This window comes from Lycium ferocissimum, chromosome 8, assembly GCF_029784015.1.
Source record: "Lycium ferocissimum isolate CSIRO_LF1 chromosome 8, AGI_CSIRO_Lferr_CH_V1, whole genome shotgun sequence".
NCBI classification, from domain to species: domain Eukaryota; kingdom Viridiplantae; phylum Streptophyta; class Magnoliopsida; order Solanales; family Solanaceae; genus Lycium; species Lycium ferocissimum.
Window position 1 is genome coordinate 12,751,838 of NC_081349.1, and position 138,833 is coordinate 12,890,670.

At 37.4% G+C, this 138,833-nt stretch overlaps 6 protein-coding genes and 2 pseudogenes across 10 annotated transcripts; 4 read left to right on the forward strand and 4 right to left on the reverse strand.

Moving 5' to 3' along the window:
* The first annotated feature begins 12,967 nt into the window (after positions 1 to 12,967).
* On the forward strand, positions 12,968 to 16,536 carry LOC132067269 (F-box/FBD/LRR-repeat protein At1g13570-like). 2 transcript variants are annotated; one of them, XM_059460458.1, is made up of 4 exons: positions 12,968 to 13,218; positions 13,512 to 14,348; positions 14,449 to 14,613; positions 14,734 to 16,535. In XM_059460458.1, the coding sequence occupies exons 2-4, from the start codon at positions 13,539 to 13,541 to the stop codon at positions 15,049 to 15,051; spliced, it is 1,293 nt and encodes a 430-aa protein (XP_059316441.1). In that variant the 5' UTR covers positions 12,968 to 13,218; positions 13,512 to 13,538; the 3' UTR covers positions 15,052 to 16,535. The 2 variants fall into 2 exon arrangements, with proteins under 2 accessions (XP_059316441.1, XP_059316442.1); XM_059460459.1 differs by having other exon boundaries at positions 12,992 to 13,218; positions 14,197 to 14,348; positions 14,734 to 16,536.
* An 8,811-nt stretch (positions 16,537 to 25,347) lies between these two features.
* On the forward strand, positions 25,348 to 29,738 carry LOC132066041 (protein SUPPRESSOR OF GENE SILENCING 3-like; annotated as a pseudogene).
* Positions 29,739 to 31,950: 2,212 nt separating this feature from the next.
* On the reverse strand, positions 31,951 to 42,445 carry LOC132067271 (probable pre-mRNA-splicing factor ATP-dependent RNA helicase DEAH4). Of its 3 annotated transcripts, XM_059460461.1 has the most exons (16): positions 42,246 to 42,445; positions 40,026 to 40,118; positions 39,805 to 39,909; positions 39,428 to 39,645; positions 39,205 to 39,257; positions 38,951 to 39,067; positions 38,108 to 38,199; positions 36,450 to 36,536; positions 35,791 to 36,005; positions 35,586 to 35,678; positions 35,102 to 35,225; positions 34,143 to 34,290; positions 33,919 to 33,988; positions 33,486 to 33,646; positions 33,068 to 33,243; positions 31,951 to 32,985 (listed from the first exon to the last, which is right to left on the reverse strand). In XM_059460461.1, exons 1-16 carry the CDS (start codon positions 42,443 to 42,445, stop codon positions 32,835 to 32,837), a joined length of 2,103 nt encoding a protein of 700 aa, XP_059316444.1. In that variant the 3' UTR covers positions 31,951 to 32,834. The 3 variants fall into 3 exon arrangements, with proteins under 3 accessions (XP_059316444.1, XP_059316445.1, XP_059316446.1); XM_059460462.1 differs by lacking the exon at positions 40,026 to 40,118; XM_059460463.1 differs by lacking the exon at positions 42,246 to 42,445 and having other exon boundaries at positions 39,805 to 39,940.
* On the reverse strand, positions 32,492 to 32,623 carry LOC132069018 (U2 spliceosomal RNA; annotated as a pseudogene).
* A 10,782-nt stretch (positions 42,446 to 53,227) lies between the features above and the next one.
* Positions 53,228 to 61,857, forward strand: LOC132067272 (uncharacterized). Of its 2 annotated transcripts, XM_059460465.1 has the most exons (10): positions 53,228 to 53,456; positions 53,549 to 53,651; positions 54,324 to 54,957; positions 55,573 to 56,675; positions 57,422 to 57,704; positions 58,141 to 58,365; positions 58,980 to 59,153; positions 60,242 to 60,430; positions 60,508 to 60,621; positions 61,350 to 61,857. In XM_059460465.1, the coding sequence occupies exons 3-10, from the start codon at positions 54,346 to 54,348 to the stop codon at positions 61,683 to 61,685; spliced, it is 3,036 nt and encodes a 1,011-aa protein (XP_059316448.1). In that variant the 5' UTR covers positions 53,228 to 53,456; positions 53,549 to 53,651; positions 54,324 to 54,345; the 3' UTR covers positions 61,686 to 61,857. The 2 variants fall into 2 exon arrangements, with proteins under 2 accessions (XP_059316448.1, XP_059316447.1); XM_059460464.1 differs by lacking the exon at positions 53,549 to 53,651 and having other exon boundaries at positions 53,229 to 53,456.
* A 996-nt stretch (positions 61,858 to 62,853) lies between these two features.
* LOC132066623 (protein BOBBER 2-like) lies at positions 62,854 to 67,239 on the reverse strand. The gene is made up of 2 exons (XM_059459891.1): positions 66,718 to 67,239; positions 62,854 to 63,375 (listed from the first exon to the last, which is right to left on the reverse strand). The coding sequence occupies exons 1-2, from the start codon at positions 67,121 to 67,123 to the stop codon at positions 63,095 to 63,097; spliced, it is 687 nt and encodes a 228-aa protein (XP_059315874.1). The 5' UTR covers positions 67,124 to 67,239; the 3' UTR covers positions 62,854 to 63,094.
* Positions 67,240 to 105,748: 38,509 nt separating this feature from the next.
* Positions 105,749 to 108,045, forward strand: LOC132067273 (AAA-ATPase At3g50940-like). Its single transcript, XM_059460466.1, has 2 exons — positions 105,749 to 107,102; positions 107,423 to 108,045. The coding sequence occupies exons 1-2, from the start codon at positions 106,113 to 106,115 to the stop codon at positions 107,912 to 107,914; spliced, it is 1,482 nt and encodes a 493-aa protein (XP_059316449.1). The 5' UTR covers positions 105,749 to 106,112; the 3' UTR covers positions 107,915 to 108,045.
* A 740-nt stretch (positions 108,046 to 108,785) lies between these two features.
* LOC132067274 (U-box domain-containing protein 45-like) lies at positions 108,786 to 114,409 on the reverse strand. The gene is made up of 6 exons (XM_059460467.1): positions 114,120 to 114,409; positions 113,407 to 113,495; positions 113,004 to 113,189; positions 112,345 to 112,452; positions 110,968 to 112,145; positions 108,786 to 109,850 (listed from the first exon to the last, which is right to left on the reverse strand). The coding sequence occupies exons 2-6, from the start codon at positions 113,458 to 113,460 to the stop codon at positions 109,064 to 109,066; spliced, it is 2,313 nt and encodes a 770-aa protein (XP_059316450.1). The 5' UTR covers positions 113,461 to 113,495; positions 114,120 to 114,409; the 3' UTR covers positions 108,786 to 109,063.
* Between the last annotated feature and the right edge of the window lie 24,424 nt (positions 114,410 to 138,833).

Here is a 138,833-nt window from a genome sequence, read left to right on the forward strand (position 1 = left end):
TAGTTTGGCAATAGGGCCAAAGTGTAGTTTATTAATAAATTTAGGGGTTCAAATAAAATTGACAACGAGTAGTTTTTAAAATTTACAACAGCTAGCTTCTTTAATTGGACGACTAATTTTTTTTTTTTTTTAATTTGGCAAATTTATCATTAGATGTAAATGTTAATTTTATATTATTAGTAAATGTAAATATCTATTTTAGTATTAGAATTTAAAAAAAAAAAAAAAAAACTAAAACCCGACCCGGCCGGCTTGCCACCGTGTGCCCCTATTCGGGTAGGGGCCGGGCCGGACACCTCTTCCCCCCCCCCAAGCTCGGCCCCCGGCCCGGCCTCCATTAAACTACGGTCACACTCGGCACACAACCCGCCCACCGGGTTTACTCTCTCCTATGTATAATAGAAAGAAAAACCTACAAGAAATCAAATACATTTTTAAACGATAAGATAGCAGGATGTGGTAGTATAATAAGAAAGAAGGGGCATTTAATTATAGCTGATAGTTTTAGTTTTAAAATCGAAGGGAAGCGGTTCAAGTTTTAATTATTGAGCAGAGCTGACTAAATTTGATTAGTGATTAAGGGACTTTGAGCTTGCTCAATAGTTTTATTTTTGATATTTTGGCCCTCTGTTTTATTTTTAATACTTTGCTCTCAAGTTTTATTTTTAACATTTTGATCTTAAATTTTACTTTTAACACTTTGCCCCAAAGTTTTATTTTTAACACTTTGATCCAACCACTATAAACCCTAAAATACAAAAAATCGGAAGAAAAAAATCTCTTCAAGACCGTTTCTCCATTTTTGTTCTTCCCATCTGTTCTTCGTATTTCTTCTTCTTCTTCTTCTTCTTCTTCTTCTTCTTCTTCTTCTTCTTCTTCTTCTTCATCCGCCATTGCTCAAGAAAAAAATCATCCGATTTTACAATTTTTTGATTGAATGTCATTGGTGTACCGGCATTACTTCATAAGTGTTTTCGGGTCCATTGGTAAGTTAAACAATATCGTTTCTTTCAATTGTTCATCCGGGTATAGTTGCCTTATTTGGTCGATTTTCCCGTATTCGTAGTTACAATGAAGATAGTTGTTGGCAGCTAAGTTCTAAAGTTGTTGGCAAGAGCTCCGAACTTTTGCATCAGCTTGTTGTAGTCCTAGTGTTTGCAGTTGTTGATAAATTATGAAGTTGTTAACAGATTTACTAATCGTTGCAACAATTACAAAAAACGTGAATAAATAATTTACAAGGCACCGTTGTACTTTATGCAATAATCTTGAAATCTATTGGAGAGCTTCATTTTTCAACAATCGAGTTATTTGTTGCAACAAGTATGATACTTCGCTTCATCAATTACAAACAGCTTGTTGGACATATTTTACGATACTGTTGGATGGAACAGACCTCGAGTCTGTCTCCAAATAAGTGAGTCGTACTGACTAGTAACCTACTTGTTGCAGTGTATGTTATTTGTTTCAATAAGTCACTTAGTTGTTGTTGCATTTTGTTATGAAAAGACAAAATCGAAGTCGTCTCCAACAAGTAATCAGAAGTAGTTGGAATTGTTACATACTTGTTGCAACAAGTACGTTGTTGTTCTAACAATTCATATAATTGTTTCATTATGTTATGAAACGAGAGACAAAGACGGAAATTATATCAACAAATAAGTGAGTTGTTGCAACTAGTAACCTACTTGTTGCAACAAGTGGGTTATTTGTTCCAACAAGTCACTTAGTCGTTGCATTTTGTTATCAAACAAAGATAAACCTAAGTCTGTTCCAACAAGTTACCAAGTAGTGGAACAAGTTATACTTGTTGCAACAAGTACGTTAGTTGTTCCAACAAGTCATATAGTTGTTCCATTTTGATATGAGACAGCAGACAAAACGAAGTCAGTTCCAACAATAAGTCGAGTCACAGTAACTAGTAACCTACTTGTTGCAACAAGTCACTTATTTCTTCCAAGAAGTCATTTATAGTTGTGATTAAGTTAACTAATTTGGGTCCAAAATTATAGGAAAAAACCACTCAATTATGAACTTAATCATAAATTTAAGTGGCCTTTGGGCTTGGGGTGGACAAAGGTTACACCAGAGTAATTTCAACACTTGACATTCAAGCATCGTAATTACTAGTTGTGACGATTTTTTGAACATCCAAGCTCAAAGGTCGCTCAAAATTGTGATTAAGTTAACTACTTTGGTCCAAAATTTGAAAAACCACTCAATAATTAACTTAATCATAAATTTAAGTGGCCTTCGTTCCACTGTCTTGGTCATACCGATTTTCTTAAACCAAAATATCTTCAGCACCATTAATGGGGGACTCAATAATAATAGGTGTTGATTGCCATGGTGAATGGATCGCAGGTGAACAATCGATATATTTAGCGATGGGCGGGTAGTCATCCATTGTTAGAGACGATAGCGATGACCGTCCCAAGAGATGTCGAGTTTGATGATTTTGGTGAACTTAATCATTAACTATTGTGAATTAACTTGTGAACCGAAAGACCTTGTCATCACTTACATGCATAGCTCTTTTGAAAACCGTAGGGTCTTGCCTTTTAAGATAACCGATCACGGTCGTTTGCGTACTTATTTGAAAGATGTAGCTAGGCCCATTTAAGGGTATACGGTTGGAAGTCTTGCGAGAATCATAATTTTTCAGAAGACCAATAAGATGTATTAAATGATAAATTGGAAGGTGGATATGGATATTTCGTATAATAGAAATGCGAAGCCCCATGGAAGGAAGTAGCCGATCCCTATACCCGAACTTGCGAGTAATACACCGTGTCCGCACAATCGTCCATGCCACTCCACCCATGTTCAAGATGATGAAACAAAGTTTTTATAAAGGAATGTCATTCAATTCGCAAAGTGTGTATTGCTTTAGATGTGAACATCCGAAGTGCAAGTGGTGGCCAAGGGATGTGAAGCTTTTTAAGTTCTAGCAAACACGGAAGAAGGTACACAAAGAGGGTACGCGGAAAACAAATGCTCCTTATGCAAAGCAGTTGGCCACAAAAAAATAACATGTCCAAGCCGAAACGCCCATAATTTGAGATTGCATTGTGTTGTAATAATAATTATCTATTGGATCTTTATGACATTTTAATATTATTCTTTCTTAACATGGTAATTTATATTCTTGGTGATTATGAACTTGGTTTATATGATATGTTGTTCGTGTTCAAATCACTAATGTGTATATTCTTGTTAATAAATTGTTGTACGACTTTTCAACAAGTAATGAATTATTCTGCAATGTACTCTATAACTTGTTGGGTTTTATCGAACAAGTAACAGGACTTGTTGCGCAAAGAATTAGTAAGTCGGTTGAACATATTAAAAAATCGAGTTTTTAAGGTGTGCAACTAAGTTATATGTTGGGTTTTTTCTAACAAGTGGAGTGACTCAAGTTTTAATTATCGAGTAGAGGGAATCACTCGCATTTAGTGATAAACAATTGGAATCAACCATATTTAGGGACAAATAATGGAAATCAAACAAGTGAATGACTTGTTAGTAAAATGGGTAACTTGTCGGGTTTTATTGAACAAGTAACAGGACTTGTTGCGACAACTAGTAAGTCGTTGAACATATTACAAAAAATCGGAGTTTTTAAGCAGATGCAACTAAGTTATATGTTGGGTTTTTTCTAACAAGTGGAGTGACTCAAGTTTTAATTATTGAGTAGAGGGAATCAGCCATATTAAGTGATAAACAATGGATATCGGCCACATTTAGTGATAAACAATGGAAATCAAACAAGTGAGGACTTGTTACGTTAAAATGGGTAACTTGTCGTGTTTATCCAACAAGAGTAAGGACTTGTTCAACAACTTACTCTTGTCAGCATACGATATACTAAAACTTGTCGCAACAGATACTACAAATGTAACAAATATACTTGGTTCACCCATATTTAGTGATCGATAAAGGGAATCAGCCATATTAAGTGATAAACAATGGATATCGGTCACATTTAGTGATAAACAATGGAAATCAAACATGTTGGGAGTGACTTGTTACGTAAAATGGGTAACTTGTTGTGTTTTATCCAACAAGAGTAAGGACTTGTTCAACAACTTACTCAGCTTTTCGCGAATAAATTCTAAACTTGCTCAACAGATACTCGCTACAGAATAGACATTACCGTTCACCCATATTTAGTGATCAATAAAGGGAATCGGCCATATTAAGTGATAAACAATGGATATCGGCCACATTTAGTGATAAACAATGGAAATCAAAATGTGGAGTGACACATTACGCAAAAATGGTAACTTGTTGTGTTTTATCCAACAAGAGTAAGGACTTGTTCAACAACTTACTCGATTTGCTATATAACAGATATTAAACTTGTCGCAACTTCGAATACTACGTTCGTTGCAACAGATACTACTTGGTTCACCCATATTTAGTGATCAATAAAGGAAATCAGCCATATTAAGTGATAAACAATGGATATCAGCCACATTTAGTGATAAATAATTAAAATCAAACAAGTGGAGTGACTTGTTACAGAAAATAGGTAACTTGTTGTGTTTTATCCAACAAGAGTAAGGACTTGTTCCAACTTCACTATCGCACAGATATCATACTTGTCGCAAATGACGATACTAAACTTGCTCAACCGATACTATATCACGTTGCAACATATACTACTTGGTTCACCCATATTTAGTGATCAATAAAGGGAATCCCATATTTAGTGATAAACAATGGATATCACCACATTTAGTGATAAACAACGGAAATCAAAGTGGAGTGACTTGTTACGTAAAATGGGTAACTTGTTGTGTTTTATCCAACAAGAGTAAGGACTTGTTCAACAACTTCGGTTTGTCGCAACATACTACACTTCTGTTGCAATGTATACTAAACTTGCTCAACAGATACTACATCTGCAGCCGTATACTACTTGATTCACCCATATTTAGTGATCAATAAAGGGAATCGGCCATAGTTAGTGATAAACAATGGATATCGGCCACATTTAGTGATAAATATTGGAAATCAATCATATTTATTAATCATTATATATACTTAAGCAATTTCATGGTGTTTTGGGTGATAGATGATCAACTAAGTCCAATACGCACTAAACGGAGTGATCACTGGAGTGAATTGATGTGAACTCTCTTGATTCACCCACATTTAGTGATAAACAATGGAAATCAATCATATTTATTGATCAATATATATATACTTAAGCAATTTCATGGTGTTTTGGGTCAGGATAGATGATCAACTAAGTCCAATACGCACTAATGGAGTGATCATTGGAGTGAATTGATGTGAACTTTCTGATTCACCCACATTTAGTGATAAACAATGGCAATCAATCTTATTTATTGATCAATATATATACTTAAGCAATTTCATGGTGTTTTGGGTCAGGATAGATGATCAACTAAGTCCAATACGCACTAAACGGAGTGATCACTGGAGTGAATTGATGTGAACTTTCCGATTCACCCACATTTAGTGATAAACAATGGAAATCAATCTTATTTATTGATCAATATATACATCTACTACAATCATTAGTAATTTGTTGCAACTTCTTTCCACAACTATATGATCTGTTGCAACAGATTAGTAACTTGCTTCAGCAGATTATTTACTTGTTGGAACGATTCGTAACTTGTGGAATCGCATTAGTAATTTGTTGCAACTTCTTTCCACAACTGTCTGAGCTGTTGCAACAGATTAGTAACTTGTTTCAATGATTATTTACTTGTTGAACGGATTGGTAACTTGTTGAGCATTAGTAATTTGTTGCAACTTCTTTTCCACGATCGTATGGTGTTGCAACATATTAGTAACTTGTTTTAGCAGATTAATTACTTGTTGGAACTTGATTAGTAACTTGTTGAAATGCATTAGTTATTTGTTGCAACTTCTTTCACAAATGTATTATCTAATGCAACAAACATTAGTAACTTGTTTAAACTTGCATTAGTTACTTGTTTGGAGCAACATTAGTAACTTCTTTGGAACGGATTAGTAACTTCAACAATCGTATGACCGTTACAATCATTTAGGCAACTTTTCTAAACGATTAGTAGATTAGTAATTTTTTGCAACTTTTTTAACACCGTACTATCTCGTTGCATTTGTTGCAACAAGATTCATAAATAATAATAAGGACAAAAAAAAATGTTCAAGTAGTAATTTGTTAAAAGCCACCAGTGGCTCCAAAACTTTATCTATCACACCCATCGCCCACCACCACCGCATCTCCCACCGAGTTGTCGCACAACAAAGTCTCGGCTTCATCATGTTAGTGCCCGTAAGCAAATGCTCAATAAAAGCAAGTGAATACGATCCGCATGCCATTGCGTTTCATTGCGGGGAGATTCTCCTTCAAAGATAAATTTCCAAGCTTCGTTGAGCATGCCTTTTTCGAGCAAGCATTCAAACATGTCACTCACCGCAGTTTCGTCCATAATTCAACGATCGGTCGGACGGGACGAAGAACTCATCCTCTTGGATTTTTGGGACGTTGTAGTCATAAACATTTATCACCCCCGTCTCAATTATGAATTCGAGGGTGACAAACCGTCCGACATTTATGTTCATGATAGTAAGCACCCTTTTGGCACCAACCCACTCGCGACCACCTTTGGGGCAATAAGACCACAAAAGAAGCGATAACATCATCATCCCATATAAAATCATCAAGCATTTGATTGAATGGAATAGCTTCGGTACTGTGGTGCTTTCATCCGACAACTCTGTGTATCGCTTGAGCATGATATTGTAGAAGTTGAGATCCAAGATTATATCTGTGGAAGCATAGTGCTCAGTGAAAGTGCTTTGCCTCACACGCATTAAGAGCATAATTTCATCAACATACTGCATTAAAAGTATAAGGAATGTCGGTCCTACCCGAACAACTAAGTGAGTTGTTGCAACAAGTGTACACTTGTTGCAACAAGTATTGGTCTTGTTGCAACAACTCTCTAGTTGTTGGAGATTGCTTGACGGTTGAGTCTATTTCACCCAATCGTACAGCAATCTCCAACAACTAAGTGAGTTGTCGGTAACAAGACCAATACTTGTTGCAACAAGGGTTCAATTTCGTTGCAACAAATATATAACTTGTTGCAGCTAATACAATCAAAATAAGACTTGTTTCAACAAAAATAATTGTTGTTTTCAAACTTACACTAGCCAGCCACCAATCTTCCATGCTTGTCATTATCCTGAAATCATCGGCCTTAAATTCATGCAATGAATACATCGTACCCTTGCTCTTCTTGGCATTCAGGAATTTTTTAAGCTTTTTCTGTTTTTGAGCATCTGCATGCTTATACACGTTTACCTTTTTAAGATCAACAACGGTACCTGTGGGGTGTAAAGATTTCCTTGACCAACATCGGCAACTACCTTGGAAATTGCTTTTCCGTTCTTGCGAATGCGAATAGGAGTATAGAGGTGAGGTCGGCTTCTTGGATGGATTGACACCCCTCTTGGATAACAAACTCGTAGCGTAATTTGTGTCTTTTTGTGCCTTCACCAACTCCTCAACATTTTTTATCAAATCATCCATTCGCCGCTTGCAATAGGTGCATTCACAAGCACATTTCGCCGTGTCGGCACCAACAAAGGAAAATCTACCACCAAATCCGCCTACAACTAACATCTCCATCAATTGAGTTTGTCCATCGACATCACCACCAATTGAGTTTGTCCACCAACAACAACACCAATTGGAGTTTGTCTACCAAAATTAACATCATCATCTATTATTTTTTCACCGGCAATTTTCGCCGCAACGTCATCAACAACAAAGTTGACCACCACCAACAACACCACCACCACCAACATCTACCACAATCGATTCCCTTTTGATGGGCCGTCACTCCAGCCTAATTCTAATTTCATCCCCTCAATCATTTTATCGTGAACAAAGTTGTGTGGGCTCAAAGAAGCAAGTGATGGCATCTCCAACTCCCGTACTGTCGGGACAAGCCACGGGTGCACAACCTACAATAATAAAGTAGATATATTAAAATGGTCCTAAATCATAAAATGCAACAGGTGACTAGGTTGTTGCAACATGTGTCATACTTGTTGGACATTGTCTAACAGATTAGTAACTTGTTGCAACAGGTGTCATACTTGTTGGACAATCTTGTTAGACATTGTCCAACATATTAGTAAGTTGTTGCAACAGGTGTCATACTTTTTGGACATTGTCCAACAGATTAGTAACTTGTTGCAACAGGTGTCATACTTGTTGGACATTATCCAACAGATGACCAAGTTTATTCTATATACATGTCTTAAGGCTTACCTCTTCCAAAGGAGGGTTAAAAAGATCAACACTCAATCTTGTGTTGCTCTTTGCGATCGGCCATCTAGCATTCTTGGAAAAGACACACGAAGGGTAGTCCTTCACTTGTTGTCAGAGGTGAGGAATGGCTTCAAATGCCCAAGCCTAGAAAACAAGATACCAACAAAACCATAATAATGATAGAAATACAAAAAGTACAAGAAATTGACATTGCAAATGCTTTACCTTACGAAAGCCCAAGGGAAGCCATATAGATTGATCGTCTTCACCGTTGGCTTAAGCTCTTTCGATAAATAGTCAACGAAATAACTTGAAGCTTTCCCGCCCCATCCATGGTTGTTGAATGCCTCATAGTCCTCCGCAAGTTTAAGCAAACCAAGTGGTATGTTCGGACTTGTATCTTTTGCCATAAGAACACAAAGTGCACAAACCAAACTAAACACAAGGATCGCTTATGCTTTTTTGACATGGTTTTGGACTCGCAAATCTACAAGCCTTATCTCCTTTGTAGCTTTTTCCAACTAACTCCACCAAACCAGCTTTCACTCTTATCTTTTCCACCCTTTCCTACTTTCTTGGCTTCTTTGGTCGTCTTACTAGTCCGGGACGGCTTATTCAATACAACGTAGGAAGCTCACAAGTGATGACATCTAAGGCCGGTAACTATGGCAAACTCTTTCAAGCCAAAGCACACCAAGCATGCCACAAGAATTAATCCAAAGCTCATCCTTTGCATCCGAAAGAATTCTACGCTTCATAAGCCCATATACCATTTTCATTTGAAACCGTGCACCTTCTCTCTTCGAAGCATCCAAATACACCCCAAAACAAATTTTTTCCTAAAGAAATCCTCCAACCTCTCGCTTTTTAAGAATTAGCCTAAACATATCAAAGTTCTTACCCATGCCTCGATTTGACCGTAAGATCAACGGTCAAATCATTATTTTCATTCAACCCGCATCCTCACAAAAGATACTTGTCAATACCGAAAACCTTGACAACCTCAAGAATGGAAGGTCTATTATGATCTATGTCCAATCTACTAAGATTCCGCAATTAAATTGCATTCACACTATTTCTCTTCTTTGTTCTTAATTCGGCTATGAACGTCGACAAGTGAATGTATTTTCGGAAGACCGTCCTTTTCATCATCTTCATCCAATCCATCTACTCCATCGCAGTTTTATTTCTTCTAATTCTTCTTCACTTTGTTCATTTGTATCTACCGCTTCTTGGCTCGTACTTCCTCTCTTTCCGAGGATTGATTGTCATTTGGTTGTCTCTTTCCTCTATATTCTTTGATTCAACAATAGATTTTGCTAAATCAGCAAGATTCTCATCCGGTGATTACTCTAGCTTTTTTATTATCTCTATGACCCTCAGTAGATTTCTCAACTTTTCTTTTGGCTGGAGACATTTATCTACACACAAGAGAAGAAAAAAAAAAAAAAAAAGCTTCAACTGATTAGTACATTGTTCAAAGTAAACAGACAATAAGAAGTGCAACATTTGATCAAACAAAATACAACAAGTAACAGAATTCCCCAACAACTGAAGAATTTGTTGCAACAAATGATGTAAGAATCGTTGCAACAAGTGAATAGGTTGTTGCAACATGATTCTTCGATTGTTGAATAAGTGATTAAGATCTCAGATATATCTTCTACAAACACAACTAAATAATCAAGCAATGTCCAATGATTTATAGTTATTGCAACATATTGTATACTTGTTGCGACAAGTGTATAACTTGTTGCAACAACTATAAATCGTTGGACATCTTCTACACACAAACGTAACCAAAAAGCTCAAGCTAAGTCCAACAGATTTGTAGTTGTTGCAACATATTGTATACTTGTTGCAACAAAGTGTATAACTTGTTGCAACAACTAAAAATACGCTGGATATCTTCTACAAAGAACTAAAAATCAAGCTATGTCAATGATTTGTAGTTGTTGCAACATATTGTATACTTGTTGCAATGTGTGTATAACTTGTTGCAACAACTAAAAATTTATTGGATATATTCTACAAATGGAACCAAAAAACTAAAGTTATGTCCAACAGTTGTAGTTGTTGCCACATATTGTATACTTGTTGCAACAAGTGTATTAAAAATGCATTGGATATCTTCTACAAAGAGAACCAAAAAGCTAAAGCTATGTCAATAGATTTGTAGTTGTTGCAACATATTATCTACTTGTTGGCACAAGTGTAGAAATTGTTGCAATAACTAAAAATCATTGGACATAGCTTCTATAAACTGAGAAAGATAAATACTAGGACAAGAACAAAAAAATCATCTATGGATATCTACTCCTAAACCTTTGAACCATACCAGGACAACAACGAAAAAAATCATTTATTTCACTACAAACACACAACAACAACAACAACAACAGCAATAACAACAATAATAACAACAAGATGGATTTTATCCAAGCTTTTCCTAAATACTTAACCAAACCAAAACAACAAGCATCTACTTCCAAGACAACAGCCAAATCGTCTACTACAGATACACAATCATACAAGTTAAACAAAATACACCAAATGTATGTGCAATAATTGTTTATCCTTTCTTTCCTAAACCATACCATAACAGGACAACACCAACATCAACATCAACACCAACACCAATACCAACATGAACACCAACACCAACACCAACACTAACACCAACACCAACAACAGTATTTCACTACAAAATACACTAAATAGAGGTTTTTAAAGCAAGCAACCTCAAAGAAATGTCTACTTGTAACCCATCAAACAAGTGTTGAAGTTGCTGCAGCAACTTACTCATCTATTCGAAAAGTCAACAAGATTGCAAGCCATTTTTTTGAAATCTTAAGGAGAACAAGAACAAAAACATCACAAAAAACCATAATTTGAGAACAATGTACGCTATTTACAAACGCAAAAAAACCACAACAAGTCAAACAAATACCCCAATAAGGGTTTCTCGAACAAGGAACAACAAAATAAACAACATTGAAGACAAACCCGTGTTCTTCTTCTTCTTTTTCTACAACTAAAATCATCAATTTCTACCAAATAACTTTTGGAACAAGTGAAACAAAAACTTTACCTTGATATTAAAGAAAGCAACGAAGCGCTTGCACCTATGACGAGGGTGAAGAAGAAGATGACAAGAAAAGAGGAGAGATGAGAGACGTCCAAGTGAAGGAGATTAACTATTTGCTTGGGAGTTTTGATTTTGAAATATGGAAGAAGTGCGAGGGAGTTGTGGGGAGGGAACGGTTTGGGATGTTTTGAATAATGGGTGGGTGTTTTAGTATAATGGGTGGGTGTTTTGGGTTTTTTTGTAGTTTGTAAAAGATTAAGAAGTTTTAAAAATTATATTTTAAACCTCAATCTTCTTAATCCCAAATTTAATTAGGTTTTGATATGGGGTGGACCCACACATCACCTTTAGTAATTTGAAGACTTTTTAGTCACCTTCAGTTAATTCTTCGAAGAAAGAATATCTTTAGTCAAAACCTCTCAAATTTCTAGCTCTACAAATAGAGCCTTTGCCCTTTTTCACATCGAAATCTAGTCAGCGAGCTTCACATACCAGATGCTTAAAAAAATGTTTAAAACTTTTTTAAAACAAACTAGTGTATATGTTTATATTTTAGGAACGAAAAAGGGCTAAAACTATCATTGTCCATTGGCTTGGGGCTAAAAATGTCGTTCGTTTACCCCTCTTTGGACCATAAGTATCCTCACCGTTATTTTCTGGTTTGAACATAAAAAGGTCCAAAACTACCTGCGAAAGCTACGTGGGAATATATTTGGAGCATTTCAATTGCTCAAGTGTATGCTTGAAACTCGCAAAATTATGATAGTTTAAAACCTCTTCACTCTTTTTCATATGAGGTGTGTAATCGATTTATTTAAATTAAAATATATACTCCTGAAAAAAAATGGTTTCTTCAATTACATTCCGTAATAAAATTTTCTACAAAATTTTAATTAATTTCAAATTCCTAAATATTAGCTAAGTAATTTATATAAATAGCATCTTATTTCAAAGGCCAAAACTGCTCTGCGGCTCCCCTGCCTCTTATTCTCTGAAAGAATTTAATTGTAAGTTTTTTTTTAGTCTACTATTAGTATATATTGTTTATTTTACTTAGAGTTAGATTTTTCTACCATAAAGCATATAAATTTCTTGACCTTTTTTTGTTTTTCGCTATGGTAACTTTTAAGTTTTGACTTTGATGAGAAATCTGACAGTAAAATTTAGTATAACGTTTCTTTTGAATTTCTTGACGTTAACACGGGTGTCATAAGTATTTACTGCTTGGGGTGTGTTTGGCGCGAACGAAAATGTTTTCTTGAAAAATAAGTGATTTTACACTAACGCGGGAATATTAGAAAATATTTTACTCCACCAAACACACCCTTGGTGTCATGATTAGAATCTAAGAAGTTAGCACCCTCTTTTTTCCCCTTACTAATGTTGCTTTAGTTTTCCGATTTGAGACATGAAAGTGTCTTTATGTCCTAGAGAATGCATTTATGTTTGGTTTTTGTGGGAAGATTTTTTTGCTTATTTTTTAGTATTTGGTAAGTAAGCAAAATATAATTTGTTCCAAGAACATTTATATGAAATCTAGAAAAATACTATAGGGTGGGAGTGGTGGGGGTTCGGTCAAGGATAGGGATTGCGAGTGGGGAGTAATGCCACTTATAGTACTTGTTTTTCCTACTTCGACTAGGGAAGTAATTATCATGATTTTAAAGGAGCTTGTTTTCCAAAACATTTTACCAACCAAACGTAGGAAAATTAGAAAACATTTTTCTCCATACCAAACACATCCATCTTGAGGTTTCTATGTGAATAAAAGTTCTATCCCCATAGTTTGCATATCCGTTTTAAATGTTGGTTTCTCTCTCAGGTATGTGCATATGTCTTTCCATATTAACTGATTTTATATAGGAGTGTTCTTTTTGCTTCTAATCTTGTTGTAGCAGATGTCAGCAGTGTATAAGGATTATCATCTGCGAATGAAAATGTGTTTCTTGTTTTTCTTGAAATACAGTTTCCTTTTTAAATAATAAATGTTACTAAAAATGTGATCGTGTTAAGAGGAGAAACTTGAGTGGTTTCTGTAAGAACCTTTCTTCTCTTCTTTCAGTTATAGCGTAGCTTGGAAATACCTTACCTTGGATTATTGTTTATTGTTTACAGGATCTTATTGACGAATACTGTTATAAAATGTGTCCTAAGGGTAAAAAAAAGTGTTGTCGATCTTTACCTCTTGATGTATTTAGCGACCTTCCAGAGAATTTAATTGATGCCATTTTGATGTGCTTGCCCTTTAAAGATACTGTGAGGACAAGCGTCTTGTCAAAGAAATGGAGGTATAACTGGTGCAGACTTCCAGAGTTGACACTTGATGAAACTGGTTGGACAACTAACAAGGATATAATATTTTGTACAAGTAAAATTACCAAGATTATCTCCCACATTGTGAGACTTCATGCTGGACCAATTACAAAGTTTATCCTCTGTGTTCCCAGAAGCTGGCCTAAGATTCATGACTTGATAAATTTCCTCTCTCAAAATGGCATTCAACATCTCGTTCTTAGACGTCTATCCAGTGTTCACCAATACAAATTGCCTTCTTCAGTTTTCACATGTTTGCAGTTGAGGCATTTGGCTCTCGAAAGCTGTTTCATACACCCTCCAACTGTCTTTAAGGGATTTGATTGTTTAACTGTGCTAGAATTAAATCATGTCGAAAGTTCTGATGAGTTTTTTCGAAATCTGATCTCCAATTGCCTGTTGCTTGAGCCTTTGGTGTTAGATCAACCATATTGTTTAAATCTCGTTGAAATTGAATCTCCCACGCTGAGGTCATTTGTTTACGCAGGACTTGTACATGAAGTTCATCTAAAAAAAGTCCCTCTTCTTGCAAAAGTTTCGGTTACGTTTTCATGTTCACCCACAGGAGTACATGCTCTTGCCAAGTTTTTTGAATGTATTCCTGCTCTCGAGCATTTCCGCTGGTGCAGTATGTTCCGGGTAAATGTTGCCTCATGATTTCATTGTGATGCGTTTTCATCGGTGTATGTACCGTCTTTTGGGCTTTGAGTCATCCTGATGTTTGACATTTTCTTCCTAGTTTTTCAATAACAAAGCAGTTGAAGTACCAAGAAGGCTTTCCTTTGCTCTGAGCTGTCTTAAACATCTTCACATTAATTTGGTGTACCTAGATGAATTGCCTGAGCTTCAAGGTGCTCTTTGCTTGATAAGAAGCTCCCCTTATTCACAAGATATTGAAATTCAGGTTCTTAATGCTGTTTTTCTCATCCTTTTTTCTCCGTGTTATTTGTACGTAATGATTATACATTTTCATACTCTGTAGATTCTCAATTTAACTTCAGATTTTTTTCTTTATCTTTCTTAGGTGTATCAACGTTTTCAGCCCGATGAATATCCGAAATTGCTTGATCCAGTGACCAGGGATTATGTTGATGAAATTCCTGCAAGCTTCTCAGATGTGACACTGAATCACCTCAAGGCAGTTAAGCTTGAAGGTATTGCTGGAACAAGGCCTGAAATGCAGCTTATCCAGCTTCTATTAGCCAAGTCTCCAGCTCTGGTGAGAATGAAAATCGACCCCTACTATGGATTGGAAGATAAAAAATCTCTCAAAGTAGTTGCAGAGATAACAAATTTTCAGCGGGCGTCATCTAAAGCAGAAGTTGTAGATAATGTAGATTAGTGTCCCCAGTTACAATCCTGCTTGACTTCATTAGTCTTTAGGCAGGCTTGGTCTTTGGTTAAAATGTTTTGAAGTTAACGGGCTAAAAATTGAAACGAATGTTGATGCAGTACTAAAAATCTGTGTTTTATTTCGCTATAAGATAATTAGTAGACTTTATCAGTTTTGGAACACAAGTGAATCTGGATGGATGTTCTGTCTAGTCTGTTTTGTGATGCTAAGGGTTTTTTACATTTCAATGTTTGATCTATGAAATGAGACTTAGTTGTTAGTTTCAATGTTTAGTTGTGGTTTAGCTGATGGTATAGCTGTGGAGATTTGTTACTAGCATGAACTTATTACTTGTCCAATAGTTGTCACTGCTATGTAACTTTCTTCACTAATTAGTATGCTATAAAATTATTACTCATACAATCTCATATTTACTGATATTGGAGTTTATTCTTTATTTCATGCCAAAATGTATTGTTCCAGTTGATTGATTTCAAAATTGTTCCATCTGTCTATATGTACCAGGAAGAACATTGTTCCATGCTTATGTGCGTTTCTAATACATATCCGAAACTGTTAGACCATAGTGTATTTGAGTCCATGGAAGTCAGAGAAGTAATACTTAAACCAGAATTCTCGATGTATGCTACAGTCAAAACATAGATTTCTTTTTCTTATGATTGCCAGAGGAGGAGTATTAAATTTGAAATGGCTAGTACAGAGTGAAGTTAGTTAAATAGTTGTTACTTTAATGTTATTTCCCAGTCAAAGTTGGTCAGTTCTCAATATGTTGATGCTTGAGAAAGCAAAAAAGAATACAGAGTTTGGGTAGGATATTCAACGCCTATTAAGAAGAAACATGAAGACTCCTAAAGTTGAAACTTGATCAAACACTTTATGATACAACAAAGGACTTGAGATCACCTGCGATTAAATTTGCCTACATTTTGAATCACCTTATGACTCATCTTGCAGGACCAATGACGAAGTTTACCCTTGATATTCCTGGTCTTGAAAGTTGGCCTGGCATTCACAACATCATATATTTCCTCTCTAGGAATGGCATTCAACATCTTGTTCTCAGACTTCCTGTAAGAGTTTCCTTTATCAGTTTTCAGTTGTTTGGAGTTGAGGTATTTGACTGTCGAAATTTGTCCTATACTTCCTTCACCAGTCTTTAAAGGGTTTTATAGGTTGATTAGCTTGAATTATGTGGCATTGCAACTCCCTCCTATTTTCTTAAAAGTTTGATCTCTCATTGCCCTTTGCTCGAGCAGTTGTTGCTGCATAATATTTTAAGGGATGCATGTGTCATTGAAATTAATGCTCCCATGTTGAGATCCTTTGACTTCACAAGAAGCATGAGATTTATCTGTTTGAAAAACATCCCTCTTCTGGCAAAACTCTCACCTATGAATACAAATTAATTTGTGGGGGTAAAAAGGTGTGACATTGTCAACTTTTTTGCGTCTTATTCTTCTCTTCAGCATCTCCACTTGATCAACAATGCTCTCAAAGTTAATGTCCTTTATCACTTCAATGTAACACATTTCGTAGATGGAACATCTTCTGGGGCTTTGACTCATCCTATTTTTGACTTTTTCTTCCGAGTTCTTGGCTGCAAGAGCATATGTAGTTCCGGCAAGATTTCCTTGAGCTTAACTTGTCAAGCGTTTTTACCTATCAGATGTGGTCTCATGTGCTCTTTGCTTAATAAGAAGCTTCCCGTACTTGCAATTTATGGAAATTGAGGTTCTTAATCATTTTACTTTCGGAAAAGGGTCAAAATTACCCTTGAACTTTGAAAAATAGTTCATTCATACCCTTCGTTATACTTTAGGGCCAATTATACCCTTCTGATTATATATATGGGGTCAATTATATCGTTAGCATTTGCCACGTGGCATCATCTAATACTTCAAAATTATTTTACCCTCAAATAATTTTTCTCACTAAAATAACTCAATCCACCAATTTTTTTTTTCCGGCAAAAATAATACGGATAATTTTTCCAAAAAAAATATAAAAATAATTTCCGTATTATTTTCCGAAAAAAAAATTCGGGTCGGATTGAGTTATTTTAGTGAGTAAAAAATTATTTGAGGGTAAAATGTGTGTGTGTGCTAGGATGATGTACGTGGCAAATAGGAAGGTATAATTGACCCCATAGTATAATCGTAAGTATAATTGGCCCTAAAGTATAACGAAGGGTATGGATGAACTATTTTTCAAAGTTCAGGGGTAATTTTGGCCCTTTTCCGTTTTACTTTTCTCTTTCTCCGTCATTATTACTTGGCTTCTTATTTTCATACTTTATAGGAGATAATAGTCAAAATACCCCCCAATGTTTGACCAAAATGCCAACTACACACCTAACCTTTGCGTTGGACCTATTACCCCCCTGAAATTTTTTTTCAGTATTAAAATGCCCCTTTTTTGCTGATGTGGACAAGAGCGTGAATACACCGCTCGGTGGCGCGTTATAGCCTTTAAAAAAGAGCATCTGACGTGTTTTGGAAATGCCAACCGGACCGCCACGTAGATGCCATGTAGATTAATTTGAACTCCTCCATTTTTACACCCAACGGCTACTTCATCTTCTTCTTCACCCATTTAATACCCATCTCCATTTTTTTGTCAAAAAGCAAAACTCCATAACTTCAACCACTCCAATCGTTATACCTCTAAAAATCAACACCTTAATCGCTCCAATCGTTGGAAAGAGGTTCGTTAGCTAGGGTTTATTTCTCATTTATTTCTCTTTAAATTTTTCGTTCATGTGAAATTTATTGTTTTAAATTTCTTGAGTGATTCTTGCTCATATTTAGTCATTTTTCATTTCTTAGGGTTTGTTATGGAAAAAATTGACCTTGGTCGATTGTGTATGGATGAGAGTGATCCTATGCTTAGAACCGTGGTCCAATGTCAACACGGGAATTTGTTGCAAATGCAAACTTCTTGGTCTAAAAACAACCCTGGAAGAAGATCGGTCTTGTCCCTATTATGGTGTATGGTCTTGCTCCCATTTTTTGATTTATTGAAAAATTAAATTTGTAAAATTATGCTCGTTTTGCTATTTTTCGGGCTAAAAAATGCAAGTTTTTTTCGTTGGAGGGACGAGAGATGAAGTTGATCCAAGATCAAAATTTATCCTCCCAAAATTGGTTAACAAAATTAGAGATTTAGAGAAGGAATTGGTGCAATATCGGAGTTTGAAGATGGAATTGGATGAGATCACTACTAACGATAATAATTCGGTTAGTGTTGACATGGGTTTGGTCGAGGTTGATGGACCAAAAAAAAGAAGACACAAGGAAGACTAAAGGGGGTAGGTTCCATAGGAATTTCATTTTTTGTTTTGTTGTTTGTGTTGTTGTTGTGTTCATAAGTTTTGTATTCCGTAGTGGCAATTCAAACAATGGAAAAATCAAATTGCCATAGATAGTGGTAGTGGTGGTAGTGTCTCGGCTATGTTATGTTTTGTTTGCCTTTTGTTATGGCAAATTTTCTAACATATACATCTATTTTATCATGTATGAATGAAGAAGTTTGATGTTAAGGTGTTTTGAAGTATTTATCCGAAATTAAAATTAAAATCAAAATCACATCCACATAACATTAATCATTGTCTTAATCAAAATAGTAGCATACATGGAGATGTTAAACATAGACAATTGAATAATAGAGATCTACTAATCAATATTTATGATCTCTATCTCTTTTTTAAATACATGAAATCCTATGCCATCTCCACACTCACACTTACACACCCAAATCTCTAGTGTGTCTCCCTCTTTCAAACCTTTTGAATCTATAAATGCCTTCCACCCTTGGCATAAACGAGCTTTTTTCCCAATTCTGAACGTCATCTTGTGAACGGTGTCATCTTGATACTTTAACACGGCATGCGTTGTTGTCGTTGGAAAAATGTCATGATGTTCATGTGGAAGTATCTTCAATAAACAAAAAAGAAAGTTTACATCATCGGTTTTCACGTAAATCAAATAATAATAACAAATATAAAAAAACTTACAAAATCATCGGTTTGCACGTAAGAACGGGTTAACTTTTTCACAAAGAAAGCTAGCATCTTCTTTTGGTATGATGTAGATGTTATATGTTGTTGTGTTTGTTGTGCTCTCTTCTTTGGTGCACTAGTTCTTGTGTTTGTTGTGCTTGCTACCGGTTGCACGTTGATGTTGTTGTTGTAGTTTAGTGTGGTGAATGTGTGATATGGTGTGTGTGTGTGTATGTTGTGTTATATAGATGGTTTCAACCGAATTATTAGGCCATTTAACGGTCCTTGACCATGTTGGATTTAGTGCCATTTAACGGAATACCATGTCGTATTTAGTGCCTTTAATCGTCTTTGTTGACCATATTAAATTCATGCCCTTTGCTGAATTTGTACACGTTTAACAGCTATGTCAAGCTGAAATGGAATTGGAACACGTTAAACAGCTATGCTCTGTTTTGCTATTTTGATTAAACGAACAAGACAAAATACTAAAATGTTGTTTTGATTAAACGAACAAGACAAAATACTAATATGTTGTTTTGATTAAACGAACAAGACAAAATACTAAAATGTCAATCCATAAATGTGTACATTTAAGAACTGCAGTGGGACATTTTCATCATAATTATATTTTCCATGGTCGTTGGTGTGAACATGTGCTTTCTTGGCTTGGATTTGCTGATTTACCTCTACCTTTTGTCATTTTCTGCTGTATCTCTTGTAGTTTCCTGGTTGTGATTGCTTCATTGCCTCTCCATTTGAGCTTACTATTTGCGCTTAGCTTGTAGCCAATGTCACCAGTTACCTCTGTTGATCTGGTCACCTTTGCTTTACTAGTTGAGACAATCCGCTCGCTCGACATGCCAGCCGTTCACGCAAATAATATCAAGGAGTTAGTAATGGAAACAACACATAAAATAACACTTAGTAATGGAAACAACACATAAAAGAACACTTGTGCGTATTAAGGCACTCACATTAACCGTTTTGAACCCATTTTACTGAAAACACCCATTCCCATTACTCTAGGCCTTTTATATGGCGCACTAGTGCCACTTCCTCTTCCTCTTTTAGCATGTGCGTGCACTAGTTCTTTGCGGGGAAGGTAACATGAAACATGAACCACCGCGCAGATTATTTCCCCGCGGGCGCTTTTCCTAGGTCTTCCTCTTGGCCTCTTTTCAACAGGTACTAGTTTTGTTGGTGGTTTCTTTGGTCTCCCCATGACCTTGCTTGAAGATGGTGGTTGTGATGTGTTGGCCCTTCCCCTGCTAGAGCTTGCTGGTTCTGTCCATGCTGCTGAGTCTTTTTTTGGACACCCTCTCTTGTTGTGGCCTCTATTATGGCAGTTGCTACAAGTCATGGCCATTCCAGTTCTTGGCATCTTCCCAGACTTTGAATTTCACTTGCTCCTTCCTTCCGGTCTTTTCGAGGCTTACCGAGGCATGCTTTTTATGTCCGGTGGAGCCACACTAGCGGGTAGAGACAGCCACATTTCCATGTTTGTGACCGGTTGAAGAACATGCTCATATGTTCTTATGTAAGTCTCTTTGCTATAGCAATGGTCAATGTAGCCAAGTGGATCATACCTTTTGAACCGAATGCATAGCTAAAGCATGTGCACATGGGATGCCTTTACCGCCACACCCTAGGTACCGCACCGCCTTTTAGAAATATCCACGTGTGTTGACATAGTCCTTCCCTAATTTCAAAACCAGCAACTCCATTAAACTCAATGTTACATTGCATTGAAAGTGTAGCATTTTCCTCTAACACCTTCGTATACATTGGAGAGTAGTTACATTTCCAAGTGTTTACAAACTCCTTAATGTTCCAATCCTTGCCATCATTTTCACCCTAATCTCCTCAAGCATTGTTATTATAGTTTTGTGCCTGGGCTTAGCCAATAAACAAACAAATATATTGTTATCTACAAACAAGCTTTGTCAAAACAGAGCAACAAGAAGGTAAATATGCATTACTCATACCCGCGACCATGATCCAAGCATTAAAACACTTAGCCATATTGTTATCTACGAATCTACTTTTACATTAGTGTTGAAGTAGACCTTACACCAATAATTTATGTTGTAATACATCGGTTTGTCCATCATTTTCGTTGGACCAAGCAACTTCAAATACCTCAATATTTCTCCTTAGTGAGACTCAAAGGTGCTTTTGGCAATCCTCCAAAGCTGCCGTCGTCTTCTTTGTAGCCTCTCTCCGATCTTTTGCTAAAGTTAGCTAAGATGTGCCTAGCACACTTTCCGTGTTCAACAAAGGTAAAAGATCTTGAATAGCAACAAATAGTCCCTCCGATGGTGTTAGTATAGATGAAAACACATGACTTTTCATGAAAAAAAATTGCAACAAATCAGTGTACATACCTAGGCAACATTATCAATGTTAAATGTGTCCCATCTCCAAGTGCCAAATCTTCCTTCAAAATTTCGATAAACCAAGTCCAAGTGCTCTTGTTTTCATACTCCACCACAGCCCATGCCTAGAGGAAACATTTGGTTATTGCCATCTTTGCTACCAACAACCGTCCTTTACAAACCCCTTCTTAAAACAACCATCTAAACCAATACATTTTCTGTCTTTGAAATGCTTTCTTCAAAGCATCAAAATAGATATAAAAGCTCGAAAAAGGCCTACTATCGCATTTGGTTCAGCAAGTTTAACTACACAAGTGGAACCAGGATTAGTCCTTAACAATTCATCCCGTAGTCAATGATTTTTCCAAACTCCCCGAATGTGATCTCCCATGATTTCTTCAAGATTTTTTGCTCTTTGCTCTTCTTCGTGGTCTTACCAACATGAAGATTAAACTTTGTCCTAATTAGCTCTTGCAACCGAACAACTTTAATGTTTGGTCGTCTTTCGATTATTCTCTTTCTATAAGTCTCGACAATAAACTTGGCATTACACAAGTAGTTTCGCTAGTTTGGAGGCAAGTATGCTTTGGAATGTAAGTTTTAATTTGGAAATCATCTCGTGGTTTTATCAAGCCTAGCATACAATAACCATGGACAACCATCCTTGCACCTCACCCTAACCCTCGAGGCTCATTCACCCACTTTTCTACTTTAACCCTTTTCCTAATGTAAAAGATATTTTGTTACCGCTCTCCTAAACTCATCAACATCTTTAAAGACTCATACCCTCTCATACAACTTTCTTGGCAAAGGGGGGTCATGAATGATTTTGTTCTTATCATTCTTCCTTCTTGTAAACCTTTGTCTTCTTGGCGTATTTACCCTGCATTCAATGTCCTCTTCATCATCCCAACCCTCATCCTCATCTATTTCAAAGCTATCATCACCGTAACTATCAATGTAAGGTTCATCACCTCCTAACCTACCCTCAAGACTAACCTTACCTATTCTAGTTTCATCAAATCCTAGATCCACACCAGCTTGACCTGCTGGAACCTCTTCACTGTCAGGTTTTGCCCTCTCACTTCTTTTTCTCCTCTGAAATTCAATCCTCCTTTCTGCCCCTCAACTCTCTTACCTCAGGACCTCATCACTTGCATATTCATCCTCACCTTCCCCTTCTATGTCATCTACAAACATTGTTCACTATCATCGGTTGAGAAATCGAACCCTCATCTAAGGAATCGCATCCAACCGGACCTACATCTTTAAGATCTTCATGAATGTGTGTAGAAGAGGATAAGGTCCGTTGTATTTTCGAGCGTAGTATCAAGCACAAGGAAAAGAGGAATGGGGTGTTGTTTCTTCGGGAGCAAAGCAGTGTAGGATAGGTAGGAGGTGTTTTTTCCGGGAATGTTAAAATTTAAAGTAAAAGAGAATGGGGCGGTGTGTTTTCGCAGATAAAGCAGTGTGTATAGGGAGGTAGGAGGAGGTGTTTTTTCTCAAGTTTGAGTAGAAAAGGACAAAGGTGCATTAGGACAATTTAAGGGCTCCTCAACAACCCTTTCATTACTACATCTTTCATCACCCCCTATGTCATCCTTTATTAAAAGGGGAACAAGATTCCTCCCTATCCTTACGACTAACATATTCTAATAAAGGTGGGTCAACAATCGCTTCATCAACCATGTGCTTGACAAAAACCTCCACAAAGTTGTCACCATCATTCAAACCCATTACCATATTTAAAATAACCTCATCACTATCAACATCTACCAAAATGCCACAACGAGGTGGCTTAATACCGAATGTGCAAGTAGTTATGTATCCTAATTCTTTAATAAAGTCTCTCAACTCAAAAAAAGACAACATATCAACATCGACATTGAATATATCAATAACTTCCCCACCTTCATATGGCTCCCCATTATTTAAGTGTAACACACCTCCATGGTACCATCTTAAGGTTACATACACAAAATCAGCCATGTACTACCTAAATACAAAATAAAAAAACAAAGAATACCAAGTAATTCAACTTAATGTCAAACGGAATCAAAAAAATGATAATAATATGCACAGTAACTGAAAACCCTAGACTACATCGTTTTTTGAAAAAAAAATCAAACAATATGCACAATATGATAATAAATGTTGATTACGCTTAGGGAACTATGAAAATTTGTTTTTTATAGTCCAGATTTCAAACAATATGCACAAAATCCTAGTATCATTTTTTGAAAGAAAAAAAAATGTAAGGAAACTAACCTTTCCTAGATGAACAACAATGAACAGCAACGAAAATATGTACGTGATAAAATGAAAACAAAGATTGGGGTTGAAAATGGTGTTTATCGTGAAATTTGGGATGGCTGCTAGGTTTTTGTGAATAAGAGAATTGGGGCTGATTTAATTTAGGGTTACGGGTCGGGTTCCGGGTCAAAAAAATGGGCTGAAATTAAATATGTGACACGTGGGCAATAAAGGTGCGTGTGGACAAGCGCCATTTAATAATTGGGGGTTGGCATATTGGACTGCCACATCAGCAAAAAAGGGGCATTTTAATACTGAAAAAAAAATTCAGGGGGGTAATAGGTCCAACGCAAAGGTTAGGTGTGTAGTTGGCATTTTGGTCAAACGTTGGGGGGTATTTTGACTATTATCTCTACTTTATAGCCTTGGTAAGTTTAGGGATTGGTTTTGGTAATCTTTCAAGATGAACGATAATGATGAAATTTCAGCTCTAGAATCTCTTGGGCTAGAATGTTTCTCAAATGTGACATTTAATCACCTTAGGAAAGTTAAACTAAAAGGCAGTCTATGCACGAAGCCTCAGATGCAGCTTATCAATAGGGGTGTCAAATGGGCGGGTTGTACCGAATTTGGGTTGGTCAAAATGGGCTGAGCTAATAAATAGGCGGGTTGTTGACCCACCCAAAAGCTACTTGGGTTGAAATGGGTTGGGGAAAAAGCAAGTCATAACCCAATCCGCCCAATTGTTATTAAGTTTTAACTTTTGGTTTGTTCTTTTATATAATTTTTTAGACCTAATAAAACTATCTTTTATTTATTATGGCCATATATAACATATCAAATAAAAAAATATCTTTTTGAAAATATTTTGACAAGATCTCTCATGAATCAATTTGATTTACATATTAGCCCAATTTTTGATGGGTTGAGCTAATGAATGGGCAGGTCAATGACCAGCCCAAACTTAGGTGGGTTGGGCAGGTCATGTTTTCTTGAGCTAATTTTACTACTCCTACTTATCAAGCTTTTATTGCTTAAGTCTCCCCTACTGGTAAGAATACTAATTATGCCTGTGCTAAGAAGGTGAATCTCTTGGGAGAGTAGCCAAAGTACCTGTAGAGCTAACAAAATTTCGGCGGGCATCATCTAAAGCTAAAGTTGTCTGTAACTTGAAGTTATATCATATTACCGTATTGTTTTATCAAACCATGATCTCTGGGCAAAATGTTTAAGACGATAAAGTGAATAGGTAGAAAGGGAAGTTTACGCACTGGCTCATGATACCTAATGCTTTGCAGGGTATGTTTTTACTAGTCAGTTTTGTAAAGGCTTTTTTCACTCAATTTTTCACGTGTTCTTGAATGATCTGCGAAATGAGACTTTGGTTTGTTAATTCACCACTTGTCATGTCGTTAGGATTTAGGAATCTTATATTTCCTGTGGCAAGGTTGAAGCAGTTCATCTCGACTATAGATATATTTAGAGAACAATATGTCCAAAGAATAATGTGATATTGCTTAGTCTTTTTGAGCCTTTTTTGCTCTTGAGCATCTCCACTTGAATGCACGTAGTCTAAAGGTAAATGTTTCATGACCACTTTACTGTAATGCATTTTTCCCGGCTTTGAGTCATCCTGAATTTTGGCATTCAGTTCCTCGTTCTTGGCTGCAGGAACAGGTGAAGTACAAGGCTTTCCTTTGAGCTTAGTTGTGTCAAATATCTTTGCCTATCTAGTATTCATCCTGATGAATTGATTGCAGTCTCTCGTGTTTTCTTTGCTTGATAAGATGCTTTCCCTTTTTACAATATATCGAAATTGAGGTTCTTAATCATTTGGCTGTTTCCTTTTTCTTTCTTATTTCCATATGTTTTATCCTCAATAAGTTAAGAGAGACGGGTTTTTGGTTATCTTTCTTAGATGGTTTTTGGTTATCTTTCTTAGATGGCTGGCTTTGATGATGAAGAGAATTTTCCTGCTCTAGAATCTCTAGAAGTAGAACGTTTCACTAATGTGATATTTAATCACCTCAGGGAACAAGGGCGTAGAGCTCTTCACGTACGGGTTTGGCCGAACCAAGCAGCTTTGGTCCAAACCTTATATCTGTATTTGAAAATCCACTGAATATGTACAAATTTTTAATTTAGAACCAGGAACTTTGAAGCACTAGAATCCCAAACCCATAAATTTTAAAAGTCTGGCTCCGCCTCTTTCGGGGAAGTTAAGTTAGAAGGCATTATAGGTGCAACACCTGAGACGCAACTTATCAAAACTTCTGTTAGCCAAGTCTCCCTCTCCCATGCTCGTGAGAATGCTAATCGAGTTGATCGTGAACTTCTGATAAAAAAATTCAAACTGTTAGTGATTACATTTTTATTTAACTTAACAACATGGAGTGACCTTGTTTGGGCCAAATGGTGTACGGCGGAAAAGTGTCAAGCAAACTTATATTGAAAGTTGATAAGGTTGAACAAAAATATAAATTTTGATTAGGTGAAAATAGGAGTCCAAGAAGTGAGAAAATTAAGAGGAAATCTTAAAATTTACATAATTTGTGCGTCATGAAAAGGAAAAATCAATTAAAAGACCAATGTTTTAAGGGAATCCTCTCTGATCTGTTATACATATTGTTTCCTTTTTTGCTTTTGGTCTGTATATTATAAGATTTCCGTTATGAAAATGTGGCGTAGACTGAATGCTAGCTTTAGTTACAAATCTTATAACTTTCGCGTCTTCAGTCTACATAATTAATCCATTACTATTTGTGGTCTTGTGAACTAACGTTCTGAATTGGTTGATGCACCCAAAGACTTATAAAAGCCAAAGTAGTGAGACCAATAAGTCACATTCTCCGGCGGATTAATTTGTCCCATTATTTTAATTTCTCCGGCCAGCCCAGTTCTTGTTGTTTCATCCAAATATGAGTTCCAGCAATAAAGGGGTTGGGAAGTCTTCTAATTCATCAGCAAAGCAGAAGAAAGCTATCTCTGAAACATTTGGGATTGATGAGATAAATGTAGGTGTTGGAGATTTGGGCTTCAACTCTAATCAAAATGATGGATGGGTTGTGTGTGCTAGAAAGTCCAAGAATAAGGGTGGAAGCAGCAGTTCTGGGAAGAAGCCATGGATTGTCAGAATCCCATTTCAGAATCTTGGGGAAACAATAATAGTACTTGGGGTCATCCAGATATTATTCAGAAATTGGGATTCCGTAACGATGTTGGATCATCTAGTTCCCCTGTCACTGATGATGATGTTAAGGCCTGTGAGTCCATGAATTGGATTTGCCTGATGACGACAGTGACGAAGACGAATTTCAGAGTGATGACGACTTTGATGATCACTCAGATGTGAAAGAAATAAGTTATGAGGCACGCAAGAAAAGTCTTTGGTTCAAAAAACTATTTGAATGTCTCGACAGTTTGACTGTTACTGAAATTAATGATTCTGAACGACAGTGGCACTGCCCTGCCTGCAAAGGTGATCCAGGTGCAATTGTGTGGTTTACAGGGTTGCACTCATTGGTGTCCCACGCGAAAACAAAAGGTGGAGAAAGGGTTAAATTACACAGAGAGCTTGCTCAACTTTTGGAGGAGGGGCTGCGTCAGAGGGGAACTTCTATTGTACCTCCAGGTGAGGTGTTTGGAAGATGGGATGGCCCCAAATCCAAAGATAAGGAAATAATGTGGCCACCAATGAACACGGCGCTTGAGAAAGATGATAATGACAAGTGGATTGGAATGGGAAATCAGGAGCTGCGCGACTATTTCAGCTCTTATGCTGCTGTCAAGGCTGTTCGACATTCATATGGTCCACGAGGCCATCGTGGCATCAGTGTATTTGTTTTTGAGTCCACTGCCGTGGGTTACATAGAGACTCTGCTTCTCAGTGAGCATTTTTCTGAAAAAGGAAGAGAGACGCGTGGGAACGCAATCCAGTTCACTTTTATCCTGGGGGGATACGTAAGCTTTATGGTTACATGGCAGAGAAAAGAGACATGGACAACTTCAACCAGCATTCACATGGGAGATCAAGGTTGAAGTTCGAGATGAAGTCGTATAGTGAAATAGTTGGGTATCCGACGATGCAGATGTCGGAGGATAATCAGCAGCTCGTATGGTTCAAGAACCAAGCCAGTAAGTTCCAAAAGAAAGCTAAAGCTCTTGAAGAGATTCTTACACTGGTGAGTGAAAAGCACCGTCAGACAGTGGAAGAGAACAAGATCGTCAGGCTGAAAATGAAGAAACACTATGAACAGAACAAGGAAGAGATGGAGTATCAAGAGCAATTTTTCAAGGATCAGTTAAAAATGATTTATGATGCCAGGATTGCTGAGGAGGAAAAATTTCAGAAGATACAGTAGGAACAGCGTAAGATGTTCAAACAATCTTTTGCAAATGCTTCCTCAACTGTTGAGGATCATCGAGTCAGGGCAGAGAACGTTTCAAATTATATCAAACTTCAGGATAAAGACAGGGAAAAGTTTGTGCAAGAACGGGATAATCTGATAAGAGCCCATGAAGAGAGAAAACGCAAACTCTGGGAAGAGAGGATTGCACTTGAGCAGAAATTCGATCTCGAACTGGCTAAGCTGATGGAGAAGTACTCCCCAAAAAAATCTGAGCAGGTATAGAGTACTATTTCAGCACCATCACAGCTCTAAATTTCTGCTGAAGTTAGGATGCTCCACAAACTTTTATATTATGGTCTGATGAAGTGTTTTGCTGATGCAAAAGAAACGATTTCCAGTAGTTATATCCAAAGGAAAATATGCCTTGAACTGATTGGTCTATAACTAATGATGCACCCCAGCTACTATTTTAGACATATTTTCAGGGTTTTTATTCGTTTGTGGGTTGTGAAACCTATCTGTTACCTTATCCTCCAAATTTGATTTATTTGGGGTTATGGGATCACTTGTTACATTTTGTTTGGTCAGGCTCTGATCATTTCTGATTAAGGTCGGTTGCTCTTTACTTTTAGTTTTGTTTTTAGAACTTACAGTCATTTCTCTACTTGGCTTTAGCTTTTGGGTGACTATATAATTAGTCTTTAGATTCTCAGAGTTGGTTTAAATTTTCCCTGTGATTCCATATTTGCTGAAATACTAATCCAGGCAATGCTTAAACGTTATGGACATGTTTTTATATGTTTGGCTTTCAATAGTCGAGTAAAAGATCAAGCAAATGGTTCGGCATGTTTCCGTACTCAACTGTTCTTTAACGTCTGATTATCCATCTTGTAATGTTAAGAATGAGAGGTTTTTTTTTGGAGGTGTTAGAATTCATTTGAATCTAACCAGAAGGAGTTCATGTCAATTCCTTTTGTTTATAAGGTTCTTCTTCCTTCTACTTCATGTGCTGCAAATATTGCAAGTGTTATACCTCCTAAGAAATGCAAGAATTGCAACTGCAATACTTCATGTGGTGTAAGGATTGACTGTGCTACTTTTTGTTCTACCCACATCTTGATTGTCAATTCACAACAAAGTTGTGTTTATTAGGACTAACCTTTTTGGTTAATCATGATGGATTTTAGTCCAATGAAGTATTCAGAAGATGGTTGTAGGAAAGCTGAGGCTGTACCTTACTGGATTGATAAAAAGTGGAGTGTAGGAAAAATCACCCCTTAGAGTTGCTAGAGGTCAAACAAACAGCAAATTTTCTTGGGAAGCTAAATTCAGCTGAGAATTGAGAAGGAAGAGATACTCTTTGTTCTTCCAAGACTTGCCATACCCTTAACACCACTAGCAAGACCTTGCGAAAGAAATGTAGAGCCACAAACAAAAAGAAAATCTTTATCACTTAAATTCCTGTCAGGATTTTTACCATTAGAAGATTGTACTAATACAATATCAGAAGCTAACTCCCCACTGGTGGCGGTTCGAGCAATTGTGTTATCAGAAAGCAGGCCGCATGTGTTAGTATTGCAACCTGGTCTAGGTGGAGAAAGCACTGTCCACAACGATGGGACAAGAGGTGGTGTTCTTTGGTGGATTTTTGTAAGGTATTGGAGGAGTCGAAGCATCTTTCGTGACAGGGAGAATTAGGCCAATCAATTTCACATTTTATAGCAAATAAGCTCTTATACCTGTTGTTTCATTCTCTCATCTCTAGATCTAAATATGGACACAATCACAAAGTAATGAAAGCTCTTATACCTGTTGTTTCATTCTCCTCAGTTTATAGATCTAACTATAGGACACAATCAACTTCAGTAAGCCAAGAAAACCCCATCCTTTCGGATCTCGGTAAGCTTTTTTTTTGGGTAACCAAGTTGGTGAGCGTTTTATTAATCACCAAATGAATCAGCTATACAAAACCATAGCTTACTCTCATAGTATCTATTTGCACTATACCTTGAGTATTTTAGGATTTCTTGATTCCAATTTTCTTCAACAAGAAAATGATTTTCTAAGACAATAACTGTTAGTTGAGCGACCATCTAAGAATATCAACTCTCTGTTGTTGTTTCCCAGTTAGCTGCTACATAGATGTTTCCCTCCATCCATCTCATTATCTTTGTCTTCCACATGAATCTTGGTAAGCTCTATATGTGCTACTGATCCTTTTCATCTGTTGCAAGATGTTATATACTGTGTTGTTTTATTCTCTTTTAATGATGTACTTTGATGCCCCACTTTGATCAAAGCACTACTGAAGACAGAGTTAAGTTGTAGTTTGATTCTCCTCTTTGATCAATTCACTATGGCAGGCATGAATCTTTATCTTAAGAATCTTATGCCAGTAAGGTAGAGCCATGAGCTCCATCATTGAAAGAGTTAGACGTTGGAGATTTGATATATATTAGTGTAAAATTATTTATCTTCCATTAGCTAGCATTGCTTATGCAACTTCATTTTTAGTTATTAATACTAAGTAATGAGAGAGCCATAGTTATATTATTTAGATGGTCAGCACACAATTTAGTTACCCAATTTTGGAGAGATTAAACTTTATGTATAAAGAAAACATCTTGAGTAGTAAGTGCATCCATATCACAATTAGAATCGAGAGGCCCTATTCGATTGCTTAATCCAAATGATCCGCTGGATATCCTATATAGAGCTCTTCCTGAATATGTTATGTAATGAAGTAGCATTTCACCATCTGAAAACCTATGTATCGGTATAAAGTATAAACGATCGCCATTATGTGATATAGTGAACGATTTCGTCCACAATTCTTTGACACCATAGTCTTTCATTACCCAAAAATTAAAAGTTATCACATTGCTAAGATAAACACCAAAGCATGCCGCCCAACAGCTATACGCCCAGCTCAGCCTTTCTAGGCAAAGGGCTCACTATATCTCCCCGTACATCTCATCCGAAATATTCAATGAAACCAGAGTCCTTGGGAATATACCCCGACCAATGAAATGTTCCCTGTAGAAATGCCAAACATCCCCTATCAGATAACCGAGGCAAAGGAGTACAATTGAACCCCCTTTGTCAGAAAGTTGTACTATGTAAATAGGACAACAATGAAATTGTATGCTTCTATATAAGTTATTGAATCCCCTTGGTACAAGTTCTACTTTGACTTTCTATATTCCTGGCTCCGCCACGACTCTACCTGAGGTATCATCAATTTTTCTCCAGGAACTACTTTTCAATGCAAGAATTTCATGGACGTCATCCTAAATGTAAATCCGTATTATAATTACTCACATCCAAATAAAGAACAAGCCATCGCAACAACAATAGACTGTACCATGCGATGGTTTAGAGTTTAAGAGGCCAATCAAGTCTTTGTATATCCGTATCAATTTGAACTGAGGATAAAGAAGAAAAAATGTTAATACCATAATTGATCGATTGCAATGGAACTCTTTTGTAAATATTATATGTGTCTACTTTGTAAACTGCACATAATTTTAGCACACTAAAAAGAAAAGTTACAATAGTGAAATATTAAGTTTTCCTTTTCTTCTCTCTTGCGGTAGAACTAGAGCACAATATTCCAATGTTCTATGGTAAGATGGGCAAGTCTTCTATCCTAATCTTTTTCCATTTCAGTTTATGTGTCTTACTCTTTTATATTTTATCCATTTACCCAGTCATCCTTTTTCTTTTTATACTTTTTTCTGTGCTTCTCTTTTTATGCTCTACTTCCATCAACATCCCAGAACTAATGTATTAACAAATTTTATGGACCACATATAAATCTCTCCCTTTCAATTAAATGGACATGTGCATGTTTGTTGATTACGAGTGGGTATTCAGATTCAACGGCTCAACAAAGTAAACAGACGAGATATAATTATGTCATCCAAAAGAAAAGAAACCTTTGAGACAAATAGTAACAGCTTCTGGCTCTTACAGATTTAGTTTAGTAGTAAAAACGCAGCACACGATGTAAGGGTTAAACACGTGTTAGGAGATCAAACAGAACTGCAAATCAAAACCTAGTAGTAGTATTTAAATGGAGAAGAGTAAAAGGCAAACTCATTATACACCATCTCAAACCATACGCCAGCTGACCCTTGAAAATTCCTCGGTCGCAAAAAAAGGCACTAGTTTCAAAATTTATGAATCAATTGAGAATTTTGAAAACGTCCAACTGTAACATACCTCTGACGTTATATATTGGGTGTTAGTTGCACAAATACAGTCATGGGCATAGTGAACTTTGCCATTCTTGATGGTTGAGGAGGAGTCTTTCATCATATAAGTGTTCATCAATTACTCACTCAACCACAACACAGGTTATAACTTGTTTGTTTCCTCACCAATTTTATTATTTCTTAGTAGAGGGCTCTGCCACTTTGAAAACATCAACTGCTGCTCCCTCTTCTTGTAGAAGTTGAGATCAAGAATCCAACTCACCGTTCTTCTTCATATCACGTGGACCGATAGCCCACATATCAGATATTAAACTGATCAGGAACAGACACTAAACTTGATCTTACTCAAAAGGCCGAGAAAGGTATATAATCCATCTGAGCACTCTTAATACATGTTTGGTGCCACTCATGAATCAGATGGGCTAGATTTCTGCATCAAATGGGAGAATTGCACCCTCTCATCATAAAGCTTAAGAAAGGGTTACACTAGTACCATTCCAGCGTAGCAGCAAGCAATTTTGAGGCAAAGACAGTCCCTGCAGATAACCGATCAATCTGTCGAACAACCACTGTAATGCTACTTCTGACCTTTCCGAGCTAGAAATCTTTCCCGAGCAGCTTGTATCTTGCTGTCACGGTCTTCAGGTGACTGAACTGCAGCAATTTCTTTCTTTTCCACAGTTGAAGTTGCTTCTTGAATTTCCTTATCAGGCTGGTTAGATCCCCCACTGTTCCATGCACAGGAATGTTCAAGCAATGGAGAGGATAATATAAGTAAATAACCTCAAATGTCAAGCATATGTTACTTACCTCAGTTTAAAGACATTTAGTTTCTCAAGCTTCGCTAAGATTGGCGCAACCCATCGCATCTCAACTGCACATACATTACGCATAAATGGGCGTGAAGTAACTATCAATTCATGATAGACGACGTAGTTTGGAAGCATCCCATCCTCATCTGATTTTAGCACAGAAGATGGATGGACCTGCACAAATCAAAAGGGTACTCAAGATTTGAAAGTTGAAATATACCAGTTCAAGTATAAAACCGTACTATTGGAACATCTATAATGCCAGCAGATATAGATTTAGTCCCAAATATAAAACTAACTAAGGAGCACCTATATCATATTTAGAGTTCATTTTCAAACTAAAGATGAAACTTTAGACCATGGCCTCGAAAAAAGAGGACTAACATAACGAAGTAGCACTGTGAAACACTAATTACCTGTACGAGTTCAGACTTGAAACCAAGAGGCCGATACCCATTATGTCGAATCATCCGTTCAGCAAGCTGATTTGCGTAGCCAATGCACAGTGCTTTCCTCAAATTTCTGTACTCCTGTTGGCCGTCTCTCCGTTTTTTGCTTGTTTGGACATCTAATGAGCCTAATTTTAAGAAGACAACATAAAGTAACATTTAGAAGCTTGATCTTTTCAGAAATATTATGGGGGCACCATGCAGTACCACAACCAGAAACTAAACCCTAACTCAAGGGAGGCCCAAAGTTAATTGCATAGTAGACTACAGATGCAAGATTATGATGTTTAAAATGAAAGGGACGAGTTAAAATTCTAGAACTCCCAAACAGGACAATCCGGAAGGCCTTAATTTATCATTGTCTTGTATTTTGAAAACTCTAGCAACAGGAGTCCATTACCTTTAGAAAATTTTTGCATTATTTGAGATAACTGTTTCCTGACAGATCTCACAAACACCATCCCGCGGACCTACAATTGACAAGATCTAGAATGAATAGGATCTTATGCCATTCCATTATGTCAAAATGGCATAAAAAGTAAAAAAGAATCATCATAATCAATAACAAAACCAGCAGTACTGTAAAAATGTGTAACGGTGCTTCATGGAAGTACAGTAAAATACCTGTAAGTTGTTCTCTTTACACCAGTCTATGTTGTAGTCAGTCTGGTACCATTGCTCATAAATTTGGAGTAGCTGGATGTGATCACCCAAGCCAAAACCATCAGGAAGGTTCGAAGGAATGTGCTTCCTCTTCTTATCAGAGCTCTTACTGCAAGTTTAACAAATTAGTTAGTCAACTTTGAGGTATTGCCCGCTTAAGTACCAAGGTACAAAAGAATGCAAAAGAAGAACATAAGATTGCAATGCTTTAAGATGGAAAAACAACAGGAATTAGACCATAACATCTTGCCTTCTTTATCAAGTGAATGTAAGGCTTTGACTTGTGGAACGTTTTTATCTGTATGGAAAATTGATAACGCACCACTTTGGTTACCTTATGATGAAAAACAGAATAGTCCTAATTAAGAGTCACATATTTCTTATATTATGACTTTGTCATTCTTTTGATACATGGATACCGTAGCAATATAATCTTTCCGACAGTGTCTTAGCAGTAGAAGATGTTGATTTTAATTGACACTTTCTTATTCTATGGAGAATCAAGCATCAGTTCTTACCGTCACCTTATCCTTCCCTTCATATTTTCAGTTCACAAGTTTCATGTTCAAAAATCGCCGAGATTTTTCCATAAAAATACTAAATCTGGAATAAAGCAACCATTCTAGATCTCAGGTTCCTATTCGCAGCTCTAGATCATCGCACTTCTTTATCAGGAAACTTCACGTGTGATATTCTATTTGACACAAATATAGTAGGCAATAATTTTGCATTAAAACCACCACCAGATGTTCAGATGCTTTAATGATGTGGAAGAACTCAATTTCTTTGCTACTGAAGAATATATCAGATTTGTTTTTTAGTATGACTATCAAGCTCACTTGCACAGAAAACGATGGGACTTTACGGACATTAATGCTAGCACGAATCAATACATGCATGAATTCTGGACAATTCTATACCTTGGGGCAGGAAGCAATGTGGTCTCAGCAGACAACATGGAAACAACAGTCAATGCTTGGGACAAGCAATCCAACTCATTTGCCTCTAATAAGGTCCTCGAAAGAGAAGGTTCCAACGGAAGCTCTGCAAAAAATTGAAAAGTTAGATCACCTTTATTTTTGTTTCTGAATGAATCACTTTATGATCCCAAAAATTATGGATTGCAGGACAACTGTTGTGTACTTTATGAACTCCCTCCATAGTTCTCAAGGGGCAGAAGACACATTTACAGGAAAATTCATGTTTCATCCTTTCCAAGCAAGCTTTGGCTCTTTTTTTATTCTGAGGTGGAACTTGGGAGGGGCTGGATTAAAGGCGGCCTCTAGTCTAAAGCTATGTTACTCGGACTCTCCTAAAATGTCGTACGGGTGCGGCAACACTTTTGAAGAGTCCGAGTAACTTAGGTCTAAAGTATAATATAAATCAACAGAGATGAACTATTACCAGCCATCTTTCGTCCAAGACTTGTGATTGAACCATTTTCATCAATTGCATCGACTAAATATAATTGCTTCAAGGCATCCTCAAGAGACTCGACTGAAACGAAAGCAACAAAACAAGGACCACTTACACAGGTAGACATTTACAATGGTGGAGGATATTTGGAGCATAAGACCATTTAGAATAAGGTAAGCGAAATGATGCTTACCGGAAGGAGAGTCGAGAAAATCAAATTTGAGAATATCCATATCGGCAAGATCTAAGGACTTCAAATAAAGTACAGTTCCAGCCAGTGAAGACCTTTGTATTTCAGGAACCGTCGCATCCAAAAAGTCATCATGGTAAACCATAGAGGGATATAAACGATAACACTTTCCAGGACGTGTTCTTCCAGCACGTCCTGCCCGCTGCTTTGCCTGCACCCTGCAGTAATTCATAGGTCTCCGCTCAAAAATATACTTTACTGAAGTAGAAATAACCCTGTACTTTATATCAACAAATGTTAAACGGAATAAAGGATCATATACTTCACTGAAGTAGAAGTAATCCTATATTTATATCAACAAATATTAGACAGAATAAACAATGGGACACTAAGTAAAGATCACAGACTAAGTTTTTGTCCATATACTTTTCACCTGCCGACAGAACAGCAGTCAATAAGGTATCCAAAAACTGTGTGGTGACTAAACCCATACAGGGTAAAGATGATAATAACTGCAAAATCATCCAAGCAACCTTTGAACTACTGAACCAACATACTAAGGAGAATGATCTTTTTCCACCAAAGAGTCCTTTCTTAAGCACCCAAAACCAGGTCAATTGAAATAAACAATAAAGAGAAAAAAGTTACACATGTTAACTTACTTGCTAATCTGAACAACCTCTAAAGAGTACATGCCAGTCGATGGGTTATATTGCCGTTGCTTCACATACCCCGAGTCAATAACATACCTGTCATCAGGTTTTTGCATGAAAAAGCAGTATAATGATGTCCAAAAGCAGAAAACATGAATTTAACATCCATTACATAGAAAGCATAAATGGAAAAGCAATAAAATTCCCACACCTTAGTTCGCAGTTAGTAGCCTACACTGTGGGGAAGATGAGTGGAATCTTCGACCAGAGGAAGGATATATTCTCCTTTATTATAATTGCATAGAAGTAGGAAGAAGCGAAGTTCCTCTTCCATTGATTTTTAAAAGTGGAAAAAGAGAATGATACTAATTACTCGGTTCATGACAGTCAAATATTGCAAAAGACACTTCAGAGGATCTTTTGAATTCAATTATTCCACCATCCCTATTAAAAAGAAAGGGCAAATTTAAACAAGCATAAGCAAGGTTTTTCGATATTGCTCATTTCCTAGTCCCCTCCCCTCTCCCAAATAAAAAAGGGACTTTTCTATCCTGAAAACTTCCACGACTCTTAAATAGTAAATACAACACTTTCTTATCCTAAAACTAAGTTGATTACATGTATAAATTACGCATTTTGATAAAAGTAATCTTCAAGAATAATAGAAAGAAGAAATCAAACTACTGGCTGAGGCCTTCCTCAGAGGGGATGACATTCTTGCAAGAGCAGGAAAAGACTTCAGACATCCACTCAAGAACACTCCCAAGTTGCATCCAGGGGTGTACCATAGAGGTCGATAAAGTTTGAATGAAAATCATAGGAGACGGGTTCAAATCCCAATAGAGGCCAAGAAAAGTTGAATAATTTCTTCCCTCCTGCTTAAGCCTTGTTGAGCAGAGTTATCGAGTAACTCCTTTGGTGGGAGGATGCAAGTATGTGGTGGAATAGTCAAGGTCCGTGCAAGCTTGCCTGAACACCGCTATTTATAACCCCAAAAAAACACATGCCCAAGTATGCATGAAGACAAATGCTAGTAAAGTACATGATGATTTCTTTATGAGTACTCTTTCTGCAAGAACCAATCCTGCAATTTTTTGCAGGGGTCTTTGTTTGAAAGATGTTTCGCTCTAATTATATTCACTATTATTATTATTATTATTTCCTCGAGAAGATACTTAAACCAATATTATTCAAACAAAAAATATAATAGCACTCCTGGGGAAGTAAACTAAAATTTTGAAGCGTTTATACTTTAAAGTAAATGCTATTAGCTGGATATACCCGTTCTACAAGGTCTAGCACTACAAGTGCAAATATTACTCGCCTCCCCAAACTTTTGACAGGAAAACATATACTACATATTCATGCTCACGACAGCAAGTTAAACACCCTTTGGGGGGGGGGGGGGTGTGTGGATTAAAACCCCATTGATTTCACCCATTAATCTTTATTGGTTCTCTAGATAACCATTTGTTTAGCAATTAACTGAGTTTTCTTCTTTTTGACGACCAAACTATTGCATGATCAATCACTGCAAATCCTTTCTGGAAGTGAGAAACAGAAAATCGAGCATTCTAAGCATCAGAAAGATAAGAAACAATCAGTCAGCAATATGTTAACACTAAATAACCTCCAACGATCGTGATAGTGGTGTCAAGTCTACTTACACGACACCGTCAACAGTCAAGGAAGTTTCAGCAATATTTGTAGAAACAATAAACCGCCTACAATTTGGAGGTGGAGGACTGAAAACACGCACCTGCCCATCAACAGAAAATAGCAAAAGAAGAAAAGCTCAATACATAATTCTGATGATAGAACAAAAGGAAAATACTGACAAATGAATATAGAATTTACAAGATCAATAACCAAGCAGCTACAAGTGTTCAGCTTGGCTGAAGAAAAAGAAGGAGAAGAACACTCATCTGAAGTTTTATAAAGAAGATGATCAATCAAATAAAAAATTTCCCTCCAAGCAAGTTCAACTCAACCACAGATTCCAGTTATGTTGTGTAGGCACTATATAAACTATGCCGCAACAGCTATGAAAACCAAATTATTTCTCACATATTTCAACAGCAAAATACTTTTTGCAGTCAATTGCATTTATCCTTTTTCCTACCAAAAAACTTATTGCTGTTAACTGATGATGAAATGGAGTGACTCAACCAAGATGCTGTTGTTCACAGCTAAAAATGAAACAAACATGAAATCATTGCAGCACAGACAACTGCCACCATCCGTTCTGGAAAGCCAGCTAGGACTATGATACTTCTTTTTTTAACTTAACTAGAGGAATATGACACGCTAGTTCACCTTCAGTAAAACATTCAGTTTAAATATGAAATGATTAGCCACTCAGAAGGGTCATTTCAGACACAACAGTAAATCAGATAATATCTTTCTTTCTTTTTTTTTAATGACAAGTAGATTTAGCTAATATCTGAACCAACTAGATCAAGAATATTCAGGATTTCAGCGCAAGGAGTTTGAGAAGAAAAATAACTTGCCTGCATCTCAGGTGGCAAGGATCCATGAAGAGGAAGGATTAGGGCATCCATACAAGAACCTTCTTCTAAGCTTTGAACTCTTTCCTCCAACTTCAGTACCAACTTCTCTATGTCATCCTATATAAGATTCTAAATTTCACTTTCCAGGAAATAGTGATTTACATCTTGAACAATTTACTTTTTAGTGGGAGACAGAGGAGGACTGCAATATACAGAAAAAGTATCAGACAGGAAATTAATCTACAAAAACTCACCTGCCCAGTCATAAAAATTAAAATGTCCCCTTCTGGCTCCCGTACATGAATATCTATGCACCAAAATGAATTGTCAGAACAATTTCAGAAAAGCAAGAAAAATTTATGCAGAAATGGAAAGGTAAACATTTCAGATTTAAATTTTAAAAAAAAGCAAGAAATGAAAGAATAAAACCAAGATTCAAACTTATAAAACAAATCGGAGATGTCATAGTTGTCATACCAATAGCCTTTTTTAAAGAAGCCTCGACATAGTTTTTAGGACGCTCTGAGATGTGTACTATTTCCACAGGAAACAACTCTCCTGGTACAGTAAGGACGGGGCAATCAGAGAAGAACCTAGATACCTTTCCACCGTCAAGAGTTGCTGATGTGATCAAAACTTTCAAGTTTGAGTGACGCAATTTGATTAATCTTTTCATTAGACCTAGCAATATATCCCTGTGATTGAGAATGAAAAAAGTCATCTACAGAGATAATGAACACCATCTAAGCAACAAAAAAAATGAAAGAAAGACTACAACAATGTAACATTTGGATATATCTCTAAAATGTCAAATTGAGATGAAAGCATTGAAGGGCATTGTAAGTTGATCTAACGTGTTCAAACTCCTCTCATGTGCTTCATCCAATATGATGACGGAATACTGATTCAGCTCCGGATTGAAAAGACTCTCGCGGAGGAGCACTCCATCCGTAAGATATCTGCAATTTGAATAACCTTCCAGTTATATGTCTGAAAAGCAATCAAGGAACAAAATCAATAGAAAGCGTCAATGGTAGTAATTGGTATTAATGATAATTCAGAACCAAAAAAATACTTGATACGTGTTTTCTCCGAAGTTCTATCTTCAAATCTTATGGCATAACCAACTTCCTCTCCAATTTGAACATTTTGCTCCTGTGCAACTCGTCTGTCCATGAAAAGTTGAGGAATTTACCAAAGAACGAACCAAAAAAAATTATAAAGCCGAAGTATGAAGGAAAATAGGAGAACACCAACTGTTGGTTAACTACTTCACAAAGCAAATATATAAAACAGATGTTGAGTAGCACTTTTTCAAGCTTCTGTTACCTACAAGAGAGGATTCAGGTGAAGGCTAATGTGGCAATCTCGTCGATTGGTTTTCCAACGGTAAGAAAAATTGTACTTATACTACCTAGTCTTTTTCCTCATTTACCCTTGCCCCAACTAAACATCTCAAACAACAAGTCTTCCGAAGTCTTGTAACGAATCTCGAACTTTCCCAATCTAGCATAAAGGAAGTCTCTATCAATACATATTAAACACTTGCTATCATAATCCTCAATAACTCTCTTGTTCCGAGATTCATAAGCCAATTCATCTTATCCTCCCGCAAAAGGACAAGCCAAACAAAGTCACATTCCATTCCATACTAGAAAAGTAAATTAATGAAATTCTTGATCAATAACTTGGAAATCAAACTTCGAACCAAGCATGGGCGAAACTAGGTCATGATACAATCTCATTTCCACGAAATTATGAAGCACGATGAGTTCGAAAAAGCTCAGCCAAGTTCAGGGAGCTCACTTTTGAGAGGTCTAAGTTGATGACAATAATTATAAAGAGAAGTTCGGGAACAACAATGTGATATTTATAATTTATGTATTCAAATGATATGAAATTATATTACAGGCATAGAAATATACAGATTGTAGCTCATTTCCCGACTAACTAACAGGTGCTTGTAACTAACTCTTGTTTATTTTTATGAAGGTAACTAACTACTTAACTCTAACTCTAATTAACTCCAAGAGATTGGTATAGCTGCCACAACTTGCCTAACTGTACAAACTGCTTCTGCAACTTTTAACTGAGTTTGCATAGAGCAGCATAAGTGATTTGTCTGCCCAAGTCTTGGTGCAGAGTATCGGAGCTAGCTTGAAGGAAGGGCGTTGAATCATGAATGCACTGTGCAAATAGGGCTAAAACTAACTTTTTGGTTATAGAGGAGAACGAAACTGCGGTTCATTCACGACTCAAGTTTCAATGTCCCGACTGGAGCATCCAACCATCATTTTTACTTTTTTGGTTATACATAAGGCGTAGAATGGCAAAGGGTTTCAGAATTTGCTATGGGTCATAGGTTCATATCTCAAATGTGACATTTTTGAATCCGCTTGTATAAATTCCGGGCTCCGCCGCGGTTGGTGGCCAGAATTTTACTCATACCTGCGGGTAGGATGTAGCAAGTACCCCGACAAAAAAGACAATGAAAATTTTAATTTAACGTAAGTGGATAAATAAACGCCAATTTCTGTTGTTGAGATATAAACGAACTATTTTTACTCTACAAGACGATCTTGGCACCCTTTTCTTACATGTTCAATTGGATTATGTACTGCTTGCTCAATAAATTTCTATGTGTTTTATGAACCAAAAAAATTCAGTTAACTCTGTAACTATTCCTTCTAAGATCTTTACCCTTTTATTCTCTATATTTTCCCCTATTTGGCAGACTCTTTGAATTAATAGGGCATAATGGTGAACGTCTTGGAACGGTAGGCTCATCTATTTAGAAATAACATTTTGATTGTCTGGAAATGTGACCAAAATTGGGGCTGTACTTTTCTTCTCTTTATTATCTTCATTTGAATTATATTCTTCTTCTTTTTTGATGACATGGGAACCCGCAGCCGCTACCCTTCAGGTGCGCACAGGGTAAACCCAGCTCCTGTGCAATAGCTCGCAAACCACACAGGAGAGATAACCCGCACTAGGCAAGCCCCGTGCGACGAGCTGGACCCAGAAGGCAAATCCCTTGCTGTCATAGGCAGGTTGTTTCGAACCTGAGACCTCCATTATGAAAGCCCCATGCTCAACCAACTGAGCCACCCTTGCGGGTAAAATTATATTCTTCTTTATTATAAGTTTCTTACATACTCTGTTTTAACTTTGGTAAACAAAGGGGTTCAAAAATTGGTTTAGGTCATAGGTTGATTTAAACAAATAAATGCCAATTGTGAAATACAAAAGAAAAAGAAAAGAGAATAAATGAAAAGGTGCGTATAAAGATTACCTGGAAACAGAAACAGCAGCAACACGGCGAGGCTGAGTAACAGCAATGATTCCAGATTGAGCATAACCTCTTCTATAAAGTATTTGAGGAAGTTGTGTACTTTTACCAGAACCAGTCTCACCAATAACTACTACTACTGGGTTTTCTTCAACTGTTTCTATGATTTTCTCCTCAAATCGTACTATTGGTAAATCCCCCATTCCTTTACACTCCAATTCCGGACCTCTTTATTTGTTTGGACTTTGGCTTTGTTACTCTACTCTAAAAAATTTCCAGCTCTATAATTGCTACTTGGGAAATTAATCTTTTAAGCGTAAACCAAAATTTGAACTTTTGTTTTGGCTTAATATACATATCGCCCTTCACAGTTCATTTAGACACGGCTGGTTTCAGTTAAACACCTAAATACATGATAAAGTTGATATAATAATCATATTAGATAGTTTCAAACTTTTACTTTGGAATAAAAAAATTGTGTGTTCTAAAATTTTTATTACGTAGATAAGTACTACTTAAAATATATCATTTTCTTTAACTGTATGCCTTAACTTCAATAAGTTTTATACCCTCAAGCATGTTCCAATGTGCATAATTAAAGTAGATTGACATGTTTCCTGTGGTATTGAGAATACAGACAAAAGAATTTAAAATTTAGACAAAAAGTGTCTAATAAAAATGTATTATCATGTGATATATAGTGCACTCAATTATTATTATTTGAGTGTTTAAATGAAATTTATGATGAGCGTTATCGATGTAGTAAGCCTTTTATTTTTCTTTGTAATATTTAATTAGTTTGCAGGAAGAATTATAAAAAAGTAAACATATTTTTATTCTCTTTGAAATATAGCTTTGCATATATTTCTTTCCTGGTTTCCCCTCCCCATTTTAAACTAATTACTATATAATTGTAAACTTCCTAAACATTGTTGTAACCATGTTCGATAAATACAATAATTCCATAGAAGAATGAGGATGCTTCGGAAAAGTATTTAAGAGGTGTACTTCTCAAACACATACATTTACTCAGATAAAAGGGTTTTAAAATCTATGTTCGAACTATTTCTAAGATACAATTGTTGATCCCATAGATGAAAACGAACCAATGTTCATCACAAAATAGTTGCCAAACAGTTTAATACCAAATAAAATTAAGATTATATCATCATGGTGTAATTATTTAAAATAAGAAATATATGAGTGCCTGCTTATATAGTTAAACGTATTGTTCGGGATGTGCAGAGAATTCTGGAGGACACAGTGGTATCGAAGTCATTTTTCTGATTTTTAGATAATTGTAAAGTATCGAATTTGCCAAAAATCTTGAAGTTGAAGCCAAACTACAAAAAAGCGTAGTTGTATAAGTAGACTTTAATAAAAATGCCAACATGTGTTAGCTAACTTTCTATATTTCACTATTTTAGGTGACGCTGGTAGAGATGTACATAATGAACAGGCATATAATACTTTGTGCATGCATGTGAATTTATTTGTGAGCGCGAGAGTTGATCTTTAATGCTAAGTCATTAATTTACATTCAATTTTTTGATTTGAGTGTGTGGACTATATCTTCTTGTGAGAACACTTGTTTCATGATGGATAGTTGATATGACTGGCTTTCTAAACTTGACGAGTTAAACTTTGTCCTTTGGGATTAGGAGGTTAGAAATTTGTTGTTTGCTTGAATTGAATTGTATATCTTGCATGATAATCAGAAAGTGTATGTTTGAAGGTTTGATGTGATCGTAAAGGCTAATTGTTGGTCTTAACTAATGTCATGGTGTTGGGATGATTGGAGTCTTAGCTTGTGATTGTGAGTTTAGAGTGTAAGAAATTGCTTGAGGACAAGCAAAGGTTCAAGTCTGAGGTTGTGATCGGCGGCTAGAAATACATGCTTTTAGATACAATTTGTCTCATATTTTGTACTCATTCCTTGTGTTAAAGTTCATTTCATACTATTTGTGTTTTGTGTGTAGGAGGTTATTTGTTGAAAATATGATGATTTGATGCAAAAAGAGATGAAAAATGGCTTCGAGTTCCACGTAGAAGCCAATACAAGTATTTGGATTAGTTGGGGACCTGAAGTCCAAGCACACATGAAAAGAAGTTGAAAAAAAATGAAGTATCGCACGAAATGGTTTGGAGCGACGAACAACCTGTCGTCTGATGTACACCGCGCATGTTTATTTTTTAGAAAAACCTACAGATTATGACTCTCTAAAGTTTTGACTTGGTGCGACACATGGTCCAATACCCTTTATTGAGTACGAATGCATTTTCGAGCAATTCGAGTCAACTTTGGACTAGACCAAGTATTTCGACCCAAGATCAATTATAAACATTATAAATAAATCTTAGATGTTACACCTTGTATCTTAGAACTAAGGTTAGACTAATACCGTTAGAGTTTTAGTGGAAAAACTGAAGGTTTGAACGTTTTGCAAAAAATGGTTGATAGGCTTACTTCGAGTAGCCGTAAACCCTTGATTAGTTTAGAGTTTGGGAAAGTACCCTTAATAAAAGTTGTAATACGTAGAAATACCTTTCCAACCATATAAAGATCAGGCCAATCAGAGATCAGAGTAGGGAGATATGATTGTCGTAAGATGGCTAATAGTAAGGCGCTTAAGATTCGATAGAATTGGCTAAGTTTTCGATACGTCTGCCTTCCAGCCCAATTTCTTGAAAATCCATTTAGAATTTGAGGAAACATAAAAATGAAAGTTGTAGATCTTTGAAATACCTCTCCAACGATATGTTGTGGAGGCTGAACGGAGTTCTGTACAAGAAGTTATGTCTATTTTACCGAACACTACACTGAACCGACACAGGCCGTGCGTGAGGGCCCCTGCGATGGCCCCGCATCGCTGGCCAAAAGCATAAAAACACCCTCTCTGACCTGGGACCTGTAGAGGGTCCCGTGTTGGAAGTGCGACGCGGGCCCAATGAGGATGGGTCTGGTTTTCGGGTCAAAACCTCATATTTTTGTGTTTTTCTTATATTTAAGCTTGGGGTTTATTTCCCTAACACTCCTAATCACGAAAAATCATCCTAAGGCAAGATAGAACAAGTTCCAAGCCTCAAGAACCCTTCAAGGTAAGTTCTATGATAATTCTAGCATGAATTCAACTTCTAAATACCATTCTAACATGATTAAACCCTTCTAATCCATAGAACCTTGATTAAGACGTTATTGTTGGACGAGAAGCCCTAGCTTTTGAATTCAATTCTCGTGAACATAAAAAAGGTATGGTCTTTATCCCTAAATCGATTATAGCGTTAGAGTTATGATTATAAACCATGGATTCTTGGAATAAGCTAATGGGTATGATGAAGAAAACCTTATGAATTATTGTATGGGCTGGATTGTTGACTTAGGGCTGTTGAAATCATTTGGGCAATGAAGAATAATGTTAACCATACCTAATTGAGATTGAAGAATCACCTAGAAATAATAGAATGGGAATTGGGTGAAAGAAATACCATTAAAGAAGGTTGTGAAGCTTTATGCCCACCAAGCATGGATATTATTGCTAATATGGAATCCCTTTGACTTGTGTTGCTATAGATTAAAGTTGAAAGGGTTGACGAACATTGTATTACGCTCAAAGGCCGGAATTAAGGTATGTGAGGCTAACTCTCTACGTTTAGGAATGTTAATGATTCTCCCTACGTCATGTTCTTTTACAACGTTACTAATTGCCTCAGAAATATAGTTAAGCTTAGTTCCTTGAATAATTGCAGAATTTCTATTCTCTAGTTTCTTAATTCGTTCAGACTTTCATTTTGAACGTTGTGAGCTTAGTATGTAATCAATATAGACTTGTGTTCGATACCCATGAATCTCAGTCTAGAATATACTCAACATGTTTATAAATAGTAAAGCTTCAGGTCTCATTTGTGCCTCATAAATACATGTCTCCGGATAGTAATGTTCATTATTCTAGAGTTATGCATTACAACATGATTTTCAGTTCCTTAATACAAATTGTTGAATGTTGAATACCTGTAAATGGGCACAAGGCCACAGATTTTGCATGCTCATACTTAGGCACAAGGCCACAGATTTTGCATGCTTATACTTGGGCACAAGGCCATAGATTATGTATGCACATATATATTGGGCCTAAGGCCACAGACTATAATTTTAGTTAACCAGGTGATTCTCCATTCCGAACAGGGAGTATTCATATCTTTACTTCTTTTGTTCATTTCAATTATTAGCTTTCAGATATCAATTTCAGTTTCAGTTTCAACACTCATTACATGTTTATTGATTTGGGCTGCCCTTTCCCCGAGCACCCCACTTATAGTTCTTTCTTTCGCATTACTTTACATACCAGTACAATTCAAATATACTAACGTCCCCTTTTATTGCCCACTTAAAATATATCATTTTCTTTAACTGTATATCTTAGCGTCAATAAGTTGTAAACCCTCAAGCATGTTCCAATGTGCATAATTAAAGTAGATTGACATATTTCCTGTGGTATTGAGAATACAGACAAAAGAATTTAAAATTTAGACTAAAAGTGTCTAATAAAAATACATTATCATGTGTTCAGGTACTCAATTGTTATTGTTTGAGTGTTTAAATGAAATTTAATGAGGGGCTATCAGATGTATTAAGCCTTTTATTTTTTCTTTGTAATATTTAATTAGTTTGCAGGAAGAATTATAAAAAAGTAAACATATTTTTATTCTCTTTGAAATATAGTTTTGCATATATTTCTTTCCCGGTTTCCCCTCCCCATTTTAACTAATGTTATTTTTTAAAAACTAATTTTATAATTGTAAACTTCCTAAACATTGTTGTAACTATGTTCGATAAATACAATAATTCCATAGAAGAATGAGGATGCTTCGGAAAAGTATTTAAGAGGTGTACTTCTCAAACACATACATTTACTCAGATAAAGGGGTATTAAAATCTATGTTCGAACTATTCTAAGATACAATTGTTGATCGCCATAGATGAAAACGAATGTGCATTTTATGAAAAAAGTACGTTCATCACAAAATATTTCTAGATCCCAATACAACCAATGTCAGATAGTTGCCAAACAGTTTAATACCAAATAAAATTAAGATTATATCATCATGGTGTAATTATTTAAAATAAGAAATATGACTTTTTATATAGTTAAACGTGTTGTTCGGGATAAAGGTGAGAATTACTGGAGGATGATGGTATCGAAGTCATTTTTTTTTATTTTTAGATAATTGTAAAGTACCGAATTTGCCAAAAATCTTGAAGTTGAAGCCAAACTACAAAAAAGCGTAGATGTATAAGTAGACTTTAATAAAAATGTCAACATGTGTTAGCTAACTTTCTATATTTCACTATTTTAGGTGACACTGATAGAGATGTACCTAATGAACAGGCATATAATACTTTGTGCATGCATGTGAATTTATTTGTGAGCGCGAGAGTTGATCTTTAATGTAAGTCATTAATTTCCATTCAATTTTTTGATTTGAGTGTGTGGACTATTTCTTCTTGTGAGAACACTTGTTTCATGATGGAAAGTTGATATGACTGGTTTTTTATGACAAAGTGGGTGAGTGAACTTAAACTTGACGAGTTAAACTTTGTCCGTTGTGATTAGGAGGTAAGAAATTTGTTATTTTCTTGAATTGAATTGTATATCTTGCATGATAATCAGAAAGTGTATATTTGAAGGTTTGATTTACTGTAGAGGCTAATTGTTGGTCTTAACTAATGTCATGGGTGTTGGGATGATTGGAGTCTTAGCCTGTGATTGTGAGTTTAGGGTGTAAGAAATTGCTTGAGGACAAGCAAAGGTTCAAGTATGAGGTTGTGATCGGCGGCTAAAAATACATGCTTTTAGATACAATCTGGCTCATATTTTGTACTCATTCCTTGTGTTAAAGTTCATTTCATACATTTTATTCATACTATTTGTGTTTTGTGTGTAGGAGGTTATTTGTTGAAAATATGATGATTTGATGCAAAAAGAGATGAAAATGGCTTCGAGTTCCAAGTAGAAGCCAATACCTAAGGTTTGGAATTAATCCAAACCTTAGGTAAGTGTAAGGGGATGAAATTCCTTAAGGAGACACGATCTTCTATTGGGCTCAAAACTTATTTTTCCAACGTTTTTCTGTTTCCAGTTGCTATTTTTTGAACATAGGGATAACAATTTTATGCTTCTATAAAAGAGTATAAGTGTATGATCATCTCATCAAATATGCATTAATACTATCTTATCGGTAAGATCCATTATATTTGTCATGTGAATTGAATTTAAAAATATATTTAAGAAGATTTTCATACTTTTAATTCTTTGTAATAGTTATTCTTTTTTTCATCATTCAAATATAGCTACCCGAATAAATTAAATCCATAATATTTCATATGAAATAATCGAATAATTAAACCTAAAAAAGCCTAATCGAAAAGAAGAAAATCGAACCAAATCAAATTTATTTTAGTTCAAATTAAAAGATATTTCTCCAACAACCAAAAAAAAAAAAAAAATGAAACGGAAAAATACAAAATTACACCGAGAAATGGAATGGATCCTTACATTACATGTGAGATAAGGATTCAAACTTATGAAAGACAAAAGGTATACGTGTAACCTATTTCTCATTTTTGTTTAGAGTTAGTAGACAGATTTTGAATAAATCTGACGATGAAGACAACGATATCTGGCGAGTTAAATGAGTCATAACCTTGCAGAGTTGTTGTAAAAAATACTCCATCCGTTCATTTTTACTTGTCATGTATATTAAAAATATATATCCACTTTTACTTGTTCAGTTTGTAAAACCAAGAGATAATTTATTATTTCATATCTATTTTACCATTATTATTAATTATTGGGTTGAAAACTTTAAAATTATTAGTGGCTGCACAACTTTTAAATTATACTATTTGATTGATTTCAATTACTCGATGATATAGTAATAATTAGGGGTGATATAATAAAATTATCATTCTAATTATGATTTCTTAAGAAGTGTGCCAAGTCAATACATGATAAATAAAAATGGATGGAGGGAGTAATACACCTTTTCCAGTTTTCCTTCATAGGAATATTCAATGTGTCAGTTGAAAAACAACTTTGCACCCACTTAGAACTTCAGTTTTCTCAATGACGCCCCTAATTAAATTTTATTTTTCCCAAAAATGTCTTTGTTCTTTAAATTGCCACTAACATGGTTTGGTCTGCCTCTGTTTCATCAATGTCGTTGCTCCTTTTTTTTTTTTTTTTTTTTTTTTTTTGTGCATTTAAAAGAGGATTACAAGTCAAACTTTATAATAATAATAATAATTGCTTTTAAAAGCTGTACTATCAAGTATCAAATAATTTAAATATATAACCGTATTGATAGATAGTAGTCTTTGTCCCAATTGCTTTTTTCTTCTTAAAATTCAACTAATGAATTTTGACCAATATGTTAATTGTATTATTTTTCCATTTGGTATGAAAAAGAATTATATTCTATAGTGCTTTTAGTTTAATTATTGAATATTAAAGACTCAATTATTGGAGCTTCTAAAAGCTTGGAAACTCATAAATAGGTTTGGCGCTTATTTTCTGACAAAATTGATTATTGAGATGTGTCATTTGAAGTTGTGGTCAAATTTTGAAGCTATTTAATGATATTTTTGATCTATTTCGGATTCAGGAATGTACCTTTTTCCTTCTGCATTCAGGAATTTTCTTGGCCTAACAATTAATGAATTCGAAAATATCTTTTGTTATTTTTAATTATTAAATTTTAAGTTTAATCACACTTTATATAACGAAGTGAAATCTTTTAATGATGAATATATATTTCAATAATATTCTTTATCATATGTATCAAAATATTTGGTCAAAGTCTCTAGATCTATTATTGGCAATCTTAGAAATTCTATTTTTATAAAGATGATTAATTGTTATATTACTAAAAAAAGAACATAGTTGTATAGAGGGGTAATTTACAAAGACTGTACTGTTATAAAGATGATTGCTGCTGTAATAGGTAAAAAGTTGTTATACAGAGGTAAAATATAATGTAAAATTGATTTCAAGAAAAACTTAATTGTTGTAGAGAGGTGCTATCATACGAGGATGCCACTATAAAGAGGTATGACCATATCTGCTGCGGCCACCACCACTATCACCGCCATCGCCACTTCCGCCACCACTATACCACCTCCACCATCACAACTAACACCGCCGCCAACATTCACTAACACCATAGTCAACCATCGCACATTCTTCAGCCATCACCACTAACATCAACCAATTCCATCATCACAACCACCACTATCAACTGCCGCCCTTGCGCCAGTCACTCAACATCAATGCACCTCCACCATCACAACTATCATTACTAGCCACTAACACCAACCATCACCACCAAATCGGTAAATTACTTGGAAAATAGCTTGGAGGACACTCTAAGAAACTCTGGGTTAGGATTTTTCGCAACCTATATAAATGACTTTTCAGCTGTATTCGATATCCTGTAACAATCTTTCATTGAGAATAATAAGAGTTGGTGACTAGCTGTGAGTTTTCTTCCGCTTGAGGGTTTCTCACGTAAAATTATGTGGTGTTTCTTTTTGTTTTTTATTGCTTTCATATATTTTTGTCTCATAACAGAATACCACCACCGCAAACCATCTCCATCATCACTAGCGAACATAAATGTTTCATTTTTAAATCAAATAATGATTTTCTAATATTTAATTAAATTTTTATTTAAAGTCTATGTTTATTATGTTTGAAAATAAATAAATTATGCACATCAAGTTGTTGAAAAACAAATAATCTTAATCATTCAATGTACAGATCTGGAGACAATATGTTAATCATTCAGATGTGCATTCAAATTCAGATATCTTAATCTTAATGTAAACAAATGGGCTTAAAAGAGTTTGGTTATCTCATCATATATTATGATACTATCTTGTTAGTATGATCCATTATTTCAGTCATATAAATTGAATTTAGAAATATATTTGAAAAGTTTGCTATTACTCCTTTTAATTCTTTATAATAGTTTCTTTTTTCATCACTCAAATATAACTATTCGAATATACTAGATCCATAATATTATATGAAATAATTGAAGAATTAAGCCTAATCGAAAAGAGAAAATCGAATCAAAACAATTTTATTTTAGTTCAAATTGGAAAATATTTTTCCAAACTCGAAAATAAAAAGATGAAACAGAAAAATACAAAATCTAACCGAGAAACCGAAATGCATCCTTACATGTGAATTATGAGATAAGGATTCAAACTCATTACCAGACAAAAAATGTTAGATACGTGTAACTTCTTCTCATTTTTGTTTAGTATTAGTAGACATTTTTTGAATAAATGTGGCGGTGAAGATAATAGATATGAGTCATAAATTGTTTCAGGAAAAAATATTGTACATTTTCCTTCATTTGAATATTCAATGTGTTTAGTTGAAACTTGACAACCAATTTTGAACCTGATTATAACCTCAATTTTCTCAACTGACGCCCCTAATATAATTTTATGTTGTTAAGGTTTCTTATTTTCTTCTTTTACTCAAAAACAATTTCTCTTTAAATTACCACCAACACGTTTAGATCTGCTTCTATTTCATCAATGACACAGTTCCATTTTCATTGGTGCATTTATAAGAGGATTAAAAGTCAAACTTTATAATAATAGCTTTTAAAACTGGTACTATTAAAAATTTAACCATGCCATAACCTTATCAATAGATTTGTCTTACTTGCTTTTTGGCTTCTTAAAAATTCAACTAAATGAGTTTGACCAATATTTTAAATGTATTAATTTTTCATTGATATGAAAGAGAATTTTATTCTTTAGTACTTTTGGTTTAATTTTTGAATATCCAATATTTCATTAAAAAAGTAACTTAGTATAATTTAATTTCAAAAGCTGATCACCATACGAGCAATGGCATAAATTGATACCGAGGAGTTTATAATTTTCCTTGTGCGAACACATTTATAAGATGTATACATTTTTCCATTTGTGTAAATTTATTTGGGAATAGTTTAATTAACTAAGGTTAAATTGTATAAAGGTCAACTGTGTTAGAGCACTAAATTTTAAAACCTTAAATTCAGAACCAAAAAGGAAAAAAACAGAATTTACTTAAGTAGTTTGTCTGATTGTCTGTATTCATTTCACGGACCAACGTTAGATACTCCCTGTCCGTTTAAGTTAATTTATGTGATATTTTTCGATTCAAATTATATAAGTTTTGATCAATATTTTAAAATATATTTATCATATTAATATGAGAAGACATGTAGTTTTGAATATCTAAATTCTAATTTTTAAAACATTAAATTAATTTAATTTAACTTAAATTTTATGAATCCAAACATGTCATATAAATTGGGACACAGGTAGCACAAAATAAGTACTCTCTGTTCAATTTAAGTGTCTTGCTTTTTTTTTTTTGGTCTGTCCCAAAAAAAGATGTTTTTTTTTTTATATATATATTTAGGACCCGTTTGTCATGAGAATTATTCACTTTTTTCCGAATTTTTTTTTCACTTTTTTTCGGAATCAACGTTTGGCCATGAAAATTCCAAATATAACTTGAGATTGTTTTTGGAATTTAAAAAACTTATTTTCACTTTTAATACATTCAAACAACCGAATATTTTTTGTAAAAACTATAACTAAATACAACTCCATCTTCAACTCTAACTCCAAAATACCAAATAAAGTGAAAAATATTTGGTTTTCGTGGCCAAACGCCTATTTAGTAAGTTAATAATTCAAACATCAGCAAGTTTAAAACTACAAGATTAAAAAAAAAAAAATTAGTTTAGAAGTCAGGCTCACAAGATTCAAAAATCTCTTTTTATTTACGTCGTACCAACTCAAATTAAGATATTTAAATTGAGACGGATGGACTTAAAACAAAATTAAAAAAAATAAGGGCAGATGAGTCTGTAGCCTGTACTATAATTCAGGGAATCTATCTAAATTCAAAAGATAAAAAAACAGTAAAAAAGTGCATGTGAGGAGAATATAGAAAACTTTATTGTGGCTTGATTGAATGTGAGTGAAGTAGACTTTTAAGCTTTCATACACACCTAGCATCATCTTTCTTCATCTTCTTCTTCTTCAATATTTTACAGATCTTTACTTTTCCCATTAAAGTTTTCACCTTTACTTTACTTACAAACATTCCCACAAAGCATAAAGCAATCAAGAAGATCTAAACAGTAAGAAAGATTAAGCCTTTTTTTGGTACATTTGAGTTGTACACTTGCTGTTTTTTTGTTTTCTTGATTACCCTTTATTTCTACTTATACAGTTGGAAAAATATTGCCTTTTTGCTGTTCAACTTGATTCATTATTGGATCATGCAATTGTGGTTCTTTTGATTGTATTAGATGTTACTATCCAATTGAATTGTGGTAAGTTTGTGTTTTTTTATCTTAAGATTTCAAATATGGTCTCTTTCTTTTTTTTTTTTTTTTTGTTGATTGTAAGATTAGCTGAATGAGTAAATAGGAAGTATTCAAAGTGCATTTTAATTTGTTGTGTGAGCTTTCCTTCTCTTTTTAATCTTTTAGGGGGGAATTGTATAGATTTTTGCTGCCAATTTTCTTCACATTCGAAGTAGGCATTGGGCCATAGATTCCAAATGTTTTTCACTTTATTTGGAATTTATGGAGTTGGACTTGTGTTTGGTTATATTTTTTGCAAAGAATATTTGGAATAATGCTCATATTTGAATGTACTTAAATACAACTTCAAAAGTGAAATGTGAGTTGGAAAACAGGTTATAAACTGTTTTCCGAATTTGAAATAGAATTTCATGGCCGAATACTGATTTTTAAATAAAGTGAAATGCTTTCCGGAAAAAAGTGAATAGTTTTTATTGATTTTAGGGAAGCTGGTGATTTGAGAGTATGTGTCTTAATCTAGATTTTCTTCCATACTTATAGTACCTTTAGTCCATTTACACTATACAAGGATGTTATTTTCTGAAATAGATTGTGTTATATTTCTTGACTTTAAAGTAAGTTTTTGGTGTTACTTCACTTTTAATTAATTCTATCTATTCAACATTGTTCACCAAACAGCCTTTGCATTTAAGTTGAAGCAATGGTTCTTGGTCTGAGGTCAAAGCACAAAAAGGGTGCTTCTGTTCAAGTGGAGTACGTCGTTCAGGTAGACGAGATTAAACCATGGCCTCCATCACAGTCCCTAAAGTCTGTTCAGTCTGTGTTGCTTCAATGGGAAAATAATGGTCAGAGCTCTGGTTCTATCGTGTCTAGTGTCGGGGATGGTAGCATTGAATTCAGGGAACCTTTCACCCTTCCATTAACGTTGTGTCGAGAGAAGAAGGCCCATGACAAATTCCAGAAGAATTTCTTGGACTTCTATTTGTATGAGCTTCGTAAGGATAAGACAACTAAAGGCCAACTTCTGGGGACATTAGTGATAAATCTTGCAGATTTTGGACTGATTGAGGAGGTTGTATCAATTTACACTCCACTTAACTGCAAAAAGAGTTCTAAGAAGTCCGAGCAACCAGCTTTGTTTGTTAACATACATCCTACTGAGAGGGGTAGCTCAAGTTCATCCCAAGTTAGTGCCATAGAAAAGGATGGACAAGAATCTGTTGCAGATTCAGTGAATGGGAAAAATGAGGATGATGATGAGATTGCGTCTTTCACTGATGATGAATCGCCACATTCATCTCGACAAGGAAAGGTATTTGTAACGTTTATATTCTGTTTGTTATTCCGAATCAGAGAGCTTTCTTAATTAGTTCATTTTCAAGAAATGCTTCTTCTAATTTAATCGTTTTCTTTTATTTTATCAGTTTCAATAATAACTATTCATGCTCAGTCATCGAAAATGAGAATCAAATCTTAGGCTATTATGTCAAACTGTTTTCGTAGTCCCGTATACTCATCCATTTTGCCTACTGCTTCTAGGGACAACAATGTAAATTGTCAGTTATGGAATTTTGGCTGGATTCTTGTAGTTGAAAATATTCCATGCAATTCGAGTGCGAAGCAGGTCTCTAATTCATGTAACGGTGGCGGTTAGTAGATAATAGTCCATTCTTTTTCCTTGACTGTCCCATGACTGATTTAGTAGGGTCGTAAATGTCACCTTTCATAATGACATAGAAATGTTTTGCTATATGCATAAGTCTGTAGGGTATTTGCTTTTCTCCTAGTCTGCTCCCCTTTGATGGAAAACGTATGCAGGCGTTCTATGTTACATAAAATGTTTCGTAGGCTGTATGATGTGTTTCCCTACACATGCCTGTCTGTCATGGCAGGTTATTTACTAATGTTATACGATGACTATATGTAGATTGCACATGAATCCATAACTGAGAACGTGCTGAGAGACGAGCCAGAATCTGATCTACTTTTTGGACTGGACTCTGCAGCAGTGCTCATGGATTCTACCAGTAGAAGTTCTAGAAATCCAGCTAGAAATGTAGCTCCGGGGTTGTCAGGCAGCTTATCTTTAAACGGAGAAAATTCTGGAAGCAACACCACTTCTCTATCTAAATTTTCTGTTAGAAGTATGACGTCAATACAGAAGAAGTCTGCTTCCCAAGTGACAGGATCCTCTTCCTCCTTACAAATTTTTGGAAATAAAAACGGGAAGGCAACAGACCTCGAGCAGCAAAGTCTGATGTATGATGTTCAGGAAGATATTGCTGACAGGAAAGGTCTCCCCAAAGACGGTATCAAACTATCTGCAGAAAATGGTCGTGGTCATAGATTTACATCCAACACAAGCTATCTCGATTCATCGTTTGAGGATAACTCTGATCCCGCCCTTTCATATAGCGATCACCGTCAAGATTCCAGAGAGAGCCCCGCTGAAAGTTCGATACTCAAAGATTTACATGTTGGTGTAGTGAATGCAAAAGGAATGGAGCTTCTAGAGATTGACCAGGATGAAGATTACTTGAAGAAGATTCCTCATTTTTCAGAAATCAAATTAGGCAGGAAACAAAAGGTTGATACTCTTAATTTGAATAAGGTGCAGGGATCTAGCATTACCAATGGTAAATCAAAGCATGTGAAGTCTCACGACTTAGCTAACAGAAGCGGACTTCCGGACAAGGCTGCAAAACTGCATGTTTCGGAAGATGCTCGTTCTAATGGTAAAGGTAATAAACCAATGAATGGATCTCCTGACAGAAAAAATGAATGGAAGTCTAGAATCGAGATACTTGAGGAAGAACTAAGGGAAGCGGCAGCTGTCGAGGTTAGCCTTTATTCTGTAGTGGCTGAGCATGGCGGTTCTGCACACAAGGTCCATGCTCCAGCTCGACGCCTTTCTCGATTTTATGCTCATGCTTGCACAGCAAAATCCCGAGCTAAACAGGCAGGTGCTGCAAGAGCTGCTGTCTCAGGTTTAGTTTTGGTTTCAAAAGCTTGCGGAAATGATGTTCCAAGGTATGCCATCTTCAAATACGCTAAGCCTACATTTTGGCTTTGTGAAGTGTATTCTTAATCGTTTTGTATTGGCCTGAACACTACTTTTATCATCAATGGTAGTTTTGCATCAATAGCATAGAGGGGCAGGCCCATTATCTACCGAGTTCTGAACCGTGCACCAATAGCCCTCGGGATAAAAATTGTAGTTTTGCATCAAAGTAAAGCCTTAGAAGAAGTTGTCAGTAATGTAAGTCAATGAAATGGAGAAAGGTTTTGATTTCTCAACAAAAAGTCTTGTGTATGGGTGCTCAGATGTTTTTCTTTCTCGAAAGAGAAGCTTCTGATGAGGCTAAGTACGGTATTTGGCTCATAGGACCTGACCACTGTCTGATTTCTTTTGGAATTTGCAAGAAGAATAATCCTGGAAGCACTGATAGTTGAAATTCACGCGCCTCATCATCCACAAATACAATTTATCTATTAGATATCATTTTCCTGCATCTCGGAAATTAAGATAGAAACATTAGTGATGGGTTGATCTTTCTCGGCAATCATGAGGGTCGAAACACAGGTGTCTTATCATCCTATTACACTGTTTATAAATTAAAGAGATTAGTTACTTCTGTCATCGAAACAAAAATAGTATCATTAATGAGTTGCAATGGACATAGAGGAATTAAATTGATTACCCTTTCTGAGGAATTAAATTGATTACCCTTTCTGTACCACAGAAGATGTTCAGCTGTCTGTTTCTTGATTTACAGGTTGACTTTTTGGTTGTCAAATTCAGTCATGTTGAGAGCAATTGTCAGCCAGGCAGCTGGAGGAAGAAGAGAATATGATAGACCATATGCGGAGAGCAGTACAGGCAAAACTAGTTTAAATGGAAGATCCTTGAAAAAAAGGAACGAGGTTTCTTTCAATAAAGACCACAATAGTCTAACAGAAGGACTTGGTGAATGGGAGGATATTGAGACATTTATGCTTGCACTGGAACAAGTTGAAGCTTGGATTTTCTCCCGCATTGTTGAGTCTGTGTGGTGGCAGGTTGATCCTAAAAATCTGTTTCTGCGTCTTTCTCTTGTTTCTTGATTCAATGAATGATATTTCATTTTTACATGGCAAAATGGTTAAAAAAACAAATAACCATCCAATCCGACCCATTAAATATGGGTTGGATAGCTGACCATTTAAAAATGGATCAAATATGGATATTATCCATATTATCCACTAAAAAGTGGATGCATCTGGATATCCATATTATCAATACCCATCCACTTGTCTGCTTGTTATATTTTTATGAATTCGTGCTTTTTGGGAGTGTAAGCTTATTTTGGCTTTTAGCTTGTGTTCTCACATGACTATTCTGAAACCATGGATGGACGGGTTAGATATTTTAACCCGCTTTTGGCCCGTCCACATCCTATGTGACCCGCCTGTTTGCCACTCCTAGGTGTGACTTATTTTGTTCTATGGGATGCAGACTTTGACTCCACACATGCAAAATACAGCTGCAAACTCTGGTGGCAGATCAATGAGCTCAAGTATTAAGAAAACGTATGGACGTAGGTCTAGTTTGGGGGATCAAGAGCAAGGTAATTTCTCCATTGAGCTCTGGAAGAAGGCTTTCAAGGATGCTTGTGAAAGGCTTTGCCCAGTTAGGGCAGGAGGACATGAGTGTGGCTGCTTGCCGTTGCTGGCTAGATTGGTAAGTTAATTACACATTCATAGCTGCTTGCCGTTGCTGGCTAGATTGGTAAGTTAATTACACATTCATATCCCCTGTTCCACAGAATCAATTGTGTACTTCCTGGAAGGGCTTATCTGAACATATACTAGAAAGGGATTTTTTTCATTTGTGGCCCTTCGGCTGAAATTATTACGGTTGCTAGCCAAAATATACAAAACCTATACACTGATTATATACATATATATTATATGTATCTTTTGTGTATACAATATGTGTATTATAGTTAATATACAAGACCTATACTTTTGCTGGCTATTATTCTTTTGAGCGGTCCAAAAATGTAATTATCCCTACTAGAAGCTGGTATGAGTTAGCATTCCGCTGCTTTGTTCCTTGTAGAAATAGCATTTTTCCTGCGTATGAAGTACATGTATGCTGGTGCTATTAATGTTAACACAGAATTTCCATTTTTGCCGCTAAATGAGAAGTTATACTTTCTGTTACCAGGACTACTTAGTCTCGACTTGTGAATCATGACACCTGAAGAAAGACTACATAACTGCTTTTCTCAATTTTACTGATTGAATTAATGGATTTATGTGTCAAGTTCTTTGTTTATTGGGTTGTAACAGGTAATGGAACAGTTGGTGAGTAGATTGGATGTGGCCATGTTCAATGCAATCCTTCGTGAATCAGCTGAAGAAATGCCAACGGATCCAGTATCAGATCCCATTTGTGATTCTAAGGTCCTCCCAATCCCTGCAGGGAAATCAAGCTTTGGCGCCGGGGCACAACTAAAAAATGCTGTGAGTAGTCAAGCTCCAGTCATTTTTAGCTTAGTCGGTGTTGCATTACTGATATAATCGTCAATGTCATTCTTCTTACACAATATGGAAGTCCTTTAGAGTTGGAAAAAGAAAATGCTTAGATTGATACTCCTTCAAGATGCTTCAAACAAAATGCTCATTGAAAGATCTTATTAATCTTGCAAATAGCTTCTCCCCAAAGATGTTAAGAGATTTGCTTGTTTCTCTGAGAATGCAAGCCTCAGTAAGACAACATAAATAGGCCTCTATTTCATATGTAAGATGGGGTAACATTAGAATGTCAATGAATTAATTACCATCTTCCAAGCAGATATAATTCCTGATGTCATTATTCTTACCCAATCTAGGAGTTCCTCAGAGTTGGAAAAATCTGCCTGTACATAAAAATTACACCCTCCATCTGAATTTAAGTGACATTCTTTCCTTTTTAGTCAGTCCCATAAAGAATGACATATTTCTATAATTAGTAACAATTTAACTTTTAAACTTCCCATTTCAACCTTAAGGAGATGATTTCTAGCCACAAAAATTTCTATGGCTTGTGTTAACTTTTAAACCACAAGTTTCAAAAAGTCTTCCTTTTTCTCTTAGACTTCATGCCAGTCAAACACCTTCACATAAATTGGGACAGAGGGAGTAACAATTTTTATAAAATTATGTTAAGACTCCTTTTCCAGCTAAATGTTTTAAACAAAATTCTTAGAGATACTTGATCAAAAGAAAAAATTCTTAGAGATTTTAGTGACCGGGAAAGAAGGTTCTCCAAAGAAGTTAACACATTTTCTTGGGAATTCTCAGAAGGCGAAGTAAATCAGTTGAGCATCGCAAATATGCACCAATTTCAGATGAAAGATGGGTTAAAATAAGGATGTGTTTCCATTCTTAAATTAGATGTTGTGGAGTTACAAAAAATAAATTAATTAAATAGCGGTGGAAGCTTGTATTAGACACCTTCTCTTATATATTGCCAGAATTCTTAATAAAATCTGGGAGGTATTAATTGTCAGCCCTAATGTACTAATGATTTCGGATAGTTTACTAAAATTTAATTTACTTCTTGTTGGCAGATTGGGGACTGGTCTAGATGGCTATCTACTCTCTTTGGAATTGAGGAAAATGATTCCTCAGGTGATAATGAAGATCTTCTTCATGACAAGGCACCAGGTCCTGCAAAGCCTTTCCATCTACTCAATGCTCTAAGCAGCCTAATGATGCTTCCCTTTGAAATGCTCGCCGATCCTCAAACTAGAAAAGAGGTGGGTCCGTCGGTATTTCATTGGTTTGATGCATTTCATGCTGTATGCTAAATTTGTTCTTACTATTCTGTTTGAAGGTTTGTCCTATACTTGGTCCAACTTTGATCAGGAGGGTGCTCAATGGTTTTGTTCCAGATGAGTTCTGTCCAATCCCAGTTCCCCCAGAGGTCCTCACGGCCCTCGATTCTGAGGTTGGTAGTCTGTTCTAATGTGTTAGTTGGCGTTTATTTGAATTTTAGAGTTTGCAAACTTAGTTTTTGAGTTTTGCTAGTAGTGTTTGTTTGAGCTTAATCTTGAGAAACATTTGATTTCCATAATTAGTAGGCGTTTGGCCATAGATTCCAAATTTTTTTTTCACTTTATTTGGAATTTATGGAGTTGAAGTTAAAGATAGACTTGTGTTTGGTTTCACTTTTTGTAAATAATATTTGAAATAAAGTTCATACTTGAATGTACTTAACTATAACTTCAAAAGTGAAAAGTGAGCTGGAAAACAAGTTATAAGCTGTTTTCCATATTTGAAATACAACTTCAAGTTGAATTTGGAATTTTCATGGGCAGACACTGATTTTCAAATAAAGTGAAAAGTTATTCCGGAGAAAAGTCAATAATTTTTATGGCCAACGGGTCCTTAGTTTTTCAAATCTTCAAAAAACTCAAAACCTAGTTTTGTGAGAGTTTTTACAGTTCTTGAAACATTTGAAAACTGAGCTGGAAATTTTCAAAAAATAACTTTTTCTTTCAAATTTAGCTGAAACAAACACTTCAAACTTGATTTTGCAAACTCAGATGCTTCAAGCAAACGCCACGTAAACTGCATGCTCAATGCAATTTCACTGGTGCTTGTGATTGAAACTTTTCAAACTTCCTGTTTATTAAAAGATCAGTTTTGTCTTGAACGCGTCATTTCTCAATCTAGGATGATGTGGATACTCCTGAAGAATCTGTCTCGACTGTTCCATACACTGCTTCGCCTACATTATATTTACCTCCTTCGGTAAGGTCCATTAAAACCTTTCTGGGAGAGAATGGAAAGGGATCTTTACAAAGAAGCGGTTCATCAGTACTCAAGAAATCATACACCAGCGATGATGAGCTTGATGAATTGGACTCTCCCTTGACTTCAATAGTAGCTGATAGATTCCGGGGTTCTCCTAATCTAGCAACGATCAACTTGATCGCCAAGGGAAAGGGTGACCGGAAAGTTGCTAGATATCAGCTACTCCGGCAAGTTTGGAGAGCGGAAGAACACTAAAGAACGAGCCCACAGTGGTGTAAATATGTAAAGCCAGGGTAAATTTTTTGTTTATTTGCTTTTCTTTCGGCTGCTATCTCCCATGTATAGATGAATTTCAGACAGTGTTTCGACATGAAATTCAATGGTTCAGGTCTGCCATATTTTCTAATAAAATATACTTGTTGAAGCTCTTCGAGTCTAGTAAAAACCTTGCTGAGTTGCTGTTGGTTTCACAAAGCAAGTATTTTAAGAGATTGTTACCATTTATCAGGCCAAGCAGACGAACCTAGCTTATAGTCTGTTTGGCCAAACTTCCAAAATCGACATATTTCGAAAAGTGCTTTATTCAGAATTTTTTTTTTTAAAAGTACTTTTGGTGAGAAACAGTTTGTGTTTGACTAATCAATTTGAAAAACAAAATTTGAGCAGCAATAAGTGTTTGACCCAGCTTTTAGAAAGTGCTTCTCAGTGTGTTTACTCAAAAGCGTTTTTCAAAAAGGTATTGAGAAACTACCTTTTCAGCTTCTCAAAAATAGTTATGCTTCTAATCAAAAATATTTTTTCTCCTTCTAAAAGGTTGGTCAAATACCTCAACTTTGAAAACAAACACTTTTGACCTTGGAGAAGTTCGGCCAAACAGGCTATTGATCGATAACTACTTTAATTTGCTCTAGTGTCACCTCAATACTATAATCCAAGAAGAAGGATAAGAAAGCTTGTATCTTGGCTTAAATATTCATGCTATTTGCTCCGTTTTTCCAAGTCATCGACAACTATGCCTTAACGGCAAACTTAGTTGACTATATGATTCTTCTACATTCAACGTCCTCGTTTCCAACTCATGTTGCTGGAAATATGCTCTCTTCGAATTCCTCTGTGTATTTGTAATGGTATTATTTGGAGGTAAGTTGGGGTTTAAAGCTTTTCTTTGAAACAAGAGCTCTCCAAAGATTTCCAGTTTTGCTTGGAGATGACTTAACAGTGCATTGCTTGTGATATTTAAGCCAAGTGGTGGATGTTTTTTATGCAATGTTTGCTTTGAAGTGGGAATAAATTACTATACACATTCAAATGCTGTAAAACAAGTTGTCTAATGATTTGGCGTAACAATAATATCAGATGTGCATTTAGATTATATCTTGTTTTTAATAGAAGCAAACAGGCGTAATACCCAGATTTCAAACAGAACTGGAATTCAGTATTCCTCGTAAGAACAAAACCAATTAACAGACAATAATAAACCCTACATCCAAAATATAAATGAAGCAGCAAACATAGCAAAACAAATTAACTTCAAGATTATCTAAAACTAGTCACTCGAATTAATTAAAGAAATTAGTAATTGTTCATGCACTAAAACCTAACAAAATTTAGAAAATCTAAATCTACTAAAGATTAAAAAAGCAAAAATAAGACTTCCATCAAAATTATCCCATCATCGTCTTAGAGTTTGGCATCATCTTAGCATTAGCAAAATTCTTAGCCATGTCAGGATTTTGTTCCATAAACTTTTTAAGCATATCTTGATTTGTAATCTCCTGACTTGTTGGAAGTCCCATTTGTTTTTGTCTTTGATCAAACATCATTTTTTCAACTGCTGCCCTTGTCTCTGTGTCCAAATCAGACAAGTTACTAGGTTCTGGCTCGACTTTTTGCGTGTCAATTTCTGGACCACCTTTTAACAAACTCTTCCACCAATCAGATTTGAGTCCGGAGCCAAAATGGCTTCTTTTTGGTACCATTACACCAAAATTAAAGACGCTTTTTTTTTTTTTTAAACCTAAATTGCAAGATATTCGCGAAAAATCTAAATGCAACAAATTTTGTTTTTTTTTTTGGGAAGGAAAATATTAAAGGAAAATGGTTATTTTAAGTTTTTAACCGTTAAAAACTTAAAATAACCATTTTCCTTTAATATTTTCCTTAAAAACTTAAAATAACCATTTTCCTTTAATATTTTCCTTCCCCAACGTCTCTCTCTCTATTCTCTTCCTATTTATACACCACAACCCCTTCTCCTCCACCATATATTAGAAATTTCAAGAATTCCTCCATTAAACTTCTCTTTGCCATCAATTTTCTTCCTTTCCATTAATCTTTGAACCAATGATTTATAATACTAGACTTGTTTGAAATCTTTAAATTTTGCCCTTCGGCTAACACCCATAGGTTCCAGGTTCGAACCCACGTGCAAATAAATTTTTAAAAAAAATTCGCAAGCGAGTTTAAATTTCGCTATCTTAAGATACTTTTTTGTTAAGGAATTACCAAAGTTATACGGACCAGCATACTTATGCCTGTCATGAGCGAGACTTGCATAAGTATGCGGTCCGCATGATAACTTTGATAATTCCTTCACAAGCTTATACGGGTCCCAAGATACAAGTTTGCCCATTAAAAGTATGCCCCCATCTAAGCATAAATTTGTTAACGAATTATCAAACTTATGCCGATGGGGCATACTTATGCTTATGGCGGATTTTGCCTTGAAGATATATATGTATTTGTCATTCCAAACTAATTATGGGTTGCATTGTATAGCAAAGATGTTAATTGTTAAACACCACGGAGGCACGATTAATCGCTTCACCAATCGCTCCACTAACTGCTCCACTAATCGCTAATAGGAAATACACAAAGCCACCGGTCCTCCAAGGCCTAAAAGCAACTACAAAGGTAATCGTAATATGCATTACTTTGGTTACCATTAATTAGTCAAATATTAACTTATTATACGTTAGGTTAATGCTTCCCAATAGTCATCAATCGGAAGTACAAGAAAAAGTAGTGTTCATGACACTCAAGATGCATCTACAAGTACGTGGGAGGGCGAGGACTAAGTACAAGAGAGGGTTGTTGGACGGTGTGTATTTGTGTCGAGTCCGGATACAAATGTGTTAATGTAAGTGTTTCTCAATCATCTAAGTCATTGTTATTATTTTTAGCCACTTTATGACACTAACCAATTTAAATTGCAAAGAAGGAATGCTAGCAAGAAAGTTGGTGTCCACATCTAAGGCAATGAATTCCACCTTTCGTCACGGGTGATATTGGATACAAACCAAAGAAAGGATTGAAGTGGAAAGGAACAAAAGCGCTTACACAAAGACAACTCCAAGTGCAAAGTGCTAATCATAGAATCCAAACAAGATCAAAGGTTCTTGGAGTTCAAACAAGATCAAGAAAAGGAAAAGGAAAATCTCCAATGAAGTAGTCTCGTTATTTCTATGTTTAAGCTAGCTATTTTGGTGAAACTTGGATATGTAAGCAAACAATGTAGCTTGGTAGTTTTTGTTGACAATTAGTACTCTTTGTCATTCGGCTTATTTTGCATATGGTAATTAAGCACGGTTTATTGTCATATTTTGCATTGAAGTTGGTGTTTTGTTCAGTTTGCATTGAATGTTAGTTGGTGTTTTGTTCAAAGTTTGCATTGAATAGTTGGTTTTGTTTTGTTCAATAGTTGGTGCTTTGTCAAAGTTCAGATTCAAATGGTCAATGCTTCTTGTCTAGATTTGCATTGAAATGGTAGTTGCTATTTTCTCGTCAGATGCATTTTCCATTGAATGTTTGTTAGTGTTAACATGTTGAATAGGCTAACCATTACTAACTGGGATGGTATAACGATTGCCTTCACAAAGTCATCATAATCATATTCAATATGCTAACCAAAATTAGATTACATTGTGAATCATCTAAATAGAACTTCACTTCAACCTAATTAGTACTACAACCATTGTTAATCATCTAAGTACAACTTCACTTCAACCTAATTAGTACTACTACCGTAACCAAGAAAAACATAAAATTACATAGGACACTAATACATAGACAAATCTTCAATGTTTTTGACCACTCCAACTCTTTGGGATATAACTTAATTACCACAAACTCACCGTCATGGACGCGAAGTTTTTATGGATCCGTACTTTTTAGTTGTGTTTAACTAAAAGTCTGTCGGAGGGGCACTTTTAGTTATGTTTAGTTATCTTAGGGTCCGGCATAACTTTGATAATTCCTTCACAAAGTTATGCCGGGTCAAAGATACAAGTTTGCCCATTAAAAGTATGCCCCCATCGCATAAATTTGTTAACGAATTATCAAACTTATCTGATGTGGCATACTTATGCCTTACGGGCGTACTTTGCCTTGAAGCATATATATGTATTTGTCATTCCAAACTAATTATGGGTTGCATTGTATAGCAAAGATGTTAATTGTTAAACACCACAGAGGCACGAACCCATTGTCATTAACGTGAGATACTAACTACTATTCGCGTAATTTGAACAATTTATTGTTAGGTTTTGAAGTATATATACGAGGATCCACACGAATCGTTGAATATTGATTTGTTAATTTCTTTGGGATATAACTTAATTACCACAAACTATTTTAATACGTCGGACGCAAAGTTTTATGGTTACTTTAAATTTAATAGCGCATTCGAAAAAAATCTAACAATGTTATATTCCGTTAAGTTGGACATATCGCTCGTGGGTTTTGTCTCAAGTCGAATTCATACTTATGTTAATTGTTGTTAATTTGTAAACCGAGATTAAGCATGTGAGTTGGAACAATATCTCGCATAAGAAGATTAAATGCAAGCTCGATCCGAGGCATACTTTCTTAGAAATGCAAGCCGAATATCCGAGGGGGACTTTTAGTATATATTTAGTTATGCCGGATCCGGCGGACTTTTAGTTAGTTTAACTAAAAGTCACGGAGGGGGCAAACTTTTAGTTATGTTTAGTTATGCCGGTCCGCATAACTTTGAAATGAAACGTGCTTTCACCACAAGGATAGTTGTATTTCGTTCTTTCAAATTCGTTTATGGCATTGCTAAAGAAGTTAATGTTACAAAATGCAACAAATTTTGTTTTTTTTTTTTAATTTCGTTTTTAATATAAAAAACGAAATTAAAAAAAAAAAAACAAAATTTGTTGCGCAACATTCAATTTAAATAAATTTGGGTTTAAAAAAGGCATGCCATTTTGGTGTAATGGCTGCAAAAAGAAGCCATTTTGGCTCCGGACTCAATCAGATTTATTTTGCTTAGTTAAAAGAATAGAAATTTCTTTCTGATCTTCTAAACTCCAATAACATTCATCACCTTTCACTGCCTTGAAAAATTCACCATCTATAATGAGTGGTTGACCTTTGAGTCCAACTTTAAGGGAATTATTCTTGATGTCAACAACCAAGAATCTTGATTTTGTACCATGAGGAACTGGAACATTGATGTTGACTTCTTGAAGAGATTGTCCCCATGCATAATTCTCCATGTCAAGTCCATTGGACTTGTTTGGATTTAATTTTTCTTCTTTTGGGGCTGAAGAAGATTTTTCATCTTCTTTTGGGGCTGAAAAAGATGAAGAATTTTCTTCTTGTTTCTCTATAGGCTTAATAATGGGTTGTTCTTGATTTTCTTCTGTATAGTCTGAGAGAATTGCCATTGTTGAAATATAATATTAAGCGATTTTTTAGAAGTAGAAAAAGTGAAGAACAACAAAAGGGGAGCCAAGAGGAAATTATGTGAATTGATGTGAGAATTTGGGAGAATAATTAGGTATATATAGAGATAAAAGCCTTTTTTTTAGGAATTAGAATCCTTAGTGGCTTGGGAAACACCCTAAAATCATAAACCGACTCAAGATTTCATCCTAATTTTGCTTGTTATTGTTGCTTTTAACTTTGAATAAGGAAAGAAAAAAGAAAGATTCAGTCGAATGTTATTGGAATGCCTGCGCTAGTTGGTAAAATTTTACACTCCCCGTCCCAAAATAAGTGTCATCTTAGTAAAATTCACGCTCATTAAGAAATTAATAAATGTTATATCGAATTTACTAAACTACACCTATTTATTACTAGATGTTTTTGAGAATTGAACAATATTAAAGAGGACTCCTTTAATGCTAAAACATAATTGAAAACACTTTTCAATCTTTACGAGTTAATTATTGCTTTTATTACACAAAGTTGTTGTTTAGTAGGTTAGTTCTGTTACTACAAAGTTGTTACCTAATTAGTGTTTTTACTGAGTATTGTTTGTTAGTTAGTATTCGTAGTATTTGGCGAGGAAGTGAATCATTTTTTAATGCCAATTACCAGCTAAAGTCGGGGGGATTTAACTTAGGCTGAGGGGTGTCACGTGACACTGCTTCGTCTGAATTTTTTACTAAAGATGTATGAATAGTTGGAAGCCAGAAAGAAAACCGAAGATAAATAGAAGAAAATTGTTTACCCCGAATTTCGGTAACAATTGAATTTGTAAGTGAGGTATAGGATATGTGGATGAATTTTAATCTATTATTTGGTTGACACGAAATTGATATGAACTTATTCGTAACAATATATATATATGTGAGCTATCGCCTTGAATAAGTATCTATTATTTGTGGTTAAGCTAAATATATATATATATATATAGTATTGAACCGATGAATAAAGCCAAAGAGCACTGTAGATCCGGGCCAAAATCAGAGAAAGAGAGAGTGATTCGATATATTTTTCTGTTACAATGTTCTAGATCTGAAAAAGTCAACCCCTAAAAGTAGGAAAATGTCCTCCATTTATAGGTTTGCCTCATGGGCCTTGAATACAATACAAAACTTTTTAGAATAAAGAAACCCTAAAAGGATAAGGCGGGACACGTCATTGTTCGACACTCGTACGATCGTCGGTACGTAATGACGGAAACCGGTCTTGATGCGTGGTAGCACCGCAACTGGTTAACCGGACCAACGGCCACGTTCAGCCCGGACATGAGTATCCGGACTAACAGCCATGTGAGTTTGACTTGGCGAAACCGGACTAACGGCCACGTTGAGTGTGGTTCCGAGATACCGGATCAACGGATACACTTTTCTTTATCTCAGTCGCCTCATTCGCCAACTTCCTTGCCCGGAAGAAAACACCGAATATACTTGCTTCTTTGACCTACCTCGGCCCCTGGCCTCACCGGTCTTTACATTTTCACCGCATATGGCCGCATACCCCCACACTTTCTGGACCGTAGTTTTACCGGAGTAACGAGAAGTGGATAAGTCGCAAAATCGGTGGTTCCATAAGCTCGTTCTTATTTTTTAATTTTGGCGGGAACAATTATGTCACGTCCTTCTGACATCGGCCACGTGTCTTGTCCCGAAAGGACGACCTTGGGAACCGCCGTAACGCATGTCGCTTCATATCACGTCTCACTAATTGTGGGACACGTGTCGCCGCCCGATTGGTTGCTCTCTGTAACCACTATAGTTCCACGCCTATATAAGGCTCTTAGCCATTTCATTTTTTCATTTTCACTTCTTCGCTTCATTTCTTGCTCATCAGATCGTTTCAATTGTTTCATTTTTTGCTCATTTGATCATAAGAAACCAACTTGCCATCTTCTCCATTTGCTATATTTTGATCGAAAGTGCACCTTTGCTACCTCTTTCATTTGTCATTTTGCATCCAACTGCTTCTTCCATCCTTCTTACATTTCCTCAATTGTCTCCTTTTCTGAATTTTACCTTTCCCACTTCACATTCTCAAATCTTCTCTTTCACATCTTCCAAATGTCTGCCAACACCGAAACTACTTCCCAGGACGTTCCCTCGGTTTCTTCTCAAGGAGCCGAGCCAGCCTCAAAACCCAAGGGAAAAACTTTCGTTGAACCGACTGCTTTGGACATAGTGCCGATCAGACCCAACTACAACAAAAAATTTAACATCGAGAAGCCATCCCCGATCGCGGATAGGGGTTTCGACGTAAGGCGATACCCTTCGTCTATCACAGAGATCTCCCTCCGGGGTTCGGACGATCGCGCCGGGATAACCGTCCGGCGGTGTTGTTCGCCTGGGCCCGACGAGTCTATTACCGATCATAGAGAAGGTTTTTGTATGTTTACACCTATCCATTTACGCTCAAACTCGACCCTCCAACCGACCCAAAGCCATTTTGGAGACGTGCTCTGACGCATAGCAGGACTCTGGCCCAAATCGTCGATTATCCGGAGGACCGTGGCTCGCCCGGTTACTAGCTAATAACGCCGGGGGGAATTCACAATGGCGCACTTCATCCGGTTATATTCCCTGAGACTCTTCCGAGGGGGCGTGATAAAGCTCGCCAAGCGAGGTCGGAACCCAATCTTTTCCAAACTCGACGAGTACAGAGATCGAGGGAGGTTGGAACGTTATGTCCGAGTAAGGACCACGGACATTATTCCGGTCGAGTACATGCCCTTTCCGGAGAGGTGGAACGATAGGTGTAAGTTTCTCAGTTTTCCCTTCTATAATTGCTCTTCCTCCATGCTTTATCAACACTTGCTCCCTTGCATATATGTGATTTCTCCCCTTTTTTCCTTTTATCAGCCGTGGCATGGATACCTTCGGCCGTCCAGAACCTTACCGAATGGGTTGGAGCAATCATTAGTCAACACACTTATGACCAATGGACATGGAGGGACCTGTCGCGTGGCCGATGGGTTGCCCAAAATCACGGTAATCTTCTCCTTGATTTGATATATATGGCATCCTCCCCTCTTTCCTTTTCTTTCTTATAACCCCTCAGGTTTACCCAAGGGCTCGGTGGAGCCAAGACCGGAACCAAGAGCCGATCCTGCTGTACCGGTTCCTGAATTTAATACTGCAGGGGCATCTCGGCTAATTGCTGCTGCAGGTAAGAAGCGGAGAAAGCCCTCGGACAAAGGGCAGAAACCAAAAAAAAGGGCGAGGAGTATTGTTCGGACTCTGAGGGATGAATCAGAGTCCGACTTTCTCATTCGAAGGGTTGGTGAGGGCCCCTCCATCGCCTCTGTTCTGGAGGAGGAAGCCACCATTCCGCCCTTTCCTACGGGCTCTGAAGGACCTTCCGTCCTCCCCGTAAAAGTAGTGGGATGAAGTTCTTTTTCCAACTCCTCTAAGGTCAATTGAATTCGTTGACATTTCAGGTGATGCTTCACCTGAAGAGATTCCCCTGCAAAGGCCTAGAAGATCCAGGCCATCTTCTAATATTGAGGCCGAACAAAGGGCAGAGTCAGCACCCTATACCGAGGCTCCAACGGATACCAGCCCACTGCCCAGTGATGACCAAGCTGCAACATCTGAGGCACCTGCTTCTACCGAGGCTGCTGGGGCTGTCCCGGCTTCTCCTACTCCTGCGCCAAAACCCGATAACCCGGACGACATGTTCTCGGGTATCCCACCTGCAACTGGGGAAGCAGTCGGGTTCGGGCATCTCCCTATTCCTAGAGCCACCCCGGCCACCGAAATGGGTGCAAGAGATAGTCTTGTAAGTGTCTTTCCGGCCCCTAGCATGGAACCGAGGAGGACAAGGTCAGCCGTGGTCACCGTCCCCGAGGATTGTAGCTTTTTGTCCCGCCCTGTGGGGGTAGCAAGTTATCTGAGGCCTCTTATTTCGGACTCCGATAAAAGAAAGATGGCCGGAGTCCCTTGGTAATGCCTTATTAATGAGGGCATGCACGCAGGCAACCGGGTAAGCTTAACATCCGATCCTCCCTTAATTCACCGTGATTTTTAACTCTAGTTTGCCTGAATTAACTTGATTTGGTCTTTTCTGCAGAGTGTTGTGCTCGTCAATGAGGGCTTTATACGAGCCCAACACGAGGTTGACGACTTAAAGGGACAGCTGGATGCCCAGGGTCGTGAAACGAAGAAGTTTCGGCACCTTCTGCGAGAAAAAGAAGATCAATTGAGCAGGGCCGCTGCCCTTTCCAACCTTGAACCCGAGCTTCGAAGAAAGGCCGAAACCTTCTTCAAGGTCGAGTCGGGTCGGAATGGTTGAAAACAACCGGCTTCTGAAGTGGACGAGGCCGCCCTTAGCTAGGACAATGCCCATTTTACTTCGAGGCCTCTGTGGAACTCGAGGCCACTATCTCCAACTTCGAAAGGAACTCGATTCGGTCAAGGCCGATGCCGTGAAGACGGCAGAGAGGCATCGGCTACTTGAATCCGAAAATGCTAAAGACAAGGAGGTTTGAAGGTGGTCGAGTAGAAGGCCGAGGCTCAAGCCCGGATTAGTGATGAGCTTAAGAGCAAGTTAGAGGAGGTGTACTCGAGGCCACCACGTGCTTCGGTGCCGAGCTTGAGTCGGCTCACCAAATTCAAAGAACTCTTCTCGAAGAGAGATCCGAACTAGCGGCTAAATTGGCAAAAGCCAAGGCCAATTTAGAAGAGTCTCTTAAGGATGTGGAGGCTACCGAGGCTCGTACTACGATTGTGGTCGAGTATAAGCGGTGGAAATCCCGGAGGGTTACCCTCCAACAGGCTCAACAAGGATTTGAGGACCTCCAGGCTCAGATACTCAAAGCCAAAGCAATAGAGGAGGAGGCTAAGAAAGCCCTTGATGCTGAGTCTGAAGATTCCGAGGAACAATTCGAGGGACCTTGCCCGCCGCAACGGCAGATCAGGCTCGCACTAGCCTTTTATTTTGTTTTTGCCTTTTGACTCGTGAAAAGTTCAAATGTAAAATCCCTTCGTATATGAAATGAGCATTTCCCTTTTGATTGTCTCTTCAGTATTTTATCCGAATACTTGTTATGATATTTGCCTTAATCACTTATCCCTTTAGGAATAGTCGTTGTTAGAAATTCTCTCTTCGTTCGGTACATTTTTGTTCGAGGATTTGATCGAGTGATTTGCCCACGGGACTTATTTATGCTTTGTGAATTCAGACATCTCCGAATCACGTTAGGCATTTTAGGGTCGAGGTTTTCCGACCGCTTAGTTCGGACACCTGAATCCCTTATCATAGATTAGGTTCGAACACCTGAATCCCTGCCTTGTCAAATTTTGATACGGCAGTCCCCATTCGAGGGTGTTAAAAGATTTTGGCTTGGTTCAACGCAACCTTGTTGCCCTTGTCGAATTTCGCCGGTAATCCCCGGTATAGGGTATTTAGTGAGAGGACATATCCGAGAAGGATTTTTTATAATTTTCTTTATATTGCAAGTGTTTACACATACATAATATGAAGACTTCATCCGTTTCTCTTCAAAGAGGAAATACTAATGGACATCGATTCATTTTTGATCGTTTGGTCTCAGCATCGAAACCTAACACATAAGGTCCGTGAGATTAGACAAGGATAAGAAATATAGAAATTCGACGACTTTTCCGGGGTGGCACTTAATAGTGTTCCTTCGTCTGTCTTATTGGGTCGAACTTACTTTAACTTTCCGGGGTAGACCCTGATGTGGGTATGATAGTCCCCTAGTGTTTATCTGAGCTGCATGATCGGGTAAGCACTATAGAGTCCCCACTCGAGGGGTGGATCCCGAGTTCCCGGATACTTTGACTCGTTTTCATAGAGTAACACGTTGTACTTGTTGCCTCATTAAAAACCTTATCGGAAAACCCACTTCGGGACAAAACCGTACTAAGAAAAAGAGTGCAACATGTGTTTTCAGACCTAACTTCGTCCGATACTCGACTTTCTGCAAAAAAGAAGACAAGTTAACAATAAAAATGATCACAAGGATTAGCATCCATACCCAGCAAGAGATTCTTCAAACGAGCCACATTCCAGCGCTATCGCGCAACCGTTGTCCGTCCATGGATTCCACCGGTATGACCTTGCTTCCGTTATTCCGTTATCTTGTACGACCCTTCCCGCCGCCCAACTTCCCGTCAGACTTGTTGTTCAAAGTAACTTTTCAAGACCAAGTCCCCAACTCGGGAAATGCCGAAATCGTCCTCCGGTCATAGTACCTTTCCATTCTTTGCTTCGAGGGCCGCTATACCGACCAACGCATTTTCGCATACCCGTCCGCGAGGTCGAAGTTTATGGCCATGGCCTCCTCGTTTGATCCACCGATGGCGTATTTGAATCGAGGCTCGCCCACTAACTTCTACCTGATCGCAGCTTCGCCCGTAAACCAACAAGAAAGGTGTTTTTCCAGTGCTTGATTTTGATGTAGTTCGGTAAGCCCATAATACCTCCGGTAGCACCTCCCTCCATTGATGCTTTGATGTTTTGAGTCTTTTCCTTAGACTTTGAATTATTGTTTTGTTCGTGGATTTCGCCTGTCCATTTGCACTCGGGTGATACGGAGTAGATACAATCTTCTTGATCTTTAACCCTTCGAGGAAATTATTGACCTTGCTGCCAACGAACTGAGGGCCGTTATCACAGGTTATTTCGGCCGGGATGCCGAAACGATAGATAATATGGTCCCATATGAAGTCAATAACCTCCTTTTCTCTAATCTTTTCGAAGGCTTGCGCTTCAACCCATTTTGAAAAATAGTCATTTATAAATAAAATAAAACGGGCCTTACCTGGTGCCCACGGCAAAGGACCAACAATGTCCATTCCCCACTTCATGAAAGGCCAAGGTGATATCACTGGGTGTAACAACTCCCCGGGCTGATGGATCATCGGGGCATGCCTTTGACACCCGTCGCATTTCCGGACAAAATTCTTCGAATCATCCTCCATCCAATTCCAGTAATAACCGGCTTTGATAATTTTTCGAACCAAGGCTTTTGCCTCGGATTAATTACCGCAGGTACCCTCATGGACTTTTTTATCACATAATCGGTTTGTCCGGGACCCAAACACTTGGCCAGGGGCCGAAGAAGGACCGTCGATACAATTGACCATCTATTAAGCAGAACCGTGCTGCTTTGGTCCTTAGTGACCATGATTCTTTTGGGTCACTCGGGAGCCTTCCATCTTGCAAGTAGTCGATGTATTTGTTGCGCCAATCCCAAGTTAGACCCATCGTGTTTATCTCGGTATGCCCATTTTCTACCGCCGAATTCATCAACTGCACTATGGTATTGGGGTTGATTTCCTCCCCTTCGACTGAAAAGCCCAAATTGGCCAATGCGTTGGCTTCGTTATTCTGCTCCCTGGATACATGCTGCATGATCCACTCTTTAAACCTATGCGTACTCACCTCGCGTTTTTCTCTTAAATATCGCATACGTTTATCTTTAACCTCGAAGACCCCATTCACTTGGTTAACGACCAAGAGGGAGTCACATTTTGCTTCAATTACTTCGGCTCCCAGACTCCGAGCCAATTCCAAACCTGCAATCATAGCCTCATGCTCGGCTTCGTTATTAGTCAATTTAACAGTTTTAATCGATTGCCTAATGACATCACCGGCTGGGGTTTTAAGGATGATGCCCAACTCGGAACCTTTTAGGTTCGAGGCCCCATCCGTGTGTAGAGACCAGATACCCGAAGCCTTTCCCGAGGTTAATAATAATTCTTTTTTGACCTCGGGAATTATGACCGAGGTAAAATCTGCCGCAAAATCGGCCAAGATTTGAGACTTAATGGTTGTTCGAGGCTTATATTCGATATCATACCCGCTAATCTCTACGACCCATTTGGTCAGTCTACCTGATAATTCCGGTTTATGCATGGCATTCTTTAGCGGGTAAGTAGTTACTACGCATATCGGATGGCATTAAAAGTAAGGTTTCAGCTTTCTTGAAGCACTTATCAATGCCGAGGCCAACTTTTTGAGGTGGGGATAACGAGTCTCCGCATCCCCTAGAGTCCTACTCACATAATATATTGGAAATTGCGTACCTGCTTCTTCTCGGACCAAAACTTTGCTTATCGCTACCCTCGATAATTTACGTAAGGTAAGGTAGGAACAACCGCTCATCCGCTTTGATGCGCGTAAATAGAGGCGGACTCGATAAGTATCTTTTTAACTCCTGCAAAGCTTTTTGGCATTCCTAAGATCCAGCGAAGTCATTCTTCTTCCTCAATAATGAGAAGAATCTATGACTTTATTCGAAGACCTAAATGAAACGGCCGCGTCGCTTTTATCCTTCCGGTGAGCCTCTGCACTCCTTTGACGTTATTCACCACCTCAATATCCTCGATGGCTTTGATCTTGTCCGGGTTAATTTCAATCGCTCGGTTCGAAGGCACATTTCTCTGGGTTAAGCTTCATGTTGTATTTTCGGAGTACATCAAAGGTTTCCTGCAAATGTTTTAAATGGTCCTTTATTTCCAGGGACTTGACTACTATGTCATCAATATAAAATTCCATTGTTTTCCCTATTTGTTCTTCGAACATTCCATTAACTAGGCGTTGGTAAGTCGCTTTGGCATTTTTTAACCCGAAAGGCATGATATTGTAACAGTAAGTCCCGTATCGGGTAATAAAGGATGTTTTCTCTTGATCCTCCTGGTGCATCCAGATTTGGTTGTACCCGGAGTAAGCATCGAGAAAACTTAACATCTCATGCCCGGCTGTTGCATCGATCATTCGATCGATGTGAGGCATCGAAATGAATCCTTTCCGGCATGCTTTGTTCAAATCCTTATAGTCAACACACATTCTAAATTTGTTACCTTTCTTTGGCACCACCACTACGTTAGCTAACCACTCCGGCATTTACCTTGATAGAAAGCCTATTTTTAAAAGCTTTGTTACCTCATCTTTACGGGCGTGTTTTGCTCGCTACGGGCCTCCTTTTTCTCGTTTCCCCACGGGGAAATCTCCTAACCGAGGGCCGAGCTTTTGCGAGTCGCCTCTTCCGTTGGCACACCATGTCTATGGCTGACCATGCAAAATAATCAAGATTAGCTTGAAGAAATTTAATTAACTTGTTCTTGAGCTCCGAGGTTAACCCCGTGCCCGTTGTATACCTTTCTATCCGATAGATATTCAAATAAGATGACTTGTTCCAGCTCCTCCACGGTAGATTTGGTTGCATCCGAGTCATCCGGTAATATGAACGATCTAGGTACGCCTAAAATCTTCTTCACCAACGGTCCGACCCCCCTCGCTCCGTTTTTAGAACCCCGTATCCTTTAGTTGCTATTTGGCCTTGCCTCTGATTGATTCATCACCTCTTGGATATGGCTTTTTTGGAAAAAGTGGCGCTTCCTCGACGGCGAACATCTCCCTTGTGCAAGTTATTACCTCGGATGGTTTTTACCCTCCCAAGGTTGAAATTTCAAGAATCGACGTAGCATCACGGCACCGCTTCTCATGTTAATCCAATGCCTACCGAGCAAAGCATTATACTTCATATCCCCTCGATGACATAGAATACCGTTCGTCAGGCAGGCCGTCAATGTTGACCGGAAGAAATCTCTCCCTTTGTGTTTTCACTTGCCATATCGAACCCACCGAGTACTCCGGCTACCCAGACAGTCCGGTCGAAAGAGGCCTCACCGTTCAACCACTTCTCCAACGGGATGATGTTGGGTCGAGCTACCCATTAATCAAAATACGTTTAACTAGTGATTTGAAAAATGAGAATAGAAATTATCAACCCATCATCGTGCGGTCAGACGATGCCTTCTCGCATCCTCATTGGTCAAGGAGAGGAACCGTACGTAATCTCGCCGTGCTTTCACGCACAACGAAAACCTTCATTCGTTTCATCAACGGGACCGAGAAGCATCTCGTTCCCCTAGTTATCATATCGATTACATGCCGAGGTTCCACCCTGGGTTTCGCCTGCTTTGTGAGATTTTCTTCTTATAAAGGGTTTTTAGCTCGTTCACTCAGAATTCTCGTCGGTGGCCATTCTTCAATGCTAGCTACCTCTTCCCTTAGTCACGAAATTCTCAGCTTCGTGCCCATGGGTTTCTATGATATTCACACACCACGCTCGGTCCCATTGACCCCGTTCGATCTCAATGATCTCGCCATCTCGTCTTGGTGGCGCCCGCCAATGGGCTCGAGACGAGATCCGAGGCATTGATGTTAAAGTTGTACTCCGATATCCCTGCAAGTCTTTGTTGCTAGCCGAACTCCCGACATCACTTCTAAATGATAGACCTCGACTGCTCGATGGGCGCTCGGCCCGTTTATCAGCCCGACGCAGAAGTGACTGAGGCCAACCCTTGACTTTTTCGATCTGAAGCTTGGTTTTTCCGAATGAGAGTATGGCCGGTATCTTTCCCTGGACGATCGCACCTCCGGCTCGTAAAATTTTCTCGACCTTTCAAAGCTTTTGCTCATAGTTACGGGTCTTGGAGGAAGCTCGAGTTGGTCATCCTCTACCCGAATCTTTGATTCATACCTGTTATGAACATCGCCAAGTTTACATGTCTTCTTTATATTCCAACAAATTTTCTTTCGCTTAAATGGGTTGTCACTAGGCCCGAGGATTAAGCCCTTTGATTAAAGCTTATGTTTCATTCCTCGGAACCGGAGGGAGCTCCATCCGTTCCCTTTGAAACGGTTCACAAACTCTCGTAATAATTCATCGTCCCTTTCGGGCTATGCTGAAGATGTCCGCCTTCCGGCTCGCACCTTTAGCTTCGGGCGTGGGCCTTATGAACGCATCCGCAGTGCTTCGAAAGAAGTGATTCAATGCTCCTGCGCATGGTCATACCTGTGCCGCCCCGTTCGATAGTGTTTCCCTAATTTTTTTAACAAAACAGACTCAATTTCATCCTTTTCGGCATCGTTGCCTTAATGGCACATGTGTACGAAGTCACGTGCTCCTGTGGGTCCGTTGTACCATCGTATTTCTGGATATTTGGCATCCTGAACCTTTTCGGGATCAACTTCGGAGCCGCACTTGGAGGGAAAGGCCTTTGGATGTACCTCTTCGAACCGCCTTAGAATCGCAGAGTCCCCCGCATCCGATCCACCCGAGAGTTATACGGTTCCACCCTCTTCTCCATTGAATCTACCCGTTTTGCCAAGGTCTCGAGCATCTTCAAAACTTCGGTGGATGAACCGGCTCCTGATCCATTACTCTCGACTATCCGTGTTTCATCCCTTCTTGGTTTGATGACGCCTTTTGACCTTTCTGGGGCTGCTTTATCATTTTTGCTTTGCAACTGAGCTATCGCGTAATCGTTCGGGCCATGGCGGTTCCCACCGCAACATTTAAAAAATTAAACGTAAGTTAATTTCATCCCAGAGTATCCGTGCTTTCCTACTGGGGCTCCCGGATGCAGTAGCACCGAGCATGGAAAGTATTCGGCGGACCGTTGGCCGGTAAGGTGACATTCTCCCCGTTCATGCGTAAGCCCCCGCCGTGCCGAGGCCTTCCTCGAATCAACCGAGTTTCGGGCCGATTGGATCCGGGTTTCGTAACCCACTATTCTAGTTTTCGCCACAATCTCAATACATGACCGACACGATCGATCGTCCGTCGCTTGCCATTTGGTCCGTTTTTTGTAGAACTTAACAGAAGATTCCTTTATCAAACGGGTAAAAAGAGGTAGAAGCAAGGACAAAAAAACCACTATTATCCTAACCCCACTATGGGCGCTAAACCCGTTTAGCCTCGAATTTCTAGCAGAATTGAATTTGTAAGTGAGGTATAGGATATGTGGATGAATTTTAATATATTATTTGGTTGATACGAAATTGATATAGACTTATATGTAACAATATATATAGATATGTGAGCTATCGCCTTGAATAAGTATATGATATTGGTGGTTAAGCTAAATATGAATATATATATATATATATATATATATATATATTTAGTATTGTATTGAACGGATGAGTAAAGCCAAAGAGCACTGTAGATTCGGGCCAAAATCAGAGAAAGAGAGAGAGATTCGATATATTTTTCTATTACACTGTTCTAGATCTAAAAAAGCCAACCCCTAAAAGTAGAAAAATGTCCTTCATTTATAGGTTTGCCTCATGGGCCTTGAATACAATACAAAGCCTTTTAGAATAAAGAAACCCTAAAAGATAAGGTAGGGGACCGTACGTGTCCGACACTCGCACGGCCGCGTTATTGCACCTACGTAACGGTCTTGACGCGTGGCAAAGACCGCCATCGGTTATCTCCACTAACGGCCACGTTCTCACCGTGACACGGGAGTGAATCCTGACCAATCCCGCCACGTGAGTTTGACTTGGAGAAACCGGACTAACAACCACGTTGAGTGTGGTTTGGAGATACCGGATCAACGGATACACTTTTCTTATCTCGAGTCAGCCTCATTCAGTGCAATCCGCCCGGTCTGAAGAAAACACCGAACATACTTGAGCTCTTTTGGACCTACTCCGGCGTCTCGCATCAATTTGCCTTACATTGACCCGGTTTTCACCGTATACAAAAATGACATTGCTTGACATGAAAAATAGTGCAGGTCACTTGGGGACCTCTTAGAAGTTAACAAAACCTTGAACCAGTTGGATTACACTGTCTTTCTTAAAGACATTCGACAAGGAAATATTTGATAGGAAGGGTTCAGCTAATACATTTCAAAAACTGAATATTCATCGAGAAGAGTTCTTCAAGTAATATACGGGAGTTTTGTTTTACTTATATTGTTTTCTTTTATTAATATGACGTTATAGTGTTTTATTTATTTGCTCTCAATTTAAAATGTGATATCGCTTATGAAAAATCCTTCTTACGCCATGAAATAAGATATAAAAATAGATACGTATTATAAAAATCATAAAAGACTGTAAAAGTTAAAGAACTAGAAGAAGATCTATGTGAATATTCCTTGTATAATTACTGTGTATTCAATATGTTGTCCAATGACGTATTTATAGCTAGTTAGGAGATCTTAAGAATCTATATATAATATAAAGCTATGATATAAGCGCGATACGCGCTTATGGGCTCCAATAAGATTTATTTATCTTTTTTTCTCAATTTTTTGACATTTTTCTCTTCATTCTCTATTTTACTAAATAAATAAAATATTAAAGGTTTAACCCCCACATATAATAAAGACTCACTCACCATTTAATAACATTATTTGTCATTACTTCCCTTATAATTGTTGTAATTACATTGTATTAAATTTAGAGAAAGGTCTTTTTGCCACACTCTTTTTGCCACAATGACCCAACAGAGGTAAATTCATATGACTATTTAGGTCAAATTTAATAATTTATGCTTACTTAATGTCATTTCTATCTTTTCTTCTCAAAGTTTATAATAATTTAAAATTGTACAATAGAGGTTATGATGGTTTTTACATAAATGTGACTAAATTTGGGTCAAATTGATATGGCAATTTAGCAACTCTCTTAAATTTATTAGTAAAAAAGCAATGAACCTTCCTCATTCTATTCAATCAATTCAATCTTAATTCTAATAATTATACCTCTTAATTCTCATAATTACACCTTTTGCAAAAACCAATTAAAGATGCAGACCTTTAATATTGACGTTGGTTGAACAAGAATTCATTCACTGCTGAGTTTTTTCTTTCCTTTTTGGTCAGAGGTAAGGATCCCTCCCTTTCTTCTTTCTCAATTTTTGGTCTTGTAAGATTTTTTTCATTTATTATGTATTATGTTAAAAATCCCAACAGCCACTTCATTAATCCTCTGAATCACACCCTTATCCGTTCCTCTTCTTAATAATTCTCTTAATGCTTTATTATCTATTACACATTGGGTACATTTATCTATTTCTTATTCATTAGTTGACAGTTACGACTAGGAAAATAAAAGATGAAAGACGTGACTTTTTAATACAATTTTTTCATCTTCTCCTATTTTTAGATGAACCCATAAATGTTGTTAAAATTTACGTTTCATCCTTTGCAAATATAATGAACTAATCACTTCTTCTCTCCCTGAAATGAAAGAACCTATTCTTAACCAAGATGATGTATTCGTTGGCACAAAATTGTTAAAAAAAATTCACAAATTGAGTAAGACCTCCACTGTCTGGTATTCTCCTCCAAATCTCCACTGTCTGGTAAAATTTATTCCTTCACATATCTGTTTTTTTTACGTATTTGTAATATTCATCAAGAAATTAAATTTCCACTATACCAGAGATTGTTGTAGATTTTTCTCAGCTTTAATTTTCTGCCCATTTGGTTGACCCGATTTAATCTATATCTGACATGTTGTCTGTTCTATAAAGTTAGTATTATATTATGAGAAAAGGTCATAAATAGTCCCTTATCTATGGGAGTAGGTCTAAAATGGTCCCTTAACTATACACTTACCGGTTTTAGTCCTTTAACTATCAAAAAACTTATCAAATTTGGTCTCCGTTTATTTTTTTATATAAACAGCAGACAAACTCATAAACCTTCGTGAGATTAATCATTAAACCATTCCTCAGATACCTATATTTCTCTCTCCCTGCTTCTTTTTCCTCAAGTTCCTCTTTTTTTTTTTTTTTTTTTTTTTTTTTTTTTAAAAGAGCATTCGCACTCGGTGTCGCTCTCGAAAGTCCCTAAAATTCGAAAAGACAAACTCGGTGCACAAAATTTCTGTAACCATTCTTCTCAAACACTACTAAAAAATTGGTAAAACTCGATGGAAAAAATTGATGGAAAAAACCGACGGAAAGACCGACAGATTCTGTCGGTTTTTTCAATAATTTTTTTAAATCTTTTTTTTTTGTTAAGAAAACCGACGGACTGCGTCGATTATTTTTTGCACAAAAATGCGTGAAAAAATATAATTATTTGTTATATTATTTTCTAAAATATACCGATGGAGTCCGTCCATTTTTTATTTTTATTTTTTATTTTTTTATAAAAAAAACCGACCGAGACGGAGTCCGTCAGTTTTTAGAGCAAAAAAATAATATAAATTAAATCAATGTAAGTATATGAACAAGAAATATCAGTGATCTAGTGGTAAAGCCCTTTAATGCCAAGGAACATACCCGGGTTCGACTCCAAGTTCTTACATTTCATTCTTTAATTTTCAAAACAAAAAAAAAACCAACGTGAGACCATCAATTTTTTTTTTTTTTTTTTTAACAAAACCGACAGACTGGGTCGGTTTTAACCGACGCAGTCTGTTGGTTACGAAACGCGAGAGAGAACTTGAGGAAAAAGTTGAGATTAAAGAATGAACTTGAGGAAAAAGAAGCAAGTAGAGAGAAATATAGGTCTGAGGAATGGTTTAACGATTAATCTCACGAAGGTTTATGAGTTTGTACGCTATTTGTATAAAAAAATAGATGGAGACCAAATTTGATAAGTTTTTAGATAGTTAAAGGACTAAACCTAAAGTATATAGTTAAGGGACCATTTTAGACCTACTCCCATAGATAAGGGACTATTTATGGCCTTTTCTCCTTATATTATAATGAGTTTAAGTATTATGCACTGTCAGTGTATAATTTTTTTTACACCGTCAGGTAATTTCAAAGGTAATCTTACCTTTTTAACATAATGATGATTTACAGAAAATTAAATAACATTAAAGGCAAACAGAATCCCACTTATACTCTAACCAAAATTTTCTCCTAATTTTACTTGTACTAAAGTATTTCCTTTCCAACGCATTTACAGTTTCGACATTTTAATGGATTCTTCTGAAGACCATGGTTCAAGGAATTGTTCCTCAGCATATTAAAAATATAATAAGAACTTGTTCTTCAACGCCTCAAACAATTTGAACAGTGGGAGCTTTTTTGATGGAAGAAAAAGTACACAGAAGGGGAATTAAATCTTAACCACCAAAAATAATAAAAATAACAACGGGAGGAGTCCATTTATTCAATTGTTTGTTCTTTATTGCTATGAAGGATTTACTGCTTAAACTTTATTTGATTACTATGATTTTCTTAACAATTGAAAGCATGGAACAATACTTTTGAATAAATATTTGTAAAGTTCGTCAGTTTAGCTTTGAATCAACAAGACGCTTTCGAAGTTGTTGTTCGGTATCGTCTTTGTCGCTACAACTGTCACGGCAGATAATGAAATCAGTCAAAAGAAATACTCTGGTGAAACCCCTCGCAAATACGGAGGGGTTGAGAAGAGAGAGAGACGAGGACAATGGAGAATTTGACGAGAGAGAAAGAGGATAAATTAAAAATTAGTGTTAATAGTTTTAAAGAAATTAAAAAAATAATAAAAAATATTGGTAACCTACTATAGCAGGTCAATGTTACCTGATGGTGTAAAATAATTGTAGACTGACAGTGCACCAAATTTAAACTCTATTATAATTTGTAGCTGCAGCATTTTGGTTCCACTTTTCTTTCTACGTTCAGACAATGCATTTAATATGGAGAATGCATTTCATTGTATTGATTTTTGTAGGTATTTTTTTTTCCTTCATTTGATAAGGGGGTTCACGAAAAAGGGACTTTTTCCCTTCATTTGATAAGGGGGTTCAAGAAAAAGGGACTAGATGAAAAAGGGTTTAAAAAGTATTGTTACAGAGAATTGAACCCGCAACCATGGGCTCAATAGTAGGCACCTCAGCCCCTGAGCTGAGTTCTCCATTATGTTAAGGGGATGCAACATTAATATTTATACATGAATAAAAATATTGACCCAATATATATAGTGCAATTTTCCGACGGCTGTGGGGTTCGATTGACACCCCTTACAACCCTGTAGTTCCGCCCCTGGTTAGAATAAATTGAAGTGGGAATGAAGTGTGTGGTTCAGGGAATTATTCAGAGTTTTGAGACTCAAGTAAGTTGTTGGAACAATGCCAAAACCTCCTTCTGTCTCTCTATTTTTCTTTTTAATAATTAGGAAGGTATGTTACTTGCAGACTGATCCTGCTAACTTATGGTGTTGAATGAAACAGTTTGTGGCAACTGATTATTGAAAAGATTTTGACAGTGCTAATCATAGGCAGCATGTTGAGGTCCTATAAATTCTGCCTTAAGATTTTCTCAATTACATTGAAACATTGGGAAAAGTTTACTCTTAACAAATTTATGAGTTATACATATGTAGAGAGTTGAGAGGAAATGTTTCTTTTTTAAGGGTACACCCAAGGACAAATTCAATGAGGACGGAGTACTTTTGTGATCACAAGTTTTCATTGCTGCAGAAAAGTAAATAGATTCAATCACCACTATTTTTGAAAGTTCATAGAGTGATATGTTACTCACTGATTTCTTGTGGTGATGCATCATTATATGAGATTGATTTTTAGCGGATTATATTTTTTTATTTTTAGTGGATTATATTTTTTTTTTATTTTCATTTCCTTTATGTTAACTTTCAGGGCTCATTTTACAACTTCATAAAAATATCAATGATAATAATTATCCAGCATGATTAATCTGTTCTAGCACAAATATTTCTATTCATACAATAATTAATGAAGTTATGAAATTTCAATTCCACCTTTTTATTTTTACACTCCTTTAATCATCTTAATTGTATGTAGTTTATATTTAATTTCTTTATATTTCATGATTGCCTTATTGATCATTTCAAAAGCATTCAGTTGACAGCGCGAAGCGCGGATAAATTCACTAGTATTATATGTAACTAGTGTAGTTGGCCGCGCGAAAAAAGTTTCTTTTACAAACATAAGATTATATAGATTTAATGAAATACAACGATGACAAGTAAAATAATGGTATAAACATTAATTCCTAGCTACATTTAGTTTAAGATATTTCTTTGTATCAAAAAAAGAAAATTACAATATAAATACAAAAAAATAGAACTAACATTCTAATAAGCATAAATAATGTAAATCTACTAAAAAAAGAAAAATGAAAAATGGAGAAAAGAGAAAATAAAACGAGAATAAGAATATAGCACGTGTTTATTAGCTTTAAAGACATGTTTATTAGCCTTTAAACTACTCACTGAGTGCATCGACTTGACAAAAACAAAAAAACAAAAAATTAAAGAATTGAAACCTCCAAAAGCACAAAGTAATGAAATTTAAGAAAAATATGAAAATTCCATATCGAATAAATAAGCAAAAAATAAAAAATAAAGACACACTATATAATAATACTCCTGCTCTCATGAATGACTAAAGAATGATCTTAAAATATATAAAAATTAATTGAATAATCTCATGATATTTAAATACACAAATGAATGTCAAAAAGAGCGCATGGACCTGAAAAGGAAAAAACGAAAAGAAATGAAGATAACAAAAACTAAGAGGTAAGATATAAAAATAGATAAGTATTATAAAAATCATAAAAGACTGTAAAAGTTAAAGAACTAGAAGAAGATCTATGTGAATTTTCCTTGTAGAAGATAGGCGAATTTAAGATTTCTACAACATGGGTGTACCACTAAAAAATGAAGGAAAAAAATGTCTTCAGTGGGAATTGATCCCTTTCCTTAATCCTCTAGTTAAATAACTCAACATTGAACCAAGTACACCATTTAATCTTTTTAAAGTATGTGTGCCAACAATTAAGATTATACCAATTTATAAAATATATACATAAAATACCTGGTTTTACTGAGAGACCATGGTTTCACGTGGCTCAAATTTAGGCTTTAAAGTCGCCCCTGTGGTAGAATTACTGTGTAGTCAGTATGTTGTACAATAATGTATTTATTGTTAGTTATGAGAATCTGAAGAATATTATATGTAATTATTCATAATAATTAGACTAGGAAGATCGTTAACGCCTAACGGGATTGAGGCATAATTGGAACATAATTAGACCAATTTGCTAACTGCAACAATATTATTGCCCTTTCCTCAAAAAATATTATATACTCTTGTATGATCATTCATAATAAATAAAATTAATAACATGAAAATAAAGTGAATTATTCACTACAATAGATTAAACGGAAAAGGGTCAGATTTCGCCTCTGTACTCTCGTAAATAAGCTATATTTTTAATTTGTTATTACCTTTTCATCATATTTGTCCTTGTCATCCAACTTTAAGGTCGTATTTCTCTTTGTACTCTTAAAAAAAGTCATACGTATCCCTACTCCATTAAATCTCATGTCTCACCTTAATTTTCTTATTTGGCTTTTTTTTCAATTAAATTTAATCACTCATTTAAACTCTTTTAACCCGCCCATCCGGCCTGACCCACTAAAAAGTAAAACCCAACCATTTTCTTTTCGTTTCCTCTGCTTGTTCTTCTTTTCTCTTTTCAATACTCACTCAAAGCTTCAACGCTTGTTCTTTGATGATGGATTAAAGCTATAATGGCTCCGTTTTAAATAAAGCTTTTAAGACGTTTGTTCTTGGTCCGAGTTACCATCCGTTTTGCTCAAGCTTCTGTATTAGTTTCAGTCCAACAAGTGAATTTTCAATTTTAAGGTCCATTTTCGTGCTTTCCTTTTATTTCACTTTATTCTTGTTGGTCTACGAAGAGGTTATTGAAGTTGCTTTCTTTTGATTCGTGAACACCTTTATGCATTACTTCATGTGTTAGCATGTTTAAATCTCTCTGATGGTTAATCATGTTCCATTGCTTACTGTCAATGACGAATGGTATTTTTTTAGTCTGTCGTGGGTCGTGCGGGCAGGTTAAAAGAGTTTAAATGAGTAGATTTAATTGAAGAAAAAGCCACATAGGTGCCACCTAGGTGTCACATAGAAAAATTAAGGTGGGAAATGAGATTTAACGGAGTAGGGATGAATATGTTTTTTTAGAGTATAATGGCAAATATGGCCCTAAAATTAAATACAACAACACAACAACAACAACCCAATGAAATTCCACAACGTAGGGTCTGAGCCGGGTAGAGTGTACGCAGACCTTATTCCTATCAAGGTAGGATGGTTTTTTTTGAAAGACCATCGGCTGAATAGAAAGCATAAAAAGAGGTCAGATAAGGCTAAGAAATTCAAAGCGATATGGAAATGAAAATAACGAAAGCGATTAAGCCATGATGAAACAGTTTGCAAAAGGACAGTAGCTAATTACGGATAAAATAAGATAATCAAAGTACGAAATAACGATTGCTTAGTAGCAGAAATCAAAGCACAAGAAACTATAGCGTGATAATGCGACTACTAATATGAAAGGATAAATGAGACTATCTACTAGCCTTCTACTCTAATCTGAGCCCTCCATACCCTCCTATCTAAGGTCATGTCATCAGTTCGTAAATGCGTCATGACATGTCTAATCACCCGCCCAAATTAAATGACAAGAAAATATGTTGAAAAGGTACAATGAAGGACAAATATAATTTATTTGTGAAAGTATAAGGACAAATCTTACACCAAGGTGTAAAAGATTTACATCATTATCTTTGATTACAATACAATATCATGACAGAATCAGTCAGCAAATACGGATAGGTCATACATGTCCACCTGGTCCATGAAATATTATTTTTAGAATTTTCACTTTTTTCTTCTCTTTGACAAGACCCTTTCCAAGAATTGCTGGTGCAATTTTTGATGATAACACAAAGTAAATAGAACATTAGAAATAACTCAATTAGTGGAAAACCATGACAGTGGACTTCAATCTACAAATTAAATACTCCCTGGTGCAAATTTTTTTCTTTCCTTTCCAAGTTGATCGACTCAAGTTTGCTTAGGATGAATCTGACAGCAGATTTCTACAAGGAATAAGATTTCTTATCCCATGATTACTTTACAAAAAGTAATGATTCCAGGAAGCATCAACAGTGAGCAATAGTAGAGATTTTGTTATCGACTTTCACAATTTAATTTATTCTTGAATGGAACAGACTATTTCAACAATCGCAACGGTTACAACGATCGAAGAAGTGCATGAGTAGGACAAGGCAACAATATCACTACTCCTTCACGTACCACTCTTCTGAGTACCGGTCCTCCATCTTTCTCAAGAATAGCAATATTGAGAAACAGGGAATCGAATTTCCAAAAGAAATATCACCACTGCAAACACTTACTTTGGTTAGGAAAGAAAGTGTTGCACAGATATTTCTAATTGCGGGTGTAGGGGAATCTTTTTAATCCCTCTATGACTTGTTTGCTCACTGGTAGAACCACGCAAATATTGAGACCTTTCTTCAGTCTTCTGCCAACCTTGTTCTTTAGTTTGCATAACATTTATTTATTATGCTAACAATATTCCTTTCATGTTCTAGTCTTTGACCAATATGCAGAGAACTACATTTCTCAAGCGATGTCATTGCTTCAAATGAAAAGACACATTACAGAGAACTACTCAAGTCCAGTAGTTCCCTTCTAAACATTTGAATCTACCCACGTCTTTGTTCAGATGCAAGACTGAGAATTTGTAAGGATTTTAAAACTAGCGAATACATAAGGCAGATTTTCCTCCGGACCATCCAATAAATGAACACAGATAGATCATTCTGAAATTTTCCTCTATTGGGCATCCAAAATAGTCATTAGATTCCTTAACCAAATCAGAAGAAACGTTGTTTTTCTGTTCCCTTAATCAAATTTAATAAACGGCGAAGTTTTTATATCTTCAAACCGAATATTATTTGAAATCAATCGGTGAAGTTTTTATATCTTCAAACCGAATAACAACAATGAGAACCAGCAAAAATTTTATATCTTCAAACCAACTAACGTTACTAAATCGGTAAAGCTTTTATATTCCTTAAACCAAGTAGTAACTTTGAGTAGAAAATCATGCAGACTTTAATCTCCAAAAAGCAGAGTAGAAAACCACAAAGATTTTAGTCTCCAAAAAAGTAACTTATTTATTTCTGAACAGAGTGTTTTTTTTTTTTTTAAATCTCTGAAAATAGTACTTTTTTTTTTTTAATCTCCAAAAATAGAAAAGAGATGAACACAGGTGCCAAGTCTGAAGTGATTGATCCAGGATCGAGACTCCACTAAAGAATTTATTGAATCCAACAAAAAAAAAAAAAAAAAATTCCCTTAAAAAAAAACAAAAAAAACAATTAACTGCTTGAAAGTAGAAATAAGAAATAACATCGAGTTTGTTTAATTGACGCTCATAAGTCACAACGACTCTTTTTCGTAATATGAGCAGTCACGAAGCGGCTTTGTAAATACATAGTCTCAACAAAAAATTTTAGCATCACAAAGTGCACGGTTCAAAGTTCTTAAATACTTGACTTTCAATCCTTTGAAAGATATCAAAATGCTTAGGCCGAATGCGAATCTAGTAGTCAAATTTGGCCTATTATTCAACTTTCATTCTTGTTAGTCAAGTTCCTGCGTTTAATCCCCTCCCTCATTTCCCCTTCCCCTACCACCATATAATAAAAACATTTAAAAAAAAAAAGTATGCGAAACTTTCAATTTTCTCTTTAAAAAAAAACATTGTTTCCTGAATGGCTTAAAACGACATAAATTAAGAGATGACATCTCATGGAATATAACTTTTCAATCTCAACCTTTGTTAATTAAGAAAGGTAGGCCAGATTGAGAAGTACAAATTCAGATGACATCATATACAAGACGTCAACCAATATGACAACAATGGGTAACTAGCATCCAGAGTACTTGAGATATTTAACACATCACAGTACTTCCTTTTTCTAACAGCCATTCGGTAAAATAATTTCCTGAAATTTTAGTTCTCGAATACAGAATATAAAAAGAATGTAATTTTCTTAAGATTGTTGTCAATCTGTATTCGGAAAATAATCTAAAATAGAATCTGAAAAGAAAGGAAAATAAATTCGAGCCCACTGAATTCACTGTGTTTCTTTAAGGAAATAATTCCCCTCAAGTACCCGAGGTTATGGAATATATTTTCTCAGGATAGAACGAATTAATTCACCATGCACAGAAGTGATACCTCAAACTTGACGAAACGAACACAAAAGATGGCAGCAAATCACACGGAATATATTTGAAGTTTAGAAAAAAAGAAGAAGATAATCAGAATTTTCATAAGGAAAATCTGATGGATTAACCAGATTTATATAGCCATTTGGGTAGAGTTAACTGTTAAGTGAAAGGGTGCAAATCAAAGTCGCAACTTTTCAGTTAAGTTGAATCTTTGTAGAAATATTACCCATTGAACTTAACTAAAACCCAACAGAAGATGACTTAACATTGCATTGCCTGTGATATTTAAACCAAGTGGTTGTGGATGTTATTGATGCTGTATATTTGTTTTGTTCATAACCCATTAGAATCGACTAATCCTGTAATCAATAATAACATACTCAGATGTACGGAGACCTTAGCTCTCTAAATTATGTTACTCCTATTATTCATTTGTGGAATTTATATATTTATTTGCTTTGAAGTGGGAATAAATTACCATACACATTTTGATTTATTTTTTTCAGCAATATACACATTTTGATTATTTTTTCCAGCAATATACGCATTATTATTAAGTGTAGCATTAATATCAGATGGTATTTAAATTATAGCTGGTCATGGGTCGGTCGGACGGGTGAGCGGGTTAAAGAGTTTAAGTGAGTGAGTAATTTAATTTAAAAAAAAAGTCAAATAGGCGCCACATAAAAAATTTAAGGTGGGCCATGAGATTTAACAGAGCAGATATGAATATGATTATTTTTAGAGTACATGGCAAATATAAACGTAAAATTGAATGATAAAAACAAATATGTTGAAAAGTATAACGAATGACATATATAACTTATTTGTGAGAGTATAAGTGTTTACCCCGGAATTGGGTAATAAGTTGAATTTGTAAGTGAGGTATAGGATATGTGGATAACTTTAATCTATTTTGTGTTTGTGAGAAATATTTATGGATTTATGTGCTTTAATACGTGTATATGAATATATCTATCAATGCCTTGAGTGAATATGTTGCTATAGGAGACTAAGCTAATGGTGTTGTGGGGTTAATAAGCTAAAACCACAAGAATCCACTGATTCGGCCTAAAGAGAGAGAGAGAGAGAGAAATTATGCTTTTATATATATATTGCTATTACAATGTTCTTGATCTTAAAAATCTAACCCTTAAAAGTAGGGAAATGCCCCATATTTATAGTTTTTCCTTATGGGTCTTGTATACAACATAAAGCCTTTTTAGAATAAAGTAAACCCTAAAACGATAAGGTTGGGCCGTACGGTCTGACACCCGTACGGTGCGTCAGTACAATGTGTGTAACGATGTTGACGCGTGGTGATTTTTGTAACCGATTAACCCACTGAACCCGCCACGATCAACTCGGTCATACCGAAACCGACCAACGGCCACGATCAACTGGTCAGCGGAGAAACCGGACCAACGGCCACGATCAACTTGGTCATGGAGAAATCGGATCGTTATGATAAAACAGTTTGGTCCCGGAGATGTTCGACCAAAACGGGTTTGCTTCGCTTTTCCCAAATACTCGGTGCAACTCCATCGGCTCTAAGAGTTGACTCGGTCGACTACGATCGTCTCTTTTTTTATCTCCGGCCCCCGATCTCATCGAACTTGCATATATTCGGTTTTTACAGTATACAGATAGTTCCAACACTTTTCGGACCGTAGTTTTACCGGAGTAACGGGAAGTAGATGAGTCACAAAACCGGTGGTTCCATAAGCTCGTTCTTATCCTTTCATTTTGGCAGGAACAATTGTCAGATCCTTCTGCCATCAGCCACGTGTCTCATCTCGAACGGCCGACTTCGGTAACCGCCGTAACGCACGTCATTTCAAATCATGTCTAATTAATTATGGGACACGTGGCACCCCCGGTTGGCCAACCTCTGCAACCGCTACAGTTACCATGCCTATATAAGGCCAAGCACCCCCTCATTTCACTATTTTACTTCCTCTTTATTACTTCTCTTCTGATCATTTTCATCTCATCTTTTTTGTTGATTTCAACCGTTTTCTCCTCTCAATTCGTTGCTTACATTGTGTGGAAGAAAACCAACTTTGCCAACCTTTTCATTTGCTGTTTTTCGATTGAAAGTGCTGCTTTGTTTCTTCTCACTTTGCCATTTTGAATTTTTCTTTCAACTGCTGCTTCACCCTTTCTTATTTTTTTAACTTGTTCCTTCTCCCTTATCGAATTCACTAAATCTCCTTTTCCATTTCTTCCGAATGTCTGCCAACACCGAAACCACCTCCCAGGATGTCCCCTCGGTTTCTTCTCAAGGAGTCGAGCCGGCTTCTCAACCCAAGGGAAAAAACGTCGCTGAGCCCACTGCTTTAGACATAGTACCATCCAAACCCAACTACAAACAAAGAATTTGAACTCGAGAAGCCTTCCTTAGTGCGGACAGAGGGTACGATGTAAGGCGATATCTCGTCCATTACCGAGGATAAACTTGATCGAGTGTCCGACCGATTGGATGGGATAACCTGTTTCTGCGGCAAGTGTTCGGCCCCCGACCGACGAATCTATCACCGACCATGGGAAGGCTTCTTCGTACGTTTACACCTATCCCTTTACGCTCAAGCTCGACCCCCAATCGATCCGGTTATTTTGGAGATGTGCCGGACATATAACGTAACCCCGGCCCAAATTCGGGTCCGATAACGGACGCCGTGGCTCGCTCCCACCGTCGGCCAATGATGCAAAAAAGAATTCACGATGACTATTTAATCCATTTATATTCCCCGAGGCGATTCCGAGGGGTATGATAAAGCTCGCCAAGCGAGGCCGGAACCCGATCTTTTCGAAGATGGATGAAAGACAGAGACCGGTCAAGTTGGTTAGAGCGCTTTTGTCCGGCGAGGACCGCGGACATTATTCCGGCTGATTATATGCCCTTCCCGGAGGAGTGGAACGATAACCGTAAGTTTCTCAGTTCTCCCTTCAATAATTATTCGAATGTTTTGTCACACTTGTATTCACACTATTTCCCCTTTCTCTTTTTATCAGCCGTGGCATGGATACCCCCGGCCGTCCCGAACATGAATGAGTGGGTTGGAGCACTCCTCGCCAACACACCCATGAAGAATCGCATGGAAACCTGTCCGCGTGGGTAGGCTGGTTGCCCAAAATCACGGTAATGCTATATTTGAATTGGATATAATGTATTTTCTGCTTTTTCCTTTCCTTTCTATAACCTCTTCGGTATTTAGGTTTGCCCAAGGGCTCGATGGAGCCCAGACCGGAGACAGCAGCCGAGCAAGCTGTGCCGGTATCCAAATTTGATTCAGCGGGGTCATCCCGTATTATTGCTGCTACCAATAAAAGGCGGAGAAAGCCCTTGACAAAGGGCGTAAACCGAGGAAAAGGGCAAGAGAGCGCTTGTTCGGACCAATAGATGAAGCGGAGCCCGATTTAATTATTCGAAGCGGTCGGTGTGGCCCTCCATCGAGACCGGCTCCCGGAGGAAGAAGCCACCGTTCCGCCATTTCCTTCGGCCCGGGAAAGACCATCCGCTCCGGCCGCACACACAAAGTAGGAAGAAATCCTTATCCGGCTCCTCTAAGGTCAATCGAATACGTTGACATTTCGGGTGATGCTTCTTCCGAGGGAGATTCCCCCGCAAAGGACTAGAGATCCGGCTTCGACTCGACCGCCTAGGCCGAACAAGGAGCCGAGCCGATAGCCGACACCGAGGCTCCAGCCGGATACCGGCTCACCGCCCGCCGGGGACCCACCGCAACATCCGTGGCACCGCTCCTACCGAGGCCGTCGTGGTCGCTCCCGCCTCTCATACCCCCGCTCCGGGTCGGGCAACCTCGATGATATGTTCTTGGAAACCCCTCCGCCACCGGAAAGCCGCCGATTTCGGACATCTCCCTATCCCCAAGCCACGAGGCACCAGGTCACCGAGACCGGTTCGAGAGATAGCTCGCGCGTATCTTCCCGCCCCCAAGTGTGGAACCTAGAGAAGGACTGGGGATCGGCCGTGGTCACCGTTCCCGAGGATTGCGCCTTTTGTCTCGTCCGGGAGGGAGTAAGTTACCGAGGCCTCTCGTCTCGGACTCGAATAAGCGAAAGATGACCGGAGTCCCCTGGCAGAGTCTCATTAACGAGGGCATGCACGCGGGCAATCGAGTAAGCTTATTAGCCTATCCTTGCATAATTCAATGTGAATTTTAGTTTCTCGTTTAACTTCTCGTTTCTTTTACAGAGTGTGGTGCTCGTCAATGAAGCCTTCATCCGTGCTCGCCAGGTTGACGACCTTAGAGGCCAGCTGGATGCCCGTGGTCGGAAACGGAGAAGTTCCCAAAGACTTTTGAGCGAATGGAAGGAGGATGAATTGAACCGAGTCAAGGTTGCCCTTACCAACCTTCAACCCGAGCTCGACGAAATGGCGTCGAAACCTTCGGTTAAAGGATGAGCCGGCCGGGATGGTCGAGAAGAACCGCTTTTGAAAGCCGGAGAAGGTCGGCCTTAGCCAAGACAATGCTCGTTTTTCTTCGAGGCTTAGCCGAGCTCGAAACCACTATCTCTCAACTCCGGGGAGCTCGACTCGGTCAAGTCCGATGTCGTGAACATGGCCGAGGCACGGCCGTCGTTTGAATCCTAAGTATAAGGAGAACGAGGGTGTTCGAGCGAAAGCCGAGGACAGGTCCGAATACGCGACGAGCTGAAAATCGAACTCGAGGAGACGACCGAGGCTAATGACCTTCTCAAAGCCGAGCTCGAGTCTGCCACTCAATTCCAAAGAATCCTCGATGAAGAGAGAGATGAATTAGTGGCCAAGCTGGCCCAGGCTGAGGCCGATTTCGCGAAGCCCTAAGGAGTCGAGGCCGCCGAGGCTCATTCCACGATTGCGCAGGAGGCGAACGGTGGAAGTCTCGAGGGCCACCCTTGAGCAAGCCAAGCGTGTCTTTGCGGATCTCCCTTCCCTGATACTCGAAGCTAAAAGGACCGAGGAAGAAGCTAAGAGAGCCCTCGATACTGACTCTGAGCGGACAGTATCCGAACATTCTGGATCCAGCCACACCGGATAGACTAGGGCCTGTATTTAGCCTTTATTTTGTCTTTTGCCTTTTTGGCTTGATTTTTGTTTTTCAACTTCGTAGGAATTTTAGGTGTAAAAAACCTACATATATGAAATGTGCATTTTTCTTGTTGACTTTCTTTATTCTTTTGCTTGAATGCTTGTTATGATTTTTGCCCGAATTGTCGGTCCGTTATAAGGATAAGTAGAGACTTCGAGTCATTTTTTCGGACCATGCCTGTATATTGGCTTTTCTCTTCGTCCGGTACGTTTTGTCCTGGAATTTGATCGAGTGGTTTGCCCGCGGGACTTATTTATGCTTTGTGAATTCAGACGTCTCCAAATCACGTTAGGCATTTTTAGGGTTGATATTTTTTCGGCTATTCACTTATTATAGATTAGGTTCGGACACCTGAATCCCTGCCTTACCAATTTCTGATGTAGCAGTCCCCATTCAAGGGTGTTAAAGATTTTGGCTCGGTTCAATGTGACCTTGTTGCCTTTGTCGAATTTCGACTGTAGTGCCTGGAGTAGGGTATATGAATAAAGCGATGTCGAAATTCGGCGGTAATCACCGGGGTAGGGTGCTTTAACAAGAAGACCTATCCGAAATGCAATAATTCAAATTTTCAATAATCTTTGTATTGCAAGTATTTGTACGTACATGATATGAGGACTTTGTCCGTTTCCTTCTGTTTTTGCCGTAGCAAATACTAAGTGGACACGATTCGTTCTGATCGTTTGGTCCTTACATCAAAACCTAATACAGAAGGTCCGATTTTGGTTTTGCCGTAGAAATACACAAGTGGACACGATTCATTCGATCGTTTGGTCCTTACATCGAAACCTAATACGTTAAGCTCCTCGATTTTCGAGGACCCAAGCGGCGTGCTCGCTTTGCCGTCGAGTTCCTCCGTTTTCGACTAACAGGGTAAACCTCGATTTGGGTATAGTAGTCCTCAGTGCTTATCCGAGCCGCAAGATCGGGTAAGCACTATCAAGTCCCCACTCGCAGGGGTGCGGCCCCGAGTTTTCGAGCATTTGTCCTCGTCTTAATCTAGTAACACGTCGTACTTGTCGCCTCATTAAAAACCGTTGTTAAAACCCATTTTGGGACAAAACCGTACTAAGGAAAAGAGTGCAAGACGTAAAGTTTTCGCATCTAGCACCTAACGTTATCCCAAGACTCGACTTTCTCGCAAAAAAGAAAAGGTTAATAAATAAACATAAGTGTCCATACCTTAGTAGTAGATTCTTCAAACGAAACATTCAAGTTATTACAAGAATCGTCGCCCGTCCATGGATTTCACTGATACGATCCTTTGCCCGTTACCTCGGTTATCTTGTACGACCCTTCCCAGTTCGGACCCAGTTTTCCATCGTTGGGATTCTTGGTGTTCAAGGTAACTTTCCGAAGCACCAAGTCCTCAACTTGGAAATGTCGAAAATTGGCCCTCCGGTTGTAGTACCTTTCTATTCTCTGCTTCTGGGCTGCAATACGGACCAACGCGTTTTCGCGAAGTTCATCCGTGAGATCGAGTTTTACGGCCATGGCCTCCTCGTTTGACCCCTCGGTGGTGTACCTGAATCGGAGAATCGGTTCACCAACTTTTACGGGAATGAGGGCTTCGGCCCCGTAGACCAACGAGAAGGGTGTTTCTCCCGTGCTTGATCTCGATGTCATTCTGTAAGCCCACAATACCTCCGATAGTACTTCCCTCCAGTGATGCTTTGATGTTTCAAGTCTTTTCCTCAGATTTTGAATTATTGTTTTATTCGTGGATTTCGCCTGTCCGTTCGCACACGGGTGATATGGAGTTGATACGATTTTCTTGATCTTCAACCCTTCGAGGAAATCATTGACTTTACCGCCAACGAACTGAGGACCGTTATCACAAGTTATCTCAACCGGGATGCCGAAACGACAAATAATGTGGTCCCATATGAAGTCAATAACTTCCTTTCTCTAATCTTTTCGAAGGCTCGCGCTTCAACCCATTTGGAGAAATAGTCACTATAAACAAAATAAAACGGCCTTACTCGGTGCCCATGGAAACGGACCAACAATGTCCATTCCCCACTTCATGAACGGGGCCAAGTTGATATCACCGAGCGCAAAGCAACTCCCGGCTGATGAATCATCGGGGCATGTCTTTGACAACCGTCACATTTCCGGACAAAATTCTTCGAATCTTCCTCCATCCGATTCCAGTAGTAATCGGCTCTGATAATTTTTCGGACTAAGGCTTCAGCACCGAAGTGATTGCCGCAGGTCCCCTCGTGTACCTTTCTTTCATCACATGCTCGGTTTCTTCGGACCCAAACACGCCGGGGTTCGAAAAAGACCGTCGATACAATTGACCATCTACTGCTGAGTAACCGCTCGCTTTTGTTCTTAGTGACCGTGATTCTTTTAGTCACTGGGAGCTTTCCATCTTGCAAGTAGTCAATGTATTTGTTGCGCCAATCCCAAGTTAAACCCATTGTGTTTATTTCAAAGATGTCCATTCTATCGCCGAATTCATTAATTGTACCATGGTCCGGGGTTAATCACCCTTCCCTTCGACCGAAGAGCCCAAATTGGCCAATGCATCGGCTCGTTGCTCGCTCCCGGGTACACGCCGTACGGTCCATTCTCTAAATCGGTGCAGTATCACTTGATTTTTTTCCAGATACCTTTGCATCCGTTCGTCCTTAACCTCGAAGACGCCATTCACCTGGTTAACGACCAAGAGAGAGTCGCATTTTGCTTCAATTATTTTCGGCCCCCATACTCCGAGCTAATTTCAAACTCGCAATCAGCGGCCTCATACTCTCGGCTTCATTGTTAGTCAATTTAATAGTTCTAATGGATTGTCGAATGGCATCCCCCGGCGGGAGTTCGAGGATGATTCCTAGCCCGAACCTTTCGAGGTTCGAGGCCCCGTCCGTGTGTAACGACCAAATACTTAAGCCTTTCCCGAGGCTAACGAAGTTCTTTCTCAACCTCGGGGACCATAATGGGGCGTAAGTCCGCTACAAAATCGACCAAGATTTGGGACTTGATAGCTGGCCCGTCGAGGTTTGTATTCAATATCATATCCGCTAATCTCTACGGCCCATTTAGTTAGTCTACCCGATAATTCCTGTTTATGCATGATGTTCTTTAGAGGGTAAGTAGTCACTACCATACACGACGGGCATCAGCAAGGCTTGAGCTTTAAGCACTTACCAATGCCAATGCCAACTTTTCTGGGTGGGGATAACGGGTCTCCGCATCCCCTAAAGTTCTACTCACATAATATATAGGGAATTGCGTACCCGATTCTTCTCGGACCAAAACACCACTTACCGCTACCTCGGATACGGCAAGGTAGAGAAAAACCGCTTGTGTCGCTTTGGTGTGTGCAAGAGAGGCGGGTCGGACAAGTATCTTTTCAATTCCCTCGTAAGGCCTTTTGGCATTCCGATGTCCCAGTGAAGTCATTCTTCTTTCTTAATAAGGAGAAGAAACGGTGACTCTTGTCCGAGGATCTCGATATGAACCGACTCGCCGCCGCTATCCTTCCGTGAGCCTCTCGCACTCCTTTGACGTTGTTTACCACCTCAATGTCCTCAATGGCTTTGATCTTATCCGGGTTGATTTCAATTCCCTGGTTAGACACCATGAAACCCGTGAACTTGCCCGACGGGACACCGAAAGCGCATTTCTCCGGTTGAGCTTCATATTTTATTCATGAGTACATCGAAAGTTTCCGCAAATGTTTTAAATGGCCCTCTCGTCTCCAAGGACTTGACAACCATGTCATCAATATAAACTTCCATTGTTTTCCCTATCTCGTTCTTCGAACATCCCATTAACTAGGCGTGGTAAGTGCACCGCATTTTTTAATCCGAATGGCATGACATTGTAACGAAGTCCCATACCGAGTAATAAAGGATGTTTTCTCGATCCTCCGGTGCATCCGGATTTGGTTATACCCGGAGTAAGCATCGAGAAAACTTAACATTTCTTGTCCGGTCGCATCGCATCGATCATTCTATCGACGCGAGGCATCGAAAATGAATCCTTCTGGGCATGCTTTGTTTAGATCCTTATAATCAACGCACATTCGAAATTTATTACCTTTTTTCGGCACCACCACTACGTTAGCCGCCCAATCCGGTATTTTACCTCCCGAATAGCCTATTTTCAAAAGCTTTTGTTACCTCATCCTTTACGAAGGCGTGCTTTCGCTCTACGCATAGGCCTTCGCTTCGCTTCACCGGGGAAATCTCCGTCGAGGCCGAGCTTGTGAGTTGTTACCTCCGGTGGCACACCTGTCATATCTATATGGGACCATGCGAAACAATCGGCATTAGCTTGAAGAAATTTAAACAATCGGCATTAGCTTGAAGAAATTTAATTAACTTGTTCCTGAGCTCCGAGGTTAACCCCGTGCCGTGTATACCTTTCTATCCGGTAGATATTCAAACAAGATGACTTGCTCCAACTTCTCTACTGTAGACTTGGTTGCATCCGAGTCATCCGGCAAGACGAATGATCTAGGTACACCGAAATCATCCTCTTCATGCCCCGGGTCCAACCCCTTCTGCTCCGTTGTTGAACCTGTGTACTGTAGTTGCTATTTAAAGTCCTTACCCCTGGTTAACCGGCAAAGAAATCTCCCCCTTCGTGGTTTCACTCGCCATATTGAACCCACTGAGCACTCGGGCTACCGGTACGATCTGATCGAGTAGCCTTAGCTGTTCTGTCACGACCCAGCCCCGTAGGCCGCGACTGGCGCCCTATTTGGACACCCAAACGGACTTTCATATCAAATCGTCATAATTCACCCTAACTCAGATATCATAGTCATTAATTTAAACAGAAGTAAAAATAAATACCAATTTAAGCGGTCGCAGATATAAAATGTCATATCAAAGTCAGAAGAGCGGCGGAATGTACATCGCCGAATATATATACACATATACAGACATATGGGCCGCTATGGCCCCCAGACCAAACGGGACCGCATTAGAATACAAATCACGACGCTTCTCAACAAATGTACATAGGACCCTCGACCCACATAGATGACTACGGAAAGCCTCTGCGTACTCCGAACAAACATATGATTATTGTGGCCCCGTCGTACCCGTATAGTCCAAATGTACACAAGCATATACATAACAAAAGCATATATACCAAAAGATGGGCCCGATCAAAAGTAGCCACGGGTTCTAAGATAGCAGAGCGTGTAGCCTACACCGGCGATCACCCGGACGTCTATATCGCGACACGGCGGCATCGAAACGCCCCCGAAGAAAGCGGGTCAAGACGAAGGAAGTACCGAGTATATAAAAACACTTTGTTGTTACGTAAATCCAAACCGCAGGGCGAAATATGAGTACAAAGAGAAAATACCAAATCAAGTATCGAACTCCGTGCTAAAACATACGCAAATAGTACAAATCAAAATCGTGCATAACGAGAGTAGAACGACTCGCCACCCGACACCGGTGCCACAACACAACATACTCCTAAGGTTTCAAATCTCCGTACAAACCCAAACATATCATATCACACATATCACATCGCGACATATCAAAGCGAACAAATCATATCTTCGGTCATATCACAAAGATAACTCCATATACGGTAACCGCCCTACGGCGAGGTCTCTAAACCAAAACACAACAACCGCCGAATTTATCATAAGGCACACGATTACACAGACGCCCGGCAATGCTCTACCATAACGAAATCATAGTCATTAGCACGAGCGGAATGGTGCAGAAACCATATGCATATCAAAAATAAATTTCAGGACTCGACACTTAATTTCATATTCATATACATATACATTAGTATCAGAAGGTTCATAATGAGTATCGAGTTAATCGGAATTAGTATACGAAAATTGCGGACTTTTAAGTTATCCATTTTTCGAAAAATACATCGTAGATCACTCTCGGAAAATTCAGTATCATTCATAGTGAAGAACGTTCAAATAACATCATAGGATATTTCAAACGGATCTTAGAGTCATAAGCAAATGTTCTCTTTTCATATCATACAAAAATGAGGCAAACAAACCAAATAAGGGAATTCTCGGGACTTGCGGGCCCACCTCAGGTCAAGTTGAGGCGGCAGACCTAAATTACAAACATTAGGCTCCATAAAGTCACCTATGCGAGTTTCGGAACAATTTGGACACATTGGCAAAGGTTATGGAGGCTTGAGCACTCTTTTAACTAAATATAAAGATTATAGTTCAATTTCGCTGAATGAATAGTATGCAAAATCAAACTCGGATTCCCAAGAGCAGAATTATTCCCGAGGTTCCGATCTTAACCTAATATGACTAGGACATGCCAAAAGAAGGAAAGGTAGGCTTTACATACCTTACGCGCGTCTTACGCTCGCTTAAACTCAATTCCCGTTTCGCCTAAAAATGTAATCTACAAATGGTCAAGATTACCAAAGGTAAGTTATAGATTCTAAGTATTCAACTTAAGGTCATGTTGGTCTACCGAAATTTCGGGCAAAGACTTCCCCTATACATATGACATCCCCGAGAGTCATCTCGGCTCAAAATATCAACAATAACAACCCAACAACATCAACAATCCTCATAAACTACATTATGGCACAAATAGTCTCCTTTCTACATAGCTCATTAATTTCCGTCCAAACTTCACATTATCAAACTAATATCAACATTTCCCATATTCATTAACTAATTCAATATTATTCAAACACATTCCAATAACGTTCCAAGCAAATATTCATAAATTCAAGCATTCCCGCCAATTTCCATATTCTATCCAAAGCTTCTACAAACGCAACAACGCTTCCAAATCACATTGTTCTTCTTCCAAACTCATCAACAACAACCATAATTCACATTTAGAACTTTAATTCCATACTTATATAAAAATCACATAAATTCACATAATTTCTCATAATTACACACAAGCAATTCCAATGCCAATTCAAGTCATTAAACCTTTATTTGCATTACTAAGATCACAACCACACAACTAACAAACCAATTGAACTTGAATTCATCTTTCTTCCACATCAACATGGCTCACGGCCAAGCATGTTGTTCACACACACATACGCCATGCACACACACACCACACTTCCATAATTCTCATCTACTTCTAATCATTACGACATGCAAACTTATTCCATAACACAAGAAATGGAATTCTTACCTTTTTCTTCAAATTTCAACTTTCCACAAACGTCGCTCTTTCGCTAAACTAATTATACCACGTTGAAGAGCGTCTTGAGCTTGTTAAGAATTCAAGAAGAACAAGATTTTTGGATTGAAGTTGAAGGCTTGGAAATTTCTTTTCTCTCTTTTTTTTTTTGGTTCTATCGAACGGCCTTTTGTTTTTGCTTTCAAGTTTTTTTTTTTGTTTTGTGATTTTTTCTCAAACTTCTAAGGATGAACACACGTATATACTCTCTTAACTATTGTCACATGATCATCACATGATCACTTATAATATGGACTTGGGCCATTTTTATTATACCATGGCCGGCCACCCTTAGTGTTGGGCCTCAATTTTTTTCTTTTTTGAGCCCAATCGATTAAAATCTCGTTTTGTAATTCCCGAAACTAATTTTTGAAATTCCAATTTTGCCCTTGGTCTTCCTCCATATTTCCACACCAATATTTTTCATAAGCAACCTAGACATTGTATCTAGAATCAAAATATTAACTTATGACATACAAGTCACAATCGTTTCAAAATTTCCGAATAGGCGAAAACACGGGATATAACATGTTCAACCACTCTCCACCGGATGATGTTGGCCGAGCTACCTGGGTCAATCAAAATACGTTTAACTTGTGATTTAAAAATAAGAATAGAAATTACCAACGCATCATTGTGCAGTTGAATGATGCCTTTCGCATCCTCGTTTTCGAAAGCGACGGAACCCCTGAATGTAATCCCGCCGCGCTTCTCGCGTACAAAGAAACCTTTGTCGGCCCATCACCGGCCCCCGAGGCGCATCCATACCCCCGATTATCATGTTGATTATATGCCGAGGTTCCATCGGTCTCAACCCGTTTGTTTGACTCCCTTCCTTGTCCAACAAGCCTTTCGCTCGCTCACTCGTAATTCACGAAGGTGACCATTTTTGTTTTGAACGGCCACCTCCTTCTTAATGGCGGCGAAGCCTTCGCCCGTGCCCACGAGTTCCATGGTACTCACATATCACGTTCGGTCCCGCGGGATCGGATCCGATCTCAATCATCTCTCTCTCATCATATGCCCCCCCCGCGATAGCACGACCCATGGCCCACACACAAGATCCGAGGGTTGACGAATTGAAGTTGTATTCCGATATCCTGGCGGGTCTCGTTGGTACCGAGCTCCCGCATCACTTCTAAATGACAGATATCCCAAATTCGACGGTCGCCCGGTTCGTTTATCTCCCGGCCGGGGAGAATCCAAGTGGACCAACCCTCGATTTTTCCGTCCGAAGCTTGGCTTTTCCGAATGAAAGTATGGCCGATATCTTTCCCTCGATGGTCTTCGACTCGGATCGTAATTTTTCCTCAATCTCTCAGAGCTTTTGTTCATATTTACGGGCCCGGGGGGAAGTTCGAGTTGGTCATCCTCTACACGAATCTTTGATTCGTATCTGTTATGGACATCCGCCCAGGTCATAGCCTCGTATTCCAGCAAGTTTTCCTTTAGTTTGAACGAGGCCATCGAGCTCCGAGGATTGAGTCCTTTGGTAAAAACTTGCGTTGTACCCTCATTCCTCCGAATCGAGAGAACTCCATCCGTTCCCTTTGGAACCGGTTGACAAATTCACGCAATAACTCATCATCCTTTTGGGCTATGCGGAAAATATCTGCCTTACGGGCTTGCACCTTTTTGGCACCGGCATGAGCTTTTATGAACGCATCCGCGACCATTTCGAAAGAAGTGATTGAATGCTCGGGCAGATGGTCGTACCAAGTCAATGCTCCCTTCGACAGAGTTTCCCCAAACTTTTTCAACAACACGGATTCAATTTCATCCTCTTAAACATCATTGCCTTTTGTGGCACAGGTGTATGAAGTCACGTGTTCCTGAGGGTCCGTTGTGCCGTCATATTTCTAGATATACGACATTTTGAACCTCTTCGGGATTAATTTCGGAGCCGCACTCGGAGGAAAAGGCCTCTGAATGTACCTCTTCGAATTCGGTCCTTTCAGAATAGGCGGAGCCCCCTGGATCTGGTCCACCCAAGAGTTATATGTTTCCACCCTCTTCTCAGTCGAGTCTACCCGCTTCGCCGATGTTTCGAGCATTCTCAGAACTTCGGTGGATGAACCAGCTCTGGAACCATTGCTCTCGACCATCCACGTTTCATCCCTTCTGGGTTCGGCCACACCTTTCGTCTTCTCCGGGGCCACTTCATCATTTTTGTTTTGCAACTAGGCTATTGCGACTCCTTGTTCGGCAATAGCTGCTCTCTGTTCCTGCAACATTTCAAAAATTATACGTAAATTAATATCGTCCGGTGTATTCGGCACTTTCTGGCCTTGTGCCCGCGACAAAGTAATTGAATTGTGAGTATCTAAGGGATCGGTGGCCGGTTGAGCGGCATTCTCCTGGTTCACGGTGTTCTGTCGGTTGAGGCCCTCCCTCGAATCAACGGGGTTTCGGGGTCAACGGGTTCCGCCGGTAAGCCCCGTAGCCCACCGTTCTCATTTTCGGCCACAATCTCGTTGTTGCCGACGTGACCAGATTGTCCACTGCTTGCCATTTGGTCCGTTTTCACAGAAACGAACAAAAGATTTTTTCAATCTTAATGGGTAAGAGATAGAAACCAAGATCAAAGACCACTATTATCCTAGCCCCACGGTGGGCGCCAAACTGTTTACCCCGGAATTGGGTAATAAGTTGAATTTATAAGTGAGGTATAGGATATGTGGATAACTTTAATCTATTTTGTGTTTGTGAGAAATATTTATGGATTTATGTGCTTTAATACGTGTATATGAATATAATATATCAATGCCTTGAGTGAATATGTTGCTATAGGAGACTAAGCTAATGGTGTTAGAAGAATAAGCTAAAACCATAAGAATCCACTGATTCGGACTAAAGAAAGAGAGAGAGAGAGAAATTATGCTTTTATATATATTGCTATTACAATGTTCTTGATCTTAAAAAGCTAACCCTTAAAAGTAGGGAAATGCCCCCTATTTATAGTTTTGCCCTACCCTCAGATACAACATAAAGCCTTTTTAGAATAAAGTAAACCCTAAAACGATAAGATTGGGCCGTATGTCCGACACCCGTACGGTCTGACACCCGTACGGTCGTCGGTACAATGTGACAGAATGATGTTGACGCGTGGCGATTTTGTAACTGATTAACCGGACTAACGACCACGATCAACTCGGTCATGCTGAAACTGGACCAACGCCCACGATCAACTTGGTCATGGAGAAACCGAACCAACGGCCACGATCAACTTGGTCATGGAGAAACCGGACTGGCTATGATGCCGTGTTTGGTCCGGAGATGTCGGACCAAACAGTGTTTGCTTCGCTTTTCTTCGGTGTCGCCGGCCCGGCAACTCCATCGCCTCTAATTTCGTGACCATGGACTACGACCGTCTTTTTTTATCTCCGGCCCCCGATCTCATCGGATTTGCATATATCCGATTTTTACCGTATACAATAAGGACAAATCTTACGCCAACACGTAAAAAATTTTACACCATTATCTTTGATTAAAATACAATATCATGACAGAATCAGTCAGCAAACATAGATAGGTCACACATGTCCACCTGGTCCATGAAATATTATTTTTAAAATTTTCACGTTTTTCTTCTCTTTGACAAGACCCTTTCCAAGAATTGCTTGAGAACCTTTGTCCATTTACATCTCTGACCTTGTCATACTCTACTTCTAGAACAAACTTATAGAACAAGCTTTTGTCATCAACAATTTTTCCAAAAGCTTCAACTGAAAGTTTGCAAATTTTTAGCTGCTATAAAAGCCTTCTCTTGGCAAACTACTTGAAACAATTCAACCACAATAAACCCTCTTATTTCTTTTGCCTAATACTCTAAAAATATTGCAAACATGTTTTCTCTTTCAAAAATGCCTTCAACAAGATCAGTGCTATCAGCATATACAACTTTAACTGCTTCAACAGTTTTTGTTAGAACTTTAGTCTCTGAAGTTCAAAACATGACAAACCAACTTATACCCAAAAATCTCCAAGACAAAATATTGTCAAAAGTTGGAATCTTTATGGGAAATTTCTCTTCCCAAACTACCCTCATCATTGAGGAAAAAAATGGTTTCACTCCAAATGAACTCTTTGAAGCTTCTAAATTATACTTAGGTACCATAGTGTCACCTTCAGTTCAAAGAGTCAAAATTTCCAAGGCAGAAAAAGAAAAGAAATTTTCAGTCAACATTAGTAAAGATGAGAAAATCATTGATACATTTGAAGGAGTAGAACTCATTTGGGAGCTGAAAATTGTGGAAAATCAGAAGACAAATTGTGATAATGGATACCTTACTTTAGAAAAAGCGGACCAGATATGGTATGAACTCAGTTTCCTTAAGGATTACAAAGAAATGGTGTTGAACACTTATTTGCCATTTGTTCTTGAAAGATCAAACGCCATAAAAGAGGAAAACAAGGTGATAAAACTGTCACCACTTGGGAGTTACTGTGGAGAAAGTGTGAATCTTGATCATCCATCAACTTTTGATACAATAGCAATGGATCCTGAAATCAAGAAAACACTAATGGATGATTTAGAAAGATTTGTTAGGAGAAGAGATTATTATAGAAGAGTTGGCAAGGCATGGAAAAGGGGATATTTGTTGTATGGACCACCAGGAACAGGAAAATCTAGCTTGATTGCAGCTATGGCTAATCATTTGAAATTTGACATATATGATATGGAACTTTCTAGCATGCGTTGTAACTCTGATTTCAGAAGAATGTTAGTCTCTACAAAGAACAGATCAATTATTGTTATTGAAGACGTTGATTGTACCATTGAGCTAGAGAACAGAGACGATGGATCACACAATTACAACAATAGTGAAAGTCAGGTGCGTCCCAATTTATGTGGCACTTTGTCAGAAATGATATAATTCTATATTTCGAGATAATGGCACTTTGTCAGAAATGATATAATTCTATATTTCGAGATAATTTAACTTTAAAAGTATGACATCTTTCTATATTTGAAACTCTTTTTAACTTTAAACTTTTATTCTAAAAAACATGCTTTTATAGCCAAAAAAATGTCAAAACTTAATCAAACACTGGTATATAAAATGAAACAGTGGGAGTAAACTTTACACTCCACAAGATTTTGTCAAGTTTATTCATTTGAAAGGTTGACACCACTTTTCTTTTTCATGGACAGGTTACACTTTCCGGGTTGCTAAACTTCATAGACGGGCTATGGTCAAGTTGTGGAGATGAAAGAATAATTGTGTTCACTACCAACTTTAAAGAAAAACTAGACCCTGCATTAATAAGGCCAGGAAGAATGGACATGCACGTTCACATGTCCTATTGCACTCCTAGCGGATTCAAGATCCTTGCTTCCAACTACCTTGGCCTTAAAAATCACTGCAAATTTGGTGAAATAGAAGAGCTTATAACTGAACTGAATGTGACCCCGGCAGAGATTGCTGAAGAGCTGATGAAAAGCGACGAAGCGGAAATTGCACTTGATGGACTAATTAAGTTCCTCCACAAGAAGAAAGATGGTTGCAAAGAGAAAATTGTTGTAGAAAATGAAGTTGTTGATGAGAAAGGTGATGAAATGAAGGAAGAAATAGAGATTAAAGATCTGAGGAGACGTAAGGGGAATTCAAGGAGGGGAGGAAGAACCAGGCGTAAAATTTTCTGATGTTCTTGGTCTACAATTAATTTTGTCAAGCTAGAAAATTACTTATGCACATGTATTTAGCATTCTCATACTCTATTGTAATATGTCCGAATAATTTTTTTAGTCATGTACCTAGAGTTGAAAATGTCCAATATTCCTTGTCTTCGGTAATTTGGATACTGAAAAAAGTTGCAAGAAAAGGAAAAGGTATGACAAAATATGCAATTTAGAGTTATAATGCATGCTGCAACCAAAAAACAGCAAAGAGCTCAAATAGTTGTGATAGACAGAAATGGTTAATTGTTGATTTTAAGGCATATTTTCAAAATAGGTACAATCAATGTTTCATAATGATGGTGTCCGAACCAACTTGCACACATCTCAAGTGTTCCTCCGGGTACCTATTACTTCCCACCAGCAAACCAGCAAAGGTAGCGGGTCGCCGCGTGCCGGCCGGGGGATGGACTGGGAACGGGACCCCCGTGCCCAGCACTCAGAGCCAATCCTTTTCCCGAAGTTACAGATCCATTTTGCCGACTTCCCTTGCCTACATTGTTCCATCGACCACAGGTTGTTCACCTAGAGACTCGATGCGATTATGAGTACGACCGGCGTGGACTCGTATTCGATCCTCCGATTTTCAAGAGGCCGCCGGAGCGCACCGACACCACGCGACGTGCGGTGCTCTTCCAGTGCCCGCCGGACCCTACCTCTGACTGAGCCGTTTCCAGGGTGAACAGGCTGTTAAACAAAAAAGATAACTCTTCCCGAAGCTCTCGCCGACGTCTCCGGACTTCCTAACGTTGCCGTCAACCGCCACGTCCCGGTTCAAGAATTTTAACCCGATTCCCTTTCGGAGTACATAGGATAACTCTGTGACATAATAGTGTGATTTGGTATCTAAGAAATAAGAGATGGTATTGCTACATCTCAAGAAATAACAGCTTATATTCACATCCAATGGCTGTATTTTCACTGTGAAGGATGGAGCTAAAGCATTAACTCATGGACCCTATTTGGCATGGATAAGCCCCTAGCTATCCTAAAGTGCCCAGACTTGTACATCTCTTCCACAAGAAAACTAAACTCACCCATTGGCATAGGACAGAAAATGAGAAAGGAGAGATAAATAAGAGATTTACATACTAGTGAAATGACAAGGAGGTATATTTAACACTGGTACACAGAAAAACTCTTGTTTTTCCACAAGAAACTCCACGCCTTCCCCAATTTTTTCCGGGAGGTTGACTTGCACAATGGCTTTGAATCTTCAGTAGGCATGCACAACGTCTCCGTCTTTTCAACCGGTGTCTGAGTTTGAACTGTTGACGGTTCTCTCTGTCTCTGCTCGCGAAACAACATCAAAAGCTTCTGAGCTTTCTGCTTTCCTCTCATAGTCCCATTTACTGATATCGACACCAACGAAGGTATCACTCCTTCTTGAAGTACCATTTGGCTGCATTTCTCGTTTCCATTGCATAATATCAACATGCAAGCAGCAGCTTGCTCCTGTTCTAAAGGCTCTCCAATGTCCAAAACGGTTGCAAGGCTACTTATAAGACCAGGAGACGACATTATTTCGTCCCTTGCAGATTTACTTAAAGATAGGTTTATAAGGACCGCTATGCATTTTTCTGTCATATGGTCATCCGTATACGACATAAGGGTTTTCAGGCAATCGAGAATGCCAGCTGAGAGGAGGTGGGGTGTATTTGTTGGATTACTGGACAGATTAAAAAGTGCATGGAGGCCATCCAGCTTACATTGAGCATCGGTCTCACGCTGGAGGACTCCGACCAAGAATGGAATGGCTTCACCAGAACCAATAACAGGCTTGGCTTCCTCGAGGCAGGAAAGATTCAGGTAAAGGGCAGTAGCTGCACTGATGGCACTAGAAGTGGCAACCATTCTTTCCAGCAAAGGAAGCACACCCGCCGCCAGCATCAACTCCTTGTTCCTAAAGTACAAGTTGGAAACATGTCAGAAATATAGATACTTCTCATCCAAGCATAAGAAAATGGGAAGCGCATGGAATTTTTTGAATACCATGCTAAACATGCACCAAGATTCTTTTAGGCATTAAAAAGTCAAGGAAGTACTCCACCTAGGCAATAGAATGCTATGGTAATTATAGGATAAATATCACCTATTTTGATGCTTAAAGAGGGCAAATGCTAAAGGATATTTAAGAAGTCATGCTAAGCAGGGCCCATGTAAGATACCCAGCTTAATTTATTTATATATTTGTTTATTTATAAATTCAAGCACTTGCTAACCTAGCTTCATCTCCTTTAAATGATTTTTATTCAACAAACAAGATTGTCGTCATCTGAAATATTAACTTGCGTTATACATAAGCAAAAATGAAATTGTAAATTCACCTTAAGTGCTGAAGCCAATCCATATGAACATCCTACCTAACCACTACTCAAAGGAGAAGAATAGTACCAAACCATGTACCATGAAAAGACAATTCAAGAACAAAGCGAGCAAGTAACAAACTGTACTTAATTGTTTTATAAGCTGAGATCAGGAGATGTATGACGGTTAAAAACAGAGAAACTCGATTTCTCCAGAAAGATGCAGTTGTTAAGTCAGTAAATAACTTGTGGGCCAGTGACAGAAATTAAGAAATTCAAAGCTATTTGAATCGTGGGAAGCCAATCAGTGGCGGATTCAGGATTTTCACTCGGGGGTTCGAAAAACACAACAAAAGCTAAATATAAAAAATAGTGTTGTTTCTGGGAATAGAACCTAGGACGCTAGTGATAATTTTGAACATCCTAAACCACTTGAGCTAACCTTTTGCATTTGTTTAGGGAATTCAAAACTATATATATGTACATAAACACACAGAAAATCTATCCTCTATATACACTGTAATTTTTTGCCGAGGATGTTCGGGTGAACACCCTCACCACCCTCTAAACCCGCCTCTGATGCCAATGCAAGTCATCAGAAAGGCATAGATTGTTTTGACAGCTGGACAAAATAAGTACTTTATTCCTGAGCTAGAGGTCATTAGGAAAAACTGATCTGCGACTTTACAACCATAATAAAACACGAGAACACACCTGTTATTATTGACACCAAGGTTGAAGAGGGCCATGGTTCCGATTTCTTGAGCAATCTCATTCCTGGTTTGTATAGCACACTCCAAAAACCCTAGTAGTGCTTCAATAAAGCCATTTGCTCCCATATAAATCCTGATTTCTTCATCATCCTTTAGCAGATGCCTTATCTGTTCTACCACTGTGCACTTTTTCCTGAAATCTTCCCCTTTGTTTAAGACAGCTAAAAAGTCCTCATATCTTTCAAAAGCATTGACTTGAAGCTCCTCATCTTCTTGCACACATTCATCTACTTCATTTCCTTCGGCCTCCTCAATGATACCACTATCTTCCAAAGGAACCACCTTGACACCTTTAAACTTGCAAGAAACAATACTTCCTGTAGATTTGGAATTCGTGGACTCACTTTCAGATAAAGCCAGTCTCCAGTAGTTGAGATCAAGGGATTCAGGTGGGCCATCTGGAATAGGAACCCCGTTTTGTTCGCACCAACTAGCAACTAAACCCTTCACACAATAATTAGGAGTTAAACCAAGGTGAGGGAGCTCCTGCTGACTCTTTGGGCACGAATTATGCCCATCACTAAACCACTTCTCAATGCAAATCCTTTCATATGTTTGCCCAGAAGCGATTATCACAGGGTTATACATTAACTGTAACGATATTGGACACCTTAACTCTTCAGGAGGAACAGGCATCTGGTCTGACCTCCTAAAGTTAGGTTTAAAATTAAAAGAACTAAGCTTCGAGAGTTGCCGGTCAAAAGCATGAATATTATTGCTTACAGCTCCAATACCATACTCGAAGGATCCTTGAACTGTGGGTGAACAAGGTGTTGAACCCTGTGAATCATTGTCATCTGATAATTCAGATCTAAACAACTTTGAGTATTTTCTAATGAGAGTCAAAAGAAAAGCAACAATTGACTCTTTCCTTTTATCCTCTTCTGCCCTGGCTCGTTCAACGAGCTTTTTCAGAGCCCTTCTTTCTCTAAGAGCAGCTCTTGAAGAAGTTATACCAAGTCTGGTAGCAGCTTGGTGAAAAGACTCGAGTTCATTGTTGTCGTTGCCATTGAATTTTCTCCCCTGCTGAAGCAATGTAATTATCTCATCACCAACTTGCTTCTCCAACGGATCAATCGAGAACTCAATTCCCTGAAGTTCATTTAGAACTTCAGATATCTGAAAGAAAAAAAAGAGGTTACCATCAGAATCAAAATGTGAAACAGCCAAGAGCTAATGGCCCTTAAGAAATGATTTATGAGTAAAACCTTCATTTAGTCAAATTGACTAATGGCACTAACACAAACTCATCTCCTCCCCTTCCAAAAAAGGGAAGAAAAAAGGACTCCACCATCACATTTGCACAAGAGTATATTACCTGAGAGCCAATACTTTGTGGTACTATATCTTCAACACGCTTTAGACTGTCTTCAAGAGCAGATCTTGCTCTCTCGAACTTCAGAATTATAGAGTCCCCTGTTATAGCCTGAAAACAAAGACATTTCAATAAATATAAATTTTGAAAAAAAAAAAAAAAAAAAACTAGACATTTCCGTAAATAAATTGTGAAACAAGAAACTTTAGGCAGAGGGAGAAGGGAACCATCAAGAACATTGTAATTATTAAGCAAAAATCGGGAGCAGCTCTTTTCACTACTTCTGTTGGTAATAATCATACTGCATGAGCAAATAAATTATAGTTATATCTTAGGAATAACACTTTTACATTGTTTAATTTTTCACGTTAATTAAAGTGTTTCATTTAGAAACTATTTCCAGATATTAACAACAACTACTACGCCTCAATCCATATACAACATACCCAGTTGGATCCCACAATGTGGGGTCTGGTACGCCTCAATCCATATTATTCTATAAAAAGGAAATCTTGTTATGTAGGAGCCAACCTAAGGTACATCACCAGAGGAACACGAAGGCACAATAGTTTCCCTTTTAAGAAATAAATACTAAGTTTAAAGACTACCAGAAAACCTGTTATAAATATGGACAATCAGAACTATAAAGGTAGCAACATTACCAGGTAAAGTTTACTGCATTCGGCGCAATGCTGAAGAACATTCTTTGTTTTCTCAAGGGCTATGTGCAAAGCACATAATGCTTGAATACCAGATGTGCTTCTTGGTCGTGCAGCTTCTAATTCAGGAAATATTCCCAGCACTCTTGCGTATATAGCCGATAAACTCTTGCACATTGCTCCATGTAACTAAATTGACACATAAAACTTCATTACTTACAGAACAATGATAAATGAACATTGACAAATCCATATAAACATCCAAAGTGTTTTTATTTCAAAAAATAAACTTGAAGAATTTGCCTAGTTGTAGGTCTACATAGATCCAATAAATTGGAAAACGAAAACAGCAGGTTCAAACAATAATTAACAAGCTAATCACAACAATAAGTGTTCATAAACATACCTTAGGCTCACCAATAGATAACAAGTTTTCCTCAATCTCAGTATTCTCCATCATCAAAATAGAATAGAATATTCAACTACCTCAATCACCTGTATGATAGAAGCAGCAAATGGATTATTACATGAACATAATAATTATAAACAACAAATAAGCAAAAAAAAATCGGCACATATTTTTATTTCATCAAAAGGGAAAGTGCAAGACCAGATTTTGCAATAAGAGAACTAAAAACAAGGTCAACAAATGATGGATAATCTAAATACATAAAAACAATAATATCAAAGCATAATATTAGTGGTTCAAACAATTCATGAAACCATCAAATATATTAACCTTTCTAATCAAATTAAAGACAAAAAAGGAGAATTTAGATTTACAAATGAAGAAACAAAGCTTTTAAAAGCAAGCTAGGATCCATAAATATTGACAATATACAACAATAATTATGCCTAAATCCCAAACTATTTAAAATCATATTATATGAACCCTTAATAGCCATTTGAATCCTTTTCATCTTAAACTTCATCAATATATATGATTACAAATACAACATAAGAATAAAAATAAAATATATTTCATATGCAAAAACTATACAATAAAACTTTATTCAGAAGAAAACCCAAAATGGGTTTTATATACAACTTCATATTTACAAAGAATCAAGAAAGAAATATATAGTGCAACTTATGAATTATTAGCAAAGAAATACATACAAGAAATGAATGAAGAGCAACCAAGGAGGCTTCATTCAAAAGCTCTAATGAATCCAAGAATTCAACAATAAATTTAATGTTTTTGTTAATTAGAAGGAAAAAGATAGAAGCTTTATTGTTCAAGATCTTAAAACTTTGAGAAAGAATGAAAATCAAGAAAATCTTGATATTATATTAGATAGAGATGGAGAAATAAAGAGAGAGGAGGAAGAGTCAGCTTTTTGTTGTTACTAACAATAACTAATTATAACAGCAGAGGCAAGAAATGAGTAGAAATAAATGAATGCATGTGAGGAAGTACTACTTTATTAATTTTATTTATATACTGTATGTTTAGCCTTTTTACAACTAACAACTTTACTATATTAACGCATTATCCGTTTCAAAGAGTCAAAAAGATAAAACAACATCATTTATGATCAGACTAGGGAAATAGAAACTCAATTAATTTTACGGAATCAGAAAGATAAAACAGCATCATTTATAATCAGACTAAGGAAATAGAAACTCAATTAATTTGTAACAACGCAATAGAAAATTCGGCTAAATTGTGAGCTAACATATTTTAAGATTTATGAATATATGCATGAATTTATCAGCCGCCAAATATCTTCACAAATAATTTCTATGTCTTGTAAAATTATTATTTTTCTTTATTACAGTCCATCACATTTTTTAATCAGACAAGATTCACACCTTTGACCATCTATTTCAGGTTAAATTTTATATTTTTATTATGATAATTTTAATATCTTAATTTAACGTTATATTTTTTTCATAGATTTTTTATATAGTAACTTCTATTTCTTAAAAGTAAAAGATTAAATTCATGACGGAAAGTTAGATGGATTGACTCTTTACGCATATTATCATTCTTTCTTATATTAAAAAAAAGAATGACGTATAATTGAAAGGGAAAAAAGATGGTCAGGGAATATTTTGAAATAATATTCAATTCTAAGATGTAACATAATTTATAGACATATACCCACTTGCAAAGTGGAACTTAATCAGTTAATTATTTATCCATTATTGAGTTACAATTTATATTTAACCAAAAAAGAGGTTTATAAATTACAGGACGATGTTGTCTCCCCGGGCCGACATTTGCCGACCTCCGAGTTTGTCGGTAAGCCACCTGTCAATAGTTGTACTGTTAATTTACCCTTTTACCCCTACATCATAGTTTAAAACAGTGATTGGTATTTTACACGTCAGAAAACCTTTCTTTTTCTCTTAGGTACAGTTTTAACTGAGTTAAAGCTATTAATGGAAACGTGATTTTAGTTTATGATGTGTAAATTAGCTACTAATTACTGCTTGAATAGGTACGGAGTTTAAAAAATATAGGGAGACTTTTAAAACTTGTGATTAAAACTTGTTGTCTAAAAGAGAAAATTTAAAGTTAAATTATTTCTAAACATAGAAATGTATTATTCTTTTGGAGACGGTAGCGCAAAAAAAAGGTTTATCACATAAATTGGGACAGAAGGAGTACTATTTAACAATGACTTATAACACAAAAAAAAAAAAAGTATTAGTGCAATTAAATAGATAAATATTTTTCTGTTGCTTCATTCTTTTCTTAATTTTACCTCCTGTCGAATTTATTACTCCAAACTAACTTCTACGTGTTAAATAGATCATCTGAAGAAATAATTGTTTGAATTCAAGATCGTAATCTTTGTTAGTCAAAAAGGAACTTTTTATATCACTTTGCTGACGCTAGCATAATAAAAAGACAAAGGTAATAAATTTTGTATATTCAACTTGCAAAGCTTTTGCATAGTAGACATGTACAAAGAAACAATTTAGGTCGTTCTCTCATATAAGTAACTAAGTCAGTGACATATGATGTCATAAATTATGATAACATTAAAATTATGTTATTAGGATGTGTAAATTAGCTAACAACGACTGTCAAATAAAAATTGTACAAACCACAATTTAGTTGTATTTCTTTTCACTTACTATTCTTTGACACAAACAAAAAAGTGCTAGTGCGATTAGACATAATTAGAAAATATTTTTCATAGATTGTATAGTTCGAAAATAATGTTTAAAGTAATTATTATATTTGTCATTTATATTATTATTTTTAGTAAAATTTTAATAATTCCGTGTATGGTGTATCCCATACCTCAAACTCGATTCTCCCTTGACTTTATCATTCCTTAAGAAGACAAAATAAATATATCATAATATACTTCAATTTATTTATAGGACAAGTTGTCAAACTGCTTTGCCTATTTTATACTTGAAAATTCAAAGATTCAACCAAAGACTAGTGGGAGTTTTCCTTTTAATGGATAGAGACAAACGAGTGTGATGTATGTGATATTTTGCACCATTAAAGAATATGGTGCAGTGAATGGAGCTGTTCCTTTCTTAATCAGAGATTTCGGAGTCGAATCTTGTGTATACAAAAATAATAGCGACCGCTTCCTCGGAATGGCCCCTACATGTGCGAATCGGGATATAATCGGGTTCTGATACAGGTACGGAACATGGGAAACCGAACAAAAAAATGTGATATTTTGCAGCCACTTACAAAGGTGAGGGCATTATGGACATTACAGTACCTAATTTCAAGGAGCATCTTGCTGTTGTCTCCAAACGAGGAGTACGGAAGGAACCTACTAAGTTTAAATTGTCCGATCACAGCTAGTCCACGTGGTCATGTTTTTAACCATCTGATATAAATTTGATTTAAATTCTCATATCTTTGATCCGTAATTCACGGGTCTTCCGTAAATGTTCTAAAAAAAATCGCTACTCCATCCGTCTCAAATTATTTATTATTTTTTTATTTTACACGTCAATTAAGAAATATTAATTGGAGAAAGTATTTGATTAATTTTATCCTTATTTATATTATAATCTCTCTACATTAAATGTTTACTCTATTTATGTATTTCCTCTATTAATGATAAAATTTTAATAAGAAAAAAATGAAAAAAGAAATTAGTTAATTTTGCCTTGAACTCTTAAAACGACAATTATTTTTAATAATCACGATAAGTTAAGACGGAGGGAGTATTCAATAAGGGTGTGTTTGGTATGAAAGGAAATATTTTCCATGGAAAATGTTTTCATGGAAAAAAATGGCTTTCTTATTTATTTTGTAGTTTTTGGTAAGTAAGCAAAAATATATTATTCTAAGAGCGTTTATATATATTTTTGCAAAAAATCTGTGGGGGGATGAGGTGGGAGTGGGGGTGGGATCAGAGGCGGATTTAGGATTCGAAGGTGGCGGGTGCCACAATTTTATTCAATGTACATCTTGTTAGAAACGTGTATTTGGATTGGATCCATCTCTTTTGAATTTATTTTTTTGGTCAACTTAATCGGCCTTTTATATTTGCAAATATGAAAATTACATCTCAAAAATCAAAAAACGAACATAATTAGCATTTTAAACAAGGATTCACACCTATTAATAACATAAGTAAAATCAATATTTTCACCAAGGGACTTACTTCTTTTATGTATATTAAAAAATGAACTTGCACAAATAATATAACATCTTCAATGAGGGAATTGCACCAATCAAAATAAGAAAAAACAATAGAAAAACTCTTCAATAGGCAAATTACACTCATAAGTAAATGTAGAATTAGATAAACTACAAGTTCTCAAGAATAAAAAATAAATTTCTTATTTTTTCTAAGCTTACGAAATTTCAATCACAATTTAAGTAGTAAAGTGATTTAAATTGAATTTAACAATTATAAAATAGCATAAATTTTTATAATACACTCCTCATTCATTTTTATTTGTCATTTATCTTAAATAGATGTCTACTTTTACTTGTAAGTTATATAGTTTGAAAAATCAAGACATAATTTATCATTTTATACCTATTTTACCCTTATTATTAAGTACTCCAATTCATTTCTCATTTTATTTATTGCTTAATAAGAGTTTCTCAAGTCAAATATAGACAAGTAAACATGGACGGAGGGAGTAATAAACAAAAGAAATTATAAAAAAAAATTGAATTTTGATCTTAATCCAAAATTCCCATTGAGACCCAAATTTTTCGATTTAAATACTCACAGATTTGATATTAAGAGAAATGGTTAATTTAAAGAATTTTGAAGTTTCTATTTTGTGTGTTCTCGCTAGAGATCACCGATAAAATAATAGAATAGATGAAAGACAACATAAATAATAAAAAGATAAATAGAAAATTGAGAGAACCGAAAAGGGAAATGGGTGGTACAAACTACAAAGTAACTAAAAAGCACAAAGAAAAATGGAAGTCGAAAAATGTTCAAGATAGATTCGAACTTATGTCTTACACACGCGAAAAGCTTTCTAAGAGGTCTACTAGCCATTGCACCTTTGTCTAATTTGCGATTGGGGGTGGCAAGATCAAATATTTAATCTAGTTTAACCAAATTGCAACATAGGTATATACAAAATTTATCAATCTAGGGAGTGCCATGCCACCCCCACCCGAAAGGATAGATCCGCCCCTGGGTGGGATGATCAAGGGGTGGGGATTGGGAGCATTGGGTGGGTGAGGAGGAGACATCGAACTTCAAATAGTACTTATAAAACTTGTTTTCCTTACTTTCATTAGGAATGTCATTTTTCTCATTTTTAAGGAACTTGTTTTTCTGAAAACAATGTTTTCCAAAGCAATTAGGCCAATCAAACATGAAAAAATTGAAAAATATTTGCTGAAAAATGTTTTCCTCCATACCAAACACACGCTAAGTTGGATCCGAGTTACAGTATTCCAGTTAAGAAAGAAAAGAAAAAAAAAATTACGGTATTGGAGTTTGAATTTTAAGAGTTTAGCAACGCTAAAGCACAATTAAATGAAATGTGAAAAATTTAATAGACGTGCGTGCACCCATGCGAAGATGTCTCCTGGTGGTACTTATATAGCCATAGGTTATTGGTTTATCAGCTTAAAACAAGGTCACTTTTAATTTGTAATAAGTGTGTGTAATTTGTGTCAGCTGGCAATATAAATAATTGCTGTATAATTACGTTACTTAAGAACTGATTACAAAAAAAATTGAATAGGTGATTTGGGGGGAAATAGCCATAATACCTCGGGACCCTGCTGAATTTAGCATCAAAGATTTGGTGTACGTTGACTATTTTTTGTTATAATTATCCCAAGAACTTGGAAGTTTGATACTCCCTCCATTCCATATTAAGTGACTTTTTAGGTTTTTTATTTTATTTCAAAATAACTGACGTTTTAAGATTTCAAGAAGAAATCAATCCTATTTTTCCAAACTTACCCTTATTTATAATCAAGAATCATAAAATAATTTTTCTATTTTTAAGCATCAATTAGGGGTATATTAGTAAAAATACTCATAATTTTCTAGGAGTAAACAATTTCTTAAAGGATGTGCATGAGCTAAAACAGTCACTTATTATAGAATGGAGAGAGTAGTTTTCACTCCTTAGAAGGACGTGCCTTCACTATCTTTTAGGTTCGTAAAATTCAAGAAATATTAATTGTTATTTATCACATAATGATATAATTCAACTTTATATTCTTATATTTTTTTAAATACAATGATTATTTGTTTCAGTTTTGTAATTCTTTTTTATGGCTAAATCTATTGAATTACTTAACTAAAACTCCATATTTTTAGTCAGATAAAAAGATTCTAATTGGGAGTTTTTTTTCTTTTCTTTTTGGTGGGGAGGTCGGGGGCTAAAATCTGTATTAAAAAAAAAAAAAGAACACTTGGCTAGGGATCCATTATCTGTCAAATAAATTTGTTTTGTCTGTGAAAATTTCGGTGTGTCTTATGCCTTTTTCCAAAAAAATATTTGGGCGAAACTCCACCATATTTGCCACGTAAAGCAAAATTTAGCTTAAAGAATAGAGTTTTAAGTATGTATTTTTGTACATATTTGACCCCCAAAAATGGTCAAAGAAATTAATAATTTATTTTAAAATGAAATATTTATTATTAAAACTGTCATTTGGCAAAAATATTTATGTGTCAGTGATTGGATCACACCTCCTTAGAGTAAGATCGTCTGAGGTGAAGGCTACCAAATAATCAAACTGTAAAGAATAATTAGGACAAACAATATTCAGGTTTATACGTGTTATTAAGTTCAGAGGATTCCGAGATATTTTGAAAACGAATAATGTAACATATTGGAACTCACCACACCAATACAAACGCCCAACCATCCTAAACTTTTGATATAAAATAAATTCAATGTATAAATATTTCTTGGCTTTGGATTTAATTACCTAAAATGCGTCTTGATTGTTAATGACTTTTGTGGTGAAGTACATTTCCATGGAATAACTATTTTGAAAATGGAATATTTATATAGTGTCGGTCAGTGGCGGAGTCAGGATTTATGCCAAGGGGGTTCAAAAATATGAAGAAGTCATAAATGAAGAAGCTAAGGGGGTTTAACGTCTAGTATATATACATAAAAAATAATTTTCACCTTGTATATACAGTGCAATTTTTCGCCGAAGGGGGTTCGGGACGAACCCCCTAGGCTCTTACTAGGTCTGCCACTGGTGTCGGTGGTAGAAAATTTGAAATAAAAGTAAAACTTCATAATCTAAATTTGCGTATGAAATTTGTGCGCAGTTAATATATTTCGTATACATTTACTATCTACATGCCCCTTCAATATTTGCAAAGAAAAAGCTGTTGCATGTAAAAGTGGATTCTTCGAGTAAAAATTGTCACTAAGGTAATGATAGAAAAATAATGTTGAGAACTTGAGACCCCGTACTAATGTTCAAGTTATTTTATTCCATAATCTAAATTTGCGTATGAAATTTGTGCCTGGTTAATATATTTCGTATACATCTACTATCTACATGCCCCTTCAATATTTGCAAAGAAAAAGCTGTTGCATGTAAAAGTGGATTCTTCGAGTAAAAATTGTCACTAAGGTAATGATAGAAAAATAATGTCGAGAACTGGAGATCCTGTACTAATGTTCAAGTTATTTTATTCCATTATACACGAAGAATTGTAGGCTTAATGATGATATCAAATCATAATTATCATAATATCTAGTTTGGTTCTTCATTGTCAAATCATTTATTTGCCAACCAGTAAAAACAAATTAGTTTATCCATTTGACAGGACTGTGTTTTACCATTTGACAGGAAATTCCTTTATTCATTAATACAAGTAATTAAAAATATGCTAGTTGGTGCCTGGTGGACAAGGATGAGTACTTTTGGTTTTAATTATGTCCCAACCTGCAAGCATGGTGACTGATCAGTTTGCCATTAATTTTCTTTTCCCCACTAAAAGTAGTACCGTATAATATTCTCTTTTCCAATTCAGTATATTTTCTTTTATTTTCCAAAGCACAAAATACGCATGCAATTACCATCCTAAATTCCTAATCTAATTAGTATATCGTGGGAGACGATTAATTAGAGAAATGATGTAATAATATATATATTATCTGGCACAATTTAATATGGGAACCAAAGAAAAAGGCAAAGAATCATCTATCATATACTTGTTAATTTGTATCTTACTTTCCACGACCAAGGCTTATATGGCCAATTAGTTTCTCAGCGGAGGCATTGCACGTGTATATCAAGACACGATTTTATAAAATAATATCAACATTATTAAAATAAAACTTTTAGTAAATAGTTATACATTGATGAATAAAATACAAGCTTCTATGAGCATGTAGATTGTTAAATGATGACTTTGTTTACACGGAAAATCGATACAATTGAATTTGTGTTCATGGTCAAGAACACGTAGATCAATGTAACCAAAATTATGAGATAGCAAGTGATAATTAACAAGACAAGTGAAAGTAAAGCATAGCTAGTTATGTAGTCTGGACCTCAGAGAAGCTTTGAGCTAGAGTCTCCGGGTGGTAAATCACTACAACTCCAGCGAATTAAGCAAGAAAGAGCGAATGCTAAGAATAGTATGAATATTTTATTGTTGTATAATGTTTCAGATGCCCCTTACAATGAAATGAAAAGTTATATTTATACTTGAGTTATGGGGTACAAGTTCCGTGAATCGTGCCCCCATTAATATTACAAATTAATGTCGTTGTAATGATGGACAATAAAGATGACAATAATTCCTATTAAAACCCCATGGGAGGTGCAAAGTCTTCTTGTAACGGCTACATTGAATGACGTTTGACCGGTGAGTTGGCATGCTTCTCCGAGTTTTCATAGTTTCTGTCTCCAGTAGCGATTACCAAATTACTTCTCCAGAACGTCGTATATTATCCTGGAGCGCCTCGCTTGCTAACTGGAATCTGACCTGTTACCATCGCCACGTGTCATCTTTTGATACATCCACTTAGTGTCTACGAATTTTGCCTTATACAGATAGTCTCCCCACTTTTCAGTTACTCGTTAAGATGTGACCGGAAAGTGGAAGAGTTTCTCCTTCTTGCCGGAAAGTCATGTAATCACCGTTGCGACTGCCTCATTAAAATCCTTACCGAAAGAACCCAATTGGGACAAAAACCGGGTGAAGGGAAAAAGAGTGCAGTACTTAGGGATTCATATGATAACTCCGCCACTGGTTCTTCTACCATCAACATCCAGTTGATGCTGAAAATGTACCACCACCACAAAAAGCTTGATCTCAGGTTTTTAGTGTTCACCCGGAATTTTTAATCTTTGAGTTTTGACTCTTGGGTTTTTAGTTTTCCCACAAAAAAAAAATTTAGTGTTTGAGTTTGACTCTTGGGTTTTTAGTTGTGCCCGAAACTTTTGATTTTAGAGTTCCTGACTCTAAGGTTTTTAGTCATACCCGAAACTTTTATAACCTCACAGCCTTAGAGGTTGGGGATGCTCTGGAAAAGATATAACATGTCCGTTAACTTTACGACCGAGAAATAAAGCATCCGTCCTTTTTAGCCGTTTAACTGGATGACAATATAAGAAAGGGCCCTTATGTTTCGGTGCTTCTGAAGAGGACGTCTCCTGTTCATTTGGGCACAATTTTTCGGATTCGTAATCCTTATTTGCTTTTACGCACAAACGTAGAATGTTTAGAAGGTGCAAGTTTTGCTTCATTCCATTCCTTGAATGCACACAAGTGTTTACAACTTTGCGTATGCGACAGTTTACAGAAAATGGACAAAAATACATTGCAAGAGAATTATGGCCTGACTGACATCCATTAGGTCTAGCCAGTTCCTGATTCTTGTTCCTTCTATTTTTCCGGAGATGATATGGCAGTCCCCAATCTTTATTTTGGAGCCAGTTCGGGCTATCTCCGGTATCTTTAACAGACATGATGCCTTTGAGCACAATGCCTTTTTTTTTTATTGTCCTGGAGCCATCTTCAGATGCTTCCGATACTTATCGCGACAGTCCCCAGTGTTCCCAGACATTAATGTGCTTCATCTAAGACATTTTCTAGCAACTCGCTCCGAAAACGCTCCTGCCTCCTGTTAGTCCGTGGTCCCAACGGTTAAGGTTCAAACCGGTATCTGAAATGCTTCCGATCAAAGTTCAGTTGACCTTGATTCCGGGCCGTAGAAAATGTCGATATATTTACTAATCATTTTCTACGTTAATCTTCGACGTATACCGATTGTGAACATCTTCCCACGTTGTTGCCTCGAACTCTAGAAAATTTTCCTTGAGTTTTCGTGAAGCATCCGAACTCAGAGGGTTGAGACCTATAGTGAAAGCCTTAGCTGCCCAATCATCCGGAACCACGGGAAACAACATCCTTTCTTTCTGGAACTGGGTGACAAAGTCACGGAGCAACTCGATCTCCTCTTGTGTTATGCGAAAGATGTCTGCCTTTCGCGTTCGCACCTTCCGAGCCCCAACATATGCTTTAACAAACATATATGGGAGCATAGCAAATGAATCAATAGAGTGTTCAGGCAAAAGATAATACCAAGTTAAAACCCCTTTAGCTAATGTCTCGCCGAATTTCTTGAACAAGACTGATTCGATCTCATTCGGTTTCAGGTCATTTCCCTTGACAGCCATGGTGTAGGCCGTTATATGCTCCTGTGGATCTATTTTGCCGTCGTACTTAGGGATGTCCGGCAGCTTAAATCTCTTTGGGATTAACTCTGAGGCAGCTTCTGGTTTGTAAGCTAACTGAGCTTACTTTTTTGCATCCGAACCCTCAAGGATCAGTGGAGCCCCCGGGATTTGATCTATACGATCTTGAAGCTCCTTCACACACTTTTTCGCTTCCTTGGCACTTTTGTTCATCTTTTCAGTGATGTCTTTCATAAATTGCAAGAATTGTGCCCGAAAAGGATCATCTGGGACGGACTCGCTCCTGGATGCGTCTTGTTTATGTTCTACCCTCCATTGGGTGTATTGTTTCCGACAGTTGGTGTCGGAGCAGTCCCCTGGACCTTTTAACTTCGGCGTTTGGATTGCCAGAAAATGCTGAGATAGTTTGCCTTATGAATTTCATCTCCTCCATCATTGACCGCTGCTGCTCCCTCACGATCCATATTGCTTCTTTTGGCGTTGCGTCAGTAGGTGTTGTAGTGTTTGTCATATCTGCAGCGTCATATCTACAGCAATTGAATCTAACAATAAGATCTAAAGTGGGTCATAATGATACCACAATTGTCCTGGCCCCATAGTGGACGCCAAACTGTTTACACGAAAAATCGGTACAGTTGAATTTGTACTCGTGGTCAAGGACATGTGGATCAATGTAACCAAAATTATAAAATAGCAAGTAATAATTAACAAGACAAGTGAAAGTAAAGCATAGCTAGTTATGTAGTCTGGGCCTTGGAGAGCTTTGAGCTAGAGTCTCCGGGCGGTGAATCACTATAACCTCAACAAATTAAGCAAGAAAGAGCGAATGCTAAGAATAGTATGAATACTTTGTATTGTTGTATGATGTTTAAGATGCCCCTTATAATAAAATGAAAAGCTCTATTTATACTGGAGCTATGGGTACAAGTTCCATGAATCATGCCCCCCTTAATATTACAAATTAATGTCGTAGTAATGATGAATAAAGATGACAATAATGCCTATTAAAATTCCATGGGAGGTGCAAAGTCTTCTTGTAACGGCTACATTGAATGATGTTTGACCGGTGAGTTGGCATGCTTCTCCATCCTTTATAGTTTCTATCTCCGGTAGCGGTTACCAAATTACTTCTCCGAAACGTCGTATGTTTTCCCGGAACGCCTCGCTTGCTGACTCGAATCTGACCTGTCACCATCACCACGTGTCATCTTTTGATACGTCCACTTGGTGTCTACGGATTTTGCCCTATCTGAGACTTATTTGTTGAAGTTAAGATGATTGAAAATTGTTTGAACTTATGAAGATGAACAATCAACGCTAATTAGCTTAATGTAACTTTCGATTTTATGAGAATATTTAATAATATGTATCTAACCTAATACTTTCTTGTAGAAGATATTTCTGGTTATGTTATTAATTTCTCTCTTTTGTATCATTCCTCTATCATGATCAGAATTCTTGTTGTTGACATTAATAGTTATTTTAAAAGTGCAATTAAAATTGGCTGTGCGAAAAAACATATTATGATAGATACAATTCAACATTAAAAGTTATTTAATCATGTGCTTTATATATTGTAATTGTGATTCTTTTCAAACGAATTGAAAGTGATATCCTTCTTTTGCAAGACGAAAAAGTTGAATTTTTGTTGTCAAACACAACAGTGACAGTAAGGTAGAGAAATGCTAGAGATATTTTCATTACAATACAAAAATATCAATTCTAAAGTTCATAACCAAAAGAGCTATTTTAACAAGCAAAAACGAGTATGTAGGTCAATTTACGAAATGTTGATTGCCAAGTTTCCTAGTGAAAGCAAAATCTTAATTAGTTTTGGCCTTATGCTCTTCCACTACATCGGTAAATTATTAAATCCATTATGCTATTTATTTTTCTCAAGAAAATGATAAAAATGATACATTATGTTTTGGGGTAGGTTCATAATGGTCCTTTAAATATACTCTTTAGCAGTTTTAATCCTTTAAGTTTTGTCAAAAGTGAGCATTTTTGTCTCTATTGAATATTTAACAAGTTCTGCAGGTGTATGAGATAGTATCAAGTCAATCAATGCCCAAGGATCTATAATAGATAGTTTCTTGTAGTAGTTATTGTTAGCGGATCGCGAAATCTTGGTGATCTTCTCTATCTAATGAATGGGGAGTCCGCTTTCTCTTGCTTTATGCCTTACATCGGTAAATTATTAAATCCATTATGCTATTTATTTTTCTCAAGAAAATGATAAAAATGATACATTATGTTTTGGGGTAGGTAATGGTCCTTTGTATTCTTTATTTAATCCTTTAAGTTTTGTCAAAAGTGAGCATTTTTGTCTATTGAATATTTTTTGATTTTGAGATAGTGATTTTAGTTTTAAAAGTTTAGTTAACTCTTGATTTAATATTTGACTTAAGACTTTTGATTTTTAGTGATTTTAGTTTTAAAAGAAACTTTGATTTAATATTTGACTTAACATGAACTGCGAAAAGATAGAATTAACATGAAATCATATTTGGAGGTACAATTTTTGGAGTTCTAGCTATTTTTAGTCTATTTCTGAAGGCAGGTGCAACTTTTTGAGTTACATTTTCTATTACTTTTTATATGTTGGTGTATGGATCGGGCTGCACGTTCCGCAGCACTAAACAGGCATGATTCCGCCTAAAAGGCACTCAGATGTACAGGTTACTCTTTGTCTCATGAGATGCCCTATGATTTCGTCTTATTACTATTCATGCTTTGCATCCTTTTATATGTGGTTACTCATGCCTTACATACTCAGTACATTGCTTGTACTGACGTCCCTTCTTGTGGACGCTGCGTTCATGCCGCGCGGAAGCACGCGGATGAGTTGAAGATATTAGCGAGAGATGTTCCGGCGGGATTGGCGAGCTCCGTTTTCTCCGGAGGCTGCTAGTCGGAGCATTATGATATGGTTCCATGTCCTATGTTAGAGACTTTGCAGACAGTGTCGTGTATGTAGTATGTCAGTTTTGTAAGCGGCTCCATAGGCCGATGTATTGTGATGCATTATTCTACGGGCCTTATACGATCACAGGTCTTACTTGATTTGAAACGATGAAAAGCGAGTGTTGTTTACGAAAAGCTTTCATTATGAACTCATGTTATCTATGAGGGCCCAATATGATTATAAGTGCCACGAGAGACGGGGGTTCGCTCGGCCTAGGTGGTCGGGTGCCCATCACGCCCTAACGGAAATTGGGTGTGACAAATTGGTATCGAGCGGTTCGTCTAGGGGTTGTACGCAAAGTCGTGTCCGAAAGAGTCTGTTTATGGTGTGAAGCGCCACATTTATAAACGGGAGGCTACGGGCATCTAGGATGGTTACTCTTCTTTTCGCGTCTTAGATCGTGCCATAGAGCCAAGTCGTAGGAAATGGGATTTTCGATACCAACACGATTATGGCGCAGAAAAGAACGACATCGAACAAAGGAAGCGGATCGACGATATCGGAAGTTACAAGCACGCAAGTAAGTAAAGGTATGAAAGATATATGTCGGTAAGATATTGAAGTATGATGGAAATACAAGCGCCGAAAGATTGAAAAGGAAAGTAAGCAAGAAAGTGTAACACGTACGGTCATGTTAAGCATATGAGGTAAATTCATTATTTTCGGACTTTTTTATGAATATTGAGCCTGCGCGTATATGATGCGATACGATATGATATGATGTGTACATATGATGATGGCCCCGTGAGGCAATGGTATTTTCCGCGTGCGGAGTTTTGGGATGGTAAGAAATACGAGGGAGACTCTGCCAAAATTTTTCTAGAAGTAATACGAGAATAAGATGTAAGCTTGAAATATGCTTTGGGAAAGTCGTGTGAATAGTAACGATGAGATTTAACTAAGTTGTGAGCATATTTGAAAAATAAGTTATTTCGTAGAATTGGCGATAATAAGAATGGGAGGTCGAGGAAGATATGGTAATAAGGAATATGGAACGGATTGGTGATACTAAGAGTTGACTTGTGATACCAAGAGAGACGGTTAGAAAGGGACCCAGTAGATACCTGGATAGAGGATATTTATTAAGGCTTGCGACTAAGTCGATAAGTAGAAGGAGAATATGACGAAATTATAGTTATGGGAAGTAATGATACGATTAAGACAAGGGTATGAAGGAAAAGAATTGTGAAGGATGGGAACGTATTGATAAGGCAGTTGCTTAGGGATGTGTTGTGAGGACGTTTCGAAATAAGTTAAGGTCCCGACTTACCCTAGATTGTGTGATAAAGGTCATGCGGTGAGGTGGACGCGACCGTACCAACATTAACGCACCCGATTTTATCAAAGCTTCAAAGTTAAGCGTCTTTCGAGTGAGGGAAATTTTAGGATGGGTGACCCCCCTGGGAAGTATTTTGAAAATTTTATAGAATTCAGATATAAGAAGTAAAGGAGAAGCTAGAGTAGCCTAAAGGAAATTGGAGTGTGCGGAGTGTCCAGAAACCTTAAGAGGACGCGTAGGACAGGGAGGATCGGGTCGGTGAAGAGAAGGAGTTAACGGAAAAAGGAAATAAGAAGGAGGCGAGACAATAGTGTAGTAATAGGTAATGACGCGTGTAGCTGAGGACACGGGTACTATAAGTAACAGGATTCTAAGAAGGCCACACCGGAAAGCCAACAAGGAATGACGACCGACGAGACGATCATCAGTACAAGCAAATCAAAGACACGTATACTTGTGTTATAAGAAAGTTATAAGGAAGTAAAATTTTCGTAGCCCGATGCTTCTGGGTTGTATTGCAAGATTTGAAGGAAAGAGGTTAAAGAAACAGTTGTGGCAGGAAGCTAAAGAAAAGGTTGTGGCAGAAGCCCAAGGATTTAGCTTGAACTCGAATTATGAGTTGCCATAAGTGTACCTGCACTGTGAAGGATAGAAAAGGGTGAAGAACCATTATGTATATACGTACGGGGATCGTTGGAAGTGGTCTTGGAAGGAGTATTTGGGAGGAATAGGTTAAGGAACATAACCCTTATACCCACTAGCGACAAAGTCATATTGGATAAGCACTTGGAATATAAAAGTAAGGGGGAGATGGTGACAAGAATGTAAGGACTAAGGAAGGTCACCAATGAACCGCGAGGAGTCGGTCAGTTGTATATCAAGACCAAGTAGCAAAAAAGAAAAGAAAGAAAGTGCCGAAGGGATAAATGCAAAGGGGAAGGTTGTACGCGAAAAGGTAATTACCCACTAAAAGGAAAATAAGGAGCGAGATAAAGAGAATACTGCAGGACGATAGGTAGTGATGGCACGACAAGTCAAGACTACAATAAGGGAGACAAAATGAGAACGGGATAAATCAGAGGACGGTAGGACCATGTCTAAAATTGGACGTACTTTATATAAGTTGTACAAGGACAATGATGCCATCTGTAAGTATTGGTATGTTAAGAATAAGACTAAGTAAGTATTTGATTAGAAGAGCGAAGGCGTAGCAAGGACAACGCAGTTGTGATATTTCGAGTACGTTACAGAAAAGTGTAACGATAGTTTAAGCCAAATACTAAATAGAATGAGTGCCAAGGACGGACGAGGCATAGCTATGGTTGGACTAAGGATCTAGTCCGATATCCAGTAAGATAAGAGAAGGGAAGGGGGCGATAGCAAAGTGCAAGAACGGGAACCTGAATTGATAAGCTACGGACAATCACGCAGTGCATGACCAAGAGCAACCCTTGTGCGAGGAATAAAGGATTAATTATAGAACAGAATAAGTATGGGTATAGAAAGTAAAGGTAGCATGCGAGGTACACAAGCTTAAGGAGTAGCCGTATTATGAGAAAGGAAAGATGCGTTTCCTACGGATACCCTATACTAAGACAGAACAAGTAAAGTACATCAAGGAATAAGCTAGAAAGGAAAAATGTGGCTGTGAGTTACGAGTCCACCACAGGACGATAAGCGATAAAGTAAAGCCATCCTAATAACAAGTAAAGGTATGATTATAACTGTCTTTGCAACCAATCTTGAGTGCAAACACAAGAATAAAAAAGAGTATGACGTGGGGGGCATTAGTTGCGAGAGACTTAGATCCTTAATAAGACGGATGGCGATTTAAGGAAAATGTATTTATAGTTACTGTAAGTCGATTACGGAAAAGAGAGAAATAACTTGAGATGGAAAGAAAAGGGGAGGATGAAGCTACTAGCGAATGCTAACTGTGAAAAATGGAATAAGTGACACTACGTGGATGGTACAGACGGTTGGACATACTATTATTTTGAGTATCCCCATGGGACGAGTTGTTATTTGGAGTGGAGGTAAACATTGACTTATAATTAACAGTGAGTTAAGCAAAATACATCCTTGTTTGGATTGCTACGTTGGTCGTACTACTAAATTACGCAACCGCAAGACGAGTATGTTAATACTTCACATATGAGCATTCGCAACTATAAATTATGGGGAATGGCATGAGTATGATACAGTATAATAAGGAAATTGAAGAAAAGGGTACATGAATGCATGATTGGAGGTGAGGTAATGGATTTGCGAATGATATAAATAAGACCCTGAAAGGGGGGAAGCAAGCAAGGAAGAATGAGGAAGACAAAAAAAAAAAAAAAAAATATTGGGTAAGAGTGAGGCACTAGTTGAATTCCGGTCAAATACACGAAGGCAAAGGAGTGGAAAGAATGGATTGCAGGCAACAAAGGAGTGAAGTAGGAAAGAAGAGATTGACGTATGTGTTAAGGTATGATTAGACGATAATCGACTTCAAAAAGAGATGACTATTCCTGGGAGGTGAAGATGCTACGCCCGTACTTCCCGTACCTTGGGATCCATTGAAGATATGGTCAATAAAGATGCAAAGTTATAGGTGCTTGGGTTACGATTATAAGGATCGAGTTTACGTAACGGTCATGGAAGGATTTAAGAAAATAGGTGCACTAAGGGATCGATGAGTGAACGTATGTGATGGCTATAAAAAGGGAGCTTCCCGAGGTGCTTAGGAGACCCGTCGACTAGTTGAACATTCGAGGACGAATGTTCTAAGGGGGAATTATTACACTCCCCAAGTTTTCGGTGCATTGAGATTTATTAGGAGTTAGCTATTTAACTACGGTATTCGGAGTTATTGTCGAAGATGCAAGATCATAGGTGCTCGTTTTACGATTATAAGAGTGTAACAATAATAGTATACATATGATATTTGGAGACCATATGGTGTAAAATAGTTCGTGTGTCACTTGCCGAAAAGCTCTCGTTGCTGTAAGCCAAGTGGGGCCCACACGTCGGAGTTTCATGAAGGACATGTGAAGAGACATATGGGTAGTATATGGAAAGTTGAGCAAGTCTTAAGAAGGACCCTTAAGCCAAATATGGACATAGGCCCTCCAAAAGGACGATTTAAGGAAACGTTTTCGGATGATCTGACTTGGAGGGGCCAAAACAACATTTTAAGTTTGGAATTTGGAAAAATACAAAGAATGAAAGTTGTAGATAATTGAAATAGATTTGCAACCATAGGTCGTGGGCCCTCACACTATATTGAGATCAAGAGTTATGACCTTTTTACTGAACGAAGGTGCAGGCAGAAAAAATAAACCAGCGCGAACGCGCTGAAGGAAAAAGTGGTCGGTCAGGTGAGACCCGGACCGTTCTATAAAAGGGGGAGGACCCCTATTTTTCAGCCAAAATCACCCAAAACACTCCCAAATATTCCAGAAAATTCCCCAACCTTCCACTATCAACTTTTAGCCCGAAACCAGGTATAATTCCCAAATTTCGGTCAGACAGCGTATAGTTGTGACTTCAAAACTGCGTATTAAGGCTTTCTGGCTTAAGTTTAAGGTGGAGGAGTAAATATATAGCATTATTATCAAGGGAAAGGTATGAATCTCTTTCTATTTGTGTTAATATTTGTTTATTTACGGAGAAGGAGTAGAAATTGTTATAAAATAGTTCTGTGATGGAATTATGGGACAAACACCATATGGGATGTTTATGGAGTATTTTGAAGTTGGAAATATTATGGTTAATATTGGTATTGTTGTGATTGCTGTTGGTAGTTGAATTGAGAATTCGGGCTAGGCATATAAACGGGGGAGATCTTTCGATTTTCGGCGAATATAGAATAGTTTGATTTGAAACTTAGTACAAGTGTGCGATGAAAAGGCTAACGTTAGTGTAAATCCTCTTAAATGTAGACCTCTCGAGCTCGGACGCATAACATAGCCAATAGGAGGTTGAACAGTATGTTAAGGCTCGTCCACCTTTCTTTCAAAGGCATGATTCCTATGTTACGATTTCATAAATGCTTCCATAACTTCGCCGTTTTCAAAAGTTAGAAGTCTATGATTCCAAGGCATGATTCCTTTTCCCGATAACTCATAAATACTTTCCAAAATGTCCGTAATTTTCCAAAACGAAGGTTTATGACTCTGTAAGCTTTCATGACAACAACGATGGATATGTTTTACAATGACAACGACGATGTCAAAAGTGAGAATATTTTCCTACAATGAACATGATGATGATGCTTCCATGTTAAAGGTTCCAAGTCTATGATCTCAATGACGATATGAGAATGTTGAGCTATTTCTTGATTTCTCAATTTTATTCATGAATGATGACTATTTCTACAGATTCTAAAGTATATGAATTGATGCCTTATGATCCTGTTTATGTTTCCTCGTGAAGTTATTCTTCATGTGATCTCACCTTATAATAATCGTTCCTTAAAGTGAGACAAAGCGGCCATGATTATTCCATAATACGATCGGAGGTTGTCGACCTTACGTCGCTCCGATAGATACATGAATTTCGTTGGGCTCTCACGCGCTACTTATATGATATATGATATATGTATATGTACATGGGGAATATGGGAAAGGGCGAGAGCGTTATATACGCGTAACCACCGATCGGTTGGTATAATATGACATGATACCGTCCGGACACGCGGGATGCCGGACGCGAGACATATGTGGGTGAGCCGAAGCGTGTTTTCAGGCGCTATGACATGATGATATGTTCTATTTTATATGTACATAAAAGAAATGTTTTCAAAGAAAGACAAGCATACGGTATCCGCCCAAAAGGCATTCGTATATGGTGTTACTCTTTTTAATATATTATATGGATCGGGGTCGCACGTTCCGCGGCACTAAACGGTGCATGATTCCGCCTAAAAGGCACTCGGATAATACATGTTACTCTTTGTCTCATGAGATGCCCTATGATTTCGTCTTATTACTATTCATGCTTTAAGATCCTTTTTTATATGTGGTTACTCATGCCTTACATACTCGGTACATTGCTTATGCGACGTCCCCTTCGTGGACGCATTGCGTTCATGCCGCAAGTACACCCGGATGAGTTGAAGATATTAGCGGAGAAGATGTTCCGGCGGGATCGGCGAAGCTCCATTTTCTCCGGAGTCTTTGCGAGTCGAGCATTATGATATGGTTCCATGTCCTTTGTTAGAGACTTTGCGACGATTGTCGTGTATGTAGTATGTCGGCTTTTGTAAGCGGCTCCATAGGCCGATGTATTGTGATGCATTATTCTACGGGCCTTATACGATCACAGGTCTTACTTGATTTGAAACGGATGAAAAGCAGGTTGTTTCTGAAAAGCTTTCATTATGAACTCATGTTATGCTATGAGGGCCCAATCGTCGATGGTCTTGGTCTGAGATTTTGTCCCATTGACCAAAATTGATTGGTCAACCTTTGACTTTCACTTTAACTTGGTCAAAGATTTAGGAGAGTATTCATCTAAGGGTAATTGATCGTTCTAAGTTCTAATTTGTGTAGTTTGAGGTGATCCAAAGATCCGAACGTGAAGTCCGATTATTTAAAAGCGTTGTGATAAATTGTAAACTCACACAGTGCAATACAACAGTAATTCGAAGAGAAGAAGAGAACTTGTTATTGAAGAAGAAGAGAATTATCTGAATTACATTTCAATTTCTAAGAAAGAGAAAACTGCCTAGTCTAGAATATATCACTAACTGATCTAACTAATTGTATAACCAACTCCACTAACTTAGTTGTACAGTTGTCACCAATTGGTATTGACCACATGCTCATACACACTCTCAGCACGTGTATAGCACACAGCTCAACACCCCTCCTCAAGCTGATGGTTGAAACAGTTTTTTCACCAGTAGCTTGGGAAGTAAATGATCACGAGGTTGTTTTCCAAGACTCTTAGTGAGAAGATCTGCCACTTGCTCTTTGGTAGACAGATGAAAAGTTTTGATGACACCTTGAATAATCTTCTCTCGAACAAAGTGACAATCGATATCAATATGTTTAGTGCGTTCATGGAAGATAGGATTAGCTGCAATTTGAAGGGCAGCTTTGCTATCACAGAATAAATGCACTGGAACAGTTAAAGTGACTCCAAGCTCTTTGAACAAACTAACTAGCCAAGTGACCTCAGCTACAACAGATGCCATACTTCTAAATGCAGCCTCAGCTGAATTTCTAGCCACAGTAGCCTTTTTTTTTTATTACGAAGAGACCAAAGCACCATCAAAAGTGACTAGATAACCTGTCACTGACCTTCTAGTTTAAAGACAACCACCCCAGTCTGAATCACAATGAGCTTCAAGAAGTTCTAAGCTTGTGGATGGCATCAGAAGACCAAGACCCGATTGGTGTTTGATATATCTTACCACTCACAAAGTAGCATCTATATGGGACTGCTTGGGTTGATGCATAAATTGGCTTAGAACTTGGACTGCATAAGCTATGTCAATCCTTGTCATAGTCAAATACAATAGCCTCCCCACCAGCCTCTGATACTGACTAGGGTCTGAAATTAGTGGATTATCAGGAGCAGACTGCTCAGGAAACAAAGCATCAAACTGAGCAGATGTGAACTTCAAGTTAGCCTCTAAGCGAGTAGGTGCAGGTTTAGCACCCCCAAGGCCCATTTCAGCAACCAACTCTAAAGCATACTTCTATCGGGACATGACAATGCCTTTAGAAGATCTTGCAAACTCTATACCTAAGAAAAACTTGAGTTCCTCTAAGTCCTTCATCTTGAACATAAGTTGGAGATAATTTTTGGTGTGCAATATTAAATCGGGGTTGCTACCAGTAACTAAGAGGCTATCCACATATACAAGTACAACAACCAGATCTAATTTCACCTTCTTTGTAAACAGAGAATAATCCAAATGACTTTGAGAGAAGCCTAAGTGGATCAAAGCATCAGTAAGCTTTTTATTCCACTGTCTAGGGGCTTGTTTCAGCCCATAGAGAGACTTGTGCAACTTGCACACCTTATGCTGAGGCTGTTGAGAACTGAAAAACCCTTGAGGAATGTCCATATACACTTCTTCAACAAGATCACCTTGTAAGAAGGCATTATGGACATCCATTTGAAACAAAAACCAGCCTCTAGTTGCAGCAAGAGCCACAACAGACCTCACAGTGACCATCTTGGCCACTGGAGAGAAAGTTTCAGTGTAGTCTAACCCCTCCTGTTGGCTATAACCCTTGGCCACTAGCCTGGCCTTGTATCTCTCCACATCACCTGATGAGGTGTACTTAACCTTGAATACCCATTTGCAACCAATTGGAACTTTACCAGGAGGTAAATCCACAATACTCTATGTGTTGTTCTCTTCCAGAGCTAGAATCTCTTGTTTCATGGCAGAAATCCACTTGACATCTTTAGTAGCCTCATTGTAAGTCTTAGGCTCTACTATAGCAGAATAAGATGCTAAGATTGTCCCATATAGTGGTGAGACCTTGGAATAACACACATAATCAGAGAGAGGATAGCAACATGCAGCATTACCTCCATTCTTTATAATATAGTCTTCCATCCAGATGGGGGACTTGGAGAGTCTGGAAGACTTCCTTGAGGGAACACTAGTAAGAGCATGAACATCAGATGGGGCTGTTAGGTCAGGGATCAAGTCAGCAGGCATGTCAAAAGAAGTAGGATCTAACACATCATCCATAGAGGTAACTTGTTCGTTATCCATAGAGTCAACTGCAGCCTCAGATGAAGGCTCATAAGCAACAAGAGCAACAGGAGTCTGAGTATCAGGACTAGATGGTGAAGTTGAGGAATGGACAGGTCTGCAATCTCCATACATAGGTGATGACAATTCTAAAACTGGAAACATGGAGGAGATATAAGGATTAGAAAGATATTTGACGGGAAAAACATCCTCCCTAAACATCACATCCCTAATAACTAGGAACTCTCTAGACTGAATACTAAACATCTTGTATACCTTTGGTGTCTGAGAATAGCCAAGGAATACTGCTCGAACTGCTCTTGGAGAGAATTTATCAAACTTCTTCAGATTAGTGACATAGCCAAGACAACCAAACACCCTCAAGTGAGTTAGAGATGGAAGATGATAAAACACAATTTCAAAAGGTGATTTGCCTGAAACAACTGAGGAGGGTAATCTGTTAATAACATACATAGCCGTAGTGACACACTCACCCCAAAATCTAAAAGGGACATTAGCCTGAAATCTTAGAGATCTAGCTACTTCCAAAATATATCTATGTCTCCTTTCAGTAATACCATTCTGCCGAGGAGTATAAATGCATGAACTTTGATGCACAATGCCTAGGGACTGATAAAGTACTGTCATTTGAGAGTTAAAAAATTCACAGCCATTGTCTGATCTAAAATACTTCACAGAAGTAGAATGCATATTATGAATCATAGCAAAAAATGATCTAAGCACCACAATCACTTTAGATTTAATAGGCAACAAAAACTCCCATGTGTATCTTGAATGATCATCAACTAAGGTGAGAAAATGTCTTTTCCTATCATGAGTGGGTACTCTATATGGACCCCATACATCACCATGAATAGTATGAAAACAAGTACTAGCCTTAGAGTTGCTTAGAGGAAATAGTAACCTTATCTGTCTTGCTAAAGGACATACAGTGCAATTTTTTACAACATCAAAACTACCGGTACAACCAACATAATGTAAACTACTAATTTTCCTTAGGGTATCTAAGGGCACATGACCTAGCCTTCTGTGCTAAAGAGTTGCATCAGAAGATTTATTTTCTTGTGGATTCTTCCTCACAACATCAACTGTATATGCTGCTTTGGAAGGGGAATTATTGAGGCCTGGTTTCTTTCCTCCTCCAATTATTGCAATAGCATCATCTGGATTGAAGACATATAAGCCATTATTCTCTCTACCAATCCCCTCCACCTGTCGACTTAAGAGATCCTGAAAAATGCAAAAGTCGGGATAGAATAGCACAACCCATTGCATCTCCTTAGTAAGATTAGCCACAGACAAGAGATTAAATTTAAAGTCAGATGTGCAAAATATTGCTAATTTTCTGATCCTTTAGGATATAAGATGATGCTATGTGGCTGACATAAGCTAAATCCCCAGTAGGCAATAGAACTTTACCTCTTTTATGTTCATCAAGCAACTTAGAATCTGTTAATAGGTTAAGATTGTTTACCATATGGCTTGAAGCACCAGAGTCAACTATCCACCTAACTTTATTAGGATTGGAAGGAAGTACGGCACAAGCACATGATGCCATACCTGTTGCTGCCATAGCAGATGCATTGCTTTTAGGCTTGCCTATCATCTGTAGAATTTGATTGTACTGCTTTTGAGTAAATTGGGGAATCACAGACATCAGGTCCTGCATGTGTGAACTAATGCTGACCCCATTGTGCATGTGAGAAGACCCTGCAAAGTTAGTTGTCGATCCTCCACTTGCAGTGCTACCATGTGAATAGTAAGCAGCATTTCCTGAGGGGCTATTATGATACTTCTTCTTGGTCTTGAAGTAAGGTGGTAGCCAATTAGTTTGTAACAAGTTTCTCTAGTGTGTCCCTTGAAATGGCAGAAGTCACAGTACAAGTTGTTTTTCTTGAATCTGTTATGAGAATTACCATGGTTATGACCAACATAGTTGCTACTTTCTCCACCATAGTTGGTACTTTCTCCACCATAGTTGCTTCCTCATGTATAACCACTATTTCCACCATTAACACCTAAGTATAAGTTCACAACATTTCTTGTGTTGGAAACACCTGAAACTTGTCCTGAGAAACTTGCAAATCCATCTGAATTTTGATTAGAACTAGAAGCTCCCAGATATGTAGTGACCTGAATTGAGCACTCCTTTCCCACCGAACAACATTGTTCCTCCAGTTGGATGTTGACTTGTATTGTTAACTACTTCTTTACCAGCTGAACTGTTCATGACTGAGTTTCAATTACTTCTGGGATATGTGAGGATTGAGACATGCTTCTTCTACTTTCCTCTGAAATGATCATAGAGTAGGCCTTGTTATAGATGGTGTTGGTATCATGTTCAACAACTGATTGTTCGATTAGGAGTAGGATTCGTTTAATCCCATCAAAAATTGCAACAACCTTTGGTACTCAAAGTGTTCAATATGTTTCCTAGATTCATCACATTTACATCCAGGACAGGGCATTAAAGCATCAAACTCAGCCCACAACTCTTTCATTTTGAATAAATAGGTAGAAACAGATGAGATTCCTTGAGTTAAAGTTGCAATTTGCTTATGTAAAAACAGTACACGAGATCCGTTAACTTTATCAAATCTCTCCTTCAAATCTATACACACTTTGTGAGCACTAGAAGCATAAGCCATTCCACTCAACAATTCTGTGCTCACTGAGTGCATAATCCATGAAAGGACTATTGCATTGCATTTTCCCCACAGTTCGTGGAGGGAAGGGTCAAAGTTATCCTTAAG

Coding starts and splice junctions, on each gene's coding strand:
- LOC132067274 (XM_059460467.1), bottom strand. CDS start 113,460: ATGATGGAGAATACTGAGATTGAGGAAAACTTGTTATCTATTGGTGAG. Junction 113,190..113,406: donor TATCTATTGGTGAGCCTAAG/GTATGTTTATGA, acceptor GTGTCAATTTAG/TTACATGGAGCAATGTGCAA. Junction 112,453..113,003: donor AATGCAGTAAACTTTACCTG/GTAATGTTGCTA, acceptor CTTTGTTTTCAG/GCTATAACAGGGGACTCTAT.
- LOC132066623 (XM_059459891.1), bottom strand. CDS start 67,123: ATGGCAATTCTCTCAGACTATACAGAAGAAAATCAAGAACAACCCATT. Junction 63,376..66,717: donor TATTCTTTTAACTAAGCAAA/ATAAATCTGATT, acceptor TTGGCTCCGGAC/TCAAATCTGATTGGTGGAAG.
- LOC132067269 (XM_059460458.1), top strand. CDS start 13,539: ATGTGTCCTAAGGGTAAAAAAAAGTGTTGTCGATCTTTACCTCTTGAT. Junction 14,349..14,448: donor GCTGGTGCAGTATGTTCCGG/GTAAATGTTGCC, acceptor TTTTCTTCCTAG/TTTTTCAATAACAAAGCAGT. Junction 14,614..14,733: donor CACAAGATATTGAAATTCAG/GTTCTTAATGCT, acceptor TATCTTTCTTAG/GTGTATCAACGTTTTCAGCC.
- LOC132067272 (XM_059460465.1), top strand. CDS start 54,346: ATGGTTCTTGGTCTGAGGTCAAAGCACAAAAAGGGTGCTTCTGTTCAA. Junction 56,676..57,421: donor TGCGGAAATGATGTTCCAAG/GTATGCCATCTT, acceptor CTTGATTTACAG/GTTGACTTTTTGGTTGTCAA. Junction 59,154..60,241: donor GGGCACAACTAAAAAATGCT/GTGAGTAGTCAA, acceptor TCTTGTTGGCAG/ATTGGGGACTGGTCTAGATG.
- LOC132067271 (XM_059460461.1), bottom strand. CDS start 42,445: ATGGGGGATTTACCAATAGTACGATTTGAGGAGAAAATCATAGAAACA. Junction 38,200..38,950: donor CCTTGCCACCTGAGATGCAG/GCAAGTTATTTT, acceptor GTTGATGGGCAG/GTGCGTGTTTTCAGTCCTCC. Junction 34,291..35,101: donor ACATTGCTTCCTGCCCCAAG/GTATAGAATTGT, acceptor TTAAACTTGCAG/TAAGAGCTCTGATAAGAAGA.
- LOC132067273 (XM_059460466.1), top strand. CDS start 106,113: ATGTTTTCTCTTTCAAAAATGCCTTCAACAAGATCAGTGCTATCAGCA. Junction 107,103..107,422: donor ACAACAATAGTGAAAGTCAG/GTGCGTCCCAAT, acceptor TTTCATGGACAG/GTTACACTTTCCGGGTTGCT.